The sequence below is a fragment of the Myripristis murdjan genome, chromosome 1 (genome assembly GCF_902150065.1).
Source record: "Myripristis murdjan chromosome 1, fMyrMur1.1, whole genome shotgun sequence".
In the NCBI taxonomy this organism is placed as follows: Eukaryota; Metazoa; Chordata; class Actinopteri; order Holocentriformes; family Holocentridae; genus Myripristis; species Myripristis murdjan.
The window spans coordinates 37,229,644-37,373,822 of record NC_043980.1 but is presented as its reverse complement, the minus strand read 5'-3'; the positions used below and the strand labels follow the sequence as shown (position 1 = coordinate 37,373,822).

The window sequence follows — 144,179 nt, the reverse complement described above, 5'->3', positions numbered from 1 at the left end:
TGCACACGCTCTCTGTACATTCAAACACTGAAGCTATTCTTGACATTCCTTTGAAAGCCATTTAATATGGGTGATTTTTATATTTTTCCGTCAACTAAAGGACTGCATTCTCAAACACAGAAGAATGCAGAGTGTTTGGATAACCTCACAGATGCATGGTGGCCAATCAAACAAAGGCCAATTGTTTTTTGTTTGTTTTTTTTTCCTGAAAATTTGACATTTTGGAGATAAAATTCTTTCAGCTGACAGTGATGACATGTGATAACTGTTTCATTCTCAACACATGTAACGCGATCTATGCATTGCCAGTCATGGTTTGTGAGATTTGGCAGATTTTGCTGAAACAGGAGATTGTTTAGCACTGTGCTGCTGGAACAATAACATGTACAGCGGTGTTTTAGACATTTTCACTCAAGACCCTCAATACACAACCCACTGTTGCTTCGCCAGTGACATAATGCCTCAGAAAGCAGCGAACTGTTTGTTTTCACATTCTGCATTTTAATTGTTTATGGTGTTTCGAGGAGCAGACATGCGCCTGCTGATAATCACCACCACATTTGGGGATTTTTTTTTTTTTTTTATGAGGAATGCACTCATTTTAAATGCATAACTCATTAAGAATGAATAGGCTGGAGTAGTTTTTATTGTTTTCTCCCTCAATTTAAAAAAGACCCACAAGGCTGCTGTCCAACTGCGACAGCTTAACTGCTGATGTGCAATTAGCGATGATAACCAAGTGGAAAATGTTTTTTATATTAAAGAAAGACATGTTTAAAAAAATGTTTGTGTTAATGTGCATTAACCACTGTGAGCTGCTCCTCTGCTGACTCTTCTGTGTCTGGCTATGTTCTACTGAGAAAGAAGCAGAAATCCCTGTGCCGAATTTATTGCTGTTATTACTCGATGCAAATCATGTCACAGATAATAAGTCAGACATTTCCATCGGTCGAGCTGGTGATTCCACAGAGTAATAGCCAGCAGGAAATTGAGGGCGACTGTTTTAATGGTCCTGTTATGTTTATTTCTTCTTCTCAGGCGCGACACTCTGATGCGAAAAGAGCAGCGTATTTCATTTCTGTCCTTCTCAGTGACACTTGTGTCTGAGAGACTGAGAGAGAGGGAGAGAGAGGGAGAGAGAGAGAGAGAGAGAGAGAGAGAGAGAGAGAGAGAGGGAGAAGGGGTGGGTTGTCTCCTTACTTGTTAATAGCGTTCTTTAAGTACTGCTGCAGCCACTTGGTCTCGGGGTTGATGCACACCTCCCTGTTGCTTTTCAGCTTGGCACTGTGAAAAGAAAAAAAAAAAAACAAGGGGTTCATCTCCAGAAAAAAGTCCTCAAATTCAAGATTTAATCTTAATCAGTAATTTTTATTTTTCAAATTAGAGCAGATTATTTTGAAAATTCATTTGAAATGCGAGTCTTCATTTGCCTCAGTTATTATTTTGCAGCTTGCAGCCTGCCAATTATTAAATACCTGCTCACAAAATTAAAGAGAAGGAGGAATAGAGAAGAAGAAAAGTGTTTCCGTGCACTTCAAGCTCTGCACACTCTGCAGAGCCGGTAAAAAAAAAAAATTGGCCAGTGGAATGAAAAGAAAACCCCCCTCTCTTGAATCAAGTGTCATTTTCTTGATCCAAGTGAGCTGATCTGCCTTTTCCTGCCAGCAGGTTTATATTTGTTCCCAGAGAAAGTCCTGGAACAAGACGTGCAACTGTTTGGCCTTGTAGCTGCACATCCTGTGACGGTGCACTGTGAGAGATGATATCTTCTTTATTAGATGCGTTCAAGTACGGGAAAGTTTCCGCCAAAGCGTAACAAGACCTCCCATGAGTGACCTCACAGGAACGCGACTGGCGCTTTAATTAAAGCGGCTGGATTCTTTTGGTTTGCATTTGGCTGAGAAAATGAAGGAGCGGCTTTGGGCTCAGTTTTTTGCCTGATGACCCTCCAACGGGGCAATAAGTGTGATTTTTACATCCCTGCAGCACACAAAGACCATGATCCATCTGTGTAGGGAGGGCTGATAAGGCTGTTGAGATAGCAGTAAAAGATAATGATGTTGTAAGTGAAGCACCTGGTTATAAGTATTTAAATAGATCTGTGGCACTAAATCACAATAATACCTTCAGTTTTGTGACAGCTCACCTCAGAAAGAGCTCAGCTAAATCTCTGAGAACCCCCTGAACATCTTACAACACATCCCAGTTAAAACCAGAGGATTACAGACATGACGGTGACTAATTTACACCAACTTTAAAAAAAAAAAAGAACCAAAATGCTGCCATTAAATATTAAAAACCTCATCTCTTATGTGTACAGGGGAGATTTGTCTGAGCACATCCACGAGCGCTGTCTCGAGGAGGTCCATTCTGAAATGCCTCCACTCTGTCACGATAATATCTGAGGTTTCACCAAGGCTCCCGTCAGAAACAGCTCAGCTTAATCTCTAAAAAAAAAAAAAAAACCCTCCCAGAACATCCCGCAACACATCCCAGTTAAAACCAGAGGATTAGCGCACATAACAGGCTGTCACCCTCTGGTCGGCGGTGAGAAATCACGGCTCTCTGTTTCCACTCAGGGACAGCTGCGAGGGAGGCACACATCAGCCAGCACGCTGCACGCTGCGTAAAGCCGCCTCCACGTGTCAGAAAAACACTCAGATCACAGCCTTTTCAGCTATTTATTTTTTGGAGCTTGTTTCAAAAGTTTTCCGGAAACAAGTGGCAATATATTGAAATGCTCTGAAGATTGGCACAATTTTCTTTGGAGGATTTTAACTGTATTGAAACCACAGGACTTCAATTTAGTGTTTTTTAAGACTGTTTTGGGACAAACTTTAACCAAATTTCAGACAGATTTTTGGACAAATCATCTTTTTCTCATTCAAATAAGTGTTGCAGTTAAGTATCAATGTATGTAGATAGCAAGGTGCTACTGAAGTAAATCCAACCATTACTTTTTTACATTTTTTATGTTAATTTGTTTTTTGTTTTTTTTTGGTTACATGGCTGACAGATAAGAACGCTGTAAGTTGGGTCATTTCCCCAGCAGAGATGTTGGCTGAACTTTGACAAAAAGAAATAGACAGATAAATTACATTAGATACATTTTTCATGTTGGAATCAAGACTTTATCAATTCAAATTTAAGACTATAATGAATTCGAGACATTTTTTTTTTATTTTAAAGGACCTGCAGACACCCTGAAAACAAGTGAAAAATGGGATTTTAAGTTCAGGTGTGTTTTTTGTCGAGATGGGTATTTTTTTTTTGCAGAGTTAAAGACTAAAGCAGGGGCTGCAGGGAGGTCAGAACAATCTACTTGCAGAGAGAGTGCGTGTCCCAGCGAGTGAAGGCCGGCAGGCTGATGGAGAGGGCCCGGACAAATATTTGGCAGAGGATTTGTTCTGTTATCGGACGCCTCTCGGTGAGTTTCAGATCTGTGAGCGCTGGGGGTAAATAGGGGCCGATAAGAGGGGGTTTCGCCCCCTGCAGACATATGGATCTCACACCTCGGTGGCAAGAGGTCATGTTTGAGAGTTAACAACTCCGAGGGGTAGCGCCTCACCGCCTTTCTTACTCTTTCTCCGCCCTCCATCTCGCCCTCCTACCCTCCATTGCACGACACCGCAAACTAAAACACATTCCTCCTCGTCTCGAATCGGCCCTTCTTCACATCTCTCTTTCGGATTCAATTTGCAACCCCCGCTACACCCTTAATATCCCACCTTTGCTGCCACCCCACCCCCCTCCATTTAGACACATGACGAACAAACGGACAAATGGCCAGGCTCGCCTCTTGAGACTTAAAAGAGCCGTCAAGGAGCACGAGTCCTCGCGAAAAAACCTGTCAAGCTAACATCTGAGCTGGCAGGCCAAGCCGCTCTGTAACCGAATCTGTATTTGTTTTCTGGGTTCTCCAGGGGTGTCCCCTTCCTCCCCTCTCTCTTTTATTTTATTAGGGGTGGCCGGCTAATCCGTTTGGGAAGGTCTCTCGTGTTTTGATGTGTCTCCCTCCATCCTGTTTATCTGTCTGCTTGTCTGGCCGACCGACCGAGGGCCGGCCCTAATTGACTTGGCTGGAATTTGAGGGCCGGAGTTCCACAAGCAGCAGGTAGTAATTACTTCACAGCAAGTTAATACCAACAGCATGCTGGGATGGGGGGGTGGAAGGGTGGAGGCGGGGCAGTTGAAGGTGTAATGTTACTGCCTGTCTTTCATCTGCCTCAATAGAGATATCGGGGCAAGCACTCTGCATTTCCCTCCCGCTGCTGCGAGCACTCCTCGCCAAAATGACTTCTTGACTCCCCTGGGAGATTTTTTTTTTTTTTTTGGAAGGAGGCTAGAGGAAGGGAGGGAGGTTATGGCCCGGCCAGAGAGCTGCGTGTCCCCTGTGACCTCTTGCCATTCTGTCACCCCTTCCACATTCACATCCCCCACCCCACCCCACCCCTCCTCCTTTTTTTTTTTTTTTTTTCTCTCGCTGTGGGGCGTCTTCTGCCGTCCCGTTTTCTATAGGGTTCCAAATGAACGAGGCATTTTGGCTAATGTGTTCCAGACCAGTGGCATTATGCTAAATGTTTGCTGGGCAGTTTGGGGCGGTAAATAAAAAAAAAAAAAAAAAAAAAAAAAAAAAAGAGAGAGAAGAGGGGATGAGGGACACGGGGGGTCAGCAGAAATACAAAGGTAATCAGTTTGACCCTTAATGATTGTTTCCTTTGCAAAACATGAATGGCCCCCTCGAGCCCCGGGCTTCGCTGCCTTCCTCTTCCGTGTTGGACATGTTTTCATTGTCCTGGCATGTTCCCTCACATTCAGCAAAAGGCCAAATGGACATAAACATCATCTATTACTTCGCCCATTCACTTTTTGAGTCAACAAGTGCAGGTCTTAATGATCTGTTATTGAGCTGCGTTAGGTGTTTTGACCAGAAAAACCTGTGCTCACGGATCGTGGCTGTGATCTGTTTTTGATGCAGATCTAAGGAAACTGTGAAAGAAATAAAGGATGCCAGAAGCTTGAATTCACTTTAAAAAGCAGAGCACATGCTGTATGTAACGTCTTCTCTTTTCTGCTCACACCAGAAATGAATGAATCTGGAGAAAACCTGCACAAATCCAGCAAAATCGAAATGAACTTGCTTCAAAAAGAGCAGCACAGATGAGCTCCTTTAACTGATACACATCAGCAGAGCTGGAAGCAACTCAGTTCATTTGCACATTAGTATAATTTTTTTAAAAAAAAAATTCGGAGTATTCTTTAAAGTCATTTGACTTTTACTTCAGTACATTTTGAGTTTTGTACTTAGCTACTTTTTAAATCACATCCATTAACGATCAATGACAGATTGTGGAACCTTTCACAATAAAAGCTCAGTCAGCAAAGATAAGAAGAGGAACCTGATTGCATTTTGCTGGTTCTAGGTTTTGTCATTTACAAATTTCACAATAAAAGCTGCATGATGGAAAAACTGCAGCTGGTTGATGGAAGCGAGGACCATTTAGACTCAACTGGCAATAGTATGGAATAAGGCTGGAGAAAAGGGAAATACAGGTTGTCCGTAAAGTCTCTTTACAATTTAACAAATTTATTACAAAAGCAAATGAATAGACAAATCTGTGGAACTTATTACAAAATGAAGAGTAGATATTGAAGTTTTTTGGTACTCGATTTCTTGCCATGTTGGCTGTAGCAGAGCCTCATCAACGGTGGCAATGGCATCAGTGATCTTTAGCTTCAGGTCGTTGATGTCCGATGTGATTAAAAACTTTGATAACCACTGAGTACATAGAACAAATCTGATGAACATATCTCATCAGTTGCTTTTGTAATAGATTTTTTTTTATTGTAAAGAGACTTTGTGGACACGTGTGGACGAATCTACAGGATCCTCACCTCAATCTGCCCTCGGCAATTTAACGTAATGCACCTTTAAGAGAAGGTAGTTTGAACATTGTGTTCTGATCCTTTTATAACTGCGTGGAAAAGAAGAAGGGACTTTTTTACTTCTTCTCCAGTAGATTTTCACAGCAGCGGTCAAATATCAGCAGTACTTCTACTGGAGTAGCAGTTTGTAGGACTCTTTCCAAAGCTGCACATCAGGAAAGAAATGTCTTCTAGCAAGCATTTCTGAAAGTTGAGACTCGTTTACTCACATGACTTGGAAGGGGCAGTTGGGTGTGTGGAGGAACTTGAGCTCTTTGATGGAGCGCTGAGGAACGGTGTTGAGGGTGGAGCGACACCAGCACCTCTCGACCAGGCTGATGGGCTTCGCTGCAAACAGAGAAAGAGAACGTGATCGTAAACTCGTTTAGACGTTTAGCGATTGCATTTGCAGCACAGCCACTGTTGTGGACATAAGGTTTGATTAAAAGGCGTCTCAGCTCGTGGACAGACGTGTCAGAGGTGAGGGGTTTAAAAGCTGACTGCTACACAAACAGCTTGCACAGAGCACAAGGGTGACATTTTAAAGATTATTCTACACTGATTGTGCCTTTTAGATCCAAGCACCAAGCTAGAGAAAGAGCCTCATTTTAATTAGTCTCAAGCTCTCATGAACAGAGGAGTCAGCTGCTCACACACACACACACACACACACACAAATGCATGCATTCACACGCTATTATTATTTATATCAACTTCGATGGACTATGAGGCAAAGAAAAGCAATTCAAGCCTGAAGATTTTCATTTTCAAACTGATAATAAGAATTCACAGAATGAGGTAAATGATTATGCTTATCATAATGTGTCCAAGTCATTTACTGAACAGACAAAGTGGCTGTTAGATGGACCAAAATCAGTCCAAAGCCACTTTTGGTTCTTCAGTGAGAACAGACCACACCGTTTGGGCCATTTGAAGATTTTCATAGGAATATAAACATTAAGCATTAAGCAGACTTCAAAAACAGCTCCTTCTGCCCCATTTCTCCTCTGATCAAACACATCACATCCCTCATTGGACAAATTAAACACCTGTTTAATCTACTGTAGCAAGACCTTTACAATGCATGGGAACACGTTAGTTTACCTGACATTGCTCCCAACAACATAGTCATTAAAAAGAGATTAGCCTGCTATACACTTTCTGACCTCTCTCTCTCTCTCTCTCTCACACACACACACACACACACACACACAGTTTTAGCTTTTCACTCCTAAAGCATTCAGTCTCGCCACTCAAACGGAGAAGGGCCCTCGACGTTCAGCAAGACTGCAGTTTCCAATAATTCGCCTCTTTTATGAAAGGCCACTGTGGAGCTCAAACGGCATCAGCGGCCCCAATAAATCACCTCAAGTACATTCTTAAAATGATTGCAAATCACCCTGGTGCCTCTCCACAGGCTTCTGAAGACCCTGGAGCTTTGGAGTCGCTGGATAATCGAGGACTGGCGATTCTTGGACAGAACACAATCACAGAAAAATGATAGTTTTTTACTTTTTACCTCCTTTTTGAAATGTGCCTTCAATTGTTTCTAATGCCGTGATAATTCCGGTAAAAACGGCAGTGAAAAGATGAGAGCAAACACACTGCAGTGCCGCTCTGAATTAAAGCAGAAAGCGTCTCATGCTGCAGCTCCTCATTCAGTGCATTCCTTTAATGATGAATAACACAATGCACTGAGGCGGCTGTTGTGCGGCAACACATTTGCAAAATGTCAAGCTTTTGCAGGAAGTTCAATCAGCTCTTCTGTTTCAGTCCGTTCCTTCCCCGATAAACCTATCAATTCACAAAGTGACCTGTGGAAAACTCACAGACCTGGCTTGATGATATAACACCAAATGTCCCAAATGGCCAAAATCCTAAGCAACATCAGCCTAATGACTCACACCCATTCAGGGTCTTTTCTCATGCTAACTAAGGGATCATTATGCAGCTTGCAGCGCGGGGGCCAGAAGCGAGCATCCACAGCTATCACCGCCGCATTGTTTATCCCTAATTAGAAACTAATTAAAAGAAAGCAAAGAGAAAAGGCAAATACACACATTTAGGCCCACTCTTTAATATGCAATCAGGGGGCTTACTGGGGCTGAAACAACAAGCTTAGCATAACGCTGGCCAGGCGACTCAACACCCCGCTTCTCTCCTCACAAAGTTAACTTGTGACCGACTGATGTGGGGGTCACGCTCAAGACTGCGCCTCACTTCTGTTACATTCAGGGGCTCGTTCCAAAACGCTTTAGGTGATGTTGGAGAAAATAGAACTTGATATTTGTTGCTCAGTCTTAAAAACGAAGAAAAGATTAAATCCTCTCGTGCCACGTTTGATCGGAGCAATGCCAATTAAAATCACTATATTGTTATTTTAGTTTCATGCCAGCAGATAGTAGATATCTCAATTTGGAATGAAACTCTGTACACAGCACAAAATCTCAATTTTAACAAGTCATTTAGTCTCATATTCAGTTTTCCAGTCTTATATTTCCTCAAGCAAGTGAACAAACCTGCCAATGCAGCTTCACTTGTTCCAGGCAAAGAGCTTTTTCTGGCAACTAAGTGAGTATCAGAATAAGGCAGATCAGCCCACTACTACCAAGACAGTGACACTTGACGTTTCTGAAGGCAAAATTCTGGAAACAAGCTGATTAACACTGAAAACAAGTGGAATTCCTTCATCCCACCAAGATTTTTAAGGCTGAAAATTAGATTAAATGATTTGTCAAGATGCAGGGTTTTGTGCTGTGTATGTATTGTTTGTCCATGTCTGAGAAAAAAAAACAAGATTCAAAAGGCAGAATCAAAACACCGTGTTAAGATTTGCAGCAGATGTATCTTCAAAAGAAACATATTCTCAAACCATCAAAGTTTTATGGAACAATAGAGCCTGGCAAAGAACGAGCACCAACACCTTCAGAAGCTTTACAGAGGCACAGCGTTTATCTTTCATACGGAATCAAGAGAAAGTGTTTTTTCTTTTTCTTTTTTTTTTTTTTTTTGAGCCAAAAGAAGTTCTACATTTTGCATTTAACACTTTTAGCCGGTTCACTTTTTTGGACTGAATTAGGAAAAGCACGGCAAAAGAAGAAATTCTCAGCTGGTCAATATTACAACACACCCAGAAAACTGCAAAAAATCTCCTTAACAAGTCATTTAGTCTCATGTTTAGTGTTTAAATTTTTTTTTTCTTAAAACAAGGTAATTTTTAAATAAAAAAAAAAAAAAAAGCATCATTTGCTTTATCCTTGTGGGCTGATCTGCCTCATTCTGCTTCATTTCAATCTATTTGTTCTTGTTCCCACAAAAACTCCTGAAACAAGTGAGACTGCAAGTGGGAAACAAGTGTCAACAAGTCTCATCCCATTTTTTCAATTGTTCCAAGAAAACGTTTTTTTTTTTAAACACTGAATATGAGACTGACTGATTTGATAAAATGGAGATTTCAGCCGGAGGAACGTCACGAGCCGCAGCATCAACATGACAAATAAGACCGAAACATCTCTTGGGCTGAGACTTCTTGCCATCAAAAATAATCAAACCCAGAAACTTTGGATTTCACCCAAACCGGTATGAAACGTGTCGCGGTCAGGAAGCTGAGACTCACCGGTGGAGGTCGGGGCACGCGCGGCCACGGCCAGCAGAACCATCAGCACCAGCACTTTGACATCCATGGTGGTGAACAGGCTGCAGGAGGGCTGCTGTCTGCTACAATCCAGGGCACAGAGTGACTGCCTGCTCCCCTCAGAGCTGTGTTAAATCCTCACAAGAGAGAGAGAGAGAGAGAGAGAGAGAGAGAGAGAGGGAGGGAGGGAGTCTCACTTTCTCAGGAGGGGGGAGGGGGGTGGGGACGCAGCATGAGGAGGGAGCAGCGCTGAGCCGGTGGAGACTTCCTCTATTGTAAATGTGTTGGCTGGGAATCAAGGAGAAAGTCTGAGGGGAATTCTCTCTCTCGCTCTCCATCTTTCTCGCTTTCTCTTTCTAACTAATAATCCCCCCCTCCCTCCCTTGTCTTCTCTTTGCTCTCTTCTCCTCCTTCTCTTTCCTCCTCTCTCTCCTCTCTCTTCATGGCCACTTTTCTTTGCCCCCGTCCGATTCTTCCCTCAATTTTTGTGTCCCCTCGTTATCCCGTTTCTTTCCAACTTGTTCTAGCTTCATCTCCCTTCATCTGCGAATTTACAGCATTTACTGAGTTCACACGCACACACACACACACACACACACACACACACACACACACACACACACACACACTCTCACACACAAAGCTGTGTCCCGCCAGACAGCAGTCACTCAGACTATTTTCAGAGGCAGAGCTCCCTGCTGCTAGCCCAATATTGTTGTATATTTCAGCTGACTGTTGTTATTGTTTACTGGGACGCAGGCTGTTCTCTCTCTCTCTCTCTCTCTCTCTCTCTCTCTCTCTCTCTCTCTCTCTCCCTCTCAACTCTGTTGACTCCCAGTCATCTGGCTCTGCTCCCATCCCTGACGCCTGGTTCATGTCTTCATTGAGCTCCCCGGACTTCACGTTGCTTCTATTGTCTGCTGTGTGATGAAACTGTTAAAGGCCGTTTCAGCTTCACATTTGGACGAGGAAAAAGGGAGAGGGGAGGAGTGGTGTCGAAGGAAAATGAGAATAATTGAGGGGTCCTTCTGCCTGACTGGCGGCTAATGTTGACTGATTAAAACAACACTTTTTTGGAGCGCGGGCTTTTACTTTGTAATTGGTCAAGGATGATTATAATGAAGCCGGAACTGGGGCAGCTGTGATGGGCAGGCACCTGTTTGTCATCACCATGGGTGTAAAAAGAGACCAGACATTATTCTCTCCATCTTCAGTTTTATTGCCATAGTTGAAGCTGTCATGCAGTGATCTGAGTTTTTTTTGGCCACTTACAGATCGAATGTGTTATTCAGCTGTCTTAATTAACTCTGATGGTTTCAGACTTCCATCGACAATAGCAAAGTGGTGACTCTGACACTCTCAGAGGTCATGCTAATCTGGAGAAATCTGAAAAGAAATCTTTATTTCTCCATTTGCTGCATCCATAAAAAAACAGATCTTTTCCAAAAATGCTTTCCCCAAGTGGATAAATTTGTAAACTGCAGTTGTACATTGTGCGTGAAGGGTTTTGGGACGCATGATGTATAATGTATGACTGTCCTGTGATCTTGGCTGGAACCAAGAAGTGATACAACACTGCAAAAATTCAAAATCTTACCAAGATTATTTGTCTTATTTCAAGTCAAAAATGTCTTATTCCTAGTCAAAATATCTCATTACACTTAAAATAAGACATGATCACCTCAGAAGTAACTTGTTTTTAGACAATTGTCTCTTGTTTCAAGTGAAAATTTGCTTGAAACAAGTGAAAATTTGCTTGTTTCATTGGCAAAATTTGTTTCTTGTTTCTAGCTCATTTTCACTTATTTCAAGTGAATTTTCACTTTTTCCACTGGTAAATTTTGCCAATGAAACAAGCAAATTTTCACTTGTTTCAAGTGAATTTTCACTTGAAACAAGAGACAATTGTCTAAAAACGATTTACTTCTGAGGTGATCATGTCTTATTTTAAGTGTAATGAGATATTTTGACTAGAAATAAGACATTTTTGACTTGAAATAAGACAAATAATCTTGGTTTGAGTTTGCGTTTTTGCAGTGAAGTGTTGTTCTGCACATGCCCATGAAATAAATTTCTGCGTTTTGGTGCAGATGGCCAACTTTTCAAAACATTTTGTGAAAAACGGTAGCGTGGACAGAAAATAACCAGACACCAAAACAGCATTTTCTTTGATTTAGTATGGACTTTGAAGTGCATGAATATTTCAAATTTCCAGAGACATCTCGGTCTGATTATATGCAATGATAGCAGAATAGACGCTGCAACAGGTGATGAGTAAATAAACGCCATCAGGGACAGACGTAAGTCCTCACACGCTGGTGTCCAAAGCGCTTCGTGTAACCCTGTGCTACAAGTTTCCATGAGAACGTCCAACTTCATCTGGCAGAACAGGGACTTAAATAGTGAGGAACGATCTAACGGGAGACAGATGTGTCTGTGTGAGTAAGTGGTTGTGCATTTGCGTACTTGTATGCGTGCATGTTTGCAAGTGTGTGCGCTCGGCCTAGTGTGCACAAGTGTGTACGTGCGTGTCTGAGCGTGTGTAGGAGTGTGTTTTTGTCTCTTTCAGTTGGGTCCGGTACACTGAAACTGCAACTGCTGGTCATGCCAGAACATGACGCCACCTCTGTCGGAGCCGACGGTGGTCTCCAGCCCCCCGCTCGCTCCCACACACCAGTAAAACTACACACTGCTAAAGACTGCCTGTCGATTCATTACACTGGAAACCCATTCCTGCAAATTTACAGGCCTGTAGGACGGGAGCGTGCTGGGAGAGGACTTGCAGGTCAGAGCCCTTCCGTAAACCATAAACCTGAGAGGTGTTTACCATTAGCTGGAGAGCCATCCCATAGACCTGCCAGCAGATGAAACGCAGGAATGACAAACCTCAAAGTTTAAGTTTTGCAAACAATGCACTGTTATAGTTCTATGCCAAAAGTAGGTAGAAAGTTCATTTAGCAGTTTACAGTCTGAAAGAGAGGCAGGTGCTGTGTTTTTTCTCTCTGTGTGTGTGTGTGTGTGTGTGTGGTTGTGCCACTTAATTTTAAAAGAATAATTTGTTTACACAGTGGCTTAAAATGTTCCATTTCATTAGTCCTCATGAGAGCAAGCAGGGTTGCTATCTCAGTGGGCAACAGATGTGGGTTTCTAAGGTTAGATTTGATTCCACTGAAGCACAACTTCTGCTCTGCACCCAACGCCTTGAACATTCAATTATACTTTAATCTTGTCGATGTTATTATTCCATGATTGGATATTTCCCAGTGTGAAGTAGGCCTGGATTAGGTTTCATGCAAATCTAAGCATTTACAAGTTTGCTTTCTAATTCCCAAACTGCTGAAAACCTTGTCAGTCCTACCATCACAGTGCAGAGAGGTGTATTTACCAAGATGTGAAAGCAAATGTCAGAAGTACTTTAGCCACTCTGGTGCTAACACACCACAGAGGCACAGCTGTGGAAGCTGTAGCCCTTTAGGATACAGCCTTTAGCCCCACTGAGTTTCTCCCTTTACCTTTGCTCTGACAGCACTAACGAAAAATCTGCTTTTACAGAATGAACCCAGTGTAGGACTGCCTCCTGACTGTTGCATGTCTGCACTCTCTGTCTGCTGTCTGTGTTAATGTGTGTGTGTGTGTGTGTGTGTGTGTGTGTGGATGTGAAGTCTGTCTTTCCTCTTTCTCAGGTACTGGTGCAGTGTTTCTGCCTGGCTCTTCTGTGGATACTCCTGTCAGCCCCGTCCATCTCAGACGCAGTGTTTCGACCCGGCAGTGGAGGCAGTGTTCCAGGATCTGTTGCACGCCCAGCCGTCCTGGTGGGGGATCCCTCTTTGACTTGGCCCACCCAAGGTTTCTTCCATATTTTTTGCCAGTAAGATAGGATTGGATTTTTGGGGGGTTTTGGGAGTTTTTCCTTGCATCCGCCAGAGCAGCTTCAATGCTCCTTGGCATCTCCAAGTTCCTGGAACTCTCCTGGCAGGAGATGCCGTTTTCCAAAAAGATCCTGTGCGTAGAGATTGATATTATAGTAGTAAGCTGTGTGGTGCATTTTCCTGGCATGGTTTGGCTCCACGTGTCCCTTTAGAATGAATGGTCAGTGCAAATCAAAACAAAAAAACTTTTTCCTATGATTAATAATTTCTATCTTGATGGGACTGGCCTCTTCCAGGATGACGCCCCCATCCACAGGGCGCAAGGGCTCACTGAATGGTTTGATGAGGATGAAAATGATGTAAATTATATTCTATGGCTGCTGCAATCACCACATCTCAACCCAGCTGAACACCTATGGGTGATTTTGGAGTGACAATGTTAGACGGTGTATGTTTTAGTATGTTTTAGAAGAATGGAGCTCCATCCCTCCAGTAGAGACTTTAGAGAATAGAGTAGACAATGTGTTGCATGGGTCCCTTTGGCTCTTTCTCCTTGTACCAAGTTAAGACTCATACTACTGTAAATGGATATGAGAGGGTGTTCATTCTACAGCGCTCAGTGCTCTTGAAACAGTGTATAGTACAGTACAGTATACAGTACAGTGTACAGTATACATTTTGTACTCAATTTTATACTCAATATAACAATCAGAATAGTATTTTTAAAAGTATTTTTAAAATGTAAAAAAACAGTACTTTAACTCATGTAAAAATTTGACTGGGCAACTTTCACTTGTCGTGGACAGTAAAGAGTCCCATGAGCCACTACTCTGTGGCTCATGGGACTTTCATTGCACTCTGATGATACTGCATTGGTTCAGCCAGGTTTTCAAAGAAAATAACTTGATGACACTGTAAGCGCAATTAAATTCTCTAACAGGTGGCCTTAAAAACACCTGCCAGCATGACTCGACATTTGTTCTCTCTCAGTTTTACCACAGTACACAACCAGTGAATTGGTGTGTGTTATTTAAGTTAGCTAAATGCAGTCAGGAGTCATCTAAGTCAGTGCACTTATTTAACATTTTGTTGAAGTGGATCTGTAAATATCTTAATGACTAACAAAATTGTGACACACATTTCAGTGATACTTTGTCTTTTTCCTGCAGGTAAACAAATGAATGATATAGGATTATAGCTGCCCTCTGATGCTAAGTATCGCCTTATTGTTGTCTTTAATTACCAATAAACAAGTTATTTCATGTATATTTACTAATTCTAAGCATATCAGTGTGTTCCATACTTAAGAAGAGCAAAAAGTCTGGTGATGAGACATAAATGGGGGTCAATAATTGGCATTTCTTTAGCCGTATATTTGAATTAACATGTCCGTGCATTTTGAGTGAAGCTACAGAAACACACAGAACTAGGTGATCATGATGCCAATATTTTTCTATGATTGTATATTAGGCACATCAGTTGGGAGATTTCCCTTGTATCCTGTTGAGGTTCTACGGCTGATGCCAGGTAGACAAGGCAATGTGAGACAGGTAGAAGTGCTGTCCTTGCTCAAGTGTGTTTGTGTCTGTTTATGTTTATGTCAGTCATTATGTTTAAAGTCAGTCCTTTTTATAATGTAACTGTAAATATTTGGATAACCTTAAATATAGTGCCACTAAATATTTATGTCTCTGTAATGAATGTTTTCATTGTAAAAAAAAAAAAAAAAAAAAAAAAAAAAAAGAACTTGTTAATGCCTGATTTACAATTAGCAATGCCCACTGATGTGAAACATCCACTTATTAATTGTATGATATAAGATTTACAGTTGATGACCATAAGATGACAACTAAATTTGCTTAGAGCTGTTTCCTTTCAATTATTTACTGTGGTCCTAAATCCTTGTTGCTGTGAGGAGTTCCATCAGCCTCCTGTGACCTGTGAGGAGTTTGGCTTATGAAGTCACAAAGGCTCCATGGAACTTCCAGACGTATCAAGGCTCAGTGATACACAGAGCGGTCAGTACAACTTTGTAAAGCACAGCGTCAAGACACGCGTTGTCAATCGACAAAGTTTGCAATCAGGTGAAGTCACTGACACAGAGTGATAGGTAAGGAAGTTTATTTTGCTGATTTATATCTGCTCTTACTAAAACAAATCACACCTCTTCAAAAAGCAGGACATTTTGGATGTAATTTGTATCACAGATAACCTCAATGAATGTGACTCAAATATTTAAATATTGAAAATATTTCCCTAACCCTGACATGTCCACATTATTCAGATCACATAGACAGACAGATAGATAGATAGATAGATAGATAGATAGGTATCACCTAACTATCGACTGTGATGGTTTATGTGGCAGGATGTCACTGACTGTTGCTCTCCTCTCAGACATGAATTCCCACGACTTCCCGATAGTCCCAGGAAGCCTGCTCTCCTTGATGTCCTGCAGCTACAAGGTGGAGTCCTTCCTGGGGGAGGGCACTTTTGGAAAGGTTGCCAAGTGCCTCAATACAAACACCAACAAGATGGTAGCCATCAAGATCATGAAGGATACAAGGAGATCAGTGCAAGACGCCAAGAGAGAGGTAGAAAAAAACTGTGCTCTGCCAATCAAAGTTTGGATAGTATCATGCTAGTGACAACACATTTTGGAGTAATTATGTCAGCTGTATATATGAAAAAGAAGAGAAATGTCTGTACAATTATTCACTAGTCAAGCATGTCCAGGTAATTGTATTCCATGGTTGTGTGGACACTGTGCAGCGGTGTTAACCTGATGTAGAAAACATGAAAGACAGTTGCTGTAACATCTGAAATATTCTCCAGCTGGCCGTTCTTAAGAAAGTGAAATCCTTGGACCCAGACACATGCAACATCGTACAATGGAACTGCAGTTTCATCTACAGAAACTACATGTGTCTGGAGTTTGAACTCCTGGATGTGAGTCTTAGAGACTTCTTGAAGCAGAGACATTACCAGCCTCTGCCTCTGAAGGAAATAAGACCCATCCTTCATCAGGTACGGTGTACTGTCTTCCTCTCTTTATTGACCAACTGCTTGGAAATGGATACGGATGGAATATAGTCGACCTTCTCATGAGATCCATGTCTGTGACCTTTCTGACTTTTCAGTGTGCCACAGCACTAAAACACCTGAAGGACATCAACATAATCCACACTGACCTGAAGCCTGATAACATCATGATGGTAGACCATCGACGACAGCCACTCAGGGTCAAAATTATTGACTTCGGCGCAGCCTGTGCAGTTTCAGAAGCCAGGCAGTGTTGGTACATCCAGACCCGGTGGTACAGATCTCCAGAGGTCATGTTGGGCCTTCCGTTCTCAGAGGCCATTGACATGTGGTCTCTGGGCACGGTGGCTGCAGAGCTCTTCCTCGGGCATGCGCTCTACCCCGGCAGCTCTGAATATGACATGGTCAGTTTTTTCTCAGGATCTCTTTCTAGGCTTTTTATTTCACATTTTAAGCCAAAAAATAGTCAACATCCTCTGATTTATATTTGTCTGGACAAATTGAACATTTTGTGCCATTTTCCCTGTTATCAACTACTTGTGTGTGACTTGTTCATCTTTTCTGTATGAGTGAGGGAAATTGTAGAGGAATATTTTATAGTATAGAACTAAACAACACAATCCAGTTTGCTAAATTATACAACCTGTAATTGAGCTATATTGTCAAACGATGTGATTTTCTAAAAAAAATTTATTTCAAGTAGTCATCACACTTGATTAAGAAATACATTGCTTTTGAAATTGCATACCTCTTGTCAGTGTGTCGCTGATTCTCCATCATAGTACTCACACACACTATAGGACATGTGGTTGACTCATAGATGCCATTGCAGTCCAGCCACTCAGGTGTCAAAGAAAAAAATGTTTTCAACCTCTTGTCACAAAATGTCAAGATGTAGAAAGGAGTGACTTTGGTGATTTCGTGCCTCTGTGTGAGTCTGCACTGCTGCGATGTGACTTGAAGTTGTTTTGTGTTTCCAGTTGAGGTTCATCGTAGAGACTCAGGGTCAGCCACCAGACCATTTGCTCAGATCTGGACAGAAAACCTGCCGCTATTTCCACAAAGAGACCAGTGATTCCTGGAGACTCAAGGTACAATCATTCCTCTGCTTCAAACTAAATGAACTACGAATTTCTGCCTGTCTGTCTCAGGTCACTGTAATTGGGTATGCAGGACTTGCTAATGATAGCTATGTCTCCTCAGACTCAAAGAGAGGTCAGGAAAGAGATGAGGATCAAGTCCAGAGAGACCCGGAGATACCAGCTCAAAAACCTGGATGACCTTAAGCAAGTAGGTGATCTCTTTTGATGGTTCAACTTTTAGGATGTGTACATTAGCTTATTTGTTAAGGATTGCTTACAGTAAAGAATCTCCAGATTTTTTTTCCTACCTTCATCATCATGATTCAGGAAGTTGATTAAAGACACTTATGTTGGGTATTTATTTTCTAGGTCCATCAATCTGACCATGCAAGTGATGTGAGCTTCAGTACTGCAAAACTCAGGGATCAGAGGCAGTTCGTGGACATGCTGAAACAGATGCTGCACCTGGATGCCAGAAGACGAATAACACCCAGTCAGCTTCTGGAACATCCGTTTATCAGCATGAGCCACCTTGAGAACATGTACCCTGAAAGCTTGCAGTAAGTCTGTGCAAAGATGCTGTGTGATCTTGTGTGCTCATGCAGTGGATGACGTAGTGTGAGTCACTGATTCATTGTCTTGCAGTGTCAGGTCCTGTTTTCTGAAGATGGACATCTGTCGGAGACAACAGCAGACCTCTGACAACAGGAATGGTAGCGCTCAGACTACCCAGCAGCCATCTCTGCACCAGCAGGCCTCCTCTGGCATTGCCCACCATGACCAGCACAGGGTCCGACCCCAGCTTCAGCCTGCTGCTATGAGCCGCCTGGCTGGGCCCCTCCACCAGGGTACCGACAGTCGTCCCTCCACCTCCACTCAGACCCAAAGCCAGAGGTCAGCGGTGAAAAGAAAGAGGGCTGAGCCTGAAGATAGAGAAGCTGACAACAGGTAGATGTTGTTTCATATTACATTATCACCTCTGACTATCAATATTCAAAAGATTAAATCAACATCTGATCTGTGCAGGAGCTCAGACAAGAGGGCCAGGTATGGATGTGATGAGCATAGACACAGGTAAGCTTTGGTTCTCACACTGTTCACATATGTAGTCTTTAAAGATTTTATTTGGTATTGCAATTCTGTTGTTTTAATGTAAATAGCATTTTCCATTTACACTTTGAATTACGGAAATTGATTTAATTGATCTCAGGATCAGGAAATCAATCCCTGGATTATGGGTAGATTTTCATTATCATGTTTGGTTTTCAAATGGAATGATGATGTGTGTCTGCTTTACAAATTGAGGAATCATTAATTTAATCTTCCATGCATCACTGCTCAGAAACACGAAGGCATGTCTACCAACGACGAGCACGACCCATGCAGCCTCCATCTCAGGCCCACCCAAAGCTGAGCCAAACAGGACTGATGAGAGGACGGTCCTGCTGGGGAAGAGCAAGACATCTGCTGGACATTTGGCCTCTCAGAGCAGGAAGAGAAGTGGTGAGAAACTTCTACCGATGATATGTGTGTGTTGTCCTACTGAGAACAGAGATCAGAGGTCCTAAAGTCTGACTTTTGTTTTTCAGCACCTTACATCATTCCCAAGAGGACAGCCAACCACAGAGGCCATGACGTGGCATCATCATCGTCATTTGGACCAGCACCATCTTCATCCTCTGGTCGGGCTGCTGCAGGTGCACAAGACGGACTGAGACCTGCTCCTTCTACCATCAGAGGGGCCACAGGTCAGACTGGATCCAAGAGGGCCAGACTCAGTCCCCTCATAGAGGACAACAGAGGCAGAGCCGGAGCCGAGACTGAGGCCCCCAGAGCCACAGCTCAGGCCAACACCAACACCTCTACGTCCCAGACTGGCACCATCTCCCCTACGGCCCAAAACTGGTACGCTGCCTTCATCCCAGAGCTCTTGGTCTGCTTCAAATCCACTGGACCAAAACAGAACTAGGCCTGGAACACAAGCGGCCCTGAAAAGGATTAAGCAGGTACAGAAAATTAATGAATGATCTCTGTGAAACATGTCTGAAGTTTGTCATTCTGCAATTATCTTTCACACTTCAACAAATCATGAAAGTGAATTTCCTGTTTTCTGTGTAGCAGCTGGGAGGAGATACGAGGAAAGACACATGACGACCACTATAATGAAGACACACTGGACAAAAGGAATCAGTGCCAAGAAGCAGACAGAAGCTAAAGCCAACCTGAAGCGCTGACATTAAGTCCCTCTCCTCGACTGCTTCATAGGAACATGGCCTCAGCAAGGCTGTGTGCAGACAGAGTTTACACTGCATTCCTATGAGAGCACAGAACTCAGAGGCTGCGACACGACTCCACTGAGGTGACGAACGCCATCACCAGGAAACACACAGGTAGATCTTCTTCAGCTTTCTGATTGTGGTGCTCCAGCCGAAGTGGTTTACTGGATTGCATCGTGCTTCATACAATATCATCGAATGCTTTAAAGTCACTTTGGTGTTCCTGCACTTCAAGGCTCAGTGCTAGCGTGTGATTATTGACTTTGCAGGTTGGAGAGGATTCAACAGACGAGTAGATCAGCACCGTGGGGACTCCAGTGGCAGAGAAGGCAACTGGCAGGGCAGGTGAGTATACATGCCCTGTATACCCATAGCCCTGTCTAGTTTTACCTTTGCTCTGACAGCACTAACAAAAATCTGCTTTTACAGAATGAACCCAGTGCACTGCTGCCTCCTGACTGCTGCATGTCTGCACTCTGTCCTCTTTCTCAGGTACTGGTGAAGTGTTTCTACCTGGCTCTTCAGTGGATACTCCTGTCAGCCCCGTCCATCTCAGACGCAGTGTTTCGACCCGGCAGTGGAGGCAGTGTTCCAGGATCTATTGCACGCCCAGCCGTCCTGGTGGGGGATCTCTCTTTGACTTGGCCCACCCAAGGTTTCTTCCATTTTTTTGCCAACAGGGCATTTTTTGGGAGTTTTTCCTTGCATGCATTGAGGGTCTAAGGCTGGTGGTGCCAGGTAAGTAGGACCATGGATGAGATTTTGATTTCAAAGGTGGGGGGGCACAACTGGCTTGAGTACGGGGGTGGGGTGGGGGGCTTGAACTTCTTGAACAGTGCCATGATATCTACCCTACACCTCAAAGCAATATGAAGTTCAAAATACAATAATAATAATAACACATTTTATTTGTTATGGCGCCTTTCATGGCACTCAAGGTTGCCTTACAGTAAAATATGCATACATCTACAGCCTAGAGGCTTTTAAAGACAAAGTTGTCATACAGACATTTCACAGACACAAGTATGCAAAAAAAATAAACTTTTAAGTAAAACTCAAACTCTTTCAGTTCACTGTGTTTTCTAGTAGTTCTTCTAGTTTTCTATTGTTACTTTTCGTTTCACTGATCTCCTTGTAGTTTTTTTTTTTTTTCCTATTGTTACTTTAAAGTTCACAGTTCCCTTTGTGGTTTGACTGGTTATAAAGCATATAGCATAAAATTACCACCCAACTCTGTGTTTCACCTTGTTAGTCAACTTCACTCCAACTCATTACCACCAATTTTACACTTATTTTTGGAATGTATGGTCAAATTACGTCTGTCAGTAGGACAGGGAAGCTTGCTACAGACAGGTGACAAATGAAAGGAAAACCAAGTGTCTTAGTGTGGTGTTGGGCCACCACGAGCCACCACAACAACTTCAATGCTCCTTGGCATCTCCATGTTTCTGGAACTCTCCTGGAGGGATGGAACACCATTCTTCAAAAAGGTCCTGTACAGCGCTCTCCATCACCATCATTATAACATCAAACAAGGCAATATCTTGTAGAAGAATGCAGCTCCACCACTGGTCATGACTGGAGTCATTTTTTCTATTCAACAACTCAAAATGGAAATAAAAACTGTTGCAGAACATTCATTTTGAGGTATTTCATCCCAAATGTTGATTTAAATTTTCAGCTGTTGACTCTAAATGAAATCCATTCGAAAATCCATCCTTTTTTCTTTTACAAAGAAGTGAAACTTGATGTTGTATACAGTATTGGATAAGGTGTTGCAGGTGTTTGGCTCTTTCTCCTTGTACCAACTTAAGACTCATACTACTGTAAATGGATATGAAAGTGAGGTCACTCTACAGCACACAGTGAACTCCCTGTTGCAGCTCTATCAGAAGCAAAGTGTTTCAGCGGCACTGTTCAGGTTCACCAGGGTTTGCTGCAGCCTGTTGGAGCCCTAAGATCCAGAGGAGAAGCCCTTATATATTCTCTGCACTAAATGAGAGAAAGAGGCAACAACAAACATTGTACATGCTTGGGTATTCATTCGACATTTAAAGAATGCAACTTACTCACTTTTCTAGCACTTTCAAGGTGTCTAAAAAGCATTTTCCAGCACATTGAAGCTTTAAATATTATCCAATTCACAATGCTATTTTACATGCAACGACAACAAAAACATTATTTATGATACATACCTTATCATACCTTGCCCCTATCTGTAAAACAATAAGGCTCAGAAAATCTGCATTGCTCAAACCTGTTTTAACTGTCGAATCCTCAGTCCGATAAGAACTTTTATAAATTTTAGGTGGCTGTTAAAATACAGTGTATTTTAACAGCCACCTAATGGCATGTTCTTCACGGCTGACAACTAAATAGTGCGCATTTCTAAAAGTCCCGATATTTGCCATCATTGGTGGCAAATACATGATAAAAATTACATTAAACTAACATTAGAAAAAGATTAGATCAGAGCAGTCGTCTCACAACTGTCTTTGTGTGTCATGCCCAGAGCCAGTATGAGTGCCAGTCACCAGTGCCCATGTTTGGCAGGGAAAAGCACGGTGTGGTGATACCAGTGTCAGCATTGCTAGTTAATCATGTTACACATGAATGGATGATATATTTAAGCTAGGTGTGTGTTTGGGTTACTGCTATGTGTTTGGGGACGTGTTTGGCACATTTAGCACTGACCTGCGGGACAGCACTGTCACATGTATCACACACGGGGTCAGAGGTCAGTGTTTCATGTCTCTGTGGGCAGCCAGGGCTTTTGTTCTGCACCAGGTCTGACTGACAAGCTAGCACAAATGGCTGCCATGATGAGAGATATGATGAGAAGTAGTAGAAATCAGGAGTTTGCGGCTTTGGTTGATTGTCTGCATTAGATTAATCATGCAAAAATAGTAAGGAAATATGGATTTCCAAGCTGGCCCTCAATGTCATTTAGGAAAGGAAACTGGAAGCCACTGCAGGTGTCACAAAACATATTATTTTTTTGTGCTTATGTACAATTATGGCACATGAAAAGGTGCATTAGGTTAATATCTTGCTATCTGAATTGAATTATCATCCAAATAATCAGTGTTCGGTGCTTTAAACTACTCACTTTTCATTTCCTACTGTGTGCCATCTATTGTTGCAGCAATTTTTGGGTTGATACCTTTTGTTACGCAGATTTGGTACAAAAAAAAAAAAAAAAAAAAACATCACTTGGAAATTGATAAAAATGGTCAAACATCCCACCAAAATACCACATTAGGACACAAAGACCTGCTGTGATTTGGTATCAAAAATTTTTGACATTTAGAGAGTTCTGTAAGAACTGCTTTTTGCGGAGATTGGATGGTGAGCATTCTATTCTGGAAATTACTCCTCAACTCCCCCTTATTGTCAATATACCCAGACAACCATATGTCCTCTGAATGCCTTCGGCCTCTAGTTTGTGGCTGTAACGTTTCATGAGGCTGTGATTATCAAAGAGCTACTATGGGGGCCCTCAGTAAGTCTGCAGGGCCATCGTAACAGTAAGGGTTTAAATCTTCTACTTATGGTCAAGTTTCCCCGCATGTGGTGCTTGCACTAAACTCGCAAGTAAAATGAATGGTCTTCCAGGAGCAAAATAAAACAGAACTTACCAAAATCCCTATAGAACAATATACATTCTCAATGTGCACCACGTGAAGTGTAAGTAATTAATCAAAAGCGAACTGAATACACACATTCCATCCACCTCGATAGCCATCTCTCATAGGCAGGTGTGTCATGGCACTTACACCATACCCAAACAAACACATTATTAATTTCTGTCATGGGCTTCTAGGTAAAATGTACCCAAATAAACTCTGGGCTAATCTGTTTGATGATCTCCCATGTGAAGGCAGATCCCTGCTTTCCTGTTGGGATCTACGTGGTGAGATTCCTCCGGGCTTTAGAGTTTATTGTGTTTGTCCAGCAGTTTGAGTCTGGATCTGAGTTTTATTGTACGGTGGCAGGACAGATGAAAGGTTTCCCTCCACTGGGCTTAGATAAACAGTAGTACACAATCACCGTCGGGTCTACGTGAGATGTATGAAAGAGACCGTGTAAACACACATTAATCAGCATGTGGAAAAATTCTCAAGTCAACCGACTGTATAGAGTGGTAAATCAAAAGAGGAAAAATATAACCTACTCTGACTTGTTACAGTGTGGAAGAGACAGACAGTTCAGATAATATAGTGAGTTAAACTCATCTGTAAAGCCATGTATTTTCAGAGGTGTGTGTCTATGTGTGTGTGTTTATAGCGGGGGGTGGAGCAAGGTTGTGTAAACAGGATAAACCTGGGGGTTTAGGGGGTTAAGGTGGGGGAAGGGTGTCTGATGTGTGTGATGTGTCAGTGATTTGTTTGGGCGTTTTTTTGGGGGGTCCCTGTTATCAGTTCACACGTCCTTCCCTGAGCCTCAGCTGCTGGCTCCCCCCCACACATACACACACAACACACACACACACACACACCTCCCGGCACCATCAGGATCCTCTGCGGTTGGCCCCCGTTACATGCTGAAGATTGATTTAGCTGGATGGGGCTTCCAGCTGAGCAGGGAAAACATTCACTCCAAGCTCCTCATTAAAGTCTATTAATCAGTAATGAAAAAAATATTTCCTAAGTCAAGAATAATTTAGATTAGTTGACTTATCTGTTTAATGATTCATGGATCAAAAATGCTGCATGCTCCATGGATGCCAAGCACAGACAATGCCCCACTGTGCTGAATCACTATGGAAGTAAAACATCTGACATTGTAGGAGACCAAAAAAATTTGATTAATATAATTTAAAAGCTACGTTTGGTATTTTCCAACCCAGGCCATGATCAAATTTAATTCCCATCATTTGTAATCAAATACGGCATAATCTTACAGAGGAGAAACTCACCACTCTGCTGCTTCAACAGTCCAACGCTGCTTTTGATCTCAGCCTCCAAAACCATTATAAATGCTCTTTTTGGAAAAAGTCACGGCAAATACATTTTGAAAGTGTCCAACCAAAATATGTTCGTAAACAGTGCTTTCTAACAAGCTTCATTTAGCATCTACAGTATTTAACCGCCTGTCCGTTTACACCACCTACAATCCTCCAAACTCTCTGCTCTCGATGGAGCTCTGTGGTCGTTTATGAATCTTTGACAAGAATTGTGAACATTGTTAAAAAAGAGTTGCAAACACAGAAAAGAACAGTTGTGCCTAAAATTTGTTCTGAATAATTACAGAAATCAAATTTATACTGATGATTATACTCAGTTTTTCACTTTTTCAAAAAGGACAAGTAGCTTATTTTGAGGTCTCGTACTTTTTTCAGTATTTTTTAAAGTCAGTAATTTTACTTTTACTTTTTGCTTCAGTTTTGTCCTTCACTGCATTTTAAATCAGTTCCGTTACAGAGAACATATGGCAGAGTGTGGAACCTTTCACAATAAAAGCTCAGTCGGCAAAGATGAGAATCAGTTGGGCGTACTGCCCTTTTAAAAGCATGTAGTTTGCAGGGTGTTCTCTCCTCTTTATCTAACTGCATGGAAAAGATCACAGCTTACACAGTTACTGTTGTGAAAAAGGAGCTCAGTCACTTTTAACACCAGCAGAGGAACTTCTACTTCTACTGCCAGGCAGATACCAGCAGAGGAACAGTTTCTACTACTGGTGATTTCTCACAAGGGGTGGCGGGGAGAAAACTTCATGATTAAAACTTTACTAAATTTCCATTTGACTGTACTGACAATGAGTCTATTTAATTTAGTGATGACTAATTTTGATATTTGGCCTGTTGAGATTAAATGATATCATAGCACTTTCTCCACATACAAAGCCTTCAGTGTAGCCTGAATGTGCAAAATACAGCTGCTAATGCAAAATGACAGGAGCTAAACCAATTACCATCAGCACTCAGAGGACAGTGGCAGCTCAGAGCAACGACTGCGACTGAACTCATCTGAACAAAACAGACGTCTCCTTATTGACTCTGCCTCTTGAGCATTTTATGCTCGCATTTCACACTCTCATACACAGCACATATACAGTCAATAAGCTACGGATGCTGGAGGAGAGCGATGATAAAGGCATTTCCATTTGAATAAGCAGCTGCTCTTTTGGCTGAACCGGCAGCTCTTAGGTAGAAACTTCCTGAATGTGTTTGAAGTTTTCTGCTCTCCTTGGTTGTCAGTTATGGGAGAAAGGCCTCTCAATGACTAATCCAGTTTACTTTGTGCTGGCCTATGGAAGAGAGAATCTGGCATGACACCAAATGCCACTCAATAGATGCTTTTCCAAACAAAGGGAAAAAAATGGCCGGCCCTCCCCTGCTCTCCTCCTCCTCCTCATCCTCTCCTCCTCGACAAGCACATTGAGTCTCTCTCCTCTACCGTGCATTTGTCAGGAGCATGGTTTGTATCCGACCCTGTTGCCATGGCTTCAGCTCCTGTATGGGACCGGACGTGTGTTTACTGTATGTATTATGGGATGCTGAGAAAAGAGAGGGTGGTCTGGAGTGCTGGTGCCCTTTGGTGCCACATTCAAGTGTGTGTGTGTGTGTGTGAGAGAGAGGAATTAGGAGTATGTGTGTGTGCATTTGCACATGTGAGTCTGTCTGTCTTAAATTTTCTGGTTCATGACTGTGTGTGTGTGTGTGTGCGTGTGTGTGTGTGTGTTGTTGCTATGCACTGCCTCCTCCTCTGCTCACAGACACACTATGCAGTCAAACCTCTAATTCTAATTGGATGAGATGTACCGTGAACGCTCAGTGACCGCAGGCGTGTGGTCCAGCCATGGCCTGGTGAGTTGAGGTGTGTGTGAGTGTGTATGCTGGTGGTGCATAACTATGGTATATGTGTGCTCTGGTGTAACTGTGTCAAATGCAGGACATCACGCTGCCCCTGATGGGTTTTATCAGCACTGGGTGTAGAAAACATCATGAAACTAAGAATGTGAGGTCCTCTCCGTGCTGAGGGAGACCCTGTCAGCTGATTTCAAAACTAATAGTCAAACTAATAGTTTTGGTGGTTATGAAAAGTTATTTTCACATGTAACGGTGGAGCGATCCAATCAGAACACAGCCTCAATTTTTATTTCACCTGCAACTGTTTGTCTCATAACAGTTTCAAGAGTCCTCTACAATCTCTATTCATTCTCCAAAAAAGAGCAGTCGGGGTCATTAACAGAGCAGCTTATAGGGATCACACACATTCACTGTTCCTTCAGTCAAAACTGTTAAAATTCAGGGATCACATAGAATATCAAACAGCACAAATCATGTTCAAAGCCAAAAATAATCAACTACCAGGAAATATTCAGGGCATGTTCGGTCAGAGAGAGGGAAAATATAACCTAAGGGAGTTGTTTTATTTTAAGAACGTAAAAGCGAGAACCAGGAAAAGCTTGTGTGTGTCTGTTTATGGGGTAAAAATTTGGAACAGTTTGCGTGATGAACTAAAACAGTGTCCAAACATAGAGCAGTTTAAAAAGTATATAAAAATATGATTTTTGAAAGGTATAAAGATGAAACTGTATAAATAGCACTGACGGTTGACATAGCCTCTTTTTTGATTTTTGTTTTTTTTCCCCTCTTTTTATGTATTTATGTATTTATTTTTTCTTTCTTCTCTTGAGTATTATTATTTCTATTATATTATTAGGGTTTGGTTTGTTTTGTTTATGTTGTGATTATTATCATAATAATAATAATTATTATTATCTGGAATTATTGATTAATAGTGTAAGGTGAAGGGGTGGGACTAGACAAGTTTCAACTTCCTCCCACTCCCTTTTGAACATACAAATGACATATTTATTTGGCTCTTCGGTTGTTGTTTGCTTTTTCTGTTTACTTTTTGTTCATGTCTTTATTTTGTTCTAGGTTTATTTATTTGTTCATGTTCAAAATAAAAATAAATAAGAAATAAGAAAATAAGAAATAAGAATAACGCTGCTGGCTGTCGACCCGCTCCAGCAGGATGACTCATATCACACCCATGTTATGCTCTTTATTGGCTTCTCGTCAAGTTTGGGATTCATTTTATTGTCTTAGTTTTCACACACAGAGGCCTGTGTGGTCAGGCAGCTGTGTACTGTATATCTGTGAGCTGCACCGTCCTTACATCACCAGCAGGTCACCCAGGTCTCCTGAGCAGGGCCTACTGGTTGTTCTTCACTCACAGCTAAAAATACAAAAGGCTCTGTGCCTTTGAAGCTGTGGCTCCAGCTCTGTGGAATGCTCTTCCTTCAGATATGATCTGTCTCTGTTGAAACTTTTAAAAGGCAACTAAAGGCTAAGTTATTCAAATTGGCTTCTTTTGGCTTGCCTCATGATGGGTAGAATTTTGTAATTTTGTGAGGTTCTGTTCCATTTAAGTTTAGCAGAGCCTTTCCAGTGGAGCAACATGAACAACAGAACAGCAGGAGCCTGGCTCTGTTAGGCCTAAATGGAGCAGAACCTTCACTGATGTTTATTAGTAACATCATTAGTGTTTACCAGTGGCGAGCGGTGATGTTTTTGTGTAATCATGCTGTGGTCCCAATTTCATGTGAGTGCCTGAGAGGGCGCGAGCCTGAAAATTTTGGGGCATTTATTTAGTAATAAAAACGCACAATATGGTTTTTAACTATACTATATCAACTCGACAACTCGATTTTGATAGACACGCGTGTGCATTTTGCCCCAATGTTACCAACAACAATGTGTTGGAATTTACCATGAGATGGGAACTATTGGGACGTGCCACGGGGTGATGCAAACACACAGCAATGTCACCAGCTAGCCTACATGGTCAATGAAATGACACACAAACATGCCCAACTGCCCATCAGGCTCCGCACCAAAGTGATAAACGTCAGAGAACACTTCTTTGTCATAACACCTGCAATAGCCTAAATCAATGAAACATGCCAGGTTACTCAACTGAAGTTGTATTTTCACCCATTTTGATTGGCACGATGCAGATGAAAGAACAAACTAATGTTAACGTTCCCGTGCTAGCTAGCCAGCTAACGCCGTTAGCGGTAGCTAGCTGTCAAGTGAATGACTTGCTGTTGCCGCTGAACATTTCAAGCGAGCTGCTACGTAGCTACTCGTGTTGCGCATGCGTCTTCTGAAAAGCTGATTGGCAGGCAGCTTATTTTCCATTCAAAACGCCCACGTACAGAAACACCGGCTACAAAACTACTGTAAATACTCGGTATCACAGAGCGCATGCACGCAAATTGAGATAGATACGTGTATATAGGCAGCGGTTTACAACCAAAATGATAGAAATAAGGTATATTATAAAAGGACACACTAGGATAGCAACATTTTAATGATTTTAACTGAAGGGCTTGGGCATGCGCTGCATTTATAGCTTATTATGACCGCTCGCCCCTGGTGTTTACCCTGCTGTTGCATGACAAAATGGCTGCTGTGAAGACGTTTTTCTAAAGAGCTTTAACTAGCTATGGCGAATTTTCTCGCATCAACTCTACAACTACAAGTCTCCAAAGCTGGCTTTAGCGAGTTAGCTCTGTTTTTAGCAATGCTAGCTCACACAACATTTGCTAACACATTGTTGCAGTGCTAGTCCCTAGGCCCATGGTCTTCCCACGGTCCAGATAATATTGTTGCAACTAAAGCCCACCCAGTCCTGCTGGGATGTGCAACTGTAGAAACTGCAGCCTTTAAAATGTATTGATTACAGCTACTGATTACTCTCAAATGTTGGTGGTTAATGAAGATAAGCTAGTTAAGCTAACAAATATATGTGCATAAATCTAATTGATGTGATTTGTGGGACAATGTGCGCAGGGTCTTTCAGGCTCTACTGGGTGAGCATTTTGGGATCAGGAAACAACCAAAAAAAAATGCAGCCAGAAGCAGAGGAAATCATGCACCAAGCAGTAGGGAAAGTGCTGAGCAATACAAACCACTGCACCAACAAACAATAAAGCAACAATACTGTAAGAGGTTCAACAGTGGAGGGGAGGAAGACAGACTGAGCTGAACAGCACCATCAGCCTGTGGAAGACCTGCCACCAATTTCCAGCAGAGCAGAAGTGTGGGACATACGGTTTATTTAATGTACCATAAATAAATTTCAGTGCAATAAACCAAGTGTCTATTTGCCAACATGCAATGCAATTATCGTATTTTGAAGTTCAATGCAATAAAACGACTAAAATCCTCAGCAAAGCAAACAAAATGTCACGCCGGGTGGTAGGTTTGGATCCAACTGCAGGAGGCACAGAGTACAGCAAACAGCAAAAATGTTTAATATACACTCAGGAAACGCAGGGAACACATGACAGCTAAGACAATAACTGGACAAGGAACAGAACTCAAAACAGGACTTAAATACACAAGAACTAAATAGCTAACAAGACACACCTGGGGAAGGGGCTGGAGCACAAGACAGGAGAACACAGAGGATAGGCCGAGGGAAACACTGGGAGGGATCAGAACAATCAGGGATAATTGCCAGACACAGGACAGGTGTGGCACTGGGAGGGGCAAACCAGACTAACCAGACACAGGTGAAAATACTAATGGGAAACAGGACAAGAGACCACAGGAAAACAGAAAAACAAGTGTCCAACCAAATAGTCCAGCAATTTTAGGCCAAAATTGGGGTCAACCTAGGACAAATTGCAAGAGAAACAAACTCAACTGATTTTGTATCCTCAGTTTGTCCTGAGTGAGGGGAAAAAAGTCCCAAGAAATCCCATTGGTGGAAAGTTTTGAAAATCACCTATTTATCACCACATATTACCAAAAAACACTGTTTTTAACACACAGGGGAAAGGGGTTCAAAATTTTACTTTCAGATATCACTATAAAAATTCACAAGATGATTACACACACAAAGACAAGAAAAAAAGTCAATTACAAGTTCTTTGAATTATTCTGTTTACACATGCATATCACACATTATCTGATTTGATATGTGCTAATAAGGAATATAAGGAATGAATGCCAGAAGAGATATTTAAACAGTGGATTAAAAGGTTACTATATATATAGTAACCTTTTAATTCACTGTTATATAGTAACCTTTTAATTTACTGTTTAAATGTCTTCTCTTGCAATTTGTCCTAGGTTTTTTCATAAAATGACTGGACTAAAAGTACAAAAACACAGAAAACACCAAACCATGACACAAAATGCTTTCTGGACAAAGTTATTTCTTACCCTGGTGTGCACATGTGCACGTGTGTCTATGTGTGCACCAAGTACTACAATGCAGAACAACTTTGGGATGCTTTCATTATCTATCAGTGATAGCACATGCAGACTGTGTCCGAATGTGACAGTATTTCATGACATCACCTCTTAGATTCCTGCAGGAAAAAGACTCAGTCATGGCACTGTGTGTTTTCCCCTCCTCCTCCAGCAGTCCCATGGCGGTGGGTGATTGAGGGGTCCGTTTCAAATTGACAAGGTTCATTTCCCTGAATTTGCTGTCAGCGAGAGTTGACGCTGGCCAAGAGAGTGGTGAGGGAGAGGAGAGAAATTGAAAACACCAGTTTATGTGGCAGCATTTTAAAGAATCGACTCCTCCGCTGAGCTTTTTAGTGCGAGCAAATTAAAGCCAAATTGGGTTACACACATCTTCAGAATCTTGCTTTGATAGTAACATCTCAGTATGTACCCCAGCACAAGCTTTTTGTTCAGTTCAGTCTTTACCCAATCTGCAGTTTGTTCTGTCCTGAAGCAATACACTTTGTAAATCCTATGTGGTGAAATGAGAATAGTGCTGTCTTTCTCATGTAAATTACTTATAGGCTCTGAAGGCTTAATGGGACGTATGTCTGGCACATCAGAACCACATTTGTTGGCTTTGGCACACACACACACACACACACACACACACAATACATACATAACTTTGACTCCAATCCTGGCTTCGCATCCCTTGCCCAACGCATAAGCAAACAACAGTACTATGGGGCAGGGCCAGAACTGTGGCCAATCAGGGAGGAGATATTTTGTGCACTGGGACAGGGCTTGAGTCGTGACCCTGGCAGGTTGGACAGCCAGAATCGGTGGGAGTATCCCATAGCACTCCCAAACTGGCCAAACCTCACTCGGGCAGGACTCCCTACATACAAACCCTCCAATAGTTGCTAGGTTTTTGTTGTTTATTTGCTCCTATAGCCAAGGCAACCCTGTGTTCATTAGTGAAAGCCCCATTTGGGGTAAATGTAAACCCCAGAACTTGAATAGAGTAGAACAGTCGTACCCATTCAAATCAACATCCCAGTATGGTCCGAGCAACACTCGTGTGTGTTAACTGTTGCCATAGTACCGTGCTTTACCTGACTTGGAGCAGGGCTCTGACTCTCTGAAGCAGGAGGCTTTGGCGAGGACCAAAGAGGTGCAAAGAATGAATTTGTCACTTATGCCCCCATTCGGCGGTGATCTTTTACAGATTTCTCCTTGAGCAAAGGATTTGATGTTTTTGCACAGGTGCGCAGAAGTAGTTATAGCTGAGTCCACTTGTCTTCTCTAAATTTGTCTAAATTATTCACATTTTGTAATATTTAAGAGGTCAAATAAAGGGTATTTTAAGTTTTAATTATTAAGTTAAGGGTGTTTTTGATGGGGCTTTTTCAAGCTTTAGTTTGCCTGAGGGAGCACACAGGAGATAATGTCATGCCAACCTTATCACTGATGGCAGATTTCAGTGTGGACTGTTGTCTATAAGCACTTCGGTTGCTCTGTTCAAGTTTCAAGAGGGGAATTTTGAATAATTTGAGCAAAAGACACCGAGTCTGCCTCATTTGTGAGCAAACTTCGGGGAACGTCAGGCAGCATCTTCAGGAATTATGGCTGCATAGGACTGTTCCATTACAGTAGGAAGCATGTGACACACAAGCTGCCTTGCAAATAAGATGGACTAATGGTCAAATTTTCAACTTATCCTTGAGTAATGTGTTCTGCTGTAATCATAATGCCTACATTTGTCAACACATTAGAATGATATAATAACTGGTGATGCATGTTACATATAGCATTGAGAATCTTTTGGCCAGGAATTCATCAGAGAGATATTTTATTTGCCAAAATGTGAGAATCTCTTAGGCTACTGGAGGAGACGGGCTGTTATTTGGGAGCAGATATGACATGTTTTGGACGGCTCCCTAGTATTGTTTATCATCTGATGATGGGCCTTTTCACCTTTCAGTTTTCCTGTTTCCTCCAATTTTGCTATTTTCATTTTTTTGTCTCCACTCTCCACCTCTCCATCTTTCTTTACCTTTTTTTCCATACGCCTCCTGCAACTTTCGTCTCCTTTGCTAATGTTACCAGACATTCATTGTATCCATCCACAGACCACAGTGGGCTTATTCTCAAGGAATTACAGCCTGTCCTCCCTATCAACAAAGAGAACCCCAGCAGGCAGGGTCACTGCATTAATAGGATCTAGAGAGGCGCAGCGGATGCCCTGCCAACATATTCTGGGGAGGGACAGAATAAAGTATGTATTATGCACACACTCCCACATTAACATGCACCCTCACAAACACAAACAAAAAAAAAAACAAAAAACAATGCACATAGCCACATGGGTACACACATATATATAAAAGGATGAAACCACAGAAATGCACATGCACAAAAACACATACATACTGGCACACTTATGCATTAAGGCATGCCTCTGTGCACATACACACACAAATTTGATGTGTATGTGCACGAGGGAGCTTTGACTCATCAGTAAATTACCTTGAAACACTCTTGTACTTTCTGTGTCAGTGTCAGTGATACGTTGAATCTTTAATGTTACTGCCGTAAAAGTAGAGTATTCGAGACTGTGATGAAAATCTCCCATTAAAATTTTCAAGCATGCTTTTAGTTTTTGGCTGCAGCACAGCATACAGAGGCCTGTGGTGATTGCTATCCTGGACTTTAATGAGAGATGGAAATTAATCAGTTAAAGTTGTGCAGTATTGAATGACCAGTCTGGGGCTTGTTTCAAAGGAAACCTGAGCTGCACAAATGAAGGATTTCATTGCATTTGTTCCCCTGATTTTATCCATTTTGGGGGGAGAAGTTACATGATATTCATTGCTCAATATTAACCCCTCACTGTTCCACCCCTTTCTTTAGACCTATTTGATTAGGGGTGAGGACTGGGGATCTTCAGGGGGAAATAAAAGGTCAACAGTAGAAGCCACATAGAAGTGGTGAACATCATCTGAAAGCTGGGAACCTGAAGACTGATTTGAGATGCAGCTCAGCTTTGTGCGTCAAGCTCTTCTAGTCATAAATCTGTAATAAACATTTTGTTTTGCTTAGGCACCTGTTATTTACTTAGAGTGTATAAGGGTTATAACATTATTATGGCTGTATATGATGGCCTTTTACATGCTCTGTAAGGTCTCAAGGTAATGCAGCAATTTTTGGGTTGATACAATTTATTATAGATAGATAGATAGATAGATAGATAGATAGATAGATAGATAGATAGATATACTTTATTGATCGCAACCAGGGAAATTCTGGTGTTCCAGCAGCAACAGTAGAAACATATAATAAAGTTAAATAAAATAGAATAAAGGCTACATATATACAATAAAGACTATAAAGACTAAAAACTAAAAATATACATGAATGAATATGAAATGAAATATACAGATGGAATTAAGTATATACATGATTGTATAGATAAAGGAGAGTTAGCATGAAACCCCGAAACCAAGAACCAAGTGGCAGAACCCGACGCCCGGTACTGGGATTCAGGAACTAACTGACTTGATTCGACCTCTTAAGGAATCACCACTTCCCCTCCAGTTTGAAAAACAGTGTGAATGTATATTAACCTAGGATGTAATATATAGATAATAAATAAGAAATAAACAGTTAAGGTGCTGGGTAAAAGACAGATTTAGACAGATTTGGTGCAAATTGTAACCATCTTGAAGACTTGAGAATTAATAAAAATGATCAAAATCTTTCCAAAATATCACATTAGGACACAAAGACTTTGAGTAATACAATAGAAAAATTCATGCTGTGATTGAATGACCCTGGAAAACCAGACATCCTCTGAATGCCCTCGCTCTCTAGTTTGTGGATGTAAAGTTTCATGAAGTTGTGATTGTCCTCCAGGTCACTATAGGTCATTTTATACAGTGATGTCAATTTCCAAATAATGGTGTCACTGAAACAATGAAAAGACTATTGTGGGGGCTAACATCATCACACATGAATCAAATGTGGCTCATTGAATCCACAAGAGTTTCAGGTTTCCAGTCAAACCCAATTGATGTAACTCCAAGACTGTTTAGGCCCCAGTCTGCACAAACACACCATTTTACAACAGGCCACAAGAACACATTTGGACTGCAGGGTTTGTGGCCCAAACTGCATGGGATTAGCAGAAGGTGGGCATGTCTGCAAAGGGGAGAGCCGTGGCTGCCCAGAGAAGCCATTTTCATTCAGACATCTGGAGGTCAGAGGTCAAGGGACCCTGCTGAAAATGACCATGCTAGTTTTTCACCGCCAAAATTTAGCCTAACTTTGCAGCAATATGTAGCCCCCTTGCCAATAACCTAGTATGGCATTCCTCCTAGCTTTAAAACTCCACCCTCTACAGTCTTGAATACAGTCTGCTGGCCAGGATCACTAGCAGGCAGGTTAAGGGGTTAAAACATGCACACTTGCACGTACACACACGATCTAAAAAGTTTCTACTCTGCAGTCAAAACTGCTCAAGACAGCTAAGCGCCTCTGTTTTATTCAATAGTGACATTTTCTTCAACAGAAGCAGTCACTTTGTTGATGAAGGTGTCCCCGCTCTCAACCAGTGGATCTCTGCTTTAGGGATGAAACTCTCGACAGATGGCGATGACTGGCTGATATTTCCGTTTTTTTGTGACCGCATTAACTGCACAGCAACTCAACACATTTCCTCAGTGCCAACATCTGCAGTGCATAACTCACTGATTATTTGTTCTCATTCATCTGCGGGCTGTGTCAGAGCGAGACTTCTCAAAATGTACTGTTCTGGAGAAGTGGGAATAAACAGAGGAGATGTTGCTCAATCTGTTTCTCTGAACGCTGGTTGTTTCCTGCACTACGTGGAAAGTGACGTCCCAAACATGCGGCGCTCCTCATGGGATTTGTCATGTGATCGTGACCTCTTTTCTGATTAAATGCTATCAAAATAAACACATATCATTTAAGTGAACAAAACATGAATGTAAAAATGTTTTGAATGTTGGCCATGTATGTTTGAGTTTACAAATAGGAAAGAATAATGCGACAAATCTGTTCTATCATCACTCAGGGGTCCTGAACTCCAAAACAAGCCATCTGCAATAAATAAAATCCCCCCGACACTTCACAGTGTTAAGCTTTGGTGTAAACATCCCTTCTTTTAATCTTCCATTTTATCTCACTTGATTTCATCTATTATAATAAACAATTTCGTTTTTGGCATTGAGCTGCATTTCTTTTTGAGAATAAAATTGGCTGCTGCTCAAATGACTCTTGAACCGGAGGCCTATTAACTGGTATTATGAGTCCCGTCTTCTCAGTATCGCCAATTTATGACCCGCCTGTGAAAACATGGCAGGCCTTTCTCTCTCTCTCTCTCTCCTCCTCCTCTTCTCTGGATGGAGGGATAACAAGCAGAGAGCTTAACTCGCCCATTGAAGTCGCTCTAAGATGGTTCCCAGATGCAAAAGAATCATAAATCCTCACACTTGATGTGACGTGACAGATCAAAAGTCCACGTAAAAACTCCTCTAAAAAAGCGGCACAAGGTTGGTCAGAGATTTCTTGAATGGTGCTGAGTAAAAACAACTGCCTTACATTCCTGTGAAATAAAATATTATCCATGTTCATATTTGCATAGGCCTTGCAGATATGGACAAAATAGCTTTAACATCACGATAAAGGCTCCACCAGTGAGTCCAGATCTGGTTGTTTATGTGTATTTTAATCCAAACCAAGAGATTTCTTGACAATTTGTCACTTTGTCCAATATGTCATCAGTATGCCTCGGACGTTTTGCATTTGTATTTATTTTATGCCTCACTGCGAGCCAGTTGAGCATTGCAGGGAAGATTTAGCATTTGATATCTGTCTTTAAGCTGACACAGCATGCAAAATTTCCCACACTAAAGAAACAAATGACTGCATATTGGTATGTGGTATAAATCTGCCTGCACTTTCAGCAGAAATAACATAAAATGCACTATGTGAGTGCATTTATCCTTGACCAGTACAGAGTCAAGAGTGCATACAAGTTTAGCATGGATGGCCCCGGCAGGAATAGAGCCAAATTGTCAGATGTACACTTTTTGAAATGCACCACTTGTTTTCAGTGCCCAGGCAAAGCGCGTACATGGGATCAGGGGCGCTGCCAGGGATTTTGGGCCCCATGAAAAGATGTATCATCGGGCCCCGCTACCCCAGGCCATGCCAACCCTGCACAGTTGCTGTAACCACAACTCAAGAACCCCAGTCAACCCAATGAGAGCTTTAAATAACTCTGCAACTCTGTAAAAATGTTACACTGTGACAACATGCATGCACCATTGTGTACACAGTGGAATTTACTATTTAATGCAAGACTCGTCTTTTGCAAGGCCACCTTTTACAGTTTAAATGTCATTTTAATTGCATAATTCCTGAATGGAAAATTCTCTTAACATCAATAAATAACTGAAAATAAATAGAACTTCATATACATTAACGTTTTCAATTAAAATAAATTAACAGTATCATCTATAGAGTGGCATAGCAAACAAAAGAATAAAACCAGCAGCATATTTTAAACTAAGTGTACATACCAGCTAAAGAGTTGTCAAATAAACAGGCCAAGGTTTGTGCACATTGTGCCTAACAAATTTAATGGTAATTTGATTTGGAGAACTTCACAGCAGTCCAACATGGCTGTTTTTGTTAGGTTTTTACAGCCAAAAGGCAACATTCTCAACTTGATAGTTTTCTTGAAAGCTATATCTGTGATGATGAATTTTATTTAAAAAAAAAAAATGCACCATTGCAATAAAATTCCACGTACTGTAACAGTTTTGAAGATTTTATTAATACTCATCAATTAGTTAAATAATTACTAGTTTTATCAGACTATAAACAAGTAGAAGATGAATCCTGCTCTGCCTAAATCATCAGCCGAGGCTTCTTCACAGATGTTTTGGCCATCCAGCAAACCACTGGGATTCTCCTTCCATCATTTTCTGACACCAGACTTGATTGATGGACTTCACAAACCAGCTCACTTGACCATCAGCGGAGGCATAAATCAGGAAAAACGAATTAATAAAATCCAAATCGCCCTGTAATATTTGGTGGCCATACTGAAGCCCAGAAAAGAGGAAAGGCTATAATTTCTCTGTCAGGAGAGAGAGGAGCAGACGTGGACACTTCTAAGCTCGCTCTGTTTGTATCGATCAGTTGCTCTCCTGTCCTGCCTTTAAGTGCCTGATCCGCTCGTCTGTGAGTAAGTGACTGGATGGAAGCATAAAGAATTATAGACACATACGTGCACTGACGTTCACATAAGAACACAAATTCCATCCACGCCTCTCACCTCTTTGTGCACCTAACACTTGTCTTGAAAGATGCCGATGGGCTGGTCGCGGTGTGCTCTCAATGAGGGGCGTTTGAAGTGTCTGTGGGGGTTGTGCGGCTGGGTCATTGTCCACCGATACACACACACACACACACACACACACACACACACATACTCTCTGACCCCTGATGCCAGGCCTGAGGGTGAAGGCCCTGCTGAATGGAATAGCAGATGGTTGAGAGGTGGCTTCCATGAAGAGCAAAGGGGGAAAAACAGAAGGAAAAGACAAAAAGCTCAGGATGATGACCCGAAGATGCTGAAAGAGATGACGATGATGGTGTGTGTGTGTGTGTGTGTGTGTGTTTGTGTTTGAGTGAATGAGTGTCTGCATTTTTCTCGTTTGCATGCATGTCTTTGCACAAATGCGTGCTATGTGATGCCTGTATTTGCAGTATGTCTGTCTGTGCAAGTTTTATTTTTGTTTTCATGAGTGCATGCTTGTTCATACACGTGTTTGTGTGTGACTCTCCGATAGAACTTAGTTTCTTTCTAGCAAGTGACAGACCAATAGAACCCATAAACTGTAGTATTACAGCACTTGTGCAACACGGATGGATTCCCAAAGTTACTCCCTGTTGTAGCCCCCCCGCCCCCTACACACACACACACACACACACACACAAATCTGTACCAGATTCTGTGTGTGTCATTGAATTCCCTGTTGGGGGAATACTGTGTAAAACATCTGCTTCTATGATTAGCTTCATCACTTGTGAGACTCTCGGCTTAAAGCCAATGGTGACTCCAGATTAGTGCACTTACACACAAACCCACGCACACACACACACACACAGTCTCATAAACACAGAGCGGCACATTCATCGATTATCTGCAGCTGTTACACCACAAAAGTATAGATCTTTTTATGAGCGACCCAACAGGTTGTACATCAGTCCAGTCTACTCGTCTCACCGTCACTCTGCAGAGGCTGTTGGCATTCATACGGCGCAGTTGAAAAGAATGGTGGAGCAGGTTTGAAAGGTATTTAGTAGCTGGCACGCTGGTGAAATATGTGCTCTGCTGTTTTTTGGGGGGAAAGTAGGTTTTTACGACCATTTGGCCGTCTCTCTGCTTCCCTGTAAGACGTGACAGCCAGCTGAGCAATAGATGACACGGAAATCTGTAAGCAGGCCAAAGGTAAAAGATCCTCTAAGCTTCTGAATCGCCTCCTTGACAATGTCAGAATGGACACTGGGACCGCTCCCTTGCCCCATCTTTGTTCCCCACACTCAACAGCTTCTATAAACAGAGCCCCATAAACTAAGTTTCCATTAGCTTCATGGCCAAATTAATGGCTATGAACCCCCAGAGTGCAGAGCCATGCCTGATATGATGAAATGGCCCTGAAAATAGTGGCCAGCTCTGACCTTGGCTCTGCCTGTTGGTACAAAGTTTCCATTGCTCCGGCAGTCTTCAGGGATCATCCCCCTTTTCCCAGCCTGGGGATCATGCATGTAAAATAATACACTGAAAAACATGAACATTGGCCGAGGAGGTAGAGCTCATTCATCTGAATGTTGATACAGGTGAGATGATGATATACACTAAGGATAACTGGAAACTGGAGTCATTTGATGTTGCCGAGAGATGTCTGAATACGCTGCATAAAATCCAGACCAGAGGCACAGAGATAAGAAACCTGGCACAGACTGTGGTAGTTTATGCTTTGGTTGATGAAGTTTTAGTGTAAGCAAAAGTGAATCTATGATAACATAGGTTTGTTATCAAATGGAGGTTACGGTGACACAAGAAAGTCTGGTGTCTAGGCTTTGCTTCATGCTCCTCTGTGGTCAAAATTCCTCTCAGCCTGGGAAGGGTCAGCTCAGGCTCCGTCCACGTGGAGATGATTATTCTTGAAAATTTTTCCTATTTATATCTCAAAAACTGTGTTTTTGGTCACTAAAATGGATTTTTTTGGAACACGCATCTTTTGGGAAATGTCCTCCAGAGTGGTTTTTGAAAACACCATTTTCCTTTTTGTCATGTGTACGATGAAAATGAAACAATTTGGTAACGCTGATGTTGCAGGTGTGGCTTTGTTTCTTTGGACATGCTCGCAGCGGGACACTGACCTCACACTTTGATCAAGCCATTATTTTCAACAACTGGTATTCATTTGTCACTTTTAGGACTCGCTCAGCTTCCTCCTTGGCCTTGTTTAGATAATTCCACATTCTTTACTATACACTTTTAGATGTTGTTAAGATGTTTTTAACTGTATTTGCAGTTGCATTTAAGGATCCATCAGATGCCCCAGTCACTCCTCAGCGTCTTTACAAATGCTCACATCACAAAGACGTATGTGTTTTTGTGTCCTTGGAATTTTCGAAAACAAACAAATCAATTTCTATCCGTGTGGACACATGGGCTTGGTCAAGCTGCTGATTGTTGGCTTTACTAGCTGCCTAACTAACCAGCAGACTGATTTAGCAAAGCATCTGACTTTAGTGTTTACTGTGACCAACCACCATGGCTTCATTCTACTCAACCATCCAGTTCTGCTCCAAGTTCCATCAAATACCAATTCTGAATCCACAGCTTCATTCTGAATTGCAGCGATTAAAGTGGCACTTTAATTGGTGTTGCTGGGTCTAGCCAGATGCAGTGTAATTACAAAACACATGTTTTGGATTGTTGGTTCCTAAGGCTAAATTCATGTTGTTGCTGGACTAACAAATAACAACATGTGAATCTTATTGATCATATTTAGGCTACATGAATATGTGACATCACTTGTGTTCCCTTTTTAACATCCCAGACTCCAGTGATTTGCATTCATGGCCCAAGCAGTGGGATTGGAGGAGCTGCAGGAGGGAAGGGAGGAGGAGAGGAGGAGGACACCTGGTTTATTTTCCCATCTTTGACTAAATCAACGCTCCCCGTGTGGGATTGTGGGATTGGCCATCTGTTGACAGCTCAAGTCACCCTGGTGGGGTTACAGGGGTGAGAGGAGGAAGAAGGGTGTGGGGTGGTCGCGGTTGTGGTGTGTGTGTGTGTGTGTGTGTGTGTAAGTGTGGGTGGAGGGGTGGTTTTTGTCAGAGGGGGGGCTGGAGAGCTTCCTCTACTCCCCTCCTTGCCACCATATTCCCAAATATGTCCTGCAACAAGTCCCTACACCTCTGGTGCCTTTCAAACCTGAGACAATGCAACTCCTGCAGCTGACAGACAGTGAAAGGGAGAGCAAGAGAACGAGAGTGCAGCTGGGTGTATCTGTGTGTGTGTGTGTTTGTTTGAGTGAGAAAGGTAGTCATCACATCACAGAAAACTTATATTTCAATGCATCTTAGACAGTACACTGCAAAAAGTCAAATCTTACCAAGATTATTTGTCTTATTTCAAGTCAAAATGTCTTATTTCTATTTCTATTTCTATATCTACTTCTATATATAACTTGTTCACTTGTGTCACAGGTAAAAATTTGCTTGTTCCATTGGCAGAATATGTTTCTTGTTTCTAGCAAATTTTAACTTGTTTCAAGTAAATTTTCACTTGAAACAAGTGAAAAATGTCTAAAGACAAGTTATTTCTGAGGTGATCATGTCTTATTTTAAGTGTAATGAGATATTTTGACTAGAAATAAGACATTTTGACTTGAAATAAGACAAATAATCTTGGTAAGATTTAGACTTTTTGCAGTGTATTCAATTCAGTCTACCTGAACACTGTCTTGTTACTCCCTCAGCACTCCTGTGCCTCACTTTGAATGCAAATCGCCGTGGTTGGTGTGCAGATGCATGCAATAGCGCGGCAGATGGTGGGGCTGCAAAGGCGAAACGGAGGTTCTGGTAAGCAGCTGATGTGTGGCAAGAGTGCTGCGAATGCCACGCGGTTTTTCATGGATCCACATTTGACCAAACTCGGGCAAACGGAGGAACTGAGTTTGCTCTCCGGGACAAACCCATCAGAAAACTCCCGGCACGTTTCAACATCTGCCCGTCAGCAGGTCGGCTGCGCGTTGACAAGAGCTCCTCTGCTCCTCTGCCATCTGAAAACATTCTGGCCCATCAGTGGATCGCTACACTGTTTACTGTTGGGATGGGGAGTAAAGAGCGGTCTGTCTGTGAGTGTGTGTGTGTGTGTTTATGTGCGCGCTGAAATGCCTACGTGCTGCTGCATGTATGCATGCGGTGAGTGAGCCGTGAGGGGGATCTGGTGGACATTATCACCGCTGAGCTATGCCCACAATCAGGAGGCACTTAGCCGCACAAGACAATCACTGCAGGGTTCAGGAGGTCAGCACATCAACCGTGCAGCAGCCGACAAAAGGAGAGCGTGTTGGAGGTAAGACGAGGAGCCGGCAGCACCGACACCACTTAGGCAGATGCTCAGCGAGTGGAAAAGGAAAATAGCCGGCTGGATTACACGCTCCAGCTCAAAGTGTGTTTGCACTGCGGGCGTCAAGCTCTTTCTTCAAGCTGTTTTGGGCTCCCTGAGTGCATGCTTTTTGCCTCTTGTCTGTCATTTCATTTACACCGGTGGATGATTTTCAGATGGCATCTCTGCACTCGTGACATTTTTTTTCCCAGTATTTCGGTGCTTTCGAGAGGCATTTGAAACGAATTGTGAAATAGTACATTTGCATCGTGTATGACAAATAAAAAATCCACTTTGTTGTGCTCAGATTTGTTATGTTTTAAATGATAAAATGCCATCGTAACACCAACAAAGTAACAGAGACATTTTCTACTGTGTCAGGCTGCAGGGGCTGGCATGTCCAGGCCTTTTCCCCCTTTACTTAAAATGAAATCTGCTGGCTTGTGTCACTTTTATTGTGCATTAAGTATCTGGAACTCAGGAGACTCTTAATGGGCTCCTTCTGAACAAAATCAATTTAATTTCTTTTCATTTTTCTTTCTTTTTTTTTTTTTTTGGAATTTTTATTTCTATCTTTTATCTTTTTTCTGTTTTTTTATTTTTTTATTTTATTCTTGCAATAATGCTGTGGTCATTTTCTTGTAATTTAATTTGAAATATGCTGTATATTTGCCACTTACCTTTATCATTTTCCCCCATGTTTGTGAAAGAAATGAAGTGAATTTGCTCCAGGTTCAAAGGGTTAAATGCTTAAGAAAGGCATCTACTAAAAAGAAAGAGAGAGAGATGAAATAAGAGTGCGGCGACTTGTGACTGTGGGTTAATTATTCAGCAACTGGATGAACTCCGACATTTGTAGGTAGACAGGGGACAGACAGGGGACAGAGGGGACAGGCTGCAGTGTCCACTCCACCCCTGTCAGGCTGTGGGGTTTATTGTTTTCTGATCAAGACCTGCTCCACTTTTCTAAGCCAAAACACTCTGGAAGAATCGCCTGGTCATAGGCTCCCACAAAAACCTAAATGAAGATTCTGACAACTCAGCTCAGGGTAAAATGGAATAATGAGCACTTCTAATAACTGAGTCATTTTTGGCAGGCATTTTACGGACCCTGAGGGGAGTTTTTTTGCCTCAAGGACCTGTTAATTTTTAATCCTGGAAGATGAAATGATTTAATATGACTTTTATGGCAAGGAGGCTATAAATGCTGCCAAGTGAGAAATTTTTCCATTTCAGACTGTTCGCTTAATGTTGGTGTGTTACAAAACTGACATTCATATGTCAATGCACATTCTCGTAATAGCGCATATTATTGATGCAAAGAGCAGTCTGTCTCATCTGTTTGGTGCGACAATCTGAGACAATTTGTGTAATTCACACACTGGCATGACATTTTAGGACTTCCATCTCTGTGATGTACTGAAAGGAAGAGCAGCAGCATGGTGTAGTGATGACACTGCTCTTCAGCCAGATTACCCAGGTCCAAACTCAAGCATCTACCCTGCTGCCAAATCCCCTCCAGCTCCAGGGCTGCTGCTCTGTGGCTGATCCTCTGCTCTGACCTTCCTGGACTGGGCCGAGTGAAATGAGAATTTGCCTGCGGGGATCAATAAAGTATCACAGTATTACTGAGAGTAGGGAAAATAAATTAAATCTACAGATGGAATAAACTTTTACTGGACTGCAGCATATCTACATTTTATGGTTTGCCTTTTAGTCTTTTAGCTGATGCTTCAGTCCAGAGCGAGTCACAGTGAGGGAACAGGGGAAAAAGCTTGACAATGCAGATTACCAGTAGTAAAAAAAAAAAAAAGTATTGAAGAGCACAAAGGCCAGAGTCAGAGTGGCCTGACAGCTGTAACAAAATATTCCTGTGACTGCAGTATGATGTGTGAGATAGACTAGAGCTCGGAAAAAAGAAATAAGAGCTGAAGAGAGGGGCAGACGGGATTTTTGTTTCTCCAAGAAAAGAGCAAGTAACGGAGGAAGACATGGGGACGGGACTCAGGACTGAGAGAGAGTGTAAAGTGCATCCTTTTCAAACTGAGTGACTATTCCGTTTCCACTCCATTATTCAGCCTTAAATTGCCCTTGTGTTCGCCACTTTCCACAGGTGGGGAGATTTGAATTCTGCCAGCCAATCACTGGTGACTGACGTGTCCGGCCGCCGTGACGCTGAGCTTTCAGTCGACATGGCAGCTGCTTCAGCCAGTTTGCACAGCTATGCCCAATCAGTCTAAGTCAGCAGCTTCAGCACCCACAAAAATGGCAGCCAATGTTGACGCCAATTATGCCAAATAAATTTGTTGGTAAAAGGAGTCACAACAAATGTAAGGGCTCATTATTAACAAAAAAAATGATGAAAATCATTTGGATGGATGATTCAGTGCAGTCAGGAGTTAGTTTCCATGTCCTGCCTGTTAGTTTATAGAGATACAGGGTGTCTCAAATGAGTAACCAGCAGCAATCTGTCTGTCAATCTTTCTGATGAAAAAAAGAAAAAAAAACAATTAAAGCATTTATATCAAAATAAATAATGTACAGATTAATAAAGAGTGTATTTGCTAGGCTACTCCATTTAGTTTACTTCATATTTAGTTGATGTTGTAATAGTGTGCCCACCAATGTTAAACTACATTCCCCGGACTGGAACACAGCTAACTAATGTAGTTTAATCTACTTTAATTTAGTACTACTTGACTACCACTACTACTTTACTTTAACTACTTTAACTAATGATCATTATTTCAATTCATAATTTAAAGTTAAGACACCTTCTACTATATTCACACCGATTGCTGTTTCAAGTTAAGTTTACTTACATGTTAAAGGCAGCAACTGAGCTTAAGTTTTCAAGATAAGTGGACTGTTTGTCATTTTTATTCCTAATCTTGACTAATCACAGCAAATTTGCCAGTTTCCTTAAACGTCACACTGAATCAACTTGCAACTCATCCGTTCAAAAATATAAAATGTATTGGAACGATTAACTGCTACGGCCTCCACTTACAGCCTTCATCTCCCTCATGCACACTTTTGGCTGACGATTGATGAGATACATGCCGAAAAACCCATGTAAAGGAAAGTATTAATATACACAAATAAAAATGTCAAAGTGAGACTGTAGTTATACGTGTTGAACAAGAATTGTAGAATACATTTTAAATCTCAAGCTATAGTGCACCAGATAATCCATTCCAATAAAAAACATTAAAAATAACCCAAATAATAATAATAATAATAATAATAAAAAGAAAATCCGCAGATCTTTTCGCCTTATGTGTAAAATACAAAGTGGGTCATGGTGTTGGACTTGATAGCGATATAATGAGCCATATATCCCACTGTGCTCTGATCTCTCCCTCCGTTTATCACTGTCAGCGTCGCCTCTGTGTCTGCGTCCACTTTGATGGATGTAACTCCACACACCTAAGGCCCAGAGATGCTCTACCACCCATTATATTGCACTTTCTTTGCACTTTCTGGTCAACACACTCCTGCAGGCATGTGCATATGTATGTGCACAAAAACGCACATGCAAACACACACACACACACACACACACACACACACACTTGCTCCCTTTGGCCTGCCTCATGGCCACATCATCCATGCATCATAAACCTTGTGACTCCTTCCTAACGACAAGCCCTGTTAAAGAAATCACCTCCGAGAAAACAAGAGGCTAAAGGATTTTTTCCCAAACCGGCCCAGGGCATTAGCCTCCAATGAGCTGTTTTACAATTTAACACCCGACCACCCGACGAGTAATCTACCCTTTTATCGTCTGTCTCAGTCAAGCTGAACAGGTTAGTAGGCAAATCAGCGGGACCTGCTGCCCAGGTGGAGGGCTGAACATATATCAGTCTGCAGCCGGCCGAGGCCAGACTGAGTTATGGAGGGAGAGGGAGTCGCACGGGGCGCCGGGACTCGCTTTACTGTTTATTTACACTCCTGTTTAACGAGCTTTATGATTCATAAGCCGCCGCTAACGGCCTTTATGGGACCAAATATTTATGTAAGTTAGGCCTCTGGTCACCAGTGAGGAAACACACACACACATGCCGACACACACAAACAGACATGCACAACATATAGGCACACACATGCAGATTCAGACGCACACAATACACACATAGTGATCTGTTTTCCTCTGTGCCCGGGAGTCATTGCTCATTATGAGCACGCGGCCCCTGAACACCTCAAGGCGGACGACTGAGATTAGCCGCTGATGAATGGCTTAAGCAAGAGTGTGTGTGTTTAAGAGAGAGAGAGAGAAAGAGAGGAAGAGAGAAAGAGACGGATGGCAAGAAGCAGCAAGGAGAAAATGAAAGGAGCTGAGAGCGTGTAAGAGGGATGAAGAGTGAGTGAGGCGGCCGCCAGCTGGAGACAGAGCCAGGCCACCGTCACCCGAGCAGAGGGAAGAGAGAGTGATGGAGTGATGCAGTGAGAGAGCGATGGCGCTGCTGTCTTCACTGTGGTGGCTGTGTGTGATTAGCTCAGGAAGCCCTGGTGCTCTGGTTCCCATTACGCCCCCCCTCCTCCGCCTCCTGCCCCACGGTTTATTCCTCTGATCCTGTCTGGTGGAGGGCGGGATGATGCACACACACACACACACACACATCTACACAGCAGACACACAAACACAAACCAGCGTACTTTATGAATGAACCTGCACTGTAGTCACCAGAAATGCCCTTCTTTACTCCTCCGTTGTTGCCTTCCTTTCCATCATGTAAAGAAATGATTTTAATTAAAGGTTTGCTCATTATGTTTTAGTTTAGATGGTGAATGAGCTGCGGTGTCATGATAGCAACATTTAGTTTGGAAAATATGGGAAAAGCAAAGCATGGGGCACCAATGGCAAGGTTTAAAATGTCAATTGTTAAATGTCAAACACAGAACAAAAACAAAATACAAATAGGCCAAGATACTATTGGTCATATAGTAGTGCTTGTGTTTGACTGAATATTGTTGCTGATATTTCACACCAATTTCTATTTCAGTGATTTGAGTGAAAGCAATGGCACATCCTGAGTGATATTAATTCCTGCATTTAAACATTAAAAATCTTCAGCAAAATCTACTCATCTTTGAATTTTCACTTGAAACCCCAAAACTCCGGTATGATCGATGCTTGCAGTGCAGCCACATTGACTGAGAGTCTGGGTGGGTGGGTCAAGCTTGCTGATTTGATTTGAGTGGCAGAGTTGGATAATCTTCTCCAGAGCTGTCCTTTATAACCCTTTAGAGCCCTTTATAACCCTGCAATAACCCCTGACCAGAGCCTTGTTTACGGCCTTAATCGTGATGGTCGGGGTCAATCCACTTAGCACCGATCTCTCCTCCATCACTTCCTGCTCACATCCTCCTTCATCTGCCCATCACGAGGCCTGAAAAGTAAAAGCCCGGCTCGTTTGTACTTTCAGATATCTGACCAAGTTGTAAGTCTCTGTTTTGACTTTTTTAGTTTTTCACTTCCCACGCCTCTAAATGAGCATTCTCTGTTTCTCTCTGTATTTCAGTGTAAATCAGGCTATTTAAAGCCATCTGCTGGTTGTTGATAAATCACACTGCAAAAACTCAAAGTCTTACCAAGATTATTTGTCTTATTTCAAGTCAAAAATGTCTTATTACTAGTCAAAATATCTGATCACACTTAAAATAAGACATGATCACCTCAGAAGTAACTTGTTTTTAGAAAATTGTCTCTTGTTTCAAGTGAAAATTTGCTTGAAACAAGTGAAAATTTGCTTGTTTCATTGGCAAAATTTGTTTCTTTTTTCTAGCTAATTTTCACTTATTTCAAGTGAATTTTCACTTTTTCCACTGGCAAATTTTCCCAATGAAACAAGCAAATTTTCACTTGTTTCAAGCGAATTTTCACTTGAAACAAGTGAAAATTGTCTAAAAACAAGTTACTTCTGAGGTGATCATGTCTTATTTTAAGTGTAATAAGATATTTTGACTTGAAATAAGACAAATAATCTTGGTAAGATTTTGTGTTTTTGCAGTGCACAACTGTGTCAGTGCATCTAAGGTGATGCTCAGTTAGATCTGAAATACCACCAACGACCTAAAAATGTCCAAATTTACTACGTTCCCCTGTTATTCATGAATGCACGAGAAGAGTCATAAGGATGATGTCAGAAAGCTGTTTTTGTCCAGTCGTACACACTGATTTCATTAAGACTAATGTAGCAATCCCCACAGCATAAACAGTAGATTTCTCACTTTGTCTAATGTTTGCTCTAATCAGCGGAGGGTTTCGATGGTTAGTGTTCAATTGCGGCTCTGGGATTATTAAATTCACTCAACAGCTGCACAGCAGAGGAGCTGATATATGTTACGCTCCGAATGTATGGCCAGTGTGGATTTCTATGCGTCCAATATAATTTATTCAACCTTCCCGCTGGGCCAGAATCAACTGGCTGTGATTAGTATTAACCGAGAACAGCCAGCTGCGTTTTTAACTGGTCCAAGTTAGTTTTACGGTCATTTAAGACATCAGCAAATAGCGAAATAGTTTACATGGGAAATTTCATGCTGTAATCTCCAGGCTTAAATGAGAGATGGGTTTCAAAATGAGAGCATTCAAAAAAAAGTGTCAGATTCTGCAAAATGACTCCAAATGGTGGCCTTTTCAAAGAATGGTGAGTAACCTAAATCCCGGCTTGACAAATGGTTACAGTTTGTATGTTTGATATTTTTGAGACCACGGCAAACTGCAGGCAAGGACGTTTTTTTCCACGATGGACGTCTAGTGTTTTGGAATTGAATTGTCCAAATACCTTCAGGCTGTGTAAAACATGAGCAACCCTTAAACACAGCATTTACACTCCAAACAGCTAATACCAGCCGGCCCGAAGGAAAACGTGCACTCAAACAAAAACCAAATCTAAACGGCTCACTCACTGTGTCAATCTGTTTGAGCTGAGACTCAGAGTGTTGGGAGTCTCGTCATGCCTCCATGTCTGAGGATTAAGGGGTCTGTTGGCATACGGGCTATGTATGATGGTCTCCTTCTTTTTCCACCTCAATAAAGCCCAGTTTGCTATAGGAGCTCAAATCTGTCAGCGTTCCTGCCTGATAACTCAATAAAGACTCCAGCCAAGAAAAATTGTGATGGCGTTTTCGGCAGAGGTTCAAGAATTATTAGAAAAAACACGAGTATTATGAGCATATGTGTTGTTAGGCGCTGTTTTTGGACTGCATGGGGATTACCGTTTCAAGAATAGAATTTGGTCCGGGGTGTTGAGCTTTGAAGAGCGGGAGAGAGGGGTGAGAGCCGGGAGAGTGGGAACCACACAGGGTGATAGTATTCCTGCAGCGCTGACATTGTTGGCCCAGCCTGCTGTCCAAGAAGTTTGTGGAATGAGAACAACGTCTCCAAATGCAATTAAGTCCTCCATGGAAGAGAAATCTGGTGCCACATCAGAAAAGGGTTCAGGTGGTGGAGACAGGACTTTAAACAGAAAGCATGTTGACACTGAACCAGTACATTGGCTAAGGAAGTTGTGGTTGAGGCGCTGGAAATCTATACATTTGTCCTCAACTTCAGCAACCCAGATTCAAATTACCAACCTTTAGCATGGTTGGTAAATTCTGGAAATTTCCAGAATTTCCCTGGTTGGGATCAATAAAGTATATCTATCTATCTATCTATCTATCTATCTATGGTGATGATTTCTGCTGTAACATTCTCAGTGGTGGAAAACAGTCTAATCTGAATGCAGGTTGTTTGATTACTTTTACCTAATGTTTATCATGTGCCAATCCAATTTGTGCTTCCATGGTGGAGGGACAAGATCTTCCATTAAGTTTTGTTGCGCTATGCTGGTTATAGGGTCGCACCAAATTAGCATTTTTGATTGAAAGTCGTCACCATTCATTAAGAATGGAATTAATTATTGGTGGTGTAAAGTATTCCAGGGACTATTTGCTGCTTTTAGGAAAACTAATCTGGAGGACTTCATTATGGAGATGGAATACTGGTGTGAAGACAGTTTGAAGACTCTCAAAGTTCATTTTCACATTGTAGTGGCATGAATGGAAATCAATGACTGGATAAAAGGGAAGAAAAATGATATGAGTTCTGAAAACACCACTGCTTGCTTTGGGAAAAGATTAGCAGAGTCATTATTCTGTAAATATTACGGTACACATGCAGAATCACTGGTGCGGTCCTTTAATCATTTAAGATTTGAGTTGGATGGAAATCTGACCTGACTAACAGAAGTTTTATGAAAATTAAACTAATAATAAGAGCGACAAGTGCAAGCACACACATATTACCAGTTTCAACCCATATATGCACATGCATAAATCAAATGTAAAGAAAATAGAAAGATAACTAGACACTGATTACAAATAAGGCAAGGAGAAAGAAAGAGGGGGAATCAGTCTCAGTGTGGACATTCTCTTTGTCCAGGTTATCTTCCTGTTTTTTTTTTTTCTTCTGTTTTTGGTCCCTATAGCCACCGTACCTGAGACTGAGAACCCTTACGAAGAATGCAGACATCTCCTGAATTTTTGCACAAACATACAAATGAGTGCACATGCTGATACATGTAAAAGCACACGCACACAGGAACACAAAGACACCAGAGGTATGCAAAGACATACAATAACACACCGAGATACACACGGACAAACACACACACCCGGTCAACAAGCACCACTTCACTACACAGAACAACCAACTAGAACCCGGCTTCCTCCAGAATAGCATTAACCCCCTGACTTCCAAAGACAAAAAAAGTGGCTTCTATAGAGCCCGCACTATGGGATGTTAGTTTTGTGAAGTTTCCAGGCAAATCGCAAACAGGAGTCCTCTTTGGCCCTCCTTTTCATTCCACTTTTTCACTTCACACGAACGGACAGCCATCATTCACAACCCATCTCGTTCCAGTGGCCGACCCACAATGGCTGAGAAGCTGCCATTGAGCGGAAAACATTGCAAAGAGGGAGAATTTTTCGCATCTCTAAGTCCACGGTCAACCTTTGAGCACCGGACTGTGAATGAGCCTTTGGTGGCGTTCAGGCTTTTGATGAATGTCATTAAGAACGTCTTGAGCTGCACCGAGGTCCAAAGGCCAGCGAAGGCCACCTCTATTCACTCCTCGATAAAACCAGCTTTGTGGTTGTCGCCTCTTGTTCCTAGATCACCGACCTCCCTCTCTTTGGCACCTCAAAAACGAGAGTAACCTATCTGCGCCGTGCGTCCATCTGCAAAACATTGCTTGGCTTTGGAGTGGCAAACGAACAACTGTGTCTCCAGCGCACAGATGTCGTTTTTGAGACGGCTTTCCCCGTAAAACGGCAAACATGAAAGATTATGGTGCACTTTGCGCCGCAGTAAAAATCTGCAAAGTGTGGATTCCGTTAAGGAAATGAGCTCTGTAACACATCTGCTGTAGCGCTTTGGAGCGGTGTCTCCCCTGCACCTTTAGAGGTGGGCTACAAAGAGCAAAAACCTTCAAGAGCTATGAAACTTTACTCTTTCATTTACTCTATTGATCCTTAAGAAACTCCTTAATGACTTTTTTTTATATTTGGAGAGCCACGTATACACTGTGTGTTGTCAATTTTGGCATTGAATAGGATTTGATTTCCTTTGGTCTTGATTTGATATCAACTCCCTTTCAACCTGATCTTGAAATTGACTTGGTCTCCAAGTAGGTTGGTGTTGACTACATCCCTGGTCTGGCTTCAGTTCAATTCAATTTCAATATTTCTTTGTGAGGGAGATTTACAGACACTTGAACCCAACACCTCAACTCATCACCCCATATACAAATAATCCTCGGTTCACAATCTCTGGATCTCTGGTTCATTACCCTCCTATTGCTGTCCTATTGCTTCACTCCCCCCTTTTTGATCTGTTTTCCTAAATTTCTCTCTCTCTCTCTCTCTCTCTCTCTCTCTCTCTCTCTCTCACTCTCTCTCTGTGTGTTCTCTCTATTTCTCCCCATCACGTACAAAGATCAGTCTCTCTCAGGTCAACAGCTCTGTCTTATCCTATCAGCGGGTCCATCTGAGTGTCGCCTCTGATCTGTGTTGCAGCGCTGACAGGCTGTGATCGCTACAAGCCCTCTTGGGAAAGGCACAGCCTGTCAGTGTCTCCTTTTATCTCTCTTGGTCTTTTTTGTTTTGGCTGCCGTTGCCTCAGTAGCTAAGGTTCCATCCAACAGTCAAGCAAACTTCTGAAATGTTGCAAAATGTGGCAAAAAGTAAAAAGCGAGTAAATTGGCTCCCTGAAAGTGAAACTGCATTATCATCTGTTCAACGTGTGTTTTTTTCCCGCTGCTGTTGGTTGCATAATTTGTGCAGGGACCAAAAGCTCTTCCACTTCAAATGAAGGTAATTGCAATTCCAAGGAAATAATATGAAAAATTGCCTTTTCTGTAATTAGATGGATTCAAAATGAGTCAAAATTCAACTGTTATCACTTTGGTGACTCTTTGACTCTTTTCTGTCTTTGTCTCCTTATTTGTATTAGCTTTTTTCTAATGTGAGCAATAAACAGTGAATGACCAATATATCAGCTTCTCAATCCATTCCCTTTTCTTGTGATACTCCCCTCTCTCTGCTTTTTTCCCTCTTCTGTCTCCCTATTTCAGTCTTTATCCCCACTTTTACTCTGCCACTGTCCCTCTTTCTCCCCGAGTTTCTCATCCTCTTAATCTGTTTTTCTTTCAGTCACTTTGTCTCTCACTTCATCACTCCTCTCATCACCAGTGCACCAGTGATAAACAGCAGCGCTGTGCTGAAGAGTGTAGACACAGGGACATCGTGAAGCAAAGATAAAGTTAGCGGTGCTCATTCTTCCGACCCCCTGGTAGGCAGTAAAGCAGACCAGATGAGCTTTAGATGAGAGTTATGGTCCACTTAGAGGGAGCGAAGGGTCAGCCTCTGGTAGACACACAAACATTCAGGGAGAGTGTTCTGGGCTCAGCATGCGTTTATCAGGGATTCAGCTAATGGATGACTGGATTATTTACTGACAGCTGAGGTGCTGCTGTCGCACCAGAGGCATGTTTTTCTAGATCTCAGCTTCCAGGTTATGAAGTTAGAGTGAGGACACAACAAATGTTTGTGCCGTCTGCTTGAAACAGCATATGTTAAGAAATGATAATAATAATAATAATAATAATAATAATAATAATAATAATAATACATGACATTTATATAGTACTTTTCAGGATACCCAAAGTCGCTTTACAGAAAAGAACACAAAAGAAAAAGAAAGAAAAAGAAAAGAAAGACAAGAAAAGAAAAGAGAAAACAACTTTAATAGGATAAAAAGTACATACTATACAATTTTTTTTTGTTCTAGGATGCCATATAGCAAAGGGACTACCAATGAAAACTAGCCTTTTTTTTTTTTTTTATCTCCCTTCTCAATTAAATAATAAAAGGCCAAAAAGGCAAGAAATATTCTTATTGACATAGCATATTTATTTTTTATTTATTTATTTTAATTAACATGCACTGTACTGTTAACCCATTGTGTGTTTTTGCCTCAAACTAGAAGCATGATTGTATTGATATGTATTGTTTAAGAGTGAAACTCTAGAATTGTTTCAGCCATTTCTTTTCCTATTGAAATGTGCAGGACTAAGAAAACATACAATAAGCTGTTTTCAGTATTTTAAAAGACATGATCAGTAAAAATGGTTAGGTTAACAACATTAGGAAATGGTAAAATTTAGAAAACTAAAACAACTTTTTTTTTTTAATTAAGGTTAGGATTAAGATTTTGGTTAAATCAGAAAACTCACAGCTGAAGTTACAATCCTGTTTGTGCTAAGCTACAGCTCCATTGGCTTAGGACACACTCCTTTCAGCCAATCAGTAGATAAAGCTGCTCAGTGCTGCCTTGAGCTACACCTAGCCTGATGTTATGTGGATGTGTTGAGAAGCTACATCCTTTTTTGTGCTAGGCTGCATGTATTGCCACACCCTCTCGAGGTTTATCAGTCCGAAAAGTGAATCACTCCTTAGTTTGCACATGACCAACCTCCCCACTGAGTTTCATTCAAACCCATCCAGTACTTTGTCCTGCTGATGGACAGACGGACAGGGGCGGTCTCATAACCCCCCACAGAGGTTTCATTTCCTGGGCAGAGGTAATAATCACGAAACCTCCTAGTAGAAAACTTCATATGAGTTGGGAATTGAACCAATTTGTTGGAGTTCAAGGAAAATGTACACATCTGTCTGCCTATCTGACCTCACTACTCTTACTTCCCACTTAATGTTAAACTCCAGCCTATTTCTAGGTGCCTCTCCTCCACGTAAGCCTACATGGAGCGCCTTATTGTCTGCTATGATATTTCATCTTATTTTCAGACGTCAGGCTCAACTTTCATGATACCATACCGACCAAACTGCATCAGAGCAACACATTCAGACAGCTGACAGCTGCTCATTCCTAGACATGAAATAAAGATGTGCACATACACACAGCATCTGGATGCTTGGCGGCGCTGGATATAAACTCACTTCCATCCAATCCAGCAGACAATAATCGCCCACAGAGGGATTAGGTTGTTATGCAGCAGAGGGACATCATTGGGTCTGCTGCCAAATATCCGACAGACGGATATAAATATAACAAGCAAGAGGATACAGGCCTGTGGAGACTTGTCCTTCTCATCCTCTGACAGCACTTACCTAAATATGAGTTTGCCTTGGTTGCACATGGCTTGTATGAACTGAACGATATGTGTTGTGCGCACACAATAAAATAAAGAGAAGCGGGCAGACATGTGGATTTACACCACAGACATAATGCATCTCTCAGCATCCAGGATCGATGTGCAGAGCTGTTTCCAGGGGAATATGAATATCAAATGGAACGAATAGTCCCAGAGGGGAAGCCAATTCATATTTTCACAGCTGTACAGTGAGTGGGGCAGCATGCATCAGTGAAGCAAACCATGCTATCCATTAAATCACTGCTCCACTAAAAGCCTGGAACAATGTCTTATGCTGTTCAGGGGCGTTTGGAGGATTAAGTTGTCCTCTAATGCAAAAGAAAACAGATAAAGTGGCTTCCATTTAGGCAGCATCCGGCGATCCCTCAGTCATCCCAGGCCTGCATACAGCTATTGCGTGGTTTTCGTTGGTGTTCACAGATTTGAAATGTTCTTTGATACTGTCAGTAAGCTAATCTGTTTGGTTTGTATACCTACCTTAATAAATGTCCTTTCCCCCCCCCAGCGCAGTAGGCTGTCCACGATGTTTTTATAAAGCTGAAGAAACAGGAAAGAGGGTTCCAGCACAATTTACTTCTCAGGCAGGAGCGATACAAGAGCTTTTATGAGCCTTTTCATCCTTCAGATGAAAAACCATCAAGCTCAGTTTTATGATTTCAGATCAATAGGGTTTTCAAATGCCATTAATCTTGGGACTATAGGGGAGAGTGGGGTAAATAGTGCCAATTTTTACTTAAAGTTCCTTTAAAGCAAGGGGATTACAGTAATGCCTCCAACTAAAATATGCACATATAGTTTAGGATGTTGTGCATCCCTGGGAACAATCACTTTGGATCTTATATAAACTGTTTGAGAAATATAGCTTTTGAAAAAAAAGTGGTTTTGTGGCACAACTTGCCCCCAGTGTGGGGTAAATTGTGCCATTAGAGAGAATACACTGGGGTAAATAGTGCCATTGATAATTGAAGTAAAACAGATCAATTTAATCTCACAAATGATAATGCTATATAAAAGCAAAACAAATTCAATACAAAATTATTTATTTAACATTTATTTATTATTTTAACAAGATTACAGGCCACTTTTCTATAACGAGGCCTAGCGCCACATGAGCACATACCCAGAACAAAATAAAACTTCCAAAATGAGCACCTACAAATCATCTTCATCTGAATCTGAATAGTTTTAGTGATCAAAGGTAAGAAAATAATGTACAATAACAATAAAATACAATAAAGTAATATATAGTATATAATCACAAGTTGTGCCACTGGCACAAATTACCCCAAGCCCACCATTTTGAAAAAAATGCATCCCCCAGCTGTTTTGAGCTAACATCATGCTAACTGTATAGACTCATGGTGTAGCTTACTAAAGTACTAAAACCTGTGTGAACTGTTTTCAAAGTTTTCTATAATTGTTCAAACACAGCAATCAAAAAACCTTGATCATGGAAATTTTACTTTGGAGGGCAAAAAAATGTTTTTTGAACTGAAATGTGCTTACCTCTCAAGCCATGTGTCTCCCTTCTTTATAAGATGAGTGAAATGGATGCCTCTTCAAAAATATGTGGTCACATGACCAACTTCTTCTATAGTTTTCTAGATAACAGGGGTGGCACTACTTGCCCCTTGGCACAAATTACCCCACTCTCCCCTACTGTGTACTGGAGTTCTATGATTTGAATGTTCATATTCAGGTAAGCCTGTGTTTTTGTTTTGTTTTGTTTTGTTTTGTTTTTTGGTAATGTGTAACAGTCACATGTACATTTACCATTGACCAATTTTAGACTGATGCTTTACTTGCAGGTAATCATAATGCCTTTGAACATTTGGACATATCTCAGTGATTTTCCCCTGCTGGAGCAACAGAAAAGCTCTAATTGGAGCAAACACACAGTAGTTACACAAGACAAAATGTGGCCAGCTTCTAAATCAGTGCAACTTAAAGGATTATAGCAATTTCCTGCAGACTGGAGCCTTTGGTTTTACAAAGGGTTTTCAGAGAGACCTCGGGAGGGGCGTGTGCGTGTGTGTGTGTGTGTGTGTGTGTGTGCCTGTGTGTGTAATTCAGTGAATGTGTAGATATCAAAATGGAGTCTGTGATCAAATCTGAAACTACACTGAAACTGCCTCAAAAGCCACCGGAAATACCCTCTTAAATCCATTGAAAAATATGAAGAAATTAACACTTGAAAAAAAACAAAGCTTTGTTTCAGTCTCAAAGCCAAATGGGATTTTTTTTTTTTTTTTTTGTCAGTTGCTTTCACTAATGGGCAATAAAGGACATATTTGTGATGACATATATGTTTTTACATGTAGCACATTTGCGATGAATGTAGACACATTTATGGAAAATATAATGAAACTTAACCTATAATATTCTGTCAAAAATAGACAGCAAAACTAGCAATAAAGATGTGAAAACTGAAACTAAGCAAACTAATATTGTGAATAAGAAAAAAATGAACATAACAAGGAAGTAAATCATAAAACTATGGTAAGTGATGCCCAAACACCCCAACAGAAAAGCTCCCTGATATGAAATTCAAGACAGATATGTATGGAGCACCGGGCCCTCCCTGTGTCTCCCCTCCTTGATGTATGTGAGAGTCATGTTGATTTAGCCGCAGCTCAGCTCATCTGTCATGTAAACCATAAGCAGGGATGGAAACCCGTGGCACTGACCCCAACCGCTGCTTTTATGGATGGCCCTGACCAGGTTTAGCCGTCCCGTCTAAAACTGTCACCTCCAATTTGTGGGGGCGCAGGTAAAAAAAACAGCCCAGTGTGTTTGCTTTGATGGACGTTATGAGTGAGAAAGGTCATCCGCCGTGAAGTTTGACCACCGAAAGGCATAAAATGGACACTGAGAATGCATAAAATGCCTTGTAGGACATGCGCGTGGCATACGTGGGTGGGGCGAGGTGGATGAAGATGCTTCTTGGCTGTTTGTGTGTTTGCAAAAGAGGCAAGAGGAGAAAAAAATGAAAGCGAAAAAGAGAAAACAGAGAGAGAGAGAGAGAAACTGAGATGCTGAAATGTTATCAGAGAATGAAAGAAAATGGGTCTCTCATTTGCAGGGAAGCTTCTTATCACTTTGGCACCTAGTTAGGAAAGTTCCTGATATGGAACTATTTTATTCAGTAGGTTACATGAATTTAGACAACCTGACAAGGAATGCTGCAAAATTGTCCACCCTGTCAAATCATGTTGTCTCATAATATTAAGGTTTAAAAAATCTGGTAGTGAAATGAAATAGTCCCACTTATTACCAAAACAAGTCACATTTTGTTACCTTATATTGAGAAAACAAAATTTGAATCATGAATATGAGCCTAAATGACAAGTAAAGATAAAGATTTTTACAGTGAAATCTCACATGACCGGCAAAGAGCTCCACTGCATTGTGCTGGTTGACATAGTAATCACACCTCCTCTAACATGACGTTGGTTACCTTACACTGAGCTAACACTGAGTTAGGTTACTTCAGGGAACATGTAAAGCAGCAAAAGACAAAACAGGATCAATGAGTGGCACATGAGCCCATGTTGGTGCTCAGTATGGAACATTCTGTGTTGGTTGCCATTGTTTTGAATGGGGTTGACACCTCTCAGTTTATGCCTTATATAACAGGTTAGTGCCCACGCCAGGGGTTGGAATTATGAGTCATTTGTCCATCGCTAACCAGCTCATATTTAATACATGAGATGGTGCTTTTTAAACTAGCATGGCTAGCTCACCGCAGTCTTCTGGGATATCCTACATTGCAAAAGAACCACTTTATGTTTTCCTTAACATTTCACCAGTTCATGGAGATGGTAATGAGATGGTCCTAAGTGGCCACATTCCAGAATGCCACATTGATACTTGTGGCCTTGTGGACAAACATTATTCCCACGTTCCTCAAGTGTTGGTGGACACAGGGAATTCCACCTCTCCCTGGCCAAGTCACCATCCGATGTTTGCCAAGTACATGTCTTGGAAATTTATCCATCCTTGACATGCTTTCATTTTTCAACTTTGAACTTAAAAATTAGATACTTCAAACATGTCATATCATGACCTTAGTAGGAGACAGAAGCAGAGAATGAGAAAGAGAGACAGAAAGAAAAACAGCCAAAGCTACAGAGAGGGCAGCATTTAGTCATTTGCTGGAGCGATGGACACAATGAAAGACCCAGACCAGGGTCATCTCCTCTGCTCTGCTGCTCTCCTGCTGAGCTACAATTTAACAAGAACCCCCTAAAGACCAACGCTCAAGGTCACAGACATGAAATAAGGACTGTGTATAAACCTGGTAATCCTCAGATTATCACTCCCTTTACACAGGCTGCCGCGTCAACTCTCTGATTATATGACACATGGCTGAAGGCTGAAGGCGACTCACTGTAGAGAAATGCATGGCGGGTTTATAGGGGTCTCCTCTCGTCCTTAGAGACAGGAAGAGTGACAGGGGGGTTGGGTAAGGTTGTCCAGGGTGTTGGGGGTTGTTTGGGAGCTTCCGAACCACAACGGCGCTTTTATTGGTCACCCGTAAACCTCTGGTGATCCCAGGGCCGACAGGTTACCCATAAACCGCCGTTTAAGAGCGTCCGGGAATGCTTCGAGCCGAGACTGATGCTAGGTAGAAGGGTGTCCTTTCGCCCCCTCCCCTCACCCGGCGGTAAAAGGACACCCTCAGGTCCGACAGGTTTACGACACCCCCTCTTTAAAACAGACAGGCTTTTAGATGTCTCCGAGGACGGCGAGGATTCCATTCCTGTTGATCCGAACAGGGAATTCCAGGCCTTAGTGAACCGGAACAAGTAGGCTCAAGCCAGTGAGCCCTATGGAGGAAGAGCTATAGGAAGAGAGTCTGTGTGTGCGTCTCCACACTCGGCTGCACCACATTGTCAGGTTGTCAGGCGTCCGGCCCGGCAAGCTGAGAGCGGTCAAGACGCCCTGCCAATTAGACACGGTCCAGCTTTCCCATTGCTGTTTGTTTGTGTCAACAAACAGTCAAAAGAGTATGCCACATAATATAAGAAAATTAATCTTTCTATGTTTGGACTTATTAAGAAAAAGAGCCTAAAAGCCTGAAGGGCTAAAACACAAAAATCTTAAAGCTAAGCTGATTTGTTCTTTCATTATTTTATTGGCGCGGATTCTATAACTGGATAGTTCAACGCCTCGTGAGAAAAGAAACCGTAGTCATCCGCTGTGTGTTTACATTGACTGGTCAGCACCCACGGCTCCTCTCAGAACCCCAGTGTCGTCTCAACCCTGCTTTCCCTCTATTGCACTTGGACACGATGCATATGAAGCCCCTATATAACTCCATCTGTGTTAGCAAATGCAAGGGAGGAAATGATGTTATATCAAAGGGGTCTTAATGGATGTGTTATCACGATGATCCAGATGTGATATTGTATGTAGGCAACAGGCCGTGGCCAAAGATTTTTCTCTAAACTCCCATCTCAAAGTCACTTAGCGGACTAATCCACACACTGCTCATTTATCAATCTCTCAGTCAGGGCCGATGTCAAACACACAAGTCCCACATCGCCCTGGGTTCATCAATAACCGAATAAGAAAATAAACAAGTGAGATCCATCATTTGAAAAATTTGATAGCCTACCTGTTTTGACAAAATGATTTCTTCCACAAAAGGTAAGCTCAGTATGAATCGTTTTTCATTAGGTAATTAAAGACCTTTACTGACATCACAAAACATGCGTTATATCTGGTTCTTGCTTTAAAATACTGAGCGGTAAATATACATATTTTTTTAAGTGAAAGCTTTAAGTATCCTAATAAAGACTATAGGATAAAGTTCCGAATTTAATTCACGAAAGGTGTATAATTCCCCTGCTAAGGTGCTGTGCTCCTGCTGCAGCATCTGTGCAAAGAGACGGTTTTGCCTCTCTTTAAAGTGAGGAAACCTGATATGTGAAACACAGCACTTTTACCACAATGTCCTCTACTATTCAGAGCCAGCACTTAGGCCATTACATTCCTGTATCTTTGATAGGGATCAGAAGTCATGCTTGAAACGGGCTAAGTGGGAGAACTGAAAAAGAAAAAAAAAAAACACACACACAGGAGGAATGCCACTATTTCCACACCCTTCTTTTTTCCAATCTTAAGTTTAGCCCTTAGGGATCAGAAGTTGCTTTTGAAACAGGCTGAGTAAAGACCTATTTTAAAAAATGGTCGGAGAACTGAAAAAAAAAAAAAAAAAAAAAAAAAATCAACAGAGAGAGACGGTTCCTCTTTCCACGACCATTTTTTTTTTAATGTTAAGAGAGTCACGCTTCAGTCGTTCATATGAGGCGATGAGTGATGGAGGTTGACCAGGGAGGCTGATCTGTGTGTCAGGCATATGTGCTCATGTGAGCAAGCATGTGTGCACACACGCATCCATATGTACAAGGTAGGGGAGTAACAGATTGCATATAATGGGATAACAGTATACCGATTATGAAAAGTGGAAAGTATAATCTGTTATAGTTACAAACACGTTAAAACACATTTATCATGTAGGCACTTTTGAAAAATTAGGTAATTACTCTGTGAAATACTTGGAAACATGTTTCAGTGGAAAGCCTCATTTATATTAGGTGATTATAGACAATAATAAAAGTTTGTGTATAGTGAAATCGTATATACTTAATTTTATTTATCAAGGAAGGGTTTTGCTGAGCCTGCACGTACCACCCTGCCTCACGTTCACTTCCACAGATTAACACCTGGCCTCTTGTGTATTTTTCTTTCTATTTCCAAATGAAACCATTCTATGCTATTTGGATGTCTGTTTTGCTGAAGAGAAGGATTGTGTTACTGATTATTTTTAAAGACTATTGGATAAAGTTCAGAATGTCAGTTTTGTCACCTCTTGGAAACACCGTTTTGCCAACAGGGATTTGGTGTTTTGCTCAAGGACCCTTCAGCAGGGCGGACACTGGCCGACACAGGGCTTGATCCCGGCTCCTCTGGGTGCAGTCTAGTGTCTCTGACCACTAGACCACCCCGCCGCCTCTCCGCTCTTCATATGTTACAGTCACTGCAGCGCCGCCATGTTTTATCAGCTCTCATGTGGTGTTGATGGGAAATCCCAATGCGAGCTCGAGTGGAAATAGAGCCGGGTCCGGCTGCAGGCTGTTTATTGTCTTGTTAAAACCACATGAGCAAAGAAAGCAGACAGCAGCGGCCACCAAATGGACGGCTGGAGAAACAGGCATCGCAGCCTGTTGGGGATGAGCCAGGTTTAGTCAGTTAAAGGTGGCTTGATCTGATTTTAGCTGCTGAATAGATAACCAGGTTTTAGTAGTAATGCAATTTGTGACATGGAGTGAAATATTCAAAAATATTCTAAAAAAACTACAACTGTACTCTGTTACTTTACCTTATAATGTATTTTGATTACAGATGCTAATGAGAAATCAGATGATTACATCTGGGAATTTCTCTAAATTGAAAGCCAGAAAATCAGAGTCTCATTTAAAAAGTGGCAGGTTTTGTATGTCATTACAAAACATGGCACAGAATAAAAATAAACAGTAAGTGTTTATTTGCAAGCCCAAATTGAATATACCGTATTTCCCCAATTAATCGCCGGGCCGCAAATAGACGCCTGGTTCTTTTAAACGCCTGGGTTCTGCACCCATTTTGCATATTAAACGCCCACCCGAATAACTGCCGGGGCGATTATATGCATTATATTGAGGTAACCCAAAATAAGGCTATTCACCTTATTTTTGCAGAAGTAAACAGTTAGCCGCACAATAACTGTGCGGCACTTCCGTTTTCTGACAAAATAAGAGAGCTAACTAACGTTAGAAAAAAAGGGTGCACCGTAATCTTAAATGGACCGACTGTAAATATGTTGGACAGTAACTGTCATCACAATAATGCCCTGGTGCAGGTCTGTGTGAAAATAAATAAAGGCCTGCAGCGAACAGCCACCTGGTTCTTTTAAACGCCTGGGGTCCAAGTTGATTTTGCGTATTAAACGCCCGGGAGATTAATTGGGGAAATACGGTATTTAAATTACTTTTTTTCTCATTCTTGGACCACATTACTGACTGCAAGGAAAGTAATGTAGTAGCTATAAGAGATTAACAATTTCTGTCTCCAACACTGCTGGCCGGACTTTTTTAACCTGTCCATGAAGGATGATGATGGCGAAAATAATAATGATGAAAATGATGGTTTTGATGAAAATGCCGGCTAAATCACTCACAGGAAACACCATATACGGTCTGAGTTCTGGGTCAACACCTCATTTCCTCCTCCCTCTGACCTCCAGGGTGTGGCATCCCACCTAATCACTGACTGGGCTTTTAGCCCCGCTGCCTCTCCCTATTGGCTCCACATATCAGGTCAGAGGTCAACACTGGTTCCATTAATGGACAGATCTCCTGCTGACTGTCAATCACAACAAAGACTGTCTCAGCCAAAAAGATCTTCTATTAGGCTCACTGGAGTTCCTATTAATTTCAACCTAAAGTGCGTTTGGGAGCAGCAAATGGAACGAAGCTGCTCTGGGTGATGATGTAACCATTACATCATCGCCCACGACTGGAGCACCATCGCTCTGGAGAGAAGAGATGCTCATGGGAATGTGGAGAGTACTGGTGAATTATTGTTATAATGGAAGACACGCCCGTCAAAGAGCAATAAGGTGCATACATTATTTGCTGGCTCATATGCAGCAATCCAGACATGTTTGTCCCACTAAATAACACACTGAAAGGCTTGCCTCCCTTATTGCATTTTTATCCTATGCATTCACAGTAAGTTCTCCTATAAGTGCAGCCTACAGCTAAGCCACCTATATAGAAACAATACACATCTTACTGAAGCAATATCCAGTGTCTGTGGAGAGTCCGAGAGGGTTTTCCTACGAAAGATTAGCCAACACAGCCTTCAACACCAGCCTAAAGCGCAAGATTAATTTTCAATATAGCCAGAAATAACTGAATATCAGCCAGAGACCTGACACAAATCCTGTTTGCGTATGGATATTTGTGCGTCGGTGTGTATGTATTTCCATGCATGTGAAAGTATGCGAGTTTGTGAGTATCTGCGCTTAATAGCAAATCAAGTCCATCATCTCCACAACGATATGCCAAGCCACATTTGAATGGGAAAGTCTCCTGTTGCTATCAGAGGAGAACAGATAAGAATGAATGAATTCTTAGTTTATCAAGCACTCTGCCAGCACATGATTTGTAATATTCCCCCAAGCTATAGGTGGTGTGGACCTAACATGTTTTACAGGAAACATGGCAAGGAGCAATGCCAAAGTGTGCATTTGGATGGCGTAGAAACATCTGATATCGAAGGAACTTTGGTTTCTTCAGAATTTATGTCTTTTTTTAAAGATGTTAGAGCATAACAAGCAAAAAAAAAATAAATAACAGATTTGACCAATCTAAATGTCAAAATATCAGCCAGTGTCAGATTCTTATGTGCTCCGTGAGTGCTTTTCTCAGCGCACTGTGAGGTGATGCTGATGCGAGCGGATAGCCGCTATGTGAGTGAAACAGACATGTGGGCAGTTTGATGAAGCACGGCTATCCGGTGATGAACCATCCATCATCCACCGCGATCAGGCGCTGCTGACTTTAGCTGAACACCGGCCAAGTCTCAGCACACACCACCTCACATCCCCGTCCACCGTGTGTGTGAGGGGGAGTCTGTGGGTATGTGTATTTCCCGGAGTGTGTGCGTGCCTACGTTTGTGCATGTGTGTGTGGTCTGCGTGCATGCTTGTGTGTATGTGTGTGTGTATGTGTGTGTGTGTGTGTGTGTGTGCTACATACAGTATCTCATATGGAAGCGATTGTCTGCGCTCTGAGAAGCTGTTTCTCTTTAGACGGCAACATCTCCATTTATCATTGATTTATAGCTGCTGATAGATGTCAGATTGCGTTTGTTGGGTCTTCTGAAAGTAATCTGAAAAAAAAAAAAAAATCAACATTTGCAGTAAATTTGCAGTAAATGTTAGAGATAAGATTTAGCGATTGGAACTTGCTAACGGATCATAATATGACGGTTAAAGTTGCTGTACTTAGAGCTCTGCTTATCTCACGAGTTTTACTGCCTGAAAAACGTCAAGAATCTGAAGCTCCAGAATCGGCTTCCCTGAAGGAACTTCAGAACGTCATTAAAAAATGCTTAGGCGTTACTTGATTTCACTATATAATCATTTAACAAATAAAAGAAAAACATACGACAGGGTCTTTAGTGGATGGTTGCTCCTGTGTGCACGCTGAAGAGTGAAAACGCTTCAACCATGAAGCCGTGAATGCACAGACAGGCTTTTATTTTGAATTGTTTGATTTAACCCTCTGAACAAATTTCCTGTTATTTCTTTCAAACATTTTTTTAAAAAAATGTTTGAAATGGAAATCACAGATTCTTAATGATCATGTTTCCTTCCTTTGTTTCATTCATTTATTTCCTTCATTTTACTTTTTTCTTGTTTTAATTTTTTTTAAACTTTAGCATTATGGTTAGGATTTATTACGATTATCATGATGATTAATTGGTATTTTTAATTAATTTATTTATTAATTAATTTATTTATTTTTAGATGAGATTCTTCACTAAATCTCCATATGACAAAGTATTCATTTAAAAAATATATATTTTTGAAAAGAAATAAAGGAAGTTTTCCTCAGACGCTTAAATAAAACTTGTCAAATAAAAGCTCACCCCTGGGATCCTGGCTTCCAGATGGTTAATGCTACATAATGCAATTTTAGAAGAAAAAAAAGGGTTAATCAACATTTCAAGCCATTTCATCCATAACATTGTATGCACTTTGTGTACAGTATACGGTATATAAAGTCTTTTTGAAGAGTAAATAAACATTTTCTTAAAATTTGTTTTATTTTCATGTCACCAATTATTGTGTTGAGTACGTGTAACTGCTTTTTCCTTCAATTTTTGCAGCAAAATGTACATAATGCCACAGTTTAGCCTGGGCATTATGACTGATGTGATTTCTCCATCCTCGTCATTATTCATTGGACTGCATTGGGGTAGGAAGTGAGGTACAGTGTTGCAGCTATATCCCCAAGCTATGATTATCATAACACAGAGTCTTTATGTCATCATCACCTCCAATACAACAAAAATACACTTTCGGAGGTGAAATGCACTTACAGCAGTTCCTGCTGCTTGATAATATCGTTCCACAGAAATGACAAATGATCTAAGGGCTAGAAACTCAGAGCTGAATGTCCTCATAAGAATGTAAGATTACAATCTGGAAGTTTCACATCAGGCGTAAAGCTGTTTGCAGTGACTGAAAGGAAAATAATTCAAATTGTCTAAAGCACTTAATAGTTCAGATTTGTCTATTTATACTGGTCAGATGGAGATCTGCAGGCCGACCGGCTGACTGTGGCTCTTGTGTTTTATCTTGTTTGATTAATGCACTCTGGACTTGATGTTGTCTGCCACAGAGCGCTGTGCTGGGGCGAGGCCTGCCTCCCTCTGTAAGACTTGTGGCTGACTGTTTATTGTCTGTGCCACTTAGCCCATAGCAAGGCTGCAGATTTGATTTGATTCATGTCATATAGTCCTGATGCTGTCTGTTTTGTTTTTTTATTTTATTTTATTGCAAGGAGCGTGTGCGTAGGCTGTTCTTAGTGCTAAATGAAACCTTAACACTTCATACAAGACGATGGGGGACTACAACCATAAACTGTCTTATAGGCTGCTTTCTTATACAAAGTTTGACAGATATTAAGGATGCAGCTGTGATAAAACTTAGAATACACATATTAAAAAAAAATTTGAATTGTTTGACTGAAATTTGGGTAGGCCAGCCTTAGAAGTTGCATGTAAATCTCCATCTGACGGCCATGTTGGAGGTCTGCAGCTCTTGGGCAACAGCGATTGCGCTCTGGGAAAAAAAAAAGAGCCAATATGTCATTTGTACATCGGCTTTTTACAACTTTTAGTTACGTTTCAATGTTCAGTTAACGTTTTAAAAGCACTTTAATGTTTTAAAGTGTTACTTGAATCTAGTAGAAGTGGAAGCAGGTGGTTGCATAAAAGAGAAAACAAATCCTGTATTGAACAGCCTCTTTTCTTATTTCCATGGATACTGGCCAAACATGGAGTAAACAACAGGATGTCATAGTGAGATATCTGCAGCATAGCCGCAGTGGGGTTCAATAGCGATACAGAGACAACAACCAGAAACAAGATTTTGGTGTTTGTCACTCAGAATCAGAAAAGAGCCTTGTTATAAATTTTGCACCGACATGCAACGTCATACACGGAGAAATCCATCACTGAAGAGGGAGATAAGTCATTTCTCTTCTAACAATGCATTGCACAATGCGGCCATAAATCTTGCTGCTTTTTCAGTAAGGAGCACAAGACTCAACTTTTCTTCACTGAATGAAGCTGCTAAAGCTCTTGCTGTTACTTTTCTACCCCTGTCACAATGCTATATGTTATCTCCATATACAAGTTCATGCAAAAGGCTGAGGCATGTTCTCTGGAGGTTTATGAAAATGAGCCTGGGATATGCAGAAAACCTGAAACTGAAGAAAGAGCAGATTGATTTTCGCAGCAGCCATTTTGGCATGAATTAGCAGGGTAATCACAGGTGGTACTGATGACATTAGTTGAGGTTCTGTTCCACTGAAGTGTAGCAGAGCCTTTCCAGTGAGCCAGCATGAAAGCAGGCCCTGGTTCTGTTAGACCTAAATGGATCAGAACCTTAATTAATGTCATTAGTAACACCTGTTTTACCCTGCTATTTCATATCAAAATGGCTGCCGTGAAAATAAGATTATACATGCAGATTATTGCTGAATATCAGAGTGCTGAATATCGAAGGATGGAATATTCCTCTAATGTTAATTTAAGATGCCATGCGAAATTCACTTGCTAGTAAACAAATGAACTGTTCTTGTAGTGCTTTGGAGTAAAGACAGGACCAAATGGGTTAGAAAGACAATTGCTGTAAAAGTGAGTATGTCATCACACCTATTGACTTTTTCTCATTCATTCATAAACAGTCCTTTGCAAGCATCTCTCCTTTTAAAGCCCAGTTCTTATTTATTTACCCATTATGTCTGAACTGCGATTTCTCCAATAGACCTCTGTGATGGCACCGGCTGCGGCTGCTCAAAGTGTCGTAATCCAGCTGCAAAACCTCTGCAGGCATGTTGGCAGGTCTGGCTGATGAGTTAAAAAATAGTAGACACATGTTAAAATGAGCCTACTTCTGTAATAATAAACTAAACAATTGTATAATGGGGATTTCTGTAAACCAGCACAGATATGCTGACAGCCGGTGGTCCATGCCGGGGCGGTAATCAGGAGGACAGACTGCAGAAAGGGGAACCTGCTCCAGACAGTCATTTATCAACAGGGCAGAAACATCATGCCACAGCATCCAGAAGTTGAAGAGGAGGTCTCTGGGTTATGTTGCACTTGCAGAGGGACTGCTATTTGAAAGGAGCACAAAGGAAAGCGAGCATTTTCCACATTCGACCTCTGCTCAGTTACAACTCTGTGTGGTAAATGAACATCATATATTGTAAGAGTGAGATGGAAACCAACTGGCCCTGAAATGCAGCCTCCCCTCCAAGGCTGGGTCCGCTGGGTCCACATTTTAAACGGAAAAATGTTTATCAACTCAATCAAATTAATAGTACTGGACCTCTGTGATTCACTGGATGTTTTATTTCATTACCATGCAGTCACGCAGGCTCCTCTGGGTGTGTGGTTGCATTTCTACACGAGTGTATAGGTTAGTGCATATGTGTGTGTGTGTGTGTGTGTGTGTGTGTGTGTGTGTGTGGCCTAGATTCCGTACAACAAGGTACAACTCATTCCTAAGACAAACAAAGGGACTAGTTTATCTAGTATAGTTAACTCTGCAGGAAATTTAAGTGGAGCAACCAGAGAAGCCCAGTGGCTTATTTCAATGTCTCAACCAATTTCTTACTTTTATCTCGGCGTTATTTTGGTAACACAAAGTTATGTTGAATTTGGACTCATAAATTTTTTAAAAAAATGCAATTGCAGCTTTGTATGTGTAAACAAATCTAAGACTAACCTCTTCAACTCTGCTGCTCCCACGGGCGGGCTTGTCAGCGCTGCGCGGCCAAGCTTTGTTCCAACCCACAGAATTTTGTTTCAAATTCTTGGAGAGATCCCAAAGTTTCCAATGATACCAAATATGTAATCCTGGATTCCAAGGAAATGTGTATAAAATGATGCACAAGACATCTAGATATTCTCTGTTTGATGTAAAACAAAGGGCTTCTTTAATTTGAATATTCAACATAGGCGTCATACCTCAATGAAGGGTTGCAACTAGCAGATACAAAAACAATGTTGCACAACATGGGGGGAAAAATCTAATATTGAAGGTACTTAAGGGGAAATTTCAGGGAAAATCTGAGTTCAAAGGGTTAAGAAAGTGAGAGAATGAGAGAAACACAGAGAAAAAGGTGGCAGAGGAAAGCCACAGCTCTATCCTGACACCTACTGACCAGGCATTCTCTGAGGCCACCCCAATCACCACTTGGGGGGGCCTCCCTCTATCAATGCATCCATTGTCTCACATTTTCGGTATCACTGTTTTGGCATGCTAATGATCCCCTGGCTGATGTCAGGTTAATGGACACTAATCTACCCTCACACCCTCACATGGTGTCTGCCCAGATCAGCATTGCAGCACGTGGACGTCAGCTGTCTACATGCCACCATTACCTCAGATTACCATCAATTCACTGTCAGATTTGCTATGGTGGTTGTATGGGGGCACCTCCCAGCTCAGATTTATACTGGATCCAACATCACTTCACATATGGCTGTTCTTTGTTTTATTGCCAGACCAAAATTCCTGTTTGACTTAATTCAGGACACGCCAATTTACTCCAACAAGACATGGACATTGATATAAAACACGGGCAGTAGCATAGGGGGTGCTTCATTTCTTCATACTGACATTTCAAAGCCCATTCTATAGGGATGTTGTCCCAGGACAGGGAATTTCTCATACTCTTGAGCTAACCTGACCTCAGGTTTCAGGGGGTGAAACTGGCACCACCACCTGCTTCTGCTTAAGTGTCTCTAAGAGATCATTAAGCAGGATGAGCTGCACTCTAATGAGCCTCAACATTTATCCGGAGGGTGAAAAATACCTTTCAGTTTCATCACTGTGTAATTTCAGCTTTTATCAAGGCCTCGGCCTCAGCTGTTGTTTTCTCTGAGGACCCACAGATCACAATCACATCCCTGATAATGACGGCTGTTCAATTTATTAGCAGCACCCGACGTTTATGGAAGCTTTAAAGTGCCAACTGCTCAGGGAGCTCGGCTGGTTTCCATTTCTCTGTCATCATGCTGTTGTGTTTAAACACATACGGCTTCAGCACAATGCGAAATCAATACCTTATGACAGTTAACGGTCTTGTTGCTCTCCCTCATGACAGACAGGGACACATTAAGGGCCGCATGGGAACTGGCTGTGATATCGCACTTCTGGAGGCCTTTAAGATGCTGTTTGCTTCTGCAGTGAAGCAAAGAGCAGGAGCGATATTTGATGGAAGTTGCCAAGTAAAGTACAATGGCTGCTGTTGTGATAGACTGATTGTGATCGTTACTATGGAGAAGTGTTTCCGTTGCGACCCACCCAGTGGCCGTATTCCCCAGTGAGAAATTGCTAATAGCTCACGAAGCCAACCTTTCCCCTAATGCCACCCTCAATTACACTGATAGGGAAATAATTAATGAGCCTCTTCGCCTTTTCCAAAATTGAGTCCATTTTCACATTTAGGCGTGGAGCTAAAAATGAGGCCCTTCGGAGTATCAGGTTTAGCTCTAATTGAGTAGAAATAATAAACTCTCCCCAAGTTCACGACGATGACGGTGGGGGAACCGCAGCAAAGCTAACACGCTTCTGTCCTCTGACGAGCGTTCAGCACGGCCCTGCAAAAATGTTTGGGGTAACACTTTGCACTTCGGAGGTGTACCATGACGGGAGTCTCGGAGAGTTGTTATGAGAGCCCTTGTTTTCCCAGTGTGAGTGTGTTTTAAGTGGCGTGTTTGGGTCTGAAAGATGTGGTGGGAGTGAGACCCTCGAAGGCGCGGGGTCATTCCTGTTTTATGTTGGCCCGAACTCGGGTGTGTAGGGCTCATTGTATCCAAGAGAGGCATGGATCCACGGCAGACGACGCGCTGGTCCAGAATTAATCATGTTTCGTCATGCCTACTGTCATCCACAGCTATCTCGGAGCCATTTGTATATGACTCCGAGTCATTTTGCAGTTGGCGGCTGGGCTCCCTTGACAGTAGTATCGACAAGGAGTCATCCCTGGTTGCTGAATTCTCCTATGTGATGTTTGCCCGGTCGACTGATGAAGTCATGCTGGAATTCAGCCTTTACAAGCCCGAGTTTGACCTTGGCTTTTCAAAACAAATCCTCTAAGTGGAGTTAGTCATCATTTGGGTCTGCAGCAGCTCTACACCAGTTGTTTCAGCGAAGTGTGAAAGGAGAGCGGTTACGGCCAAACCCCGCCACAGGAACGAAGACTGCAAATTTATGATTATATCAACCGCAAATAAATCTGGTTAATGTGCAGGAACCATTTAGAAATAACACAGGCTAAGCGGTCTTACATCTACCAAATATTTCTCCTACTTAAACCATTACGCAGTCATAGAGCGTATCTGTCACTACATTAAGCTTGTTTCTTAAAGGCTTGGCAAAGTAAACTGGTGTTAGTCTTTGACTTCCAGCGCTTTCCCCTCTGCATCTACACTGTTGATAATCTACGATGATGTGCACAATATCAACATGGCTGTGGGCCAGATGGCAGGAGTACACAGCGTAAAAGGAACTCTCACTCATTCATTCAGTTAGATATATGGTAATACCCCAAGCACCTGATACTGTAATAATATGTTATGTTAGAAGTTCAAAATTTCTTATTCTTACGCCACACTGAAGATTTAATGATGTTTAAAATACGTTGATTGTAGATGGTGAAGTGTTTTTTGTTTCATTCTAAATACTAAAGTATACATTGCACTTACTAGGAGTATAAGTAACCAATTACATTTATTCATGTCACCATAATTACGCTGTTTTGTGTACTTTTTTGAGTATTTTTTATAGTCAGTAATTTTACATTTTTGTGTAAGTATTGCACCAGAAAGTGGAACATCATAAATTAACAAATAAATAGATTTTTAACGTAGTGCTTCTACGTCTACTTAAGTAAAATATCAGCAAATATGAGAAGCAATTTACAGTATTCCTTCCATCACTGGAATTAACAAATACCTTTTTTTATGTAGTGCAAGTTATTATAATGCTATTTCTGTGCAAGCACTGGTTCATAATTCAGAATCTATCATCATCATAGTGAAGACTCAGATTGGTGCTAAATTTTCCATGAAGACAAATATGTATTCAGGCGCTTTCATTCATCATCACTGATTGTGATCTGCACTCAGAATGCGGTAGGATAACAACAACACTGATTTAGAAGTGAAGATTTAGGGAGTTCATGATAAATGCACATTCACGGCCCCTTGATGATTAACCACACAAAAAGCTCAGTCCACTAAATGTCTGTGTTTGTCATTAGCAGACCCGTTAACACAGGCTTTAGTCACCTAGTTCAAAAAAAAAAAAAAAAAAAAAAAAAAAAAAAAACTGTATGGGAAAATAACAATAATAATAATACATAAGTGCAGCAACTGGTAGAACTGCTGAAATAATTTTTAGTGCCTTGGAGATTTCTTCTTTTCCATGGAGAATAATATCAGTCAATCAAAGCCTAAGTGTATGGTACATCACTTAGACTGTTTGACAGTGTAATCTATCACTGAGCAGAGAGACAGTGTGCACCTGGGCCTTAACGCTGGGTAACATAATTACACTTAGTAACCAATCGACCATCAAGTCCTATATCCTGGCATTCCCATGTTGGATAGTGGAGTAACTTGTGGCTTGTTGAAACACAACAAGGGTATAATGCTGAGAAAATATAAAATATCTAGCAATGTCCGCTGACACACACACACACACACAAAAAAAAAACAGATCTGGAAAAAAACAAACAAAACAGAAGTGCATTTCCTCAATATCAAAGACAATAATAATAATAATACCCCATCATATGTGTATTTTTTTCCTGTCCTTTCACATCTCATCTGTTGATTGTCTTTTATGACTTTTTACTTTTGTTACCCTTTATTTTTTCCTTCTTCCTTTTTTATTCTACTTTCTTTCCCTCTCATTTTTCCCATTAATACCCAATATTCTCAACTTACTAAACTAAACTAAATGACGAAACTTAATTTATCAAATGTTCTGCCCCCTATGTCCAAAACCTGCTCACTGCCCACTTGTTATTGTCATTGTGTCACTGTTTCGAATGTGATTGTCTGTCCATATTATGTACTTAGAATTATTAAAAAAAAAAAAAAATCACAAAAAGACAAATGTAATAGAGCAGTTCATTCTCATTCATTCTGTTGCTATATATCCATTTTTGAAAAAGAAATAAATAAAGAAAAAAATAATAATATCAATCAATATCTCAGCCCACTTGCCAGGAAAAAAATGCTGGCATTTAACATTTCTGCAAACCGAGGCTGAAATGACACATTTTCAAGTTTCATGAGTCAGTAGGCTACAAATCGAGCAAAAACTAGGGTCAAATGTCAAGCAAAAGCTGTGTTTGTTTTTATCTGGCTAAACTTTTGCTATAGCTAATATTAGCAAACATTAGCTAACATTTTGCAACATTTACCATGACCTTTCCTAACCTTAACCAAGTAGTTTTGGAGGATAAAGAAGCTCATGAAGCAAACACGCATACATGAATATTAACAGTCACATGACAGTGACACGCGCTACACTACATTGCCTCCAGGTGTAAATGTTGATATGCAACTGATTTTTGATTCAGAAACGTTGACATTTCAACATATTTGTTTGTTTGGGGAAATGCAAGATGGCGACAATTTATTCTGGTGACCAGGTTGAGTATCTCCAAAAAATAGAGGAACATTCAGCCTTGAGGTATTGGAATTTTGTCAGTGACCGAACTTATCTCCTGACCATTAAAAGATGCCTTCATTTGCCAGTTTTGAGCCAGTAAAGTAGATGAGGCGGATAGTTTAGTTACTACAATGAACAAAGCCAATCCAAGGAGCTGTCTGTCCAAGAAGAGTGATCTGAAAACAGGAGGCCCACCCTCGGTGCTCCAGCTCCAAACTCCCTCCCGACAGAGCAGTGCAGCTGGCAGAGGCCTTCTTTTTTTTTTTTTTTACGAGTGACGCCCCTCCAGTGTGTCTGATCTCTGGGGACGAGAACCCAATTCCTCCCCCCGTCCCCTCTCTCCACGCTTGGACGAACACACTCGCTGTTCCGTGAGCCAGAGCGTATGAGATTTCACTGTTTGGGTTGGCAGCCAGGACCAAACCTGTCCACGTCCTCGAGGACAGCCTGCTGGACAGCCAGGGAACAGAGCGGCATCATGGAAGAGTTATTTGAAAAATCCCCGGCTTCCTCCTGATGGACCTGAGCATTGTGTTTTCTGGTACCGTACACATTAGTCATGTTGGTCACTTTTGTGCTGAAGCATTTCAGTGGCGATGAGTCATGGGGCTGCTCCTGTGTTTGATGTTCATAGCGGAATGCAGTGAATGCAAGCAGCACTGAGGTCATATCCATATTTGGGGTCATAGACGACTTCTGTGTCTGAGGTGTTTAGCCCAAACCCTTTAATATTTAGGCCCTGGCAGGTTGTTGGCTGGCTGGTTGTTAAAACGGCAAATATGTTCACATGCCTTTCCAGACGGTGACATTTTTTTAACCCAAGCATTTCAGCACTTTTTTTTTTTTTTTTTTTTTGCAAGACATCTATGTTATGCCCTTTTCTGAACAGACCAAATACATTTTGGGAGCCTGAATGTTTAATTTTTGGTTGCCAAAAACCTATATACATTCTGACACTCCAGGGATTAGGCTTGAGTAAAAAATCCTCCAATTCACGGTGCTTAACATGAACCATGAGACTGGATGTGCTTGGCACTTCAGCAGAATCCTTGCCTCTTTCCCGTGTCCGTTTGTGAAAACAAGAGTCAACAGGGGGGCTACATTCCTCCAACAGACTCCATACAAGAGGTCTCTGGTTATTTTTGGGCACTGCTCCTGCGTCCCCCTCATACATGATTCCCCTGGAGCGTCTGGCGACAGCTTTTTCCCAGAGATCTATGTATACATGTATCCTGGGTCATCCCTATTTGTCATTTGGGCACTCCCAGATCAAGCATGTGGTTCCCAGAGGCAGGTTTTGTCTTGTGGAAGTGGGCATGATGGTGAGAAAAATAACAGACAGACAGTAGCATGCATTAATGCCAGCATATAAATCAATGGGATTTAGCCTCTGACATTACATTTCAGCTGTTATTACTCATAGCAGCTAAACTGCTGAAAAGTGGACCAGAAGTACAATGACATGTTCAGCAATGTCCTATAAGACGCTGTCATGATTTACTGTAGAAGTAGAGTTAGTTCTTTGGATGGAAAACCATCTTTAAAGTCTAATTGTATCTTCTTGGCTCATTTTAGATTTCCACTCCGGTCCTGAATAAACATGTCATGTTGAATCGTTTTGATTTGACACTCATCAAATGGTTGGTCGCCGTGCGTCCTCTCTGGAGGCTGATGGTGGAAAGTCTCCCGGAATGCAGCGGGTCTGGAGCGTCTCCAGCGAGACATTCTGTTGTTTTCCAAAACACTCGCAGATTTTTGTCAGACAGCTCCTTGTTCTGTGCTGCAACGCATTAGAGGAGCTTCCTTCCAAAATGACATTTCAACAATGTATCCACAGTTTGCGGAACAGATGCCCCCTCTTTCATGATTGCATGCCTGAAAGCAAATCTTATTAAGGACTGTTGAAGTCATTTTAAGATCTTTGATTATGAAATGACTTCAGTACAGAATCATCTGTGCTTTTGCATATTGAAGCATTTTTTTTTTTTTTTTTTTTTAGATACATTGGATGTAACTCTATCGGCTATCGACAGCAGGCTTCTGTTCAGCGGTGAGCCAGGAACCTCCAAGCTTTGAGGTTCAATAGGAGCAGCGGAAAGGAAATGAGCCAGTTGCAGAGAAATGCATGATCCATCCAGCTATACAGTAGATCAAGAGGTCACGTTGAGTTGAATCCGATGTGTTGTGGTAGAAGTATTCCATAGCATAGCAGATATAGAGACAGATAAACGAGGGGAAATGCTTTTAGTTTGGGCTGGGAGCCACCTCATGCCCTCAGATGCATGATGAGGTGAAGCTTCATGCAGCGCAGAGAAAATCCCTTTGCTTTCTCTCTTCTCCATACATGTTCATATATTATGTCTTTTTTTAAAAAAATTTTTTCTTTTTGGTACTCCAGCCAAAATGCACTTCCAATGCTGGGGAAGAGAGGACACGACTCCATTTTAAGAGCACTTTAAAACAGCTCCTCTCAGAGATGGACAGATAACCACATCATTTAGTACAAGTGACCAATCCACATGAGCCATAAGCAGCATGAGAATGACCAAACAGACTGTCCAGATGTTTCCTTTAAAAAATGAGAGGTTCTCATGTTAATGGTCAAGAAGACAATTCTATATTTTCCCTGGCACTCGGCTGATGGTTCGATCTTTTCCAACTCGGACACCAACCAGTGATCTTTTTTTATGCCTGCACAAAACTCTTGGACGTGGTGCTCTGTCTTTAGCAGGAGGAAGCTCAGGCCAAGCTCCAGTGACTAAATCTTTCAGAAGAGCGTAATGACATTTAGTTGGCAAGTGATTATCAACAACCGAGATATTGATCACCTTTCAAACGATGGATTTCAAAAGCTCTATAGGGTGTGCAGCATGAGGTCAGCGTGGTTACAGGGAGCAGCTTTGGAGGTTTTTCTTCCCTTTTTCCTTAAGGAACATAGCATATGTCATGTCTTAACCTTCATGTGGCAACGTCAGTCAACATGCAAGCATCTAACAGCGGTTTCCTAACTTTTCACAACTTATTTGCAGGAAATGTACACCAGCAGATATTCATCTCATTTCCAGTAATCCTTTTCATTAAATGACCTCCACTGCCGTGTGTTTGGAAGGAAATAAATAAACCACGAGTATTAATGTCTTATATGTCAATCAGCACATTTATGACATAAAAAAAAAAATCACAAATGTTGGCTTTATAGGAGTTCACTACATATACAAGTTTGCCATGAGAACAGGATGTACTGTACATGAAATCATTTTCAAACTTAGGTAATAATTGTGTTTGCATGCAATTTATGGCTGAAGTAAATACCATTTCAGCACATTATTTATTTATTTACAAAGTACATGGTTTCTCAGGGAAAGGTGAAAGGTTAGGGTTAGGGTGCCAAAAAGCATCTCAGTAAATGTTGTTTCATCTTTAACTTTAGACATCAGTAAAGACAAAGTGTGGCCTCCATCCACCTATTTTTATGCGAAATGTGATTTTGCATATAAGAAAAGCATATAATTTAAATGTTTGAAATGTGTGCCAGGCTTTGTCATGTAGCCCGTTCACTGCAGGTTTGTTGACAGCAGAATAGTGTGTGCACCAAATAAAAATGCTGTTAAAATGCTACTTTTTTTTTTTTTTTTTTACTCCCCCAGATGTTAAACTAACATGTCTGTGTTGAGATAATTTTGTCGATAAATAAAAAAAAAAAAAAAAAAATGTTAACCATGTTTTCATGTTTTTTTTTTTTTCCTGTATTATTAATAGCCTATAAAAAGGGTTACAAAATGCTACATTTGTCAAAATGGCAGTAAACATGCTTTTATTAACCAAGGCTTAATAAACAACTTCTTTCATTAACTGGTGCTCTATTGTGAAGAATAATTTAGAAATGGGCAAATTGCCAATTTGACAGATTAAAGTGACATTTTAAAATTTTGGATTTCTGGACTGTTTACCCTCATAGTCAAGTATGGTAAACCTCTGGGATAATACTGGTAGAGTTATGGTTCAGTTTGGGTTTATTATAGTCTTACCTTTGCAAATCATGGGTGGATTATAAGACAATGGGCCCCTGTGCACAACCCCCTGTACCGCAACAGGATCTACACTGCACATACACAAATTTATTGGACTAATAGGACTTTGAATGATTAAGCTCTTTGACTATTCCACATAAAATAGTCAAAGTTAATGACAGCAACTTCACGCAGAGGCTCTGGCTTAGGGGCCCCAAGAGCCCTCTGGCCCCTGGGACGAGGCCCCGCAAGCCTGTTTGGTAACCTAACCATGTTTCAAATGTGGGCCACATCTTTGCTTTTTATTTGGCCCACAGCCACGTCGAAGGAAAAATGCTGCAGCCTCACAAGATGAAACGGCTGGTGCTTGTTAAACATCACTCCTCAGCTAGTTGACATTCAAAAAAAAAAAAAAAATGTCAAAAACCAAAATTGCAAGGTTCTTAATCTTTATGTTAAATTGCCGTCTCAGGACCTATCAGCTATCTTCTGAAGATGTTTTTAGTCTCTGGGGGCGACAGATAATTATCCAGCCAGAAACAAGTCAGAAGCCTTTTCACTTTCTTTTATCACGAGTCTTTTGTTCCTCCACACAGTTCACAAACATCTGTACTTTTGTTGGTGTTTTAGGTCCAGATGATATTTCTGCAAATGCATTCCACCTCTTTCACTCCACACACAAACTGTTTGTCATCATAAAATCACTTGAACTACAAACTGCAACTACTTCGACTACAGTGGAAACAGAGGTGGAAACCTGAGTGCCTAGAGGATCTGTTTACAGATATTATTTAGATCAAAACTTTACAAGTTAACTTTACGTAATGAAAACATAAGATTAGGTTGCAAATTCATATATTTTTTTTTCATCATGGATTTATTCCACTATAATTTAAAACTGGTAGCGTCAAACAACTTGCACTTATATTAGTTTTACATTTGGCTGTTGTCCTCAGTTTCCCTCTCATCACTGCAGCTTTCCAAAGTGACAGCTGTGGGAAATGAATGTTGGGGAACAAAGGACAGCAAGGGATACACTGGTAGTGCTCAAAATCCTGATGAAAGAGGTCTGAATATCTGGTCTGCATTTGAAGGACAGCCTTGTCCTGCGCTGGCCTTGCACATGCTGTTTTAAAATGTGACCCTCCAAGGAGGCAGCACGGCGCTGGTGGAGCCAGCTATGGCGGACAGCTTGTTCATAGAGAGGACGAGGTGAGTTGTATGTAACACAGGCAGAGGCTTCCAAACAAAATATTCAAGATTCAAGATTCAAGATTCAAGATTCAAGATTTATTTGTCGCATGCATGAATGTACAGGTACAGCAGCAGTGAAATGTAATTGCAACAACTCCAGCACTGTGCAAGTAAAAAATAAAAATTAAAAAAATTAAAAAAATAATAATAATAACGATAATAATAGTAAAAAAATAAAATAAAATAAAATAAAATAAAAATAAAGATAAAATAGAAAGAATATATGACATTCCTATATACAATTAACAACCTGTATACAATATACAACAATATACAAAAGGTACCTTTTGGTTCCTTTAACTTCTCCACTGCTTGTCTTTTACACCATCAGGAATCATCAGGAAAGGAAATGACTTTTTGTCCCAGTGTGCAAGACAACCAGACAATTTCACTATTTAACAATTTCACAAACAACCATTTAGAATATTATTAGTAAACAAAAAAAAAAAAAAAAAAAAAAAAAAACTCTTTTATTCACAGTTCTTTACGTTATTTATTTATTGAGGTGATGAGCTTGTACAATGGGTTATGGCATTTGGACAGCAGCACGTCCTCCTTTCTGTCTCTCTGTGATACATGTCTAGTTTCCCTCCCCACATGCACAGACCTCATTATTCCTCTGTAACCATTAAATCTGATTGTAATAGCCTCTTTAGACAGTTTAAGCCTTTAGGCCTGGCAAGGCTGGAGGTCCTGATCACGAACCCTTGAAACACGGGGCTTACAGCAGACAGCATTGCACTGTACTACATAAGACAACATGGAAACAATTAGATATGACTCAGAAATCCAGTTTACTTTAATACATCAGTTTACAGAGCTTTTTTTTCCACTAATCACTGCAATCTTTGCTGACAGACTGGGCGTTGCATCCAGCCGGGCCACAGCAGCCGGTGTGTCTGGCCCGGTGTTTGCAGTGACACGGCAGGCTGAGCAACAAGGAATGCTGCTGCTGCTGCTGCTGATCCCGGCAGCGGCCACCGTCGCTCTGCAGGAAAAGTCAAATGGCTATGAGGTGGTGGCATGGTCCCTCACTGGGTGGCATGTGGCAAACAGAACAGGAAGGCAATTAAAAGATTGCTCGGATACACCAGGCTTAGTCTCTTCTACATTTCAGTGTTTTATTTGCTGTATATTCTCATTTTCACACACACACACACGGTCCTGTCTACAGCCCTGCCTTTCCCTGCCATGCACTGTGTTATCAAAAACACTCTGACAGCACAGAGATCCAGCATAGCAGAGGTGAAAGGGCGAGGAGAAGCTTTCTGTTATCTGCTGATGTGCAATCTGGGATAAAAAGTCCACGTGTCAGACTTTACATGAATGATCAGCCATGTAAAAAGTATACCTGTAAAAGTATGCTGATCAAACTGTACTCACATAGGAACAAAAGTGCTTTCATGACTATTACACTTTGGTAAATGTGAAGGTTTGGTATGAAATCAGCACCAAAAGTCCACACTCAGTGTAAATTTACATTTCAGTGAAAGGTTGAGACTGTCCTCCAGCAAAGAACCACCCCTTAGGTCATTTGTGCAGCAGATTATTATGTTTAGTTATTAGTTATGTTTTACAGTTAAGTGACCTCAAGCAGTCCTGTCAATAACAACTCCGTGGTGTAGCAACGTGCTATATTTGTGTGTTTTTAAATGTGACCTCGCTTTTACCTCGACTTGCTGCTGTTTTTCTCCCAGTCCCCTCACACTGACCATTATGCAAGTTTGGACATCCGAACGCTGAATCCAGTACTGGACGTTTGGTTTGGCTTTGGCTTTGGGTCGTGTCGGCACCAAGATGAACCCTTTCTCTTAACAATGTCACTGACTTACAGTATTTCTCAATTGCTAAAACACTAAACCCTCTTGTCTGAACCAAATTCACAGTGCTCTGAACCCATTTATTGAATCGGTCATCCTTTTGGCAGAACCTTAAGCACTTTTCACAGAGTTAGACACAACTTGCAGACATATTCCCAGCCACTAAAACACATTTTGCACTTCTCTGACAAGTTTATACACATTTTCTCACTGTTATGCACTTGTGTTGGATAATTGTGAGCACAGGGAGCAAAAGTGAAACTCACTTCCAGTTTTTCTCAATTGCTAAAACACTAAACCCTATTGTCTGAAACAAATGCTCCATTGCCTGAACCCACTGATTGAATCAGTCACTCTTCTGGCAAAACCATAAGCACGTTTCACCTGTTTAGACACAACTTACCAACACATTTTCATTGTGATGCACTTGTGTTGCATAATGGTGAGCACAGGTGGCAAAAGTCAAACACAAGTAAAGCACAGGTGTCACTGGTTGAACACAACAACTCAAAATTGATCACACTTGTGGCTAATTGATGTGAGGGAACATATATAAGGCAGTTCAGAGAGCACTGCTTTGGGAGGCCCTACAATGGATAGAAATCTGAGAGGAGGAGTTTGTGTGAGAGGAGGTCGAGGTGGTCAGTGAAAACAAAGAACAGTAATATCTGATGAAATCAGAGCTACTGTGATTGACCATGTTCTTGTCCATGGTATGAGCATGAGGGAGGCCGGACAAAGGGTACAATCAAACATCAGTAGACTCACTGTGTCCACCATAATCTGAAGATTTAGAGAAGAGAACAGGTAATTACCTTTTTTGACATTATATTATGTAAATGATGACAGCAATTACTGTATGACTATACTATATACTGTACCACAGTGTACTGTAAGTAAATATATGTTTCAGTACATCACTGTGCCAATGTACTGTAGTATTGTAATGGAGGGTTAGGCTAACTGTTTGTAGGCCTAGTATTCCATCTATATTTTTGTACTTTATTTTTACGTAGGCTTACTGTATACAAGTGCTAAATGCACAAGATTTCTATTTGTTTTTGTACTGTGCAAGTGCTACGTGTAAATGCACAAGATTTCTGTTTTTTGTACTTTTTTTTTTACTATATACAAGTGCTAAATGCACAGGTTTTTTGTTTTGCAACATGCATTTAGCCTAGAGTGAACAATAAACATTTATTTCTACAGATTCATGTCATGTTCATTGTGTTTTCTATTTTTCTATGTTGTGTTTAGTGACTGCTCAGTAGTGTTTTTAATTTTGATTGACTCGGGGCACAATTTGACAACACAGTTCAGTTTTGAGCACAGATTGAACTGTTTTGAGGTGAAAGTTTGGTTTTGCAAGAGGAGTCTGAGGTTTTGCGAATGTAGCTTGAAAATGGGGTTTTGTGTTCACAGGTTAGAGAAAAGGAGAGCAGCTTTCGAGAAATGTGTCTTAGCAATCGAGAAAAACTGTAAAGCACAGGTGTCACCACTTAAATACAGCAACTCAAAATTGATCACACCTTTAGCTAACGATGTGAAGAAACCAATGTAAGCCAGTTCAGGGAGCCCTGGTTGTTGAAATGTCACTATGGAGAGAAACCCTCAGAGAGGCAGAGGCAGAGTCAGGATGAGAGGAGGAAGAGGAGGAAGAAGAGTTATTTCAGATGAAATACGAGCAACCATCATAGACCATGTTCTTGTCCACGGTTTGACAATGCAGGAAGCAGGACTTCGAGTGCAGCCCAATCTCAGTCGATTCACTGTGTCCACCATCTGTGTCCACCAAAAAAAAAAAAAAAATAGTCCGGACATTCAGAGAGGAGAACAGGTAATTACTTCTTTCATTACGTACATGTTTACAGTATGACTCTATACAGTGCTGTCAAGAGGTGTTTCAATACAGTAAAATCAAATTTTCCAATGTACGCGTAAGCCTAGTACTGCATGTATATTTTTGTAACCGCATGTTCATTTTTTGCAGAATTGCAAAAACTGCCACATCAGGGGGGAGGACATCTATGTTCTCCCCACACCAAGAGACCCTCATAACTGCATTATGCTAAGGCTGGGTGTCAGAATTGGACCCAAAAGCACAATCCTGAGTCAGACAGTCAATTAACAAGCCCTTTATTCCAGAAACAAGGTCAAAACACAAAAGCAGTCAGAATCCAAGCAGACAATCCAGAAGGGCTAGGCAAAAATCAGAATCCAAAAAACCAGAAGAAGAATCAGAGGAACCAGGGCTAACACCAGGAAAAACGACAGGAACGTGAAGACACAAAGGGCAACAACGAACTGGCACAGAGAGCAGGGAGTGCACTGACTAAATACACAAGGAGAGGGAAGACAACCAGGCACAGGTGTAACACATGAGGGCGAGGCAGGCCATCACACAGGAGGGAAACTTGACAGGAAGTGATCTGAAATGAGAGGAGAGTGAGACAATAAAACAGGAAGTGCAGAAAAATAAAAATGAAACCAAGAAAACATAACTTAAGGTGCTGGGTGAGACATGACACATTCTACAACATGTAGATCCGACCGAGCAATCTGATTGGTCAATCAGACGTTTAGAATGTGCTCAATTGAGCACGGCTAGCCCACGTTGCCTGGCCAGGGAGAATGTGGCCTGCGATGTGGATGAAATCCTGTGGCCTGACCCAGCACGTTGACATGATGCCATGTAGATTTTTTTTTTTAGTGGTAAAAAGGATTTTTGTGTTGCAAATTGCATTTTCCTAAAGTGAACCATAAATATTTGATTTATCATCTGATCATTGTGTGTTCCTTTTTTCTATGTTGTGTGTAATGACTGTTCAGTGGTGTTTTTCATTTTGATTGACTTGGGGTCTGATCTGACAACAGTGTTTGGTTTTGAGCGCTGTTGGAACTGTTTTGAGGCGATAGTCTGGTTTTGCAGGACGAGTCAGAGGTTTTGTAAAGTATAGTTTGAAAATTGGGTTTTGTATTTACAGTTTAGAGAAAAGGATGGAGGGTTTCAAGATATGTGTCTTAGCAATTGAGAAATACTGTAAGGAAGTGCAGAGCTTGAGCTTTTCACTGGGCCGTTTGGGCTGTGTAAGCCAGCAACATTACAGACTGACTGGAGGTCAGACCTCAGACAGTAGAGTGAACTTCAGCAGAAAACAGCCGTCACCCAGAGTGGAATCTTCGGAGTCTGGCAGCTTTTCCTACCTGAGGTAATAAGTTAACGATTTATATGTCCAAACATCAATGTATCTTAATAAAACTTTGTATTTATCTTCTCAAATATGTGTAATTGAACATTACTCAACTTGTAATGGCGACTGTTGAAAATAAAATTACAACAACAGCCGGAGGCAAATATTAACATTTTGTAACCTTAACCCTGACATCTTTGATAATGACAATAACTACAGTCATAATTAATTGAAATACACAGCAGTTTTTCTCTAAAAAGTACAAAGGTGTCTTTATATTTTGTTTTCTTTCTTTTAAAGAAAAAAAGGAATATGCACAGCAAGATGCCTCACATTACATTACAAATCTTACTGAACACATCTCCTCTATCTTCATTTTAAAATCCGTGACAAGACCCACCCACACACACACACACACACATACACACACACACAATTCAGTAGAATGTTTTTTTTTTTTTTCTGTAATTTTAATCTCTTCAATCCTGCCAGCCCCGTCACTGGTTTTGTCATTAGAAACGTACACTTCTTTGCTCAAAATTATCCCAGCAGAACTTAATTTAAATTCTTGTGCAGATCGCAGGTTTTCCAGAGATACCACACAAGTCCTGCTGAATTACACGGAAATGTGTATAAAAGATGCACAAGACATCTCGATATTTAATATTTGATGTGATGCCAGAAAGCGACGAAAATCAGCGTTTAAAGATGTTTGCTAGTTTTTCTCGGTCGATCAGTCCAGTGTCATCGTATTACTGAGATCATCCTTTTTTTTTTCATTCGGAGACATTAAACAGCTGTCTCATAGTTCAGGTTCAAGTCCAAAGTTCACCCAACGACAAATACATATCACCTCAAAAATGCACCGCTCATCCATCTTTCTTCAGATTCATAACATCATAAATGGCTCGTTAATCTCAATATACTCTACACCGATGTTATTTAGATTGCGAGTTCATTGGGTTACACCATCGCTGTACATTTTCCAGCGCCACATTTCCAAATGTGCCTTATCTCAGCTGTGTGCCACTCAAAATCGAGCTGGAGTGGATGGATAACAAAGAGCAGCTGCCTTATCACATGTAGAGGTTAATACAGCAGAGATCAAAACACAGGCAGACTAATGTGCTGCTGTAGAATATGATAAATGTAGAGGAGAGGAGGAGAGGAGAGGAAACGATAGGAGAGAAGAGAAGAGAAGAGAAGAGAAGAGAAGAGAAGAGGGGCGAGGAGAGGAGAGGAGAGGAAACGATAGGATAGAAGAGAAGAGAAGAGAAGAGAAGAGAAGAGAAGAGAAGAGAAGAGAAGAGGGGCGAGGAGAGGAGAATAGAGGAGGAGTGAGGAGAGGAGAAGAGAGGGGATGAGAAGAGAGGAGAGGAGAAGAGAAAATAAGGGAAGTGAAGAAAGGAGGAGAGAGAAAAGGAGGGAGGAGAAGAGAAGAGAAGAGAAGAGAGGAAAAGAGAAGAGAGGAAAAGAGCGGAGAAGGGAAGAACAGAGAAGAGAGGAGAAGGGTGAAGAAGAGAGGAGAAGGGTGAAGAAGAGAAGAGAGGAGAGGAGAGGAGAATAGAAGAGGAGAGAAGAGAAGAGGAGAGAAGAAAGGAGGAGTTAGGAGAGGAGAAGAAAAGGGGATGAGAAGAGAGGAGGGGAGAAGAGAGAAGAAGGGAAGTGAAGAAAGGAGAAGAGAAGAGAGGAGAAGAAAAGAGGAGAGAAGAACAGAGGAGTGAGGAGAAGAGAAAAGAGGAGAGGAGAAGAGAGAAGAAGGGAAGTGAAGAACGGAAAAGAGAAGAGGAGAGAAGAGAAGAAGAGAGGCTGCAGCATCACTCCTCATTCTCCACACCTGCTCTTCTGTGTTTATGCCTTCATGATGCATGTATGCAAATTTCTTCACCCAGCATCCCCGTTGTTTTTGTTTCAGGAGAACATTTCTCTCTCCTCCAGTCCAAAGCTCATCTGGCAAAACAGCAGCTTTGGCAGCAGTGGTTTGTTTTGAAGAGGCTGTTTAACCAAGACTCCCTCGTCTGCCTTGTCACACACACCAAGATGAATGCATGTGTGATGGGCTTTGTTCAGATAACAGAGCTGACTCGCTGGGACCCACCACTGGACCCACCACACACACACTGTGTGTGTGTGTGTGTGTGTGTATGTGTAGTTTATCTATTTCTTCAAAGTAAGTGTGACCCTCCTGGCCAGATTCCTTATTGAATTATGATATTAAATGGCTGCAAATGGGAATCAGCCTGTTTTTCTTATATCTCCAAAACATTGGCAAGGTTTTCACCAAAAGAGGGGATGACTGTTGGTAGTGAACGGGATGTTTGTGTGGGCTGTGGAGGAACCCCCATGTTACCCGCAGTATCACACAGCTGCTGTCTGAAAGGAGCAGGAGTGAAGTCATGGCAGATAAATGTATACAGGGTACCTCAGGATGTGTAAAAAAAAAAAAAAAAAAAGATGAAAAAAAAACAGAGAAAAAAGTAAAATGGAAAATTAGAAAGCAAAACATTCAAAATTCAGATCCCCTAATTTACTCTGAATATCTATTCAAGCAGCTGGACCAAAACCACTCACAGTCTGAACATCAACCACTTTTAATGGCCGCATATTAACCCAGCAAGCTGTTTATATTACACTGTAATGTTGTTTGTGAGGCTGACGCAAAATGATGTTGTAACTCCTTTTTTTCCCACTGTGTAGCTCTCATATCCCTGAGAGAGAGAGAGAGAGAGAGAGAGAGAGAGAGAGAGAGAGAGAGAGAGAGAGAGAGTGAGAGAGAGAGAGAGAGAGAGAGAGTGTGTCTGGGTGGTAGTGGTGGTGGTGGGGGAGCGGGTCTCAGCCCAAGGGAACCTTTTCCATAGTCACTCTTTTTTAGTGTGACCCAATTAAAGCGAGTAGCATGATGTGACAAGGGGCCAAAGTGCTTCACAACACCACAGAAAAAAAAAAAAAAAAAAAATCTACAGACAAACAGTCATTTAAACAAGAGCCCCTTCTTGGGTGTCGGCATTCCAGGCTGTTATAAAGCATGCAGCCTTATCACAAATTCCACAAAGTGGTAGTGAGTGGACATTGCTGCCCTGTTCTGGAAAGCTGCAACTGAGAGCACTGAAAATCCAGCGGTGGAAAGAGTCCTAGAAATTACTGCTCAAGTAGACGTGTTCTTACTGTGCTGATATTTTAATTCAAATACAATGGCAAAAGTCTACCTAGGTTAAAGAGAGCACGAAATTTCAAACTAATTTCTTTTAACTGGAAATTACAAAAATAAATCACACCAACACAGTGAAGGCAGATCACTGTTCTCATCATGCTGACTGATTTATTCACTGTGGAAGGTTCCACCATGTGTCACTCTATGCTGGTCCAGTTTGTGGTGCTTGCAGAAAGCCTGTAAAACGTGTACTCTGTAAGGGATGTGGTTTAAAATGTAGCTGTACTTCAGCAAACATGCATTTAAGTAAAAATAACTAACTTTAAAGAATATTCAATAGTACAAGTAAACAAAAAGCTACTGCAAAAAGCCACTCACTACTGTATCATGAGGAAATGTAACTATCATCTGTGTAAATCATAAAGAACCACAATCAGTTGAAAGGTGCCATATGTGGCATTAAAACAAAATCAATCAATAAATCAATTAATCATTGCTACATTTGTTAAGACAATATTATATTTTTATCGTTTTCAGTAAAGCCCCAAAAGAAACAAACACATATGACAGAAGGTGAGAGGAAATGTAGTTTTAATTGTGATTTACAATAGCATTAATCTACTTTTAGCCATTAGAGCTCAAACTTCACAATGGTTATTATAAGTTTTGCAGTTTTCATTAGTTTTTAGTTTGGTTTCATTTTGATTTCCTATTTTCAATTTCAGTTCACTTTTAATTAGTTTTAGTTTTGGTTTAGTTTTTAAAGCCCTTGTTAGGTTTTTTTTTTTTTTTTTTTTAATTGGTTAATTTTATTTTAGTTTTTATTAGTTTCAGTATTAGTTTTAGTTTTTCCTATATATGTCTTGTATTATGGGGTATTTGTCAGGGGTGAAATCATTACTTTGTTATTTCATTAGTTTTCCTTAACCCTTTGATGCATAAATTATGAAAGCCTGAGTCACGATTTTTTTCTTATGTGTTTTTACACTTCTTAGGGCATGAACATTTTTGTGAGTCTCCATACTTCTTTCAGGATGCAGGACTGGCATTATCATGACATTATACTAATATTAATATGTGTTCAGCAACAAGAACTGACAGTCTCTGCATAAACCTCAATGTAGGGGAGCAGCAGAGAGCATTCTAACAGCTGATATGCAATTCCACCATAGAAACCACTGCATTTAGGAGAAAATGTCTTTTACACAGCTGTCCACTGTAGTGACCGCTATGCGCCAAAGGGTTAATAATGATAATAACCTTGGATTTGGGTAAGGGGTTTAGTTACACTTTAATACTACCACTGATGTGAGATAAAGGCTGTAATTACCTCCCTCATGGTCTCATAATTATGGTTAAACAAGCCATTCCGAGTCATTTGACTTGTATTTTAAACAGAGTTTTTAAAAGGCTCCACATAGCACCTCCAGTCACCAAGAAGTTAAGAAGTCAGCTCTGAAAGCTTGAAACCTTAGCAGCTGGTGGAATCAAGGTTGAGGCATTAGAACCAATGAATAGCCCTTCAAAACCCCCGTGATTTCCATATGGCCATCTTGTGCAGATTTTTAATTGTAATTTTGCACCATAGAGCAGCAGAAATCATGTTGCTCCTTTAATTGTGCCATATCTGGGTGTTCTGGATATAAAAAAAAAGCAGTTGGGAGAACTGACCTCTCCATCCCCTCAATGGTGAATGCTTGAAATGCACTTACTCCAGAGCGACTAATTAAGACAAATCGCCTGTCATGTCTTTTGCGACCTTGAACCGCCTCCTCTCAGACGCTGTGAGTCTTCTAACAGGCTCATGCAGGCGACTGTCCTGACCCAAAGTAAACCCTTGGCACCGAGTCCAATGCAAAGGAGATCCAGCGGGGTCCAGCGGGCGGTTCCCACACACAGCCTGCAAGGTCCATTTGCCAAAACTGTGCAGTGCTTAGTACCTGCAAACAGAGGAGCGGGCCTGGACATCCTCACGGGTGCAGCAGGTTCTTGGTGCTCGGCCAGCGGTGCACTGAGCCGGGCGGAGAGCGAGCAGCGAGGATCCTCCCGCTTGCACTGACTCATATGACAGCTCGGTTCTCGGCTAGTGATGTGACTGATGGATGGGGAATACAGGTGCAGGGTTCAGGCGGGGCATGCTCACCCAATTGTAAAGCTGTTTTAACAAGAAATGGCTCCCAGCAGAGAAATTCTCAAATGAATGTCAAGAAACATCCAAGAATCCAAGTATGAGGAAATTTGCTCGTATATTTAGACACATTCCACAAGATAAAGCGAGTTATTTGACCGACTCGAGCTATTTTATTGCACGGCTCAGCAAATCTTTTGTCCCCTGCTTCATCTTTCTTCCCTGAACTAAATGTTTACTTTGTCTTTCATGTATTGACCCTATGCCTTTTGAAGCCAGCTAAAAACCTGCTCCATGATGTAAAACAGATTTTAGATGGATGTAGACCAGAAAATACACTCAGAAACATATACTTTTTGGATACTTAGAACCTTTTTTTTTTTTTTTTTTTTTTTGTTACATTTGATGACAGCTCTCGGCTCGTTCTCCTACTCATGTTGGCACCAGGTAAAGCCTAGCCTGGGGGGGAGTTACTGTGTCTTAAGCAATCTTTTGCACCAAGAGCAGAGCTCAGGCTTGGGAACAGTGAAGCCCAGATCGAGACGGACATTTTCAGAATCCTTTAAATGGTATTGTGTTACATTAAGAGATTACACAGGGCTATACCGGTTATGAAAAGAGATTTTTAGAAGAAAGAAAATAGCGAATGGGGAGAAAGTCTCTGCTGGAAATCTTCAGGTCAAAGCTGGAAAAATACTACACACACACACACACACAAACACACACTGAGCTTAAGCAGACTATATGCTCTCCTATCCATAATATACACTCTCACACACACATACATCCACTCTGGTGTGATGTGTTTGTCCGCTGTGGTTTTTCATTTATATTCATGTCCTTTGCTGCCCTTTGAAATGTGTTGCCAACCTGGAACAGATTCATAAAACCATATTAGAAAAAAAAAGAAAAGAAAAAAGGAAACTCAAAAATAGTTATTATGTACTCTTAACTTTCTTTTTTATTATTATTTTCTAAGAAGGAATAAAACTCTTGAAATGAGAGTTCTCAAAATTGCTGAAGGAATTCATAAGAAATTAGACAGTAATGAATAAAATACTGAATTTCAGTCTTCAAAAGAACTTTGCAAAATTTCCAATGTCATATCTTTGGATATATCTTCATAAAGCTTTTGTAAATCTGGCTCCTGTTTCAGAGCAGTTCTGTGTAAATGTGTAAGTACAGTATGACGGTGGTGGTGGCGGTGGTGGTGGGTGGGGGTTGAGGTCAGACAGGGTGAACGAGGCCGTGCATTAACAAGTTTTATGGGCTACGCACCACACACAAGCCTCTGTCTGATATATGGTAAGGCTTCAAAGGGTCTCCTGCAGGCCACTCCACTGTGTGCTCAGATCAAATTGGATAGAACAGCGATGACAGCAGGAATCATTAAATCACACATATAAACTTGGCGTCCGGCTACCTATGTCCTCTCTGGGCTGCTTGGCTCCCTGGCTCTGTCTTCTTTGCACTGCCGAATGGGCTGTACCTGCAAAAACTACAAAGAGAAAAAGCTTATATTAAAGCAGCTTGTATTACAAAAGAGTCATTTACACAATACTTGCACTCTTCAAAATGTCTGCACAAGTCTAAGTCATGCTCTACGTCTAGTTTGGTGTCATTATAGCTAGATTTGTTAATGCTAAAAATATGCCTTATGTATCACATGCACAAATGCTGGCTAACATGAGCTACTTTAGTCGCCTTCATTTGCTTTGTTAGTCTTATTAGCTTCCAAAACTACTTGGTTGGTTAGGAAAAGGTTTGTTGTCATGGTTACGGTGAAGAAAAGGTCATGGTTAAGTTTAGGAGAAGGTTCGTCATCGTGGTTAAAGTTAGGAGAAGGTTTGTTGTCATGGTTACGATGAGGAGAAGGTCATGGTTAAGTTTAGGAGAAGGGTCATCATCGTGGTTAAGGTTAGGAGAAGGTTTGTTGTCATGGTTACGGTGAAGAAAAGGTCATGGTTAAGTTTAGGAGAAGGTTCGTCATCGTGGTTAAGGTTAGGAGAAGGTTTGTTGTCATGGTTACGGTGAGGAAAAGGTCATGGCTAAGTTTAGGAGAAGGTTCGTCATCGTGGTTAAGGTTAGGAGAAGGTTTGTTGTCATGGTTACGGTGAAGAAAAGGTCATGGTTAAGTTGAGGAGAAGGTTCGTCATCGTGGTTAAAGTTAGGAGAAGGTTTGTTGTCATGGTTACGGTGAAGAAAAGGTCATAGTTAAGTTGAGGAGAAGGTTCGTCATCATGGTTAAGGTTAGGAGAAGGTTTGTTGTCATCGTTTAAGTTAGGAAAAAGTCATGATTATGGTGAGGAGAAGGTCATAGTTAAGGTTAGGAGAAGGTTCGTCATCATGGTTAAGGTTAGGAAAAGGTCATGGTTAACACTACGAAATGTTAGCTAACGTTCACTAATATTAGTGTTTTGTGTCTAAAAATGAACATGACTCCAACTCCAGTTTGAAGAAGGAAAATCCTCTTGATTGCAACATCCACCAAACCACCTACCTCCTAAAACAATGTTTTTCTCTTTATACTGTGTTGAAACTTGAAAAGGTGACATTTCAAAGTATCTTTGGTTTGCACTGGTGTAAAATGAGATTTTTCCCTGATGACTGGGCTGTGTAACTACCTCACAGCTGCCTGAATGCTCAAATATATCAAGTGTCAATATGTCAAATTCATATTTATTAAAATAATCCTGACTTTATGCTGAACTGTATGCATCTCTATACAACACGTAGACCAGGTGCAGACTACAGGAGTTTTGGGCCAATTCAACCCAGATTCACCCGTCCCAACAATCAGAGGAGAAATCTAAACTGGGTCAATACCGATGTTCAGTCCAGATTATCTGGTAATGTGAGAGGTTTACAGATCCAGTCTTACACATCCTGACAGCTCACAGACTCATCGAGGCTACCCCAGTCATTTTCAAACATGTTTGATATTTAGGATCTAAAATCTGGATGATTATGTCGCTACTGTCTGAGCGGGACCACAACAGCTAATGAGAGTCTACAGAGAGATGGAGAGGACTTTTGAAATGGCAGCTTGGAAGAGACTACAACAAATTGGACAGACAACCCGTGTTGACCATCTCTGCCCAACCATTTCCTCACCCAGACTCATTCAGCCTTCTGCTTTTTTTCCTCTTACTGGAAACCATTAACATCACCAACTTGTTGCACCCTGTCAGTCTCATTTTGTGTACCTCTGCTTCCCCGTGACATCACGTCAGATCACTGGAGATCATTTGAGGTGATGCATTGCTCCCTTCAGCACGATAATCTTAATAATATGCTGTAGTGTGTGATGCGCCGTTATTTCAAATCTTGTAGTGTGTGCATGTTTGAGATTATAGAGAGGAACTTCTGTCAAGATTCTGCTTATGTGCATAATGCAACCTGATTTCAAAATTTGTTAGGATTTTAAAACTCCTGTAGTGTGATCTAGGCGTCTGTTACTGTAATGTAAGGTCAGTATCAAATGTAGAGAAAGCATGTTCCTCTCTGCCCCACCCTTTTGCTAGTCTCACATGAGGAGAGGCGTATGCATTATTCATGTATTAGTCATATTTGTATTCAATGTGCAGTGTTTCAAGAGGCTGTGTCATAGACATTCAAATTTTTGGTTCTATTTCTGTACAAACATGAACAAAGATGTTTTATGAGGATGCTAAAATTTGGTTTTCAAAAATCCATTTCAAAGGCAGATTCAGAGGGCATCACAGCTGGATTCAGTCCTGACTGGCTCCTCTCACTGAACCGCCAGGCTGGTGTACAGCATTTCAGCTGACAGCTGTTCTTATCCTGATGCAGAGGAAATCTGAAACCAAAATCATGAGAACTGAACAGCCTAATCTGACATTTTCCTCTGCCTATGCTCAAGTTTCTCCTACCCTCTACATAAATTTAAATCACCATTCACTTTGCATGGACATCAACACCAAAGACAATGATGTTCCATCCCTCATGGCATGATCACTGATCCCACGTTAGGACGGCAAAAGCGAGCAGTACGCCCGGTCTTTTTGTGCTAAGAGGCATCTCCAGAATTTTAACTGACAAGTGCAATAAATCAACGCTGGACCTTCCCGCTGAACCACATCAGAACAAATGGATCACGTCAGAACGCTAATTCCTCACCAGCCTCTGTATAAACACAGAGAGGGGCAGGCAGAGGGTGAGGAGGGTGAGGAGGGGCGAGGGAGGGTGGTGAGGGACGGTCAGGAATGCTACGCCTAGTGAGGCAGAGTGGGAGAAGACTCGGAGAGACGATTGATCGACTTTACCGCAGTTTATTAATAAATGAAATAAAGAATTCTCTATAAAAAAAAACTGCATCTTGCAGTCATGTGGAAAAACTGTTACTAGTCTATAAAAGCTTTTATTTTGTAAACCAAGGCCAACTTTGAATATCAGTAACCTGTTTAATAGCAAGACAATAAACGCCCATTATTCACCATTATTACTCTATTTCTGTTATGAATGAATGAATGAATGAATGATACTTTATTAATCCTTTGAAGGAAATTACATTGTCACGGCAGCTTCATCACTTCAACACACATAAAATTGCACACTCATACAATACTAATTGGCCACTTTAAGTCTAATGATAATAAATAGAAAAATAGGGTTGATGAGTGGGTGACTAAATAAATAAATAAATATGTACATCATACAGGAAGCAGAGATTCAAGGTTTATTTGGATCCCCATTAGCATGTAAACATAGCTATTCTTCCTGGGGTCCGCATTCATCACACAAAATCATATTATTACTAGGGCTGGGCAACAATTAAAATCTTTAATCGCAATTAATTGCATAATTTGCCTGATTAATCACAATTAATCGCATTGTATTCGCAAAATCCAATAAGTATTGTAAAGAGCACTTTTATTTCAATGTTCTGCTGCCATATAAACGAAAGTGCCATAACATTTGTTGTGCAAACACTTTTAACATCACCACTTATCAGTAACACATATTTAGTGTAAATCTCAACTTAAAAAATGTCATAATAATAATAATAATAATAAATAAAATAAATAATAATAGTAATAATAATAAATTAAAGCTTATTGCCACTGCCAGGACATTCTCTTTATGAAAAAAAAAAATCTACCAACAAAATCCTGAGCCACAATCAGGACAAACAGGCAATTTCTGAGGTAACAGCAGAAACTTTTAACAGGGAGCAGCATTACCAGTCTATGTTCAATACCAAAGTGTGAAGCACAAAAAAGTTCACTACTGAAACTTCCTTTACAGGGGACTAGAATGTAAAGCGCATGTTTTACTGGACTTCTGTTTTTTTTCTATTCCTCTGCACTAAGCCAGTTGCTAAGGCACACACGATTATTTACATTTTCATAAGATAAAGAAGCTCTCTTTTTATTTTGCACAATGTGACCAGCAAGAGAAAACAACCTTTCACAAGCGATTGTTGCGCAATCAATAATCAACCATGTTGTCTGTGTCGCTGTCCGTTGTGCTGCTGCAACCGCGTATAAACAAAAGTCTGTTTATAATGAAAGTACAGCAGTCTGTGTGCGCGGGGATCCGGCAGACCTGGTGCTGGCCGGCACCGCGTCAGTACAGCCAGCACCGGCCGCGGCACCGCGCGGTGTGCGGCAACCCGGTCAGGTCTATTCTGCTGGATCTGCCAGGTGCCGCTCCGGCTGTCAGTTGGACCTTTCTGAAGGAGGAGGAAGTTACCTCCGAAACTGTCACGGTAAATAAACATCCCATGTCTGATTAAAAGGACCAAAAACGTCTTTTAGTTAAAAGGAAGACATGATGAATGTATTTGAACTACACTGATTTATAATGTCGTCGGGCCATGCCTGTGTCTGTTTCAACGTGATGACGCGCACACCAGGGGCAAACGTGCTTGGGCGCGTTTGGGCTTTAGACTGAGTGCAACAGACTTTTACAAAATAAAAGCATGTGAGCAACATGCGTTAATGCGCGATAAAGTAAATATCGGCGTCAATAGTCTAATGAATTAACGTGATAATAACGCGTTAACTTGCCCAGCCCTAATTATTACACATACAACATATAACATCACATCACATATGACGCAACACAGTTACTAGTTCAGGTTCAGTCGGCTAATAAAATCTAGTGTTTTAGTGCGTTAAAAAGTCTTATGGCAACTGGAATTAAAGACCTCCTGAAGTGCTTATCATTTGATTATTTCACTGAGACAGTATTTGCATCTTTGTTATAGCTATAAAGCATTTTGTAATACACCAAAGAGCTGCATGAATCATATTTGCTTACTTGTACTCATTCTCTTTGTTGTTGTTGTTGTTGCTTTTTTAGCTCTTTGTTTTTAACTCTTTGTTTTTATCACTTGTTTTTAATGCATGTCTTGTTCTATGTACGGAAGTCCCATTGTTCCGCAAATTTTTATCTGATCGCTGTTTATCTGTGTGCTGTTTTGAATGTTCTATTGTTGTTGATTTTTTTTTTTTTTTTTTTTTTTTTTAATTGAGTCACTCTGCATCCAGACTTTCCCTCAGGGGGCAATATAAATGTAAATCCTGATTCCTCTAATAGGGCACAACCGTTGTATGAGGGAGCTGGTGAAAGGACGGGATGAGGCTCTGTTTGAAGAGTCTGTGACGCTGATAAGTGAGGTGGCCGGTTGTGGATAGGCTGTAAAGGTGAGCACAAGCATTAGTGATGACGTTAAATATTTTACTCTCTGCCGTTCTGAAGGAGCCCCTCATTTTGACCTGGCAGCTCATCAAGAAGAGAGGGCTTATCTAAACAATTAGCGCATATACATTCCCTCCTCATACACTTCCTTTTGGCCATATGTGGCTGCTTGGGCTTGATCAAGCGATGGCTGCGACTTTTTAGCGGAAGTGATATACAGCCATTTCCCCCCTCACTGTTAATATTTTGGTTCAAGGGGAAAGTGAGATACACACTTATTCCCATGATGGCTGCCACAGAACAGAGCTGGGTTTATGCATACTGGTCTGCTCAAATAAACCATACCAACTCAATGCCACCCACATGCCCCTTAAATCAAAGCGGCTTAACGGCTCTGCAGAGGGCCAGTGTGTGGACGCGCAAATGAAACAGGGCTCAAACAGGTTCAGTCGGCTAATAAACAGATATTTAAGTCCTCGTGTCAGGGCTGATTTCCTAATCAGTCCATCTCCTTCTGTCTTTGCTTTTCTTTACTGCATGCTGTGTTGGAATACAGAGGCCACTGCTGTCACTCAAACGTACTGCACAAAGATAAAAGGAAAAAAAAAAAAAAACGAACTTCAGATCAGGGCTTATTTTTTGCTGACGAGGTGTCTTGTGGGGTCCAGGCTGGATTGTAGGACACACAGTGCAGGAGAGGCCTGACACCTAGAGGACCATTTGTTAAAAGCAAAGCTCAAACCAGTAAACTCACCAAATGAAAATGTGAATTTACATCAGTCATACATGATTGCAAAAATAATTAGCCTGTGCAATAGTAAGTTTAACATAAAAATGTAAATGTAAGTCTGATAAACCAAATTTTATATTCAGTGTTCACACCAGGTTTCTGGAAGATGTTGAATGTGTATGTTTGTGGCTTCAGTGTAAGGAGGTTTGTTCATTATGACCGGGAAGCCAAGACAAAAATCCAGAACATGGACAGCAGTACAGCTGAAAACAAGGAGGAAGAAGAGAAAAAGAAGCAAAAACAGAGACAACCAAATCTCCTCAGTATCAGGACGTTGTTTCACACGCTGATAGAGCTGGGTTGGACCTCTGCAATGGAAAAAAAAAAGTTTGAGAACCACTGCACTAAGACATAGCACACAGTAACATGACCTTGCTACAACTCCTCTGAGGTCATTTAAACTTGGCACCAAAATCAACATGTGCTACAAATCATGAAATATGTTGTGAATAATATGAGAATGTTTGGTCATCTCCTCGGGTGACGTTACGCTGCAGTGTTGACCAAAGTGCTGCAGATTTAGGAAGCTGCTGTTACACCTGGTGCTGCGCAGACCGACTCAAAACACGCGTTCAGCACCGGCTCACGGGCTGCCTGGGAGGAGAGCCTTCCCTCTGTGATGAGCACTCGACCACTCTGCCTCGAGCTGCCCGGACATCCTCCCTGCTGATGCCTGAGGCTGCCCAGCAGAGCCACCTGGAGGCTCACTGAGGTGTGGCAGGATTTGATTTGATTTGATTTTATGCATTCAGTTGATTCATTTAATTTGATTCAAAAGCATGGGAGCAACTTAACAAGAAATGACAAGAAAGAAATTTGTACACAAGACAAAACAAGAAATTTGTAAAAAGTTATGAGAGACTGACCTGAAAATAAGCACATAAATAACTAACTAACTCAATAAATAAATAAATAAAAGTAAAATAAACAAACAAACAAACAAAGAGATGATCTGAAATGATCATATAACTTAATTTTAAATATAGAATTATAATAAATCCAGGAAAAAAGTCAAAATTCAAAAATTTTCCCCTACTTTTTTTTTTTTTTTTTTTTTGGCAATTTTCTAGAAAAAGAGTGCTCTCTCTCTCTCTCTCTCTCTCTCTCTCTCTCTCGCTCTCTCTCTCTCTCTCTCTCTCTCTCTCTCTCTCTGTCTTGAAATTATCAGGTGATTTTCTTTATTTTATTTTATCTTATTTTATTCGTTTATTTATTTATTTATTTTACCAATTTCCAGGTTATTATCTTGTCTCTCTTGTTTTTTTGTTTTTTTTTTGGTTGTTTTTTGTTTTTTGGTTGTTGTTTTTTTACTCATTTCTTGCAAATTATTGGGTAGTTTCTTGTTAAGTTGCTTATACCCTTTTTTCACATGTTTTTGAAAGAAATGAAAAGCTGTCGTGGACCAGCTCTCCTCCTCCCTGATGTCCATGGAGCATCAGGTTGCCTTCTTGCGCCTCATCAGGGATGAGAAGGCTCTCTGTGTCCAGGAGAAGATCAGAGAGCAGCACATGCCAGACTAGAGGGGGAGCTGGACTCCTTCAGCCCAGAGCTGCTGAACAATGTAGTCGACACCACAGTGGGGAAAATCTCAGCCATTTTTGAGCTGCAGAAACATCCAGAAATGTCCGAGATGCTCAGCAGTGCACAGGTAGGCCTGATATTTTCCATAAGATTGTAGCCTACATGGTTCAGCTGGTCATGCCTGGGTAAATCAGCATCAGGGAGAGACTGATAGATGACTATTTATCAGGACTGAAAGAGTTTTGAATTGTCTCACATTAAAAATTGTTGGTTAAAAATAAATAAATAAATAAAAATCCTTCTCATCTCCCTGATGTTCACAAGCCAGACTCAAAGCCAGATGGATGGATATCAACAGAAAGATAATCCAGGCGGTTAACAGGAAATAGTTTGTGGAAAATCCCGCAGGACATTCTTATCTATTATTAGAATGTCTATTATGAGAATATCTAACATCAAACTGGGAGAGCAGTGCATTGATACGGTCAAAACACAGCATGGAAAATAACTTAGATGACAAGATCATAAAAAAATTAAAAATAGATTGTTTCACTTGTGACAGTGTAGTAGGCCCACTACTACCGTTACTGTGACTGCTACTGACCTGACCACCTGGTTTACTGGAGACGTAACATAAACACACCTAATATTAACATATGAAGCAGATATTTATGCCTTTACCTAAAATATATGGTCTGTCAGCAACAGAAAAGACCATTAAATGGAGTTTCAGGTACTCTTCAGCCTCACTGTATGAACTGTATCACTCTCTCCATCCAAGCTGACTAAGTGACGATATGTTCAATTATGTACATGCTAATTCTAAACAGCAATACTTACAGCAGCTATGGAGAAAACAGCAGATTGAACAATCTATTAATGCTTCACATTGAATTTGCAATATAAATGTGTTCTTGTGGCCTGTTGTAAAATGGTGTGTTTGTGCAGACTGGGGCCTAAACAGTCTTGGAGCTGCATCAGTTGGCTTTGACTGGAAAGCTGAGACTCTTGTAGATTCATTGAGCCACATTTGATTCATGTGTGATGATGTTAGACGTCACTGTATAAAATGACCTATAGTGACCTCTAGGATAATCACAGCCTCGTGAAACTTTACAGCCATAAACTAGAGAGTGAGGCCGTTCAGAGGATGTCTGGTTTTCCAGGTACATTGACAATAAGGGCCAGTTTATGATTGGTTTTCAGAATACAATGCACGCCATCCAATCGTCAAAAAAATGCAATTTTTACAGAAATCTCCAGATGCCAAAAGTTTTTGACACAGCATGAATTTTTCTGTGGTGTTCCTCAAGTTGAGATTAGTGTCCTAATGTGGTATTTTGGAGGGATTTTGGCCTTTTTTTTTTTCAAATTCTCAAGGCTTCAAAAATGGGTACATTTTGCACCAAATCCGTGTAGCAAATAGTATCAACCCAAAAACTGCTGTAACAACTTGGCACATAAATGACACATAAATCAGCATGGGAATGGCCATCATATACGTACATCATAATATTTTCAACCCATACACTATGACCTCTCAAAATGGAATAGGCACTTAAAATAATGTTAAGTACAGATTTCTGATTATAATAACTTGACACACAGTGCTGAGTTGCATCTCAAACTATTCTTCAGGCTCCCAGGTTTCAGATGATCTTTACCTCTTCTATTTGGCCTCTACTGCTGACCTTTGTTTTCCACCTGAGGATCCCCGGCCCCCACCTAAAACTGGTCTAAAAACATGGGGCCCTGATAGAGGAGGCCAGCCTTCAGTGCGTCCACTAGAGGGGACTGTTTTGTAAAATTTTGGTGTACAACTTTTGGGCAAAACTGCTTTTCAGTTAAGCCAGCTGGGATGTGGAAGTCTTTACCACTGAGTGTTAGAGAGCGCAGTAATTTTAACCCTCCTATTATGTTTGGGGTCAATTTGACCCCAGCCAATGTTTAACGTCTCTAAATAAATGATTAATGTCAATTTTTTTTTTTTTTGCTTCATATTTAATGAGTTTTCCAAATGTAATGGCTACTACCAGGTAAACATGAAATTCACATGATGATATGTTTTCAATGTCCTGTACACACTTTGTAATGCATCAGTTATGAATAACAAAAGTCTGTACTAATATAAAGCTGTATAAGTCGGGGTGGGGGGAGTGATGTTTTATTTAAAGGGCTATTTAGGTCGTCAACAAAGAAACATAAAGTACCTGACACATAAACTTTGGTAACAATTTTAAATTCAAATTGACCCCAAACATAAAAGATGTTAGTAAACTGGAACATAACAGGACATCACATTTTAAATGTAATGTAAAAGTATGACTCAAAGACACTCAGGTGTGGTGTCACTGAGGTAAGAGAAAATGAATGAGGGCAGCGTCTTGTCTGTTTTCAGAGGTGCTGGGACTGTTGGTGGTGTGTTTCCTATCGGGAGTCTAGAACTGCTTTTCTGTTGATAGTTTTGGGGTAACTGTTTTGTCTTAGTTTTTCATATGGTTTACTATGGCTCTTTTTTATTTACAAAGTGTAAAGTCATGATTTACTAAAGGTGATCATTTATTTCTGTATCCTTTGCATCACTAGTGGCCTTCACCCAGGGTCTACTGATGGAAATTAGCTCTCAGATGTATCTGGTACAATACATGTATTGAGCATTGTCCCTTAAATATGAACCATAAATCAATAAATAAAAGGAAATCTGAACACATTTGAACACATTTTCAGTCCTACGTTATTTGTCTCATGTCTGCTAAGCACCCTATGTCACCCTCCAGCCTCCTGTGAGCAAATCAAGAGGCAAACATCGTGCCGTGTCCGCTATGTAGCAGCTCATCTTGTCAAAACATGAGGCAGAATAGTCTTTAATTAGATTCTCAGCTAATTGCATAATATCGCCCCCGGTGCTCCAGGGTGAAGTGAAGCACAAGCACAGAGGAGAATGCCGGCTTTGTTGCTGTTTCTCTGGCCTTGGCTCCTGCAGCTCAGTGGAACCATGGATACCAGCAGGCCGGACGGATGGACCCTGACAGTCACGAGCATTATTTGTGCAGATCTGGTCATGGCTTCTTGTTCTGTGTCGTTTCATGTCGCCAAAAATACATAAATCTGCCAGCGATGAAATTAAGCCACTGAAAATCTGTAAACCCTGTGCTGAGAGCTGTCTCTCTCTCTCTCTCTCTCTCTCTCTCTCTCAGCTTAGATTTAGTTAAACAAAAATGAAACTGACTTTGAGGCTGCTATTCTGCATGAGGGGCTATTTCTCAAGACATTACCATGATCATTTTGTTGTCTTATGAGGATTGTGTTAAAGTCTCATTATTAAATAAACACACACGACCTGTGGGGCCACTGAACTGCACTGGGGGACATTATGGACATTATGGCTTTTTCCAGTCACTGAAATAGGTTTAACATGAGAAAACATGATTTGATTTGATGTCAGAGGATTGGGTATCCCTTGTTTTATGAACTAAAAACTAAAAACTAAGAAAATCAAATCTTTTGCAGAATGACAGCCTGAAATTGACCTTTGGTAGAATATTTCTAACCCAGTTGCAGCTCTTTAGCAGTCTGGCTCTGGGTCTCCACTCCGAGTTATAAACAGCATAAAAGGCCCAACATCTCCCTCCCTGAACTGTCCCCCAAAGATAGAGAGAATAATGAACAGTAAACAGGGGGTGTGGAGGAAGGGGGAGGAGTGGGGTGTCCAACTTAAACTGAGGGGTGACAAAAGAGGGGGTGTCTCCACGGCGACTGAGTCGGGCTGCTCCAGTCACATGGCCCGGGTTTCTATTGAGGCCGAGCGAGAGAGGCTTGAAGCTGCGTCCCAGTCCGTGCTTTTGGAATTCAATGGCAGCAACATGAGTGGAGCCCTGCAGGACGGTGTTACGCCTGGAGCCAGCAGCCATCCGAACGGGACGGCGGCGCTGGGACTGCGTGACCAGGAGATGAACGCAGCCCTGTTTGGTTTGTTTTTGCGTTTCCTGTTATCTGCTTTTTTTGTGGAGAGCTTGGTTGAGAATGAAATGTCATTTATGTACTAATGGCTTTAAAAACATTAGATTGCACTATGTAAGACAAGTGCACTGATTTTCTTATTAACACTGTATTCACTGCAAAAACGCAAAATCTTACCAAGATTATTTGTCTTATTTCAAGTCAAAAATGTCTTATTTCTAGTCAAAATATCTCATTACACTTAAATGCTTGTTTCATTGCCAATGGAATTTTCACTTGTTTCAAGCAAATTTTCACTTGAAACAAGAGACAGTTGTCTAAAAACAAGTTACTTCTGAGGTGATCATGTCTTATTTTAAGTGTAATGAGATATTTTGACTAGGAATAAGACATTTTTGACTTGAAATAAGACAAATAATCTTGGTAAGATTTTGACTTTTTGCAGGATCTGAACTAATAATACAGAGTATAAAAAGCTACTGACAGTAATGGAGCCAGTACTTACAGGATCATAACATTGAATGTTTGTGCCATTTACTTCAATTTAGCTACATTTTACACTGCAACAAACCATTTTGCAAATCATGCACAGGTACTAAAGAATTCGCAACATATAATCAAAATCCCTTGATTTTCAAATTAAAATTTTTGGTTGAAACAGCCACCTTAAAATGTCCTGCTTCTGTGTCTAACAAAGTCATCACCATTTATAAACCACAGAACTGACTATTGGCTGTGTGAAGTAGATGTTTCCCCGGGGACTATTTTCTGGTGGAGGGAGCGTTTTACTCAATTTCAAGTCATTAAAACACAACAGTGCTGCTGCTTTTAGGAAAACTAATGTGGACGACTTTATTACAGTGGTGGAAATTTTAAGACCCTTAAAGTGCATTTTCATATCATAGCGGAATGAATGGAAACCAATGGCTGGATAAAAGAGAGGAAAAGGGATATCGAAGTTCTAAAATACGACTGTTTGGGCTTTGGGAAAAGATTAGCAGAAATGTGAAGATATTTTGTGGCAACATATTAGGCTAAACATGCAAAATCACTAGTATGGCCCTTTATTTTTTTCTGATGTATCTATGTTAATCTATTTTATGTTGTGAGTGCTAAAAAAGGGAATGCAGTATTGCTGTTTTTGGTACATGTATAAAGGCAATTTTTTTCTACATAAAGCACCAGTTTGCCTCAGTCATGTTTGATTTATTCCCAAATGGGTTGGTTTGAATAAGTGGAGCCCCTGTGTTTTCCTTCTCCCAGAGTTCAAAGTGTTCAACATCGTCCTCACGGCCTTGGCCTTGTGCATCCTCACTTTCACCGGCCTGTACTGCATCACCGTTTGCTACAACCGCACCAAGTAAGCATCACACTTCAGAGCTTGATCTTCTTGAAATGCTCATTTTGACTAAGATCTCTAAGATCTAAGTGAGGTACAGCGCATGTGCAATACACTATTAAGACTGAGAATGCCATTTTGCCTGTTATCAAGACAATCGTGACACTGAGGCAGTCTAGCCATAACGAAGCCCACTGCTCAGCCTCAGATTGTTTATGCCATGTAAAATTCCATTGAGCTCATTAGTGTAATTAAGTGAAGCCCGTCTCTCCACCAGGCAGTCAAAGAGAGCCCACGTGTATGAGAGCGCAGTGACCCGGGATGAGCCCGTGAACCCTGTGGCAGTGAAAGCAGTGAAGAGGTCCACCAGTTTCATGAACCCGCTGGGCCTCTTCAGGAAGCCCGAGGCAGCCAAGGACAACTCCAGGATCTACTACATCTACAGCAACCCCCTGCCTATAGGAGTGGACGAGGAAGAGGAGAAGGCTAGAGCCTCCTGTGTGCCGGAGGAGCAAACCGCGCTCTCTCTGCCGCTGTCGTTTCAGGAGTACGCCAAAGATCCCACCAGCGGCATCACCTTGGACCCTCCGATTTTTTACATGCAGCTTTAGAAGGTTCTGCTTTAGGGAGAACGGGGTCGGGTGCCTGAATCAGTCTTCAGTTGTTGCATCTGAGTTAAAAAGGTGATGAGGTGAGGATGTTATGAAAGAGTAAGCAAACCACGAACCAAAATCTCTCTGATGGTGAGAAGCTGGGTGCCTGGTCTTTGGTGGCAAGTGAGGCCACCACCTGCTGTTCTCTCTAAGTGATGACATCACCTGCCACCAAAGACCAGGCACCCTACTGTTCACCACTAGAGGTCAGGCTTCAGACAGATTTAGGTTTGGGGTGGAGTCGCTGTTAAAGGCTGAAAATGAGAATTCCATTATCTTTTATTAAATTTGCCGAGCACATTCATGACCACCGGAGGAAGAATTTGGTTGATTTTGAAGACCAAGACCTTTCCTCTAGTGTCACCAGAGCATCTGATGCTGTCATAAGGCAATCTACCTGCCTCAAAGTTACTGATGATAACATGGCTAGAGGTGCTACCGCCCATACAGAGCAAGGCAATGGTGATTTTCTGCTCCTAGAGGCAGATGTGGGACTTAATTCAAAACATGTTGAAATGAAGTACAGGATTAGTGCTGTTAAATATAGAGGTCACATAACCATGTGTACAGCTCAAAATATAATTTAGTACTGATTTGCTCTTTAAATTCATATTAGGATATATTGTACTATATATCGCTGTTACCTGCACACCTCACAGGTCCAAAGCATTAAGAAAACTGTTGAAACTGTTGAAATGCTACAAAACTTAGGCTTAGATTTATGCTCAAACTCCCAATAAGCAGCCTCAAAATGCATGGTAGTCAAACTAAATGAAGCTGTTTTTCATAGTTCCTGAAAATGTAACATTTTGAAGACGCAAAATGAAGATGATGTGAAAATTTACGAGCAAACCCGGGATTTCTCTTTCTTGATTTTTAATGAAGTTTCATAAAATCGCTGATGAGATGTGCTTTACAAAAGAAGCAGAGCGTGACAGAAAGAGAAAGACGGAGAGAGAGACAGAGAGAGAGAGAGAGAGCAGAAAACCACAAATGATTATCACTGCAGAGCCTTCGATCGTACTCCTGGGCACAATGATCAGATTGTACAAGAGTCAGTCACTGAAAACTCCTCAGACGATCGGCTGGGTCTCTCTCATGAGCCACGCCAGCGCTTCCTTCCTGCCCTGCTTCTCCAGCTCCGCTCCGACCACCTCCCGGCACCGCCTGTGGTACTCGTTCACCCAATCCCGCTGCACGACAGAGGAGACGGACTTCAAACCCTGAGCACAACTGTGATGACTCCGCTGTGTTGGAGCGCACAGGATTAACAAGCCTAGCTGCCAACATGATCTAACATCAAAATGTACAGTTTATAATCTTCATATAGGTATGTGAAGCTAAACGTTTTGTATTGGTCACTTTTTGTCACTTAACTCAACCATCAGACGCTGTGTGACTGTTGCTCAGCACATGTCAGAGTGTGACGTAACCTATATTTGATACATATATTACTTGGATCACTAAGTTTATGAAATGAATGTTTTTGAGAGATAGACGTAAATTAAATGAGTGAATTATGAGTGCATGTGTTTGTCTTCCAGAAATTCTTCACCTCTTTCTGAGTGAGAAGCTCTGTGTTCATCATCTTGACTTGTATAGGGACCAGGGTGAGGGGTTCAAACGTCAGACTGCCCCTGTTTCTGTAGTTGTGCTGGAGACACAGAGACGGGAACAAACATCAATGCTTTTTCTCCACACGCTCCTTCTTACCTGTAGACACTGGCAGTAACACGCATACTCGTCCCCATTTTGTGATACCGGGTATGACACAGGTAAGAGATGCCAAACACCACGACAATTAACCAAATAATCACAGATAAGAACGCCTTTAAGAGAATTATGCCATTTATTCAATGGCTGGCAAACCATATGTTTTATAATAAAAGCAGTAATCTTATCTGTGTAGTTCATTTGAAGGCATCTCTGGGACTGGACAGTGTGGTTCAAACTATCTGTTGTACAATGTTCAGTTTCCACTTGGCTTTCTGTAGTTAGGATGTCACAGATCACTCCTTACTCAGCCCATGAGCTACAGTCTCAGTCAAAGGACTTACTTTGGTTTTAGCCGGCACAACAAGAACCACATTTTCCAGTCTAATGCCAAAGGATCCATCTTCATAGTACCCAGGTTCTGGAGAAAGAAAAATGAGAAGATGAGGATTTATAATATAAAACTATATATATCTAAAAAAAGGGATAATAATGTGTTTGGGTGAATATAAGAGCACTGGTGTTACAGCTGCGGTTGAAGCTAGCAAGGACTATAATTCAGTTTCTTCTCTGAGAGAGCCAGTCTCCCACTTCACAGCCTGTGACTGACGGTGTTATGGACAGCCACATCACCAGTCAGGTCAAATCAAAAGCATGCACAAGATTTGGACAAAGGACAGTATATCTACCAGAGGGGTGAATTTACAAGATTTCTCCAACTGTTGCACTCAACATGTGTGTCCATATGCGATTAGGTGTCGTGCACTGAGTTAACAGGGGAGAGCAGCATGCAAGTAATGTGTGCAAGTAATGTTTCATTAATGTCAAACCTGTGGCCAACTCCTTCAAAAAGAAATAAAGTTAATTACAGGCTACAGTCGGAGTTTGGACAATCACAATGTCACATTAAGATCATAAATATTACATAAATGGTAAGATAAAGTAATTTTCATAAAGCTGTGAGGCTTTGGGTACTACTTCTAGTTTTGTCCCATACCTGTTGCTGCTTATGTTATAGCGCTTTTCTAGCCTACCAGCCTTTACAATGTTTGCCTCACATTCACACACTGATGGCAGAGGCTACCATGCTGTTCATCAGGAGCAGTCAGGGGGTTCAGTGTCTTGCTCAAGGACTCTTCAACACGCTCTCTGGAGGAGCCGGGTAGAACCAGGAACCCTCCCATTACCAGATGACCGCTCTAACTCCTGAGTCACGCCGCCCAAAACTACTGCACGATTCCCTTGCTATGTCAGAACTGAGCCTCAAACATGATCACCCCTCCCGGGCCCAGCTCGTACCGTCACTGACGATCATGCCGGCCTCCAGAGGCTCGTCTGCGAACGTCTTGTAGCTGATGCCACAGGGCCCCTCGTGGACGTTGAGGAAGCAGCCGACGCCGTGGCCCGTACCGTGAAGGTAGTCCAGCCCCGACTCCCACAGGGCGGCACGGGCAAACGAATCCAACAGGTGGCCTGGTGAGAAGAGAAAGGAGATTATTATCGTGGTTCCACACAGTATACTCAAACACAACATGTCACATGTTGGGTTTTTTGCACGGTTTAATGCTGCAAAATTATTTGAGAACACCATAGATCACACTGTGTTTGTCCCTTCTTCAACTGATATATCATCTCAGACACCACTGCTTGGATTTTGACTGAATTAATATTTCAATATATAAAATTCACTAGCAGTCCAATCCAGCGCAGTTGTACATCGTGTCATTTCAAGTGCAGATAATTTAATTTTGAAGTCACATTAGGTGGCAGTACCTTTGGTTCCGTTGGGGAAAACAGCAGCACTGACAGCTATGTGTCCCTTCAGCACATAGGTAAAGCATTCCTGGGGGTAAAAGGAGAAGGCAATGAGTGACATTACAGACATACATGACGCACTCTGCAATGTATGGAATGTATAATTCACCTTCTCAAAAGCAGAGGGTGTCCCAAAGTGCATGGTGCGGGTGACGTCTGTGGTTCCATCACTGCCAAAGACAACAAAAGTGAAATGAACTTGATGACACTGAGTGCAAATGCAGCATATAAAATTTAAATATGTATTAAGTCAAAATAAAAAACAATTGGAGGATGCTTTGTTTACGTGTACTGCGCTCCTGAGTCTATCAGGTACACTTCATTCATGGAGAGAGTTCTGTTGGTTTCTGGCAGAGGTCTATAGGAAACACAGGACGTGTGGATAAGGATGGTAAATAGTCAAGGCTTTGTTAAGCGGTTAGCTAGAACTGAAAGATCTAAGTTAAATACAATTTCAAAAGCACTGAAAGAGTTTGTTTCAACCTGCTTGGAGTGAGAGATGGATGGGATTTGCGATGTCAGATAACACAGTGAACACTAAAGAGCTTAAATTATTTTATTAATTTAACTTAATTATTTAATTTAGTGTACTTTTGTGTGACTGAAAACAAGTCTGACATCGCCTGACTTGATCTTATACGATAACCTTTGTCCATCTGGTGCTTGTAGCAGGTTAAAATAAACACTATAGTATCTGTAAATACAAGGTCTGTGTGATCAATCCACTGACCTGTAATGTATGATCGCTCCGTTTGGACCCACACTGGAGATTGTGGGGAAACTGAGGCCGACAAAATCTTTCTGTTGACTGAAAAAGACACATAAACCCTGAGAAAATTAACATTCTGCAGATTTTGGCAGATTAAATTCAATATATTTTTAAGATATTTTCACCCTCAGTTAGGATAATAAAAAATGCATCTGAAATACATCCTCTGAAATGCCATTTAAAATTAAACTTGAGTGTATGTAATATTTTGAAGGCCCTGAATTGAGATAACTCAAGTTCATGCAGTTTGAGCTGTTTTTCAGAACCTGTAGACACCCTTGTGTCACATTCCATGTCCAGCAGGGGGAGGTGTACCTCCAAAATGCTCACTGTGAAAACCATAGACTGCATGACAACAGTCACAAATCTGCTCTATACAGACAACTCTATCACAATATTTGAAGTGTAGGAATCTGATATGACAAGTTAAAAATATGATATACGTTTTAGTTATCTAACATCTAAAGAAAACAAAACTAAAGAGACTCACCTACGTAATTCCTCAGCCTTATCAGCTGCAGAGATCTCAGTCACCGTGCCTTTTGGAATCTATAAAACAATAGAGGAATAAAACACGTAGTCATGCAAAAACAGATTAAAAAAAATCACAGGTTATACCTCGGGTTTATGAGAGCCGATGTAGTCACATTCACATGATCTGTGTACCCATACCCATATTTCATTTGGAAATCAGATTCAAAAGCATTTCAGTGGTTTTCAAGGTCATGTTTAGTGAAATTCAATAATTCACATTTGCCATGTTTTGAGGTAGGACGTGACATTGAAAAAATTTGACATAACAGAGGCCTAGATATTTTTCATCATCTTGTCAAGTCAATTGTGCATTTTAAAAGTCTGCTGCCACAGTATCTTCCAGCAAACTTCCATCATTGTTATTCCTCACGATGCAAAGTGCTGCTGTGAGGACAGAGAGAGATGAGGCCTATCGATGACCGTGGGTGCAATATTTTGCTTAAAAAAAAAAAAAAAATCAAATACTCTCAAGGCCATCTGTTTATTTATTTTGTAATGTTTAGGACCTTATTTAATTGCTGTCAAATGCACAAATCATAAAGGTCTGTGGGAACACTGTTAATACGTACTGAACAAATACACTGTTGCTTTTGAGACAGTATGTGCTACTGTGTGAGAGAGAGAGAGTTAAGATACCTCCTTTTCCAACCAAGCAAAGAGCTCACAAAGGGCAACTGCATCCTTGATCTGTAGGAGACACAAACGACATTTTCAGAAGGAAATCAGACCCTTGATGAAGATCTCACAGCCTCAATAATTCTATAGGTAAACAATGGGGATTTGGAGGCAGTTCAAAGGTTCTTACATGGGCCATTTTCATGCCTTGAATCTCAGTGGCGTTCTTGACAGCCTTGGCGAGGCAGAGTGGAGTGTAGGGGATTGGGGACCTGTGGGCCTGGAACAGATGAGGAGGAAATATTTACATTTTTACGTTAAATGGTTTGTTATTGAGTTTGAGGCTAAGTTAGACTGAAAGCAACAGCAGAATTCTTTACATTTCTATGTGAAAAACATAGCAAGCATCCACCAGTAACAAGTGTCAAATCCAAGACAATGGATGTTGCCAACCAATTTTGCTGTGTTTCTTGAAAAATGGCACAAATTCAATTATTTCATATGAGACAAATTTAATGAAGCAATGTCTTGAACTGTGCAACTGGACTGTATATGAGTTACAAACGTATTTACCCTTTCTGCAGTATACCATATGTCTGGTTTATGAATGTTTGGAAAGCTGAATTCAAATATAGTGCTTCCTCCTTCCTCCTCCTACCTTTGGCTCTGTTTGTCTGCACTGTGACAACCCTGCCATTCAAACGGGTATAACATCAAACAACTGCACAAAAACACCTCAAAGCTGTAACAATCTCAAAAAAACAAGGAGAGAGATGCTGACATCGGATAGCCAGCACTTCCCCATGCTTGTGAAGCCATGCGTGACAAAATGTACCCAGGGTAAGTCATCAGCTATTCGCCTGCCCGCAACTACTGGAACACGGAAGAAGTGCCATAAATATCACACACATCATGACAAGCTTATCTTCGGAGAAATCAAATAAAAGTACCTAAATAAATTACGTGCAAAAATGAGGAAAACCCTGAGGTGTGAAGCACCCCTATGAGCTTACTCACTCACAGGACCATGCTTAGCTATAGCTGCACTCCATTTGAATGTGCTGGCCGAACTGAAAAATCATCTCTGTACCTCTGCAAGCCTTATATAGGTAATCCACGGACACTTGCACCTTGATTTACTGCACCTTGATGTGCTGTCAGGTGGGAAAAAACGGTATTGCTGGTCATGTTTTGGAGCACACCCAAATATTCATAATGTGAGCTTAATCCAACATGCATTTCAAATTATCATATCATATCATAACGTACAGCTAAAATTGCTGTCCAGTTGTGCTCAGTTCTCCTGTCAGTTCTCTGCCCAGTTAGTTATTTATGCCTCTGCTCATTTGGCTGACATTTCAATTATGAACTGTGTGACACTGGAACTTCCACTGCACCTTTGTGCCTGTCAATCAGCCTCCTGGTGCTCCTGTCTGGGCAGATTCCACCTGCACCTTAAATCAGGGCTTTTAACACAACTCGGCATGTGAAAGCCAAGCATGTGCAGTAAATGTGGCACTCTCACCTTGGGGATGACCTGCGTGAGGGCACAACTGGCCTTGTCACAGATCCAAATTTTGTCTTTGGGGCCGAGGGCAGCGCAGATGGCCTGGAGCTCGGTGTAGACGGACTCGTAGGGGAACGTCTGGATGTTCAGCTCAGGCTTGCTGGGAGAGTCCAGCTGCAGGTGAGCCCTCACTGCCGGATCCGCCAGCCGCTTCAAGTCCACAAACAGCCTGGAGAGGAGAGAAAGAAATGCTCCTGTTAATTAGCAGGAAGTTGTTTGCATTTCACCCTGTTCACACATTTTTTTTTTCCCATGAGACATTTAACAGTCACGAGTGCAACTGTTACTGAGTCACGGGAGTGGCAGTTTTCTTCCAGCGTGTTCATCAACCTGCAGTAGAAGAAAATGCCGACCCTACAGCCTGTCCAAAAATAAATAAATAAAATAAAAAATAAAACAACCTATGTGGCAAAACGATGGAGGGGTAGGGGAGAACTTTGTGCTGGAGCAGTGTTTTTATTATTTATCATTTTACCTTATTGTGTTGAACCCCACAATTGCGTATGCGAAGAACACTGGGTTGTATTCAATGTCTGAACCACGGAGGTTGAAAAGCCCTAGGAAAAAGGAAATAATAGAATATCAACAATGATCATGCAATTCCTAAGTTTCATTCCAAAGTCAGATGCGCACCACTGGAAGAACGTGACTTTTACAAAATGACCTCTGCCATGGCAAATAAACATCCACACAGACTGTTATTGAGATTATGCACTATGAAGAAGTCTTTGTGTAATTTCTATATTTTAAATTACAGGAAAATGTACCTCAGGAAAAAATGTTTACTATATGCACATATAATGCTTTGATATGAAACCCTTTCACTGCAATTACTCAATCTATTTCTGTAAAATCAATAACAAAATATTCCAAAAAAACATCATTCATTCTTTCTCTTAAAACCTTGTGTCCTTTGGTCATTCCTTCAGACAGCTGGAAAGCAAGAAATTTGTGTCGGGGTGTGATCCCAAACATTGCCCTTTTGAATATACTGCCCATGTTAAAAGAGTATGCACTCACTGTATTGTAACATGCTCTCAACCAAGATTATTCAACAAATGGCAGACATAAAATCTCCCACTTTCACTCACTACCACTGTTACGTTCAGTTTACAATCAAATGTTTTAAATGATATCCTTGTTGTTTTAGCAATATTTGGTGCCAAGTGATAATTACTGTGGTGCCTGAAATTCATTCTAACTTTACTTCAAGCAAACTGCTGCTGCTTTTGGTACTTTAAAACTCCACAATTTCTGTGCACCAGAGGATTTTTATCAGGAAAAATCTACCAGACACCATGTGTTAACAACAGTAAATATAGCAAATGTGAAAGCTTTTGTGAAAGGGGTGTAGGTCTATCCAGTGTTGTGGGATACAACTGGAACATTTCTTTATATACAAATTTGATATAATTTGACTTTAACTGTATATTTATATGGCAGTGTTGCCAATAATTATTTAAAATCTAAAATGCCAATGTGCTATGTAACAGACATAACAAAAGCTCTCAGGAAGGCAATTAATAAATTTTGTGAAGATGCAGATCTTAACGGCAACTGTCGCTATCAAACTTTTTTTTTAAACGGTGAGATACAGTGTAATAAATTTAATACCTTTATAATACCTGTTAAATATCACCATTAATATTTAGACTGTCACTCTCCTCCCTCTCTATGGATGCCTGAGCAAATCCCCTTCAATTTAAAGCCCACTGGAGCACCCTTGTCTAAATGTGACCTGATGGCAATCAAAATCAGCATTATTTTAATTAACACAAACTCTCAGGCCGACCAATCAGTCACAAGAGCTCATACAGCCGAGTGAACAAGGTGCTCAAACAGGCATCTAGAGGGACATCCGTGCAGTCTGGGGTCCTTGGATCGTGATCAGGTATCAACACTGACTTATGCAACCATGGTGACACAGTGGGTGGAGCCGCCGCGTTCTGATATGCCGTCGCTCAACTTCTGCTCAGAGCATTAACTGAGACTAGCCCTGCACGCCCAGCCAACTGTGATCAGGTCGGCACACCAAAGAGACAATCAGAGAATCCAAATCGCCGCCATTCTCCAATTTGTTGTTAGCACCAGGCACAACATTCCTATTACACGTCAAGTTAAACTGACCTCTAAACTAGGGGTGTAATGAGAAAACTAAGAAAAAAACTCTATGAAGTTTCTGTAAAGGCAACTACAATTTAGAACATTGAGAACACTATGATGGTAGATCTTTATCAATGTACAAAAATTAACTAAGTAAACCAAAATAAATGAAACTAATCAACTGTTCTCCTTCACCCAAGAACTATCTATCCGCCAACTTTCACGGAAATCCATTCCTATGTTTTTTTGGACACAGCGTCCTTGGCAGAGGCGATAACTCTGATCACTGTTTTGTAAAGAACCATTCATACATGCGATCTCATCCAGCGCCGTGGCAACAAACCAGGTGATTTTCCTCTCTGTCATCTTGGCTCGCAGTGCTGTGATCTTGTCTTGCCAGGACAGACCTAAAGGAAAACAGCAGTGCTCGTCAAGCATGGCAGCATGGCATTAACTCCAGAGGCATACATTTTTCAGAAAGGACAAGCACTTGCAATGAGGGAAAAGTCACATAATACAGATGAGAAGCCCTATTTTTGCTCACATTAAAGAAATAATTTATTTGGCAAAAATAAAATTGTGTCTTAGCCTGTTAAAAGTTGACTGTACATACGTCAGAATTACTACACTGTACATCAGTGTTATCAGTGATGACCGTGGTGGTGCATACTGATCTATAACATACATATATATAATGTTGTAATAATGCTTTCATTATAGATGAGCGGTGGTGCACTGACCGGTGTACTCATGTCCCAGGGTGATGAGCGGGGTGCTGGGTCTCGAGGGGCGCTCTTCCCACACCACATCGATCAGGTTGTCCTGCACAGTCACCAGAGAGTGGCCTGCACTGGTCAGGGCCTTGGACATGTTGGTCCACTGGTCTGAAGTATAACATGACAGCAAATGTTAAGTGACAATAACATTATGATCTTGACAACACTGTCAAGATAACACAAATTCCAGTTTAAAATCAAGTTTAACAGGGAGTGAACTGAGGTGAACTGAGCGCCCCATTCAGAGATGCACTGGAATCCCACCCAAAGTCTTGACCTCTGGCTTTCATGCAGGAAACCAAAGGCCAGTTACCTGATGGTAGGACAACCTGCAGGAACAAGCCCTTTTTTTAAAGCTAGTAATGCATTAAATGACCAAATGTTGCAGGACTGCACACATTTGCTGAGCTGCCAAGCTACTAAATCTCATGTTGCATCAACATAGCATACACACTTTAGGAATGAGGCAGCATCATGAGTTTGCTCATTACAAGACTCAACAATAAGGGACTGCATAGTCTTGAGTGGGCATGCCATCAAACAGAGCTGAAGAGACATTTAAGTCTTGAAGGTCTCGCCTCACAGGACTAAACCCTGCAAGATGGAAAGCCAAATAACAATTACGGATCAGGTGGCCACAATTTTTGTTTGCACAGGAATGGGCTCAGACGGAAAGACGACGACTGAGGTTTGGGCCATGTACATGGTTGTGTCAATCAGATTTACAATGGCATTTGGAGAGGAGAGTTTCCATAATACAAGGTGCACTCATACCCATTCTATCACCAATTACCTTCAACATTCAATGATCTGGGCCTCCCTGACACTCAAAGACTGCAGTGAGAAATCAGGACTTGTGGTGCTGATCTTTTCATGTGGTACATGCCATGTGACATATTTACTCTGACCTTGACAATTTGTTGGGGACACCTAGATCAGCAGTGATATGGTATTGTGTGCGCCTGGCCTTAGGAAGGTGACAGGGTGGCCTAGTGGTTTCAACGTTCATCTTTCAGCCTGACGAGTCAGATCCTGGTAACTATCTCTTTGATTAACTATCTCTCCTACAAAAGTGTCCTTCAGCTGCACAGGCACTTCTGTGGCACCGATCCTGACCTCTGACCTCCCTGAATGGGGTCAAGCAAAATGAAAATCTTCCTAAGGTCATCAATACAGTATCACATTTGTTATTAAGCAAAGTAAGGGCCAACTAGATCATCTGAAAGTTTCAGAAAGCCACTTTTAAGAATTAAGAAAGACCAATTTAAAAGTTAAAATACTTAACTTAAGTTCTGAATCTATAAATCTGCACTCCATGAAAAAAGACAGCAAGAAATCAAGACAGAGTATAGTGTTTGGCAAAGCAGTGGGGCTGCATGATATGAAGAAAATATGCATGAAGTGTTGCTGCTGCAGAACTCAAGATCCAAAATTAGTTCCTGAATCAAGACCGGAATGTGATGGAAATGTAATATCATGGAAAAGTACACAGCAGGATGTACTAAATTTCAAACCAAATGGTGATAAAATGTCTCCTGCAAACAAAAACGTTCTGTTTAGTCTTCCCCTAACCTTTGTAACTTAATGAAACAGTGCCAGGTGGACAAACCGCATGTCTTGGCTGCGTCTATCTCTCTATGCTTTTAATCCAAATCCACTTTTGGGTGGTTTTTGCTCTTGGAAGAAGCTTAATTCATCACCACATTTAAAAGAGGCACAAACAATACAGGTTTGGGGAATTTTTGTGGCCTTGTCTGGCGTAGAATTCACATTTTTGTTCCATGCTGCAGCTGTAGTTTTGTTTCCCACCTGGAAGTGCAGGCAAGCCATTTATGTCCCAACAATCTGAATTGTCCTGCTCTGATACTGCAACCTTTGTGATGGAGTCACATCACAATGGCAATACAAAGCACAATGTATCCAGCTGCCTGACAGAACAGACATGCTGAAAAAATGTTTTGCATTTCTAAGGCTCAACCTTGGGGCACCCTGGCAGCTCATACCATATGCCAGGGGTGTCAAACTCGTGCCATGGAGGGCCGAGAGGCTGCAGGTTTTCATTCCAGCCAACAACTCCACCAGGTGATTTCACTGATTAGTCCCGCCTCTCTGTTTGGAGGTAGGGTGATCAGTGAAATCACCTGGAGGAGTTGTTGGTTGGAATGAAAACCTGCAGCCTCTCGGCCCTCCATGGCACGAGTTTGACACCCCTGCCATATGCTAAGGCTGAGTCCTGATCGCAGCATCCTGGGGTCAAATCTGACCTCAGGCTATTTACTGCAGGTCCTCCCCTCTCTCTCTCCTTGCCTTTCCTGTCTCTCTCTACTGTGACTGTCAAATAAACCAGAAATGCCGAAAAATAATCTTTATAATGCTTTACTTTTTTGTATTGCTCTAAAAGTGATTGCACAGAGCAAAGAAACCTGTCACTGCATGAAGACAAAAAAAAAACCTTTCATAGCTGTGTGTAAAACATTTGAATACTTTATGACTTGCATTTTCATAACTTACTGTAAGTTCTTTTCAAAGGTTGAGCAGATATAGTGGTATAGTATGTAAGGCAGAACCACATGTGCTATTTAAATTCACCTTGATTGAAATGTTTAACTGTTTAGTGTTGTACTGTACGCATGACACTGTAACGTTAAACATGACTAGCACTGGAGGGGAAATGGTTTTGTGACCCACCGGCCGCTATGATCCACGGGTCCACGCCCACTTTGGAGTTCTCTGGCAGGACGCTGATGAGCCAGTCCTCCTGAGTGGGCGTCTCCTTCAGCCCTACACATCAAAGACAAGCAGAGCAAAGACTAAAAACAACACTCACACTTTGCATTACCTTAAAGGGTGCAATCTTGACTTCCATTTTCAATTTTCATTTTTTCCTTCTTTTTTATGCAATCAATATATTGTTGAAGAGAGGTAATACATAGGACAGAGTGAGAATGGACATCACAGGATAAAAAAGCAATAAACAAATAAATGAAACAATATATATTGATGTAATTTTTTGATATATTTTTGCATTCTGGATCAGTAAAAAATGGGTTATGGATACTGGTGACATATGAGAAAAGGTGTACTGGTTATGTAATGAGAAAAGTGAGGCTGGTAGAAACTCTAGGTTGTATAATAATAGTGAGTGTTTGTGTATTCATCTATAATTCTGCTGAATGAAAGTGGGTGTACAGCTAATGTGTGGATATTAAATAGATGGAGGTTGGGATAGCTGGGATTTGGGGATTAGATTTGGGGATTTTTGGGGTAGACAGGAAAAAGATTCTGGATGCTCGATGTCTCCTCTGGTTCAGGGACCAGCAGCAGCAAGAGGAGGAGCCGCAGGCAACAGTGGTGAGAGGGGTTGTGGTAAGGCTGGAGGAATCAGTGATTTACTTCTCCGAGTTCTTATTTTTTTATTATGATCATGTTTCTTCTCATACGAATAGTTTGTCTTTCTCCCCACTTTGGGCAGCTCCCAGACCGTGGGGAGGGAGCCTCACCATTGTAGGATGCCAAGTCTATGTTTCCCAGTAAAATTTGTTTGGGCATTAGATGGGATTATAAGAGCTTGCTGCCAATGCCCTGCCAACGCCACGGTGGCACAAGGGAACATCTACTGGCTTAAAGCTGTTCACAGGTTGGAGACGAACCAAAAGGAAAATCAAAACCAAAGCACCAAGAATATAACAGACTGCTTCACATGACATTAAACTACATCTCCAAAAGGAATATATGCACCCCCCCACCCCCTCCCTCTACACAAACACCTTCATTTGGTTCTTTAGCCTGCAGTCCTCAAAACGCATCCACCTCCACTTCAATACAATTTCCTTCAGGGCTCCAGAAATCGCATCTTTTATCACTGTCTTTAGGCAGTGTCTGCTCTATGGCCAAGTTATACATCAGCAGTTCTTCCCATGCTTATAAAATAGGGGTTTCTGTTTTTTTCCCCTAATCTTTAAAAAGTAGTATTAAAAGTAGTTTGAAAATGGAATCAAACTTATTAATTTAGGTCCTCGTGTTATGTATTGTTGTTATCACTTTGTACTGGATTCATTAGTGATCATTTTATTTGTGATACACTGTAAGTCTTTATTCCAGTTGTTACATATTTTAACAATAATCTTTTATTTTTGCCTCAATTAAAACAATACAGTACATATTTTACCTTCAACTTTTTTTTTTTGAACTGTTTCCATTGTGAAACATATTTTCTCAACAGGAGCTGTTGCTGTATTGCAATGCAATTCAAAGTTCAGAGGAACAAAATTCTTTGGCTGCATGTGTCTAAAATATTCATGCTCTTTTAAAAACAAAACTGTTTAAGGTTCAGCCATATGCAGTAATGGTGTTGGTTGTTATTAGCTCTGTTTTTTTTTTTTTTTTTAAATTTATTATTGTATTTTATTCCATAAGCACTCCAGGTACTCTGATTTTGCATACTCAATAGTTATTATGACACAGTTACTCCAATAAATGTATTCCTGAGAATACTAATTTGATGTTCCATTATTTTTATGTTTTGTTTGTTTTGTTGTTTTGGTTGTTTGTCTTTGGTCATGGATTCATGGTACTATTTTGCAAAATTAGATACATCTATATTATGTTTTGAAAATAGGGATAGAAATAATGTGTGGTTTTCTTGGTGATTTTTATTTCCAAATTAGATGATTAAAAGCAGAGTCTAGCTCTATCTCACACAAACATATATCTATATGACAGCTAATATACAGTATATCTTTATCTACCTATCTATCTATATACCTGTATTTACATATGTATGTGTGTGTGTGTTTGTGTGTGTGTGTGTGTGTGTGTACATATATATCACATTTTAAATCACATCCTTAAGTGGTGGAAGATTTATATCTATGTGTAAATCACAAACTAACAGGAAGCTGGACCTCACCCATCTTCATGAGGGTCCAGTTGTTGTCCATCTGCTGGCTGGCCTGCAGGAAATAGCGTCCGTCTGTCCACATGGCAGCATGCTGCTCTGTTACGATGGCAGTACCTGCAGCAGAGAGCACATCACGTCACACACAGATGCACCAGCTCAGACATTCCCTGCTGCGTGGACCCTTGTTTAATTTCGGCTTTTATAATAGACAGAAGTACCTTTTTTTCCCTTTTCTATTGCACTAAGTTAACTGATATTGGGGTGGTGATACACTTGACGTGTTTTTCAACTGTGCTGTATGCAAATGCTGCCAGCCACACGACACACAGTCAGACACAGGGTCAAAAGTTATATTCAGCCACATCTGTGATTAGATGTTCCTATTCATGGCCAGAGAGTACTCTTGGCGTCATTGCTGTAGTTATACAGGAACACCTTGCTATCAGTGACACACCCACCCGCAATCTAGGTGTCATTCCTACCCTAAATCCCAGTCTGTGCCGATTTCATAATGATTGGATCAAAAGAGCGGAGTCAAATTGCACGATGCCCCTGCCAACTGGTTTATCTTCACATTGTTCTGTGATTTTCCACAATGGAAGTGAGATCTTGGCTACTAGTCTCATCCAACTGGAAAGTGAACTTGTCGTGACTTTGACTTTTCTATCTCTCAAACACACACACACACACACACACACACACACACACACACACATACCCGCAGAGCCATTAAATCCACAGATGAATTCCCGTCTGCAGTCACATGGTGCAATGTATTCACTCTGAGGGAGAGACAGAGAGGAGAGAGAGAGAGATAAACTTCATTAACAATCAGTGTAGAGTGGCCATCAACCAGTCAGACATTTTAATTGCCACCTTTGCCGCTCTTCTCCCATCACGACTTGTACATGGAGAGGGAGAGAGGCAAGAACACCCTCAGGCTACAGTTTATCATGAAGGTCAGATTAACAAATAAATGGTGTGTTTTACGATCAGACAAGAGCCAAAGTGCATACAAGACGTAGCACAGGTAGCAGTGTGCGTGTGTGTGTGGATTTCACCTGCCTGGTGCGCGTCTCCGGACGGGACGATGTAGGCCTGTATGGGCTCAGAGAAGTATTTACAATTTTTCATGGCCTGCCGAAGCTGCCTGAGCAGTTCAACTGTGATCTTTGGAGACATGGCCTTGTCTAAACGGAGAAAGAGCAAGACACAGCAAGCCTAAATAAGCTTTGATCAGCAATTTCCAAAGTAGAATCTCAATGTCCTTTACAGGCGATAAACCAACAGAACAGTACCCAAGTGAGTCATGGTCAAAAGTGAATTTGTCCAACACTTAAACAAGCTGAAACCTGTGTATTATTGACAAGCGCGGACAAAGCTGCACTGAGGTAATATTGGCCTGAAGGGAATGTGCTAAATCTCTAAAAACATCAATTTCATCCACAGACAGCCCAACAAGCTGAGCAAATACATTTCATCACCATTATTTCAAATCCCGTAGTAATTCTCAGCAGATTACCTGACTCTAGGGAGCCCATGCTGACTTCAAGTTGGCTGCGTCTGGACACTGACTGACTGCAAAGTGCAGCTAAACCTCACAGCCTACACCTCGACCTTTAACCTGCTGTTACACGCTCATTAACGCAGTCTGACACAAGAGCCACGGTTAAATATTATAAGAGCACACTAATGACTGGACTGGCCAAGCCACTGACCTATTTCCATCGGAGCAGGTGTCCCAAAACGACACGAGAGAGGCTGCTGTACACAAGAATTTGAATAAACTATTGCACAAGCGAGTGGCATGCCATGTAAATAACGGGCACCACGCGCGAACCGACCAATAGCGTTGTGGCATGTCTCATCGATGAGCTCGCCTATTGGTTAAAAGCCCGCACGCGTTGTTTACAATTTACAATGACTATTTACGTTATTAAAACAAAGCTACACAACTATTATTCTGTAAAGAAACTACGCAACGTCCGCGGTAGGGTACAGCCGTCCGCGGGACATTTTTTAATCAACATATTATTTTTTTAGCAGGCCACAGCCAACACAACAAGACTCTGTAAGTGATTCATTGTGTTCCAGCTGTATTTAGTGGTGGGTGTGGCAGCACATCGATAAGCTAATGCTTCCATAGTTGGTAGGTTTCTTAAGTATTTTTTTTTATATTTTTTATGGCTTTCTGGTGCACGCCTTCGCCACGGCGCGGATCTAACAGAAAACACGTTACACAAACAGGCGTGCGCCGACCAAAACGTCTCCCTCGTTTGAAAACAGTCAAAATCCCTCCGCGCCGGGAGACACATTAGCGCTGTTTAGCTCACCGGAAAGTTTCTGTAAATGCAAAGGGGGGCGATGCTGTATACACACCCGGTCGTCTCGCCTTGGAAACGTGACTCTTGAGATAAAATGCACTCTTTCGCCAGCTGGACCTTGTGTTAATTTAGAAAGCAGGAGGCTGCCATTTCGTTGTTGACGTTTCTGGTCACGTGACCGCCGCTTCCTCCAGTGGATGCAGTAGGATCCGGACTCGCCTCTTTCCATTGAATAGTTATATGCCACATATCCCCCTGACGAAATATCTAAATCACTAATCCTAACATATCCTGATGGGTGCTTGTTGTTGAAGAGGTTGCTGTATTTGAGCAGGCCGATTGTGTTTTATCTCCTATGCATTGATGGTTAAGTGGCGGCCCGCGGGTCACATCCGGCCCGCCAAGGCGTCCCATCTGGACTGCACAACATTAATGAATTCAGAAAATGTGAGGAGGAAAAAAGCGTTCCGGTATTAGCATTAGGTATTTGCATTTTTTCCCTTCCTTTCCTTCTTCTTAAGGCAACACAAAAACAGCCGAGATGGAAATATATTTATTAGGCATCCTTTACCGACCCCAAATATGTGCGTTTGACCTGCAGCCTCTAATCTGTGCCATGCCAGTATATGGCATGGCACAGGATACACTGCATACACTTGCATGCCCGGAGGAAAAAACAATGTATTATAATGCACTCTATGTAAGTGCAGTCACATGCACACTAAAGGTTAATACACTCAAAGTGTGTTGTTTTCAATGTATTTTTTAAATACTTAATGCATTGAAGTTGTAATTAAATTGCATTTACTGTGTAATTAAGATACACCAAGTACAGTTTACTGCAGACATTTGTGACTATTTAACTGTACTATGACATATTTAAACAGAGGCGTAGCTGTAATTTCAAAAGTGAGGAGTGGAATATGTCCAGGAGGAAGACATTTATTTATCTATTTATCTATTTAGTTATTTGTTTTTAACATAAAAATAAATTAACATGTTTGTTTTTATTTCATACTCTTTACAAAATTCTCTTTAGTACTTCTAACCTTTTTTGATGGAGGGGGGTCTTTTGTTTTATTATGTGGTAATTCTTGGAATTTAATTTTAAATATGCTGTATATTTTCAACAATTATAACTAGTTTTCTTGTGATTTTTTCTTTTTTTCCAGTCATTTTTTGCCTATTTTCACAAGATTTTAAACCAAAAAGGAAAAAAAAAAATGCAATAAGGCCAATCCGCTAATTACATGTCATGACCTACATTTCATTACAGTTACAGGTATATGTTGTGTACAAATTGGACCATTTTGAGCTGAGGGTGATGCCAGAGGACTGGACATGAGGTCACCAGTATACACACACGCTGCACACTCTGAGCTCACAGATTTTCATCAACAGATTCCCAACAGATAGAGATATGATCTATGTGCATCTGTGCAGCAGTTTATCAGTTAGGTTTCAAAGTTACCATGACTTTAACTCAGTCAACCCAAGTTCAAATTCAAGCTGGAGTGCTGTTTGTATTTAAGTAGATAATACTAGCCGGCCAGTACTAGTGAACATTTGTCATGTCAAGAAAGTTATGCTGAGTGTTGTTGTGTCTTGTGTCGTGATTTCCTGTTTTATTTTGAAATCCCACTCTCCTCTTGTGTCAGGTCACTTGCCCTTCTCCTTGTGTGTTTCTCAGTGGTCTAATTGTGTGCCACACCCTGATTGTTTCCACCTGTTTCCCATTACCTTGTGTGTGTATATAGTCCGTCCCTGCGTTCCAATACTCATACTACCATACTATTTAGGAGGGAAAAAAAGAATTAGTATGTCCCAATACATAGTATGTCAGATGCAGTATGCCAAGAGTACCAGGATGTTCTACTACATCCGGTCAGATTTCGCAGTATGGATTTCAGCATGCTGCTCTGGGCATTCTGACCCACAATCCTTTGCACAGCGGACGTTACGTCACGCTGACTGAGTTGCGTGTACAAGCCACGGCCACATACGGACGACAAAAAACACACATATCGCACAAAACTCGCTCAGTGACAGCAGCAGTGACAGGAAGACAGAAAATCAGAAAATCAGAAATATGACAGACGACAGCGCAGTATGAAACAGCACCAGCATTTTGACAACAACATTCAAATGTGGCGCTACGGACGGCGGCGGAAGTGAGCAAGAGGGGCGGACTTCAGGTAGTGTGTCCCAATAGTATGCATACGCATGCATATTTCATACTAAACTACATACTTTGTAAGGGCAGCTGCAGTACATGCTAAAAGTAAAAAGTATAAGTATGCGATTTGGAACGCAGGGCATGTTTCCCTTTGTCCTGTGCCAGTTTGTCCTGTTTGGTCATGTGTTCGTCCTTGCTTCATGTCAAGTCAGGTCAGGTCAGGTCAGGTCAAGTCAAGTCAAGTCAAGTCAATCAAGTCACGTCAAGTCACGTCAAGTCAAGTCACGTCACGTCACGTCAAGTCACGTCAAGTCAAGTCAAGTCAAGTCAAGTCAAGTCAAGTCAATCAAGTCACGTCACGTCACGTCACGTCACGTCACGTCACGTCACGTCACGTCACGTCAAGTCACGTCAAGTCAAGTCAAGTCAAGTCAAGTCAAGTCAAGTCAATCAAGTCACGTCAAGTCACGTCACGTCAAGTCACGTCACGTCACGTCACGTCAAGTCACGTCACGTCACGTCAAGTCACGTCACGTCACGTCACGTCACGTCACGTCACGTCACGTCAGGTTTTGTATTTCCTTTGATACTTTGCGTTGTTTTGTCAAAGTTAAGTTTCATGTTTCTTTGATACGTTGTCTTGCCTTCATTTATAGTTTCCCTTGTACGAGTGATTTTTCCGTTGTTACTTTGCCATTAAAAAACTGTTCATTTGTACTCTCGCCTGGAGTCGTGCATTTGGGTTCAATCCTCGTTGTACTAAGGTCTGACAACATTCACTAATATTAGCTGGCTAATGTTATCTAATGTTTTATAACCTTAACCATGACCTTTCATTAACCTTAACCATTCCGACAAACCTTTCCCGAACCTGAACTATAACCTTTTCCTAACCCTTAACCGAGTGTTTTTGGTGGTTAGTGAGCTAACGCCCTACCAGCCTCTCAAAGCCTCCACCACCTCCTCACCAGCGTCAAGCCTCCCCGCTTTACAGCAAGAAAGAGGCTCGGATCATCAGACTCCTCTTTCATACCCAGCGTTATATCCTGCGTGTTATATCCTGTATCCATACTTATGTTTCTTCAATAAAATAATTTATTATGCAAAATCTTAGGAATCAACAATTTTGGGTCTGTTGATTCCGATTAAAAAACAGTTAAGCAGTGATGCACACAGGAATTAATAGATCAACAATATCTGTAAAATGTTGTTCTATCCAAGACAATTTACTGATCTGTTTTCAGATTTCTAATACATGAATATATTGTTAATTTCAATTTTTATTGACTTCATTTTGTAAGAAAGTGAAACTAGTAAATGATAAAAGGCTATTTAGGCCTAAATAAATTGAAATGAAGTTCACAGTGTCTGCTGACCTCGGTTCTGTCGCGTCACTACAACAGGCATGTAGTGTTTCAGTGGCTCAGTAGTGGTTTACTTTGCTTTTTTATATCTTAGCATCATTATAATTTTTCTACAATATTCCTAAAGGCTATACAGTTCAGTTTTGCTGTGATTTGCATAGCCTAAAAAATATATTACAGGATTACTGCACGATGACTGCTCTGTCCAGCACATTATCTTGAGATTGTTTGGGGTTTATGACTGAGAAAATATCCACACAGGACATACAAACATATCATATTTTATTCACATAATTTCCAAGATATATTTACACCACGTTAAAATTGACATGAAAATATTGGCAGTGCAAATGAAAGAAAAAAAGAGAGAAATATACAGCAATAAGTCCAACTCACCAACCGAAATACTGTAGGTATGATGTGGAAGAAATATATCTGTTGTGGAAGAAAAAAGTTTCTAGCTAGCCTACTCAACATTTTCTGTCACAGTTACTGGCATGTAGTCCAAAATGTGATAAGACTATTTACAGTTGTGGAAACCTTAACGATGTAAATATATCCAACTGCAAAGTGAGAGGAACTGGAAATTGGACCAAGAAACAGTTATTTAATATGCTGATTAATTAAACAGATCCTATGACAATCATATCATTTTGTAGGCTACATTTCATCAATTTATTTACAGTTCTGTAAAATGAGGAGCATATCCCCGGTGGTGATGCATGGCATGGTTGACTCTGTGATTTATAGTTGAGGTGCAGATGTCAGGAAGTAAGCTGCAGCAAACATCAAGCCAATAAGAAGCCTTCCTGGTTCCAGCAGCAGACCTGCACCTCCTGCAGGCAACAAAACATTTTCCAACAGGTTATTCGAGAATGAAACGAAACACTGTCAAAAGGGAAAACAACTTTCCATGAGCATTCGATATGTTGTCCTGTACTCTGGGATAATATTCTAGGTTTAATCCCGAGCTTCTCAACATTTTGATGACTGAGGGCCAATTGAGGGACCCAACATTGGAATGAGGGCCACCCAAGAAAAAATGGAACACAAAATAACTAAACTCTTTTGTTTAATAGCCCATTCAAATAAATAATATTCAAATAAAATTCATGCCAATTATGAATGTAGATGTTTTAATGGCAGGTGCATGTCTGCTATCCATGCTTTAGAAATGTTAATGCAAAATAAACACAATTTGTAGTTAATGAGGCTAAAACAGATTTGTGAAAACTGACTGCCTGCCTCTTTGAAATTGTTCAAGCTTAGTTGTGTGCTTCTCACCCATGAACTTGCTGTACATTTTATGATTTGTATGGCTTTTTAATGGCTTTTTAAACTCCTTTGCATTGCGTTCACCTGCTTCGAGGTTAGGCCTCAGTGGTGTTCCACTTTAAATACTTGATCCCAAATGTTACTTAAAGGTGTGATGACAAGCTACTGTATACTTACTGGTGCATGATTCAGACTCTTTGAATATGCCCATCTTCTCACTGGTTTTGACAGAGTCCAGACTTTCCTTACTGACTTCCCCTTAAAGACACAGACAATGTGGCAATGCTTAAACACACATAAGACAATGCTTGGCACATTTATAATGATTACCTGCACTTGGTGTGTAGCTGTGCCTTCCGGGTGTATGGACACAGGCCAAAACCTGCATGTTACTGTGTCATCACCTCAGTGATTACTGTGCCAGTAACACTGCACTGTATTTCCAAGTACCCAGTAAGTTACAAGTAATAATTGTGCTTACGTTCCATAGTGAGTTTTACTTTCTTTTCAACCAGTTGTCAAAATAAGCATCACTTCTTTTCCACTGTTCTTGTTGCAGCAACCTGTGCTGCTCATTCCGGTAAAGCGCAAGTGCATTTGCTTTACTGGTTGATCATTCATTCCAGCGTACCACTTAGAAGAAAACTTTTCAAACATTACCCATACTCGGCTCGGTGCCACCTCAAAATGTGCATGTGAGGTTGTGCTGCGTTACAACCACAATCATGGTAAAGATCATCTCGGCCGTTGCTGCAACACTAAACTCTTGGCTTTGTGGGAGACTTCTGATAAATTCCCATCCTGTGCTATATTGTGTGAAACCTCTGCACAGAAAGTCCTCTGTTCCCCAGTGGGACAGAGGAGGGGACTGAAAATGAGACACAGGGACACTCAACTCTAGCGTCAGGTTACTGAGAAATTTTTTCATGTTTTCTAAGGATTTTGAATGCCTAGAGTTGTTCATTGTCCTGACAAAAACGGGCCTGACCAGCTATGTTCTGTAGGACCGGACTGAAAAAGAACAAAAATCTCCATAGAGAGGGGAATCAACACTTTGGGTTTGATTTATGTATCTCAAGAGTATAGACTTACAAATAGTCCCATGGATTCGACTAATATCACACACAGAGCCATGTTTTTGGATAAAGAACCTTCTATGGAAGTCCTGGTGACAATGCCGGCATTATACTGTATGCCGCACAGCTAGACCTGCCCCTCTGCCTCCTCATTCTTTCTATTTGACGATGAAAATCTCATGGTGAAATTTATTAAACAAATACATACCTACATAAGATTGTTTTGCTTCATATGACTGTTTTCTTTTTTTGTTGTTGTTGTTGATTGGCACCTCCGAAGGCCTGTGGTATCTTACAGGACAGGCTCTACAGCACTGCTCCTCTATAAAGTATGAGGAGTTTCCTCCCTAAATGAGAAATCTGCTATTTATATAGGTGATTAAGAGGAATTACCAAACAAGGAGTGAATACTCATATTCACAGTCATAATCATGTGTTGTTCACATGATTAACATGGGTTCTTGCTATCATCAGTATGTGCAGACTAAGAGGGAAAAAAATGTTCACTGACTCCTTGTTACATCATTTGTCTTTTTTTTTGTTTTTTTTTTGCCTTTTGTTGAAAATCCACTGAGATGCAGACAACATTCACATATATCCCTCAGCTGAAAGGTAATGCCACAGGAATCCCAAAGTACTCCAACTCATTGAGTGTAGTTGGCCATGCATAAGGGTGGCAGCACATACCAGATACCAGGTAGTAGACCTGCTGGCACGTCTTATTCGCTGTATAGAGAGGAGAGCCGGGCAGGATGCTGACTCTTGACACGTCAACCTGCAGGACATCAGCAACACTCTTCCGGAAGTTATATCTGAGGGAACAAACAAACAAACAAACATCAACCTCACTGAAAACAAGAATTCACTGAGATTACGCATCTTGCTTTCACAGTGTTAATCTTTCCAAGGAAAAATCCAGCCCTAGAGTGAACTGAAAGCACTCCATGAGCTATGTTGTATTAAGGGTTGGACATTTTTTATGGTGTCACACACTTCCCCCGCAACCTGCCTCATAATTCAGTTAGCTGCTTCCTTCTTGGCGCTTTTGTGAATTCTCCTTTTTTTTTTCTATGTGTAGAAAAGTTGAGTTCAGTTAAGTTTGGGGACAAAGACTACACTGCTAATCACACCGGCTAACACCGCTCCATCATCGTACTCCTCCATCCATCCTCCACCCTGTTTGTTTCCTCCATCGCTCATCCCTTCATCCCTCACCTTTCACCCCTTCATTCCTCGACCCTCATCCCTTCATTCCTTGATCCTCACCCCCATCCCTCCATCTCTTCATCCCTCATTCCTCCCTCTGGACCCTCAATCCATCCCTCGGTCATCATCTCAGTTCTCCACCATACAATAAATTATTTCAAATTCATATCCCATTGGTGAGGTCTGTTTGTCTTGGCACCCACCACCTACCAATGCTCATCACCCTCTGTACAGAGAGGTGTAATAAGCAGTAAAAATGGTATAGCTGAGAGGAAGCCTTGGCCTTTATTTCGAGTCATCTTCTTGGTGGATTTTTTTGAATGCCTGTCTGCAGTGTTTGGCAGAATGCCCAGCCAAGTTATGTAATTTCACAACACACAACATAACTTCTTGCGGTCTTATTAATTACGGAAGTAAATCTGAGCGAGAGTTGAACGAAACATTATCAAGACAAATGATGCAACCCAGCTGAACTGAACTGAACCGAGAAGTGAAGTGGTGCAGCAACTCATTGTGTTCATTGGTGTGGATTTTCAATATATTCATTTATTGTCATTTTGACTAGACTATTTCAAAACTAATGATAAACTAGAACCTAGAAACCTTTCATAGAGAAAGGCAAGAAAATCTTTGCATTTGTGAAGTTACAACCAGGAAATGTTAAGCGTTATTACTTGACAAATCATTACAACAATTGCTCAGTTCTTAAATTTATAGTAGATTAAAGACCCCATAAAATGGTCTATTACACTCTTGATTTGATGCGTTTCCTGCTGAAACAAGATGTTTGGGCGTGACATGGATCTCAGTTCGTTGGAATTTTAATTTACACCCACTAGTACAGGATGTTGTCACTATTTAAAGTATTTGCAGATATTTGGGGGGTTTACGGGACGCAGAAATCATGTGAGGTTATTTCATGGGAACTTTCGTTTTAGTCGATTGACTAACCACGTGGGCACTAAAATGAGCCACACTGTAACACAAAGTTAAAGCCACACCTTCTATCCTGTCATGTCTCATATGTCAGTTTAATCACTGTCTTCTATATGGCACACGATACTAGCTTGTAGAAACTGTGAGCAGGACAGCATGCAATGTGGTGCAACACTGTGTTACAAGAAACACTAGACCAATTATATTGGTGGCTCAGCAAAAATATCCATTTCCATAACTGTCTATTTGCAGAAATATGAGATACAGAGGAAGGAAAACTGCCAGGGGAATGTCTAAAGTGTCCTTTTGTATTTCTGTGTCCAGGTACCAAATTGGCTTTAAATTAAGTTTTGACAATTGCAGTTAGATGTTCAAAAATAGGACACTGAATATCTATTGTGAACAGTTTTAGTACAGAGGGTTAAATCACACGTCACTAACCAACATTTTGTTTTGAGAGAACACAATTTCAAAGCTTATATTCTCTCTAGGGGCTGTTACACCCCCAAGGGAACTGTTGAACCATAATGATCACAACTTTTTTGAATAACGTCATGAAACCACGGCCTCCCATACAGAGGGTGTCTGTACCTGCTGAAGGAGGGGACGCTGGGAAAGGTCTGCTCTGCCGAAGGGGATTCTGGGAGGATGTCAGCACATGCCACGACGCTGTCTCCGTCCTTCAGCATCAAGGATCTGTGGACAACTGAAACCACAGCAAAACGTAAGCCCTTGGACTGTGACTTTCCCTTACGCGGCTTCAAAGGTAGAAAAAACATATTCTGTATGTGCTGGCTGAAGTGCCTCACTGATGCTACATTACACTTCTGTCGCGTGAAATATTCAAACCCAAGATGTCATTGTTTTATGGCTGCACCATTACATCCAATAGAAAATATCTACATGTCCTGTGCATCATTTTATGCACATTTCCTTGGAATTCAGCAGGACATATTTAGTTTCTTTGGGAACTTCTGGATCTCCACTTGTGTGAGTTTAACAAAGGTTGGCATTGGTTTGAATTCGCTGAGCGGACTGGCAGAGTTCAAGAGGTTAAAGCACATCTGATCTTTCCTCATAATGTCGTTAAACAGTCGAGCTAAACTGATTTCTTGATGTGAAAACAATATTCCAAAACTTTGGTCTAGGATTGCTGATATAACATCACTTGTGATCTTAAATCTGGCTGATACCTACAAAAATTCAGCAGATTTTTTTCAGACACACTCACTTCTTCTCTGTCTTTCTCACTCTCCACAGTAATATATTCTACATATATAAAAGTTGTATCATATCTATAGGTTTTACCAAATATGTGGTCACTAGAGTGAATAAAGTTATGGTCATATTTTTTATATGAATATTCCTTCAGTCTAGCACTTGTGTGTGAAAAAGTTCCCACATGACAAAAACCTCAAAGACACAGCTGTTGCTTTAGTCCGACAGAAACCACAAACACACACATATGCACTTACACACACACACACACACACACACAATCTGACGAGTGTTTCGCAAAAACCACCCCCTGATAATTTCTCCGAAGTGAACAGATTCCTGCATATTTTCCCACAACAGCCATGCATGTGTTGTACCTGTGTGGTCCCCAGCAAGCTGGAGGATGGGGTCTGTGTAGAGCTGCCTCTCTGTGAGGCTGACTGGGCCCTGCCTCCCACTGATCTCCCCCACCACGCAGCTCAGAGGACTGTCCCGCGAGCAGCTGGAGCCCTGCAGGGGGAACAGAGACGAAAAACTCAGTTTCACTTCTGCCACACCTGAGCTATGGCTCCGAAATGGTGGTCAGATGTTCATCCCATCTGTTGTTAAATGGAAAAGGAACTCATGAACTCATACAGATTGAAAAGCTGTATAAGTAAGTAAGTAAGTACACTTTATTAATCCCACAAGGGGAAATTCCAATTTAAGTTACATCCCGTCCAATCCCGTCCATATAGCTAATTAATGAAACGTTATATTCTTGAAGCATCACAAGCTCATTCCCGTCACATCTTGTGCACACACACATGCCCCGCTGCCGTGCATGCATGACTCCCCTCCCCAAAAAACGAGTCTACCTCAGCTACAGTACCTTCCTATTTCGTCACTGCATCACCACTGGAGCTACACAAGTTGCAGAATCTCAGTTGGGTGCTGTTTGAGGTGTATGAGTTCAGATTTATGACTAAAGTCCACCCACCCTTTAAAAGTTACCTACACAGTTTCTCCCATCATTGAATAGGTTAACCCCCTAGCCTGCTGCTAAAGAAATGGCATTATCCTAAATGCTGTTGAAGAGGCTTTTCCAACTGAAGGATGTTGAAGAAGAACACGTTTGCTCCATGTTCTGTCACCAAAGCTGTTCCCATAAAGCGCAAATTTATGAAGGACGAAAAATGACAAAACAATAAATAAATGAATAAATAAATATAAATAAATATATTATATTTATTTATGCATTTATATATATTAAATATATATTATATATCAAATATATGAATGCATAAATAATTAAATTACTAAATATTTCTACATGTATTTATTTATTTATTTCTGTTTTTATTCATGCATTTATTTATTTATTTGTGTATTTATACATTTATGCATGTATTTATTTATTTCTACATTTATTTATTTATATATTTATTTATTCATTTGTGTAATTATATATTTATTTTTACATTTATTTATTTATACTTTTATTTATTTCTACATTTATTTATTTATTCCTACATTTATTTCTGTATTTCTACATTTCCACATTTATTTATTTCTGTATTTCTGTGTTGTATGTTACTACTAGACTAGACTAGAAATAATGTACTGTGCATTTAATCCAAGCCTTCAAAAACTCATATCACTCAACATGAATCAACATTCAGTGTCAAGCAGAAGCACACACACAGAAGAAGAAGAGGGTCTGGTCTCACCGTAGACACCATGTTGAAGGGATTGTAGGTTCCTCCCACACCGCTGCACTGGCTGCTGTTGCTCACACGTTTACTCATGATGAACCAGGAGGCCTCAGTCATCTGTGGAGCGGAGTGTGGGCATTACTGCAGCTGGTGTCTTTGTCCTGCTGTGTGTTTGCGTATGTGTGTATATGTATGGAAATGTGTGCTTACAGCTTGTTTAGCTGACGATCGCAGGTCCACTTCCAGTGTGATATCGCTGCTGCTCCCGTCAGGAAACCTCTGCTGAGACTGAGAGTGGAAAAATGCAAAAGCAAAAAGAAGGAGTGAATTGAATTCTTGATTTTTTTATTTTTTTTTTTTTACAGTGTAATTCAACAGAAAAATGACTGCTATCTCTGAAAAGGACATCAATAGGAATGTCATGTTCGATTTGTAACTGTCTATAACTCTCTAGACATTGTTATACTCGCTCTGTGATCTCTGGGCTCAAGCTGCTGAGGCAGAATAAGTAGATCAATGTTTAGGAAACACACTTCTACCATGGGCTGCTACTCTCCCCTGATAATAAGGCCTCTTAGGAGATATTATGGAGCGCTTAGCCATAGATGCAGCACAGAGCTCAGTATGGGGCTTCTGGAGGGGGGCTGACAGAGACAGCTGTTCCCCTGATGAGCTTCCTAGTTTAGGGAGCCAGTGTGCTCCACTAGCCAGCACACTGATGCTAAGCTAATGATGATTCCCCTCTTCCCATCGCTCCCTGTTGCAACCAGCAATCAACTGTCCGGCACAGCAGAAATACTCTGTCATGTTTTTGTGGCAGCTTGGCTCCCACTAAGTTGGCAAGACCGATATATGGTATTTAATTCTTGAAAAATTACTCGCTGATCTGTTAAAAGCTCCATTTTTTTGTTTGTTTTTTCATTTTTTGACTTGCTCTGAAGGATCCCACGGCCCTCTTTGAGCTTATAAATAATTCTGGCCTCTTGGTCTCATGAAATCGGTGTGGTCAACTCCTGTGGCTGTCCCACAATTAAAATAAAATCATCATTCATTACTGGCAAAAATGTATGATACTGTGTATGTGCTGTTCATTTAAATTTCTGCAGCTCTGGTGGTGTGAGTGAGCAGCTGGACCGTGGCCATCCTCGTGAGATTGACCCACAGAGGTGGCGTGATGTGTGGAATGGACTGTTGTTATAAAATCATGTTGAGGTTAAATTGCATTAGTGTGTGAACAAAGATCAGAAAAAAACCCTGGATTTTTGTCACGAGTTGCATTTGAGGAATTAAGTCTGAGAACTTGTTAAAACTAACACCACAGTCACCATGGTGGTAGCACTGTATGGGGCCCTTTCAAAACCTTGTGGGTAATGTAAAAAAAAAAAAAAAAAAAAAATGCACAGTCATCAGCTAAAACACAAGTTGTCTTAGTTCTTTTAAAGCTGACATTCTGGAGGTGTGACTGGTGCTATTTTCAATACAGCAAACACAGTATTTCTGTTTTTGACTCGGCTATGTACATAGCCGATTTCAGCTCGGCTCAGGCACAGTCACAGTCACACACACACACACACACAGAGAGAGAGAGAGAGAGCGAGAGAGAGAGAGAGAGAGAGAGAGAGAGAGAGTAATGGAATTCAGCAGCGTACTACCTGGAGAGACACGGTAATGATGTTGCACAGACGTCATCACCTTGAAACTGATGATGATAAGAAACCTATCTTTGAGATAAACAAGCTTAAAAAAAAAGTACCATAAGACTTCTTGCTTTCTCACCAAAAATGACCTCTGCTCCTTGTTTTATCACAGGTCTCCCAAATCTGTTTGGACAATTTGCTGTGCAGCCTACTTTAGCAACTCGAGCTTGTGCAATAAAAACAGTTTAGGGATCGAAAGAAAGATGACTAAAATGACAGGAGTTAAGCACACATCACAACATGCAATCTGTGAGACTTGCTGTATGTGTGAGGGAAGCCATTCTCCACTAGCCTGGTTACTGAGTGCTGTTACAAAGCACTTTAAGCACCAGCATACCTGTGCTAAGTCATTAAAGAACTACTTAATTTATTGCAACAGCAATTAGTTTGTTTAATTTGTGCTCCTAATAATGTAGCCCCTGCATTAAACTTTGTATTCAGCATTTATGATGATTTTTTTTATTAATCTCTCTGAAGCCTTATCAAATGACATGTATATTATTATTATGTTTATTGTACAACATTTAATTTGGTATGTTTTTTTTTTTTTTTTTTTTACCACTATCTGCAAAATGATTTTCCCTCATAGGGCAATAACCATTTAAACTGAATATGTAGTGTCTTACAATATGTACAAAAAACAAACAAACAAACAAATGTATTTATTCTGATGTAAAACACACTGGAAATGATCTTTCTCTGGGTGTATAAAACACTGAAGCTGGTAGATACACTGGATGTGAACCTGCTGTGATTGTTTATTCTTACCAGTCTGACTGTTCCAGACACTGTATTGTTGAAAACTGCCTTGGCAAAAACCCAGTGTCCATCCACAGTTGTGTCAGCCGAGATGTTTGCACACTGCATTCTGTAGAGCACACAAATACAGACACACAAATATACAGAAAACCACACAAAGGCACAAATTATGAGAAAAATCATACCCAGGGGATGTACCAAAGGATTATCCCTTAGGATATACTCTTTCAAAATACTTTGCTGACTCACCCTGAGTGAATAAAAAACATAAAACCTCAAGAGAAGATTAAGTTGTAACTAAGACATCCTAGCCCAGTAATTGCCCTCCTTACACTGAGCAAGTCTCTGCTACTGAGCCAGAGAAGAACTGTTCAGGGTCATGAAGTATTATCCCAAACTACTCGCTTTTACATTAAAAAAAAAAAAAAAAGGAACTTAACAGTAGTTAACTTTGATGATATTTTCTGATTATCAGTATAATGTTGTTATAAAATTACACATCTTCACTTTTTTCAGTAAGAACTAAGGTATGCAGGTTATAGGGGAACAAAAAGTGAGCGGCCAAAACACTGGGATGTTACTGTCATCCTGTAACTGATAAAAGAAAACTGTATATTTGTCATATGTGGGGAAAAACTCTCTTTTTCTTTCTCTCTCCTGCTCACACAAACACACAAGCAAAAAGCCACAAGCACATATGCACACTCATGTTCTCACCTTGATCCGTTAACGTAGTGAATCACTATTGACCTCTTCACTATGCTGTTGGGCCCAGTTAATGGCAGGTTACTGTCCAGCAACAGAGTGTGAAACTGGTTGAAACCGCTCAGCAACCCAAATTTCCCGCTGATGTCTCCCGTCTCATACTGGTCTACCGTGCCATTTCCAGGGCTGGGGGACTCCGAGGTGTTCCAGGACAAAGGGTTGAAGTGGCCCATGATCTCAGCATTGGAGCAGGGGTGTGCACTGCCACTCATGATGGGTAATATGTGAACATGGTAGCCCCCGGCTCTGGAGTTCAAGTTTGTGAGGGAGACGTTGACAACTGTTGGGCCTTGTGGAACAGGCTGGGAGAACTGTATCTGACCTTGAGTGCTCCTGGAGCCAAACCAGAGGTGTGACCTCGCTGAAGGGACACGGACCAGGGTAAGGTTGGCACAAACAAACCTGGGTGCAGCGGTTTCTGCTTTGTGGATGACCACCGACCGGCCGATCATGGAGCCTGACCCTGGCAGCCACGAAGTTGTATCAGTGAAGAAGTTTTTTCCTTCTACTCCACCAACTCTGGGGCTGAGGTTGATGGTGCTGTGTTTTTTGGAGAGGTCTCCCACCTCACAGGATAGAGGACTGGACTGCCCACAGTGGAGGGCATAGCTGGTGTGTCCTGTGTCAACATTAAAGGGGTTCCAGTGACCCTCTGTAGTGCCACAGTGCCCTTCATCATCATCACTCTCTGAGCTGATAGGGTAGATGTGAATATGCCAGTTGTGGTTTTTGGTGGCAACTGCTGTGGGCTGTCCATATGATAAATCCATGAAGATGGATACATCAGAGAGAGGGTTGTTCTTCAGCTGTGTGAACTGGATCTCACCGACCACCTGGCCCTCAAACCTGGCTCTGGCTACTATCACGTCCCCAGGATAGCCAATCCAGGCGCACACATACCTGGCGCCATTCGGGTTGTGAATCACAATTGACCGGCCTACGATGCTGTTGTGTCCAAACAATGGAAGACTGAAGTCTGTGAAGGCCATGTCCACCTCGTTTTTACCTTCCAGGGACCCATGTTTGGAGCTGAGGTCACCAATCTCATACATGTCATGCGTTGACCCAGGTACTTTTGGATATGTTGGGTCTTTCACGTCAATTGCAAATGGATTCCAGTGCCCACCCACGTTATCATTTGTACATATGCTTGAAGATGGTGACCTCATTGATGGCACTGGGAACTGGTGGACATGGTAAGGCCCCACTTTGCTCTGTAAGTTAGTCAGGTTCACCCTCAGCTCTGTTACGTCAAATGGGGAAGCCTGTCGGAAGCGGAGGTAGCCTTTGATCCCTCTCAAATCCACGAGTGCACTCACCTCTTTTTTTTGCATTATATAGATCTGAGCACACTTGTAGCCTGACCCCATTTGATAGAGAAGAAAGACGGTGCTGTTGTTGAAGGTGGCCATGTCCAAACGGGATTTCACTGGTTGGAGAGGGGTTCCAACTTTTAAAACACCCAGCTGGGTCAAAGCTGAGGGGTCTAAGCTTCCGAGAAGAACATCGCAGTTAGCAGCACTGCTCACAGATCCAAATAGAGTGACATTGGTCTGTGAAGCATTGACCTGTCCAATTGTTGCCAGGTCAGCAAGCAACCTGATGTTGCTAACTCCTGTGTTTAGACGGATGTAAACATTACCAGCAACAGACCCAGTGAATCTGGCCTGATATGTCATGAACGTTTGACCTTGACTTACAACCGTGCATACTTTAGTGCCGTTACAGGTTTCCAAAGTCAGCGAGAGGTCGTCCAAGTTTGATCTTTGCTCAAACAGGTGTGAGACGTTAACGACTGAGTCTGAGGCAGAATCGGCGGTGAAGGTCAGGACGCTAGGGCCAATATTTGCCTCGGAACATGGCTGAGCAAAATGCCCATACATGACCGGGAACTCACTGAGAGAGAAGCGGAGGGAACCGCAGACTCCGGCACCAGACACATTGACGGTAGCCATCTGGGAGGCTGAATCAAACCGGATCTGCCCTGTGACTCCACCCATGTTCAGATGAGCAAGAAACTGAACACAGGAAGTAGGACCTAAAAAGGACAACAAAAGGAAGCAATGGTATGACTGAGCATCTACACCTGTTTTTATTAATAACTTGTTCTGTCTGTGGTCAAGCAGACACTCACTTACACATGCTAGCAAAAATGGGTATTTTAAGTGCATGAGGAAGTGTGTTTCAGAGCTTATTAATTGCTGTTCCAAGACTGTTTTACATGAATACTGCCTCGCTGATGTGTCAACCCCTGACCCCTGTCATCTGAATACTATTTACAACTGCACAGGATTCAAAGGATTTATCGACACGTGAGCCATCTTATCAGTAACTACACTCCAAAGTAACAAGAAAATCACCTTATAATACCCACAGAGGTATCGGTTTGTATTCCACTTACACATGCCCTGCTTAGCATATAGACCTTCTCAGTAATCTCCTGTCATAATACTCATTCACTTACAAATATTTATACCTGAGAGTTTGTTCACTAACCATTAAACTACTGCCAAACCTTTTGCTGCCTCCTGCTAGCAAATATACAGGTCAGGATCTGTGTTAATAGAAAAAATCTGTTTGCTTGGTGTTATTGGTTTGTTTTAGCCCACTTAGGTGCACAATAAGTGGCATTTGCCATGCAATGACAACACAGTGTTACAAAGTATGTGGTGACCTACACTGCATCTAGCATAGTCCGAAATGTGGTAAACCCAGCACAATATCTGTGAGCCTATGCAGCTTAAAACCGTCAGTAAGGATTAAATCATTAGAGGAATGCGGCACTCCAAAAATGAATAATACCTCATGTATCGATTTTTCAGGTCTTTATGACAATACATTTAAATATTGTGGTGGCCAACACATCTACCTTCATCGGAGCATGCTGCTCTTACTATTTGCAAAGTCTATCAGGCATGGACATGATGTAGACACAGATTGATCAACATTAGGAGAGGCCAAATTTCCCAGACATGTGAAGGCAACAAATCCATAGCACACTCAGCTGAGGAGAGAACTGGCTCCCAACACAGATGTGTGAGTTTACTTCTACAGTTTGGCACACAGAATGACTGGGCTCATTCTCAATTCCCCAATTCAAGTCACTGAATTGTGCTTATGGGGAAGGGAAACATAGCAACAAAGTAGCAGCATCTTTTTTTCTGACTTTATCATATTATGTTATGCTTGTAGGAATGAAAAACAGCACTTAGCGTAACTGCATAACTGTTTCAAAGTAGGTTAATAATTATAAAGCAAGATAAACACTGTAGTCTTATCCAGTGATTGAGAAACTGTGGGTTTTCTAACCAAAGGCTAGAGAAGCTGATTTGACTGATGTTCATGTTCAACCAGAGAAGAATAAGTAATCAGTGAAACAGACTGGAGGGAAGACTTTCAGCCTGTGTAGCACACTGGACAAAATTACTGGCTTACCCTACTATAACACATGGATCAACAAAATGCACCTTTACACTGACATCAAACATTGCAAAACACTCACCAAGGAAACAAAACAGCAGCACAGCTTTCAGAAGGCACATGGTGGCAGATGTGTGAACGATGTGTGCAAAAAAAAAAAAAAAAAATGTCTAGAGAATAAAAAAGAAAAGGTCAAAAATGTTCATTCAAGTCATGTGGATCCTCACTGACGGTGTGAGTGAGGAATAAAAAATGCAAGCATGGCAGAGCAAACACAGTGACAGCAAAAAACACACCAGGGCGTGTGTGTGTGGGATTCCTCTGAGTGTGTTTCGTACGAGTGTGTGCTCAGTGAGCAGTGCGGGCTCCCTTGTACCTCTGTCTCTCAGCCCCAGACAGCCCTCACTGTCTGTGTCAGCATGTGATTGGCCAATAGGAAAGCAGTGTCCCGTCTATGGAGGCAGGGGAGGGAGGAAGCGTATTTGGCAGCGTGGATGGGTGCGTCCCTCATCACTGTGGTCATGGTCAGCTGCAGACAGTAAGAGCAGAGGACAGCTACCTGTTGATTTGAGCTCCAATCAGTTCAGTTCACTTTAACAGGTTGAACATGCAGCCAGAAAGCAATTACTATGAGCTTGATAGTCTTTTCCTCTCAGTTCCCTCTACTGCATGGGTTTCCCCTGTGGCTCATTCAAAGGGCTATTTGCAAGACTGATTCTTTCCTTTTCCCTTTTTCTCTCCCCTTTGTCCGTGTCTTGCTCTTCCCTCTGTCAGAATGTGTCACTCTGCCTGGGCTGTCCTTGTGATGGGGTTGAGGAAAACAGATGGAGAGGAAATAAGTCCCTTGATCTAAGAATAGCAGCCCAACAACCCATCATTGTATGTTGTTTGGGGTTAAGCCATGCTTTGGGGAGCTATTTACACATTTTGGAGGGCCTGTGAAGAGGCGCAGGTCCTTCAGTAGGCTCGTTTAGATCACTGATTGCGGTGGGAGGAGAAACGGCGATGTGGCCTTGTCAGTCTGCACGTACGCACGCTTTAACCGTTGCACATATGCATTCATACAGAGAAAAAAAAAAAAAAGACAAATATGCAGTTGCATGCAAAGCACACACTAAGGATGATGGCCAAAAATGGGAGTGGTTAGAGAGAGAGCGCTGAAACACCATGTGATTTCCCTGCGTGGGACAAATTTTAAAGGTGCATTATGCAAATTTGTCGAGGGTGGATTGAGGTTTGGAGGCTTTATTCTCAGCCTACAAAAATGTGGAATGAGCACATAGTCTTCTGGTGAATGAGTCGATCTGACAATTAAAAGACTCAATCGTCAGTACCCGATAGATTGTGTACTTATTCCACGATTTGTGTCAGTTGGGTCTAATTAAACCTCACCTTTTGCAATATTACATAACACCTTGAGGTGATTTCCTCCACAGAAATACTGGGTATGCAGGTAGTCAGATGAGGTTATTGCCTCCTTGGAGCTCAGTGGCAATATAACAGGTTCATGACATGCATGATAGCAAGTGAACAGTCAGATAATATCATTCCACTTTCCAGGCAGTCAGCTGCTCACCATAAGTGTGCCAACATCATACAGTTTCCCCCAAAATATTCCAGTTTGGTGTAGAAACTCCAACCCGTGACATTGTTTTTTCCTTTTTTTTTTTTTTTTTTTTTTTTTCTCTTTTCTCTTTTTCTCTCATTTTGTAGTAGACCTGTCATTTTAACAGAGCCTACCAGAGCGGAACCTGTGAGGGAAACTATTTGCCTCCACAAGTTTTGTATATAAAACGGCACACTAAAATTGCCAAACTGGCTTCAGAATTGGATTCTTTGGAGCTTAAGCAATAGCAGTAACAGCACTATCTTCAGTTAGTCTTGAAACCCACATGTCAGTTGGACTTTTTTCGTAGCTCAGGGCTCGAACCTGCAACATTTTGTACCGTAGGCAAGTTGGTGGTCAGCTAGGCTGGCTGCTGAGAGATTTGTGGGTCAACAGTCCAAGCTAATGTCAGGTTTGAGAACAAGCTGATGTGAAAAAAGTCTGTACTCTGTTTTGAATGGTTATTTTCCAGGATTTTCAAAGTTATCATCATGTATAACTTGGGAGAAGTTTCCCCTCAGGGCTTTCTGCCAGAGAGGCTGTCTAACCTAACCCTAAGCCTAACCCTTCTGGCAGAGATACAGAAGAAATACAGAGGCTTTCCAGCAGTACGACTGTCTGCAGAAAACCCTGAGGGGAAACATGTTTTTTAGTGTTATTCATTGTCCTGTGACACTTGATTATATAATGGCGAGAGCTTTGTAGGTCAGGAATAGATACCTATCTCACACAAGTCTATAGACTGAAACCTGATTCTCAAAGTGATTACAAACTATTGTATAGTGGAAATGCAGGCACACCATTACTCAAGCATTTATGAGTTATGAAGCATAAAGGGGGGAGGAGGGAGCTGTGGGCTTGAAAAGTTAAAATGAAAATATATTTTATTTTATGCTATTTTAATTTATTGAGAGGCGTACCTGGGGCCCTCATCCAGAGAGGGCATTTCAATTAATAATAAGTTAACCATAAATAAAATGCACTGGCTGCCGTTGGTCAGGTTATGTCATATGACTGGCTGCTGACCTGCAGCCATGACCTGCTGCCACCCTGTCCCTGTCTTCTGTATTTACCTCAGAGGTACACATAACTTCATATAAATAAGTGAATTCAATATGTTAGTAACCACTAAGCAAAGGCCACTTAAAATCTGATTCAAGTGATTTTTAAGGTTTGCAGTGTCTCTACACAATTACAACCTGATAAGTTGAACAGTCAATCGTGAACCCAAGTGCAGACTCAACAGGCAGGATTGATACAAAAACAAGTTTAATTTCCAGCCAGGCAAGACACAGAAAAGCAAAAACTACAAACTAAGAAACAGGCCAAAACTGGGGGCCGTAGATTAAGCTGGCTGGGCTGGCAAGGCTGGGCAAGGGCCACGCATGGAGAACTGCAGACAGAAAGCTGTCTGATCTGACAAGAAATAAGGATCAGAGATAAGCTTATAAAGAGAGTCGAGTAATGACAAAATAGGGGTGTATTCAGCGCAGATGTACCGGTATGTAACGTCAAGCTAACAGAAACGATAAAGTTCTGAACAACCTGTTACATTACGCAAGCGTTGCAAGTATGGAAGCTGAGAGGGCCATTCTCCTCGCGATTGTAGCCAAAGAACTGTCTGAGCAGGACATTACTTTACATGGATCATTAATTATAGGGGTACTGCAATACATTCAGTGTCCACTATGAAAAAAACAGTTGTTAAACATTGTTTCCACGATTTGTACAATAGGCCTACACAAATGAGTTTTAAGTTTTAAGTTGAATAAAAGTTGCCATATTATTGAGAAAAACAATAAACTATGTCTGATTTATCATCATACTTACCACATACATGCTTTTACCTCCTCAAATGATGGGCAACATTTTAAACATAGGCTGCACTAATATAGCGACTTGGAAGCCATAATGGAGCACTAGTGTTTTAAATCGCGGAGGCTTCAATACAGGCTGATGCTGATTGGATAACACCTGTGACACGCCCACAAAACGGAGGAAAACTACCTCTGAGGCATGTTGCTCTCTGTTACAAAACGTTACAACCAAACACACCATTCAATGAAACAACGTCACACAACGTTACGTATCGTAACGTCGTTGAATACACCCCAGGTCCAGCTGGTGTGGCTGGAGACAAACTGGTCCTCACACACCAGTTTCTAGTTAGCCAATTAGGGAGACGTGGAGGACATGGGGGCAGATGTAACACAACCAATTAACTGAACCACAGTGTCAGCGGGAAATTAATAACCATCCGAAACTTGTGTCACTGGAGCACAAAAAAATTCCTTGCTTTCTTTTAAGAAAAAATAAATAAATAATATCACTACATTGGCTAAGATGCATTTTTTTCTTTTTCTTTTTTTTTTTTTTTTTTAGAAAACATAGAAGAACAAAAAAGTGGAGTAAATTTTTTTTTAAATAATCGAGTTAAAAAAACACTTTTTACTGTGCAAAGCTATGTAACACGTATTTAAAATATTAAAACACAAAAATTGTAAAAAAAAAACAAACAAAAAAAAAAAAACAGCAGGAGAAGGCCCGCAGAAAAGAGGAAGAGAAGAAGAAGAAGGCAGAGCAGAACGAAGACATCTTGGGCCAGTCATGAGAAAAGGATCCTGAGGTTGAAGTTGGTTTGTGTTTGATGGTTTCTCATTTTTCAGTGAGAAACCACCCTTTGCAAACCGACTTCACCTTTGTCATCTTTTTCTCAGGAGAAAGAAATTGTCATTCTAACATACACGCACACACACACACACACACACACACCACCACCACAGCCCTACCCTTTGCTCCTCTCCATCCCTGTTTCCCTTTAACCAACACACCCTTTGCTCAAACACATACTGACAAACACAACCCCCTCATTAA

At 41.2% G+C, this 144,179-nt stretch overlaps 3 protein-coding genes and 1 long non-coding RNA gene across 5 annotated transcripts in view; all 4 read right to left on the bottom strand.

Moving 5' to 3' along the window:
• Nucleotides 1–9,680, bottom strand: part of cxcl12b (chemokine (C-X-C motif) ligand 12b (stromal cell-derived factor 1)) — a 14,354-nt gene extending 4,674 nt beyond the window's left edge. The window contains exons 1-3 of the mRNA XM_030064499.1: nucleotides 9,542–9,680; nucleotides 6,156–6,273; nucleotides 1,201–1,284 (exon numbers count right to left, since the gene is read on the bottom strand). Of these exons, the coding sequence (XP_029920359.1) occupies nucleotides 1,201–1,284; nucleotides 6,156–6,273; nucleotides 9,542–9,608 (269 nt within the window). The 5' untranslated portion in view covers nucleotides 9,609–9,680. The remainder of the gene's footprint in view (nucleotides 1–1,200; nucleotides 1,285–6,155; nucleotides 6,274–9,541) is intronic.
• A 50,997-nt stretch (nucleotides 9,681–60,677) lies between these two features.
• Nucleotides 60,678–81,674, bottom strand: LOC115366909 (uncharacterized). Its single transcript, XR_003928875.1, has 4 exons — nucleotides 81,607–81,674; nucleotides 79,333–79,339; nucleotides 70,183–70,187; nucleotides 60,678–60,689 (listed from the first exon to the last, which is right to left on the bottom strand). It is a non-coding gene; the product is annotated as an uncharacterized LOC115366909 (long non-coding RNA).
• A 24,368-nt stretch (nucleotides 81,675–106,042) lies between these two features.
• Nucleotides 106,043–122,307, bottom strand: xpnpep1 (X-prolyl aminopeptidase (aminopeptidase P) 1, soluble). 2 transcript variants are annotated; one of them, XM_030059310.1, is made up of 20 exons: nucleotides 122,169–122,307; nucleotides 120,855–120,979; nucleotides 120,508–120,571; nucleotides 119,799–119,903; nucleotides 117,578–117,670; nucleotides 114,854–114,997; nucleotides 114,425–114,520; nucleotides 112,486–112,567; nucleotides 111,969–112,179; nucleotides 110,634–110,723; nucleotides 110,465–110,515; nucleotides 109,785–109,843; nucleotides 109,256–109,333; nucleotides 108,812–108,883; nucleotides 108,635–108,695; nucleotides 108,484–108,553; nucleotides 108,010–108,183; nucleotides 107,055–107,131; nucleotides 106,553–106,651; nucleotides 106,043–106,190 (listed from the first exon to the last, which is right to left on the bottom strand). In XM_030059310.1, exons 2-20 carry the CDS (start codon nucleotides 120,969–120,971, stop codon nucleotides 106,071–106,073), a joined length of 1,863 nt encoding a protein of 620 aa, XP_029915170.1. In that variant the 5' UTR covers nucleotides 120,972–120,979; nucleotides 122,169–122,307; the 3' UTR covers nucleotides 106,043–106,070. The 2 variants fall into 2 exon arrangements, with proteins under 2 accessions (XP_029915170.1, XP_029915178.1); XM_030059318.1 differs by having other exon boundaries at nucleotides 122,123–122,299.
• A 3,630-nt stretch (nucleotides 122,308–125,937) lies between these two features.
• cusr (Copper-only SOD repeat protein) lies at nucleotides 125,938–140,023 on the bottom strand. The gene is made up of 10 exons (XM_030057450.1): nucleotides 139,782–140,023; nucleotides 136,232–138,317; nucleotides 135,524–135,623; nucleotides 133,269–133,346; nucleotides 133,074–133,175; nucleotides 131,742–131,874; nucleotides 130,738–130,852; nucleotides 128,692–128,816; nucleotides 127,106–127,186; nucleotides 125,938–126,489 (listed from the first exon to the last, which is right to left on the bottom strand). The coding sequence occupies exons 1-10, from the start codon at nucleotides 139,819–139,821 to the stop codon at nucleotides 126,398–126,400; spliced, it is 2,952 nt and encodes a 983-aa protein (XP_029913310.1). The 5' UTR covers nucleotides 139,822–140,023; the 3' UTR covers nucleotides 125,938–126,397.
• Nucleotides 140,024–144,179: the final 4,156 nt, after the last annotated feature.

Excerpts from the sequence above, each read along its gene's own strand:
- xpnpep1 (XM_030059310.1), bottom strand. The coding sequence starts at position 120,971 with ATGTCTCCAAAGATCACAGTTGAACTGCTCAGGCAGCTTCGGCAGGCC. Across the intron at positions 109,844-110,464 it reads TTGCTTGGTTGGAAAAGGAG|ATTCCAAAAGGCACGGTGAC; the intron begins GTATCTTAACTC and ends ATTGTTTTATAG. Across the intron at positions 106,191-106,552 it reads AGCTTCTCACTCAGAAAGAG|CGGGATTGGGTGAACGAGTA; the intron begins GTGAAGAATTTC and ends TCTGTCGTGCAG.
- cusr (XM_030057450.1), bottom strand. The coding sequence starts at position 139,821 with ATGTGCCTTCTGAAAGCTGTGCTGCTGTTTTGTTTCCTTG. Across the intron at positions 131,875-133,073 it reads CCTTCAACATGGTGTCTACG|GGCTCCAGCTGCTCGCGGGA; the intron begins GTGAGACCAGAC and ends TTCCCCCTGCAG. Across the intron at positions 126,490-127,105 it reads AGAGTCTGAATCATGCACCA|GAGGTGCAGGTCTGCTGCTG; the intron begins GTAAGTATACAG and ends TGTTGCCTGCAG.